This window comes from Oncorhynchus tshawytscha, linkage group LG05 (assembly GCF_018296145.1).
Source record: "Oncorhynchus tshawytscha isolate Ot180627B linkage group LG05, Otsh_v2.0, whole genome shotgun sequence".
Classification (NCBI taxonomy): domain Eukaryota; kingdom Metazoa; phylum Chordata; class Actinopteri; order Salmoniformes; family Salmonidae; genus Oncorhynchus; species Oncorhynchus tshawytscha.
The window spans coordinates 46076250-46183966 of record NC_056433.1 but is presented as its reverse complement, the minus strand read 5'-3'; the positions used below and the strand labels follow the sequence as shown (position 1 = coordinate 46183966).

At 43.3% G+C, this 107717-nt stretch overlaps 3 protein-coding genes and 1 pseudogene across 3 annotated transcripts; 3 read left to right on the top strand and 1 right to left on the bottom strand.

Moving 5' to 3' along the window:
- The first annotated feature begins 2955 nt into the window (after positions 1-2955).
- On the top strand, positions 2956-4734 carry LOC112250661 (cytochrome b-c1 complex subunit 6, mitochondrial). Its single transcript, XM_024421003.2, has 4 exons — positions 2956-3126; positions 3444-3476; positions 3748-3909; positions 4563-4734. The coding sequence occupies exons 1-4, from the start codon at positions 3082-3084 to the stop codon at positions 4593-4595; spliced, it is 273 nt and encodes a 90-aa protein (XP_024276771.1). The 5' UTR covers positions 2956-3081; the 3' UTR covers positions 4596-4734.
- Positions 4735-4840: 106 nt separating this feature from the next.
- On the top strand, positions 4841-33442 carry LOC112250662 (vitamin D3 hydroxylase-associated protein-like). The gene is made up of 15 exons (XM_042321975.1): positions 4841-5871; positions 6188-6301; positions 14541-14681; positions 15049-15182; positions 15525-15731; positions 16414-16454; positions 16736-16860; positions 17696-17821; positions 22315-22412; positions 22679-22778; positions 22908-22951; positions 31509-31548; positions 31840-31948; positions 32175-32320; positions 32733-33442. The coding sequence occupies exons 1-15, from the start codon at positions 5656-5658 to the stop codon at positions 32853-32855; spliced, it is 1764 nt and encodes a 587-aa protein (XP_042177909.1). The 5' UTR covers positions 4841-5655; the 3' UTR covers positions 32856-33442.
- Positions 33443-43828: 10386 nt separating this feature from the next.
- LOC112251783 (diencephalon/mesencephalon homeobox protein 1-A-like) lies at positions 43829-53337 on the bottom strand. The gene is made up of 5 exons (XM_024422722.2): positions 53086-53337; positions 50123-50288; positions 49695-49873; positions 45853-46285; positions 43829-45324 (listed from the first exon to the last, which is right to left on the bottom strand). The coding sequence occupies exons 2-5, from the start codon at positions 50274-50276 to the stop codon at positions 44885-44887; spliced, it is 1206 nt and encodes a 401-aa protein (XP_024278490.2). The 5' UTR covers positions 50277-50288; positions 53086-53337; the 3' UTR covers positions 43829-44884.
- A 30168-nt stretch (positions 53338-83505) lies between these two features.
- LOC121846579 lies at positions 83506-98781 on the top strand (annotated as a pseudogene).
- Positions 98782-107717: the final 8936 nt, after the last annotated feature.

The window sequence follows — 107717 nt, the reverse complement described above, 5'->3', positions numbered from 1 at the left end:
TGACATTTAATCCTAGTAAAAATCCTCTGTATTAGGTCAGGTAGGATCACCACTTTACCACAATGATTTATTTCAGCTTTTATTTCTTTCATCACATTCCCAGTGGGTCAGAAGTTTACATACACTCAATTAGTATTTGGTAGCAATGCCTTTAAATTGTTTAACTTGGGTCAAACATTTAGGGTAGCCTTCCACAAGCTCCCCACAATAAGTTGGGGGAATTTTGGCCCATTCCGCCTGACAGAGCTGGTGTAACTGAATCAGGTTTGTAGGCCTCCTTGCTCGCACACGCTTTTTCAGTTCTGCTCACAAATGTTCTATAGGATTGAGGTCAGGGGTTTGTGATGGCCACTTCAATACCTTGACTTTGTTGTTCTTAAGCCATTTTGCCACAACTTTGGAAGTATGCTTGGGGTCATTGTCCATTTGGAAAACCCATTTGCAACCAAGCTTTAACTTCCTGACTGATGTCTTGAGATGTTGCTTCAATATATTCACAATTTTCCTTCCTCATGTAGCCATCTATTTTGTGAAGTGCACCAGTCACTCCTGCAGCAAAGCACCCTCACAACATGATGCTGCCACCCCGTGCTTCACGGTTGGGATGGTGTTCTTCGGCTTGCAAGCATCCCCCTTTTTCCTCCAGTCATAATGATGGTCATTATGGCCAAACAGTTCCATTTTTGTTTCATCAGATCGGAGGACATTTCTCCAAAAAGTATGATCTTTGTCCCCATGTGCAGTTGCAAACCGTAGTCTGGATTTTTTTATGGCGGTTTTGGAGCAGTGGCTTCTTCCTTGCTGAGCAGCCTTTCAGGTTATGTCGATATAGGACTCGTTTTACTGTGTGTATCGATACTTTTGTACCGGTTTCCTCCAGCATCTTCACAAGGTCCTTTGCTGTTGTTCTGGGATTGATTTGCACTTTTTGCACCAAAGTACGTTCATCTCTAGGAGACAGAACGCGTCTCCTTCCTGAGTGGTATGATGGCTGCGTGGTCCCATGGTGGTTATACTTGCGTACTATTGTTTGTACAGATGATTGTGGTACCTTCAGGCATTTGGATATTGCTCCCAAGAATGAACCAGACTTGTGGAGGTCTACTATTTTTTTTCTTAGGTCTTGGCTGACTTCTTTTGATTTTCCCATGATGTCAAGCAAAGAAGCATTGATTTTGAAGGTAGGCCTTGAAATACATCCATAGGTACACCTCCAATTGACTCAAATTATGTCAGTTAACCTATCAGAAGCTTCTAAAGCCATTACATCATTTTCTGGAATTTTCCAAGCTGTTTAAAGGCACAGCCAATTTAGTGTATGTAAACGTCTGACCCACTGGAATTGTGATACAGGGAATTACAAGTGAAATAATCTGTCTGTAAACAATTGTTGGAAAAGTAGTAGATGTCCTAACCAACTTGCCAAAACTATAGTTTGTTAATAACCTCTCTGGGATGTGTGGGACGGTAGCGTCCCACCTCGCCAACAGCCAGTGAAAGTGCAGGGCAAATTCAAAACAACAAAAATCTCATAATTAAAATCCCTCAAGCATACAAATTTACACAATTTTAAAGATACAATTTCGTCAACAAGAAATTTGTGGAGTGGTTGAAAAATGAGTTTTAATGACTCCAACCTAAGTGTATGTAAACTTCCGACTTCAACTGTATATATATGTATATATTTATATGTGTGTATAAATTAAACTGTATAATAAATAAATGTGACTGGTCAATATTTTGGATGAAATCAAATCAAATTGTATTTGTCACATTATCCGATTAAAACAGATGTAGGTAGACCTGATCAACTCTATGCGAAGGAAATGTGTCGCACTGCATTTGGCAAATAAATGGTGGTCACAACAGATACTGTCTAGTTTTCTGATCCTCGCTCCTACTTTAAAAAAAAAAAGGTATCTGTGACCAACAGATGCATATCTGTATTCCCAGTCATGTGAAATCCATAGATTAGGGCCTAATAAAAATATTTCAATTGACTGATTTCCTTATATGATTTCCTTATAACTCTAAAATATTGAAATTGTTGCATGTTGCATTCACATTTTTGTTCAGTGTTTGTTGTTTTATTTGTTATTTTACCAGGTAAATTGACTGAGAACACATTCTCATTTACAGCAACGACCTGGGGAATAGTTACAGGAGAGAGGAGGGGGATGAATGACACAATTGTAAGCTGATGCCTATATGTGTAGCCTATATCACCCCCAGCCTGTGTGTGGGTGTAATGTTGTTGCTCTGATCCTACCATCATTTGAATATGGGCACTTGAAGGGCCAATCAAATTCTGCCTTTTTCCTGGACTTTAATCTTTCGGTCTGTCCTCCAAACAATAAGTGCTTACTTTGGTAGAAATGGGTATGATAAAAAGATCATAGGTTTACGGTGACAGTGACACAGCAGATATTATAGACTTACATTGTTGACGCTACAAGCAACACTATATCAAATGTTTTCTGCCCCTGAACAAGGCAGTTAACCCAGTGTTCCTAGGCCATCACGGCTTAGGAACACAATCAAAGAAACTCTGAAGGCCTAGGAACACTGGGTTAACTGCCTTGTTTAGGAACAGGTTAAGAACAAATTCTTATTTTCAATGATTGAAAATAAGAATTTGTTCTTAACTGACTTGCCTAGTTAAATAAAGGTAAAAAAAAAATAAAAAAAAAAAAAAAAAAAAAAATATATATATATATATAACCAGAATAAATTATACAATCTTACTTTAGACCATTTGCTGGGTGTTGCGTTTAGAAATTCTCGGTATTGGGTTTGGAATTTAGGAAATGGATAAGTCTACATGTGAATTGACAGCCTTGTGTGACTGAATCCCTTTTTTTGACAGTGTGTAACTTCTCCGGGGCACACGGTGGCAGTAGCTTTGGTGGCGTACAGGGATTCGATTGGGTGCCGTTTCATTAACGTAGAATAAGTAACGTATCGACCCGATTACGTCGGGTATAAGTGACCTGGTCCGTCCTCCAGCATTCAATCAAAGAAACTCTGTGGACAAGTTATTCATCTCACAGCGAGTCATATCAAGGCAAGAGTAGTAACATCATGGTTTTCGAGGAGAAAAGGATCCCGAACGGGGAACCCGAAGATGTAAGACATTAATTAACCATTTTCCATTCAATATGTGGTTAAATAATGAACGGAACCGTGTGTTTAAGGCCTAGATTTGCTACTATAGCTAACAGGAGAGACAGTGTCTAGCCAGCCGGTACGTCAAGCTAACGTTAGCTAGCATAGTTAGCCAGCATAGTTAGCCAATAATCTGCTCGGTTGTTTTCGAGCAACCAGTGGCAATAAATAGCATGCAAATTAGCTAACTAGCTTGGCTAACAACAGCCTTGGCAAGTAGTCCAGTGTGTTATATCGGTGTCATGTTTCGAGTGCTTTAAAATGTGTTTTTCTTTCAGGAAGAGGAGGAAGAAGAGGAGGAAGATATGGTGGTATGTATCGATTTGTTATGATGCAACGTAATCTGCCCACCTTGCATTGGTTCTAAAACCTAAAGAATATTTTGTCAACTAGCCAACTAGTTAGTTGTCATGCAACTGGGGGGAATAAATAGCCAGCCTCATATCTGTTTGTGCTATAGCCAAGTCTGATGTATGGTTGTTTTGTTATGCCAGACATGTTGGTTATAGCACAAACAGATCTGGGACCAGGCTATGGAATAGATGACTTATGTTCTCAGTAGCCCTGGTCCTTTTGTTCCAGGACCCCCTTGACACAGTGCGGGACAAGTGTGCCCAGGCAGAGCACTGCATCCACACCCGGGCAAAACTGGAGGACTGCGAATCCAGGGTCGGCTCCAAGTCCGAGACTGCAGAGGACTGCACTGAAGAGCTTTTCGACTTTCTCCATGCCCGGGACCACTGTGTACGTGAGATCTACCCAGACACAGTCAGCAGTGGTTAACCATGGGGTACAATGGGAAACATACAACCAGGCATGAGTGGATGTTAAAGCAACCAGCTGATGTAAAGCTAGCAGTTCTTGATAGAATGTTACAGCAGGTTGGCTCTCGCTTAGTCTGCCAAAAAAATAACCAGAGACTAAGTCTGGTTGTCAGACTGCCAAGATAGATGTCAGTGGGTCCAACTCCTTGTCTCCTCAGTCAACTCTATGCGAAGGAGATGTCTGCTACGTACCACAACTGATACACAAATACATTTGTGTGACTCAACATTTTAAACTTCTACAGCCAGATGACACCCATTTTCAGGAGTCAGTGATTTGTATTTACTCTATAGCATGCTTCTCCATTAAGTTCTTCATGATTGGAGAGCTTAGAATTTGAGTACAATAGTTGGATGATGGCGCAGGACAGAAGGATGTGGAGACATGGGTAAAGAAAAGCACACCGACCCTCGTATGGTTTACCCTTATATGCTTTCAGTCACCAGACGAGGAATGAAGCAAGAATACATTTGATGGTATAACTAGCTACTTTAGGAGACAAGTGTCACTCACTTTGCATACATTTGACTAGACAGTTTGCAATAACTTTACCTCTCATTTCTGTCCCCCAGGTGGCACACAAAGTCTTCCATTCTGTCAAATAAAGTCCATCCAGCTCCCTGCACTACTGGCAGAAATTCCCTGTCAGATATAGAAACAAGTACCTGGTTTTAAATGAAACCTCTGTTGTAACCTCAAATACACACTCTGTTCATGTGAATAAATTGTAAATTAAGTGTTGAATCTTTTTTGTAACTGGTTGGATTTCATGAAGTTATATACTTTTGTTAGTTGTGACGCATCTAATCTCATCTACCAGCTGGCGGTAGCTATTGAGACTGGGATCGAGGTTATGCTGTATCAATGTGGCAAGTGCAGCATAAATTAACTTGGTCATTGGTCTCACAACAACTGGATAATTGCAAAGATTTACAATTGCTTTTATGTTCTGCTTAAATGCAATCTCACATAATGGAAACCTTGTATAGCATGCAATCAACAACCCCTGGTAAGATCTTACTTTTTATAGTGTGCAATAAAAGCTGTCACAAGTTCCCCATCTGAAGGCAATGAGGCAAATTGGAGCCTCGACTACTCGCTATTGTTTGGCGAAGATTATCTAGACTTTGCCTCTCCCTCTGCTATTGGATAGCCTCGAGCCCATCCCTGTGTTGTGATGAGATGACACAAGAAGGGTGCAGTTTCCCCACATGTACTGCAGTGTCGTGAGTTTGGAACGTGCGTTGTCCTAGCTGCATAGCTGCCGATTTGCAGTGGTCATAAACTGTACAGCACAAGCGGAGAAAAGGTCTGAGAAAATTGTAATTGTGACTGCAGCTGAACGTTCCTTTAGGATTTCACAGCCGAGGCCTTGCAAGAAATCCTGTTGACGAATGTTCTGACCTCACAGGTCCCTTAGCCCGTGTAGGGATGTATTTTGGAATATACTGTGATTTCAGCTGGTGGCTGTAATACACTGTTAACATTGGATGCCAACCACCCTTAATTAAAACCCCTACGAGTAGGGAGAAGCCCCTGACTGCAGTTCGGGGCCGGGCTCACTGTGGGCGGAGTCAAACGCATTTAACCGGAACCCTTCGAGATGCACCTGACTGCATCAGGTGTACTTGGAAGTAGTAGGTGGAAGATAGCTGTCAGAGCGTTATGGACAGAATGGACAACTTTGACCAAGTAAATTTTGGAGCTGAGCCGAATTGGACAGTGATTCTGACAGCCACTGCATGCGGTACAGGTGCCTTGATGCTTTTCCTGAATTGGTTCGGACACAAACAGTCGTGGAAGAAAATTCAGAGGGCGAAAGCCCGAAAAGAAACGTCACTGCAACGAGCAGAGCTTGCTGTCCTTCAGTTCAACGAATCTGTAAGTTTGACTTTAGTTTAGCAAACGCTAGCTAACAACCTCAACGAATGAACATTCAACCCTGCTGATAAGTCAGTCCGACACAGCTGTGACTCTAGCTTGCAGATAGTACTGGGGTGGCTATCACAACATCTTCATGTTCAAACCAGTTGCCACTTAGTCATGCATGCATGTATGTATTGAAAGGAGGAGTAAGTATTTGAGGACCCTACCTGAGATGGCATGACATTTCATTTGGATTTTCAGAGAGTAGCTAGATAGATTTCTGGTGGTGTACCTAATGTTCATTCTCTTCCTTCTTTGACTCTCATGTCAGCACCCTGAAACGGACACCTCTCTCATCCTCTCACTGTCACTGGCGGAGCTGTCCAAACAACTGAAGGGCGGAACACTAACTCCAGAAGCTGTGTTCCACTCATACGTGGAAAAGGTAATGCACAACTCAATCAACACCCCCAGCAATCACATATACTGTAGGTTACTCCAGCTTTTTGAAATGTGGAATTTTGTGGACTGCATTATTTCTATAGGTGGTGTGTTTTGTTTTCACTGCAAGCATTGGTGACATATTGTACTCCTGCAATGTTTTCTGCAAACCATTAACCACCTTTAACCTGTTTATGTTCCATGGGAAGTTGAGCCCTGGATTTGGAGAATTTTGCTTAAATTCGTCAAAAGGTAGCTTATAACTGAACCTTTTTTTGTGGGATACACATAAGGCAAGTCTAGGTCTTGTAGCATATTTTGGTTAAACTATCCCCATTTCAATGGAATTGCAACCCTCTGCAGTACATTCATCACGTGTGCGGTGCACTCTTCCATCACATGTACATCTGATATTCAAGATCTTGCACACTAATGAGATGCTATAGTGTAGTAGTGTGGGCTCTATCTGAGCCAATAACTACATGCTTTCTGCTAAGTTTTGATTACAATACTGACTGGGGTGAATATATTTTATGACATTCTTTTTTTGTTAACTTGTAAATAGTAGCCTACAGCAAAGCGTGTTTAAATCATTTCTAACTTGTTAACAGTTTCTGCTAGTTAGTTTTTGCTACCATGTTGGTTTTAGCTTGCTTGAGCCTGCTAACATAGGAGTGTTAATTCAATGTTTTCATACATGTTTCATTGTAAAACATCTATCTTACAAAGGAGTTGTTTAATCTAACTGCTTAACTAAACTCAGCAAAAAAAGAAACGTCCTCTTACTGTCAACTGGGTGTATTTTCAGCAAACGTATTTGTATGAACATAAGATTCAACTGAAACATAAACTGAACAAGTTTATTGGTTCCACTTTTCTGGGCTCTGTTTATTTACTTAACAAATAAAGATCACTCAAAATGTGCACTTATAAATCATAACAATTTGAATAAAAAAACAGCTGTAGACAGAGTCAAACATCAGGCTGATGTCTCTCCTGACTTCTTCCCAGAACAAAAGAAAGACAGGATCTTATATACCCAAGTGATCTATGTTAAACCTACACGTGCAGCTAAAATAAGTTATTCTTATTAACACAAGGTTTCTGAGAACCAGTCTCAAGTGGTATTTAAATCTGCCCTTGTTTCAGAGAAAAACAGAGTCTCTCTGTGTCTCGCTATCACCCTCAGTCCCTTTTCTCACCTTCTCTCACAGACGCAGTGTTGCGGGTTTTGGCAGAGAGCTAGACACAGACCGAGGCTTCAATATTCAGCTATACAGTGAGCATAAGTACAATGGCATGTAAGCAAATTAATAACATCATAATCACTGGTGGGAGTCTGTTAGAATTTTAGTCCTTCATGTTCCACAGATATGTGACTAACAGAAATGGAATAATGTGTCCCTGAACAAAGGGGGAGTCAAAATCAAAAGTAACAGTCAGTATATGGTGTGGCCACTAGCTGCATTAAGTACTGCAGTGCATCTCCTCCTCATGGACTGTACCAGATTTGCCAGTTCTTGCTGTGAGATGATGTTACCCCACTCTTCCACCAAGACACCTGCAAGTTCCCAGACATTTCTGGGGGGAATGGCCCTAGTCCTCACTGTCATGATGTTGGGGGAGGTTTATGACCCCCATAAATACTTCTCCCCTTTTTCTTCTCTCTACTCTACCGATGTGACTATTGAATATCCCTTTGTTAACAGAGCGTCTGGGAACATCAAAAGGTGGGAAACGATCACCCTATTTTGGTGATCCAACCAGTTGAAAATGCGCGTTGGTACTTAATGAATATGTCATCAGTTGGCGTCTGAGACATTATTACTTATGCCAGGATGACATAAACTGTATCTTGCAAAGTCGACACATTCCAGCTATCAGATTCACATGGAATTGTTGTGCAATTTAAATGTTTAAACATGAAACTATTTGTGAAAAGATTAAACGTAATTTTAGTTTGAACGACAGGAGCCGAACAAAATTAGCATCGACTCTCAACGTGAAGGTGACAACCTAAATGCCGGAAGGATGAATTCCAGCTATACCAGCCAGAATATAGTATGCGCTTGAAAGTATGGCAACTTGGTATGAACTTTGAACTCTTATTCAGTCCAGAAGTGATACCTCCTAGCCATTGAGTTAGCAGCAGCCGCTGTGAACGTAGGCTAGGAAAGGACGGACGACGTATTCAGTCTAACGCACAACGATACTACAACGTATCCAGATTACCACCAGAGACATTCTTCAAAGGACAAGAGATCCCTGCTGGGCAACCCCGCCTTCTATCTACGACCAATCTACCGAAGCGTAGCTCAGAGTAAATATTTATTGCATTTTCCTTTTTCAAATGGGCGGTTATTTAGAATGCATAAGATACTCTATTTACAATAGCATAGCTGCATACTGCCCGATAGACAATCTTTTTGTTCCTTGTTCTTCCCGCTCTTTCATTCAAAACCCAACCCCCTTTGTGTAACCAGCCGTCACATCTGTTGCCTTCCTTAAGGACGTTTTCCTTTATGACATAATTTGTAATCAATGTATGATCCATTCTGTGTAAATGTAATTCTGTTTGATTATTTAGGTATTTAGTAAATAAATAATTAAACCAAGTTTTGTATTGCTGATTCAACTTGTTAGCCAGGGTTTGTGAAGATAACCAAGAATTTACAACTTTCAGATGAGACTAAATAAGGTGACAATTAAATATTGAGTTAAAAGATGACCAGGTCTTCAAGCGTTTATTCGGAAGATAACAGCTCTATAAACATTATTTTGTGGTGCCCCGACTTACTAATTATAATTTACATGATTAGCTTAATCAGGTAATATTAATTACAGAGAAATTATTTTATAGAATAGCATGTCATATCACTTAATCCGGCATAGCCAAAGACACGAAATCACCCTCCGGTCAAACAGGTTCCAGATGTGCTCAATGGGATTGAGATCCGGGCTCTTTGCTGGCCATGGCAGAACACGGATATTCCTGTCTTGCAGGAAATCATGCACAGAACGAGCAGTATGGCTGGTGGCATTGTCATGCTGGAGGGTCATGTCAGGATGAGCCTGCAGGAAGGGTACCACATGAGGGAGGAGGATGTCTTCCCTGTAATGCATAGTGTTGAGATTGCCTGCAATGACAACAAGCTCAGTCTGATGATGCTGTGACACACCGATCCAGACCATGACGGACCCTCAACCTCCAAATTTATCCCGCTCCAGAGTGTGTGTAACGCTCATTCCTTTGACGATTAACGCAAATCCGACCATTACCCCTGGTGAGACAAAACAGCGACTAGTTAGTGTAGAGCACTAACCAGCGACGGTGGGTTTGTGCCCATAGGCGACGTTGTTGCCGGTGATGTCTGGTGAGGACCCGCCTAACAAGCCCTCAGTCCAGCCTCTCAGCCTATTACAGACAGTCTGAGCACTGATGGAGGGATTGTGCGTTCCTGGTGTAACTCGGGCAGTTGTTGTTGCAATCTTGTGCCTGTCCCGCAGGTGTGATGTTCGGATGTACTGATACTGTGCAGGTGTTACATGTGGTCCGTCCTGTCTCCCTGCAGCGCTGTCTTAGGCGTCTCACAGTAAGGACATTGGAATGTATTGCCCTGGCCACGTCCGCAGTCCTCATGCCTCCTTGCAGCATGCCTAAGGGACTTTCACACGTGAGCAAGGACCCTGTGCATCTTTCTTTTGGTGTTTTCCAGAGTCAGTAGAAAGGCCTCTTTAGTGTCCTAAGTTTTCATAACTGTGACCTTAATTGCCTACCGTCTGTAAGCTGTTAGTGTCTTAGCGACCGTTCCACAGGTGCATGTTCAGTAATTGTTTATGATTCTTTGAACAAGCATGGGAAACAGTGTTTTTAAAGCCTTTTCAATGAAGATCTGTGAAGTTACTTGCATTTTTACGAATGATCTTTGAAACACAGGTCCCTTTTTCAGGACCGTTCTTTTTTTTGCTGAATATATTTATCTCTGACTGATTGTTTATTTTTATTTTCCGACTCTTTACAGGAAAATGCCACGGGCACTATCTGATGTGTGGAGACCTTTCATTGCAGCTAATGTAGAAGGAAAAGCTGTGTACATTTGCAAATATTGTGCCAAATTATATGTGAAGAATGCAACAAAGATGCAGAATCTTCTGGCCAAGTGCATAAAGTTCTCTCAGTGCTCACAACAAGCAACCTCTGACAAAAGTCCCTCTACTTCTATTCGAGGTGTAAATGATGAATCGGACACCTTATAGATAGCAACAGCTCATGGTCCTCCTGGAATGAGTTTTTTTTTTTTTACTCAATGGAGGAACGTAGTCGGAGAAATGATGATGAATGTCTGTTTTAAGCTGTGTATGCAACTGGTTCACCTCTGATGTTCACAGGCAATGTGTATTGGAAGAGATTTCTGAATGTTCTTTGCACAGCATGCACCCCTCCAACCAGACATGCTTTATCTACTAATTTGCTGGATGCAGAGTTCAACAGAGTTCAAGTGAAGGTCAAGCAAATCAGACTGTATTACAATCATCTCTGAATGGTGGTTGAATGTTTATTTTTTTACACCTTTTTATTTAACTAGGCAAGTCAGTTAAGAACAAATTCTTATTTTCAATGACTGCCTAGGAACAGTGGGTCAGCTGCCTTGTTCAGGGGGAGAAAGACAGATTTCTACCTTGTCAGCTCGGTTATTCAAACTTACAACCTTTCGGTTACTAGTCCAACGCTCTAACCACTAGGCTACGCTGCCGCCCCAGTGGAAAGGAATAATTAACTACATCTCTACTCCTCAACCAGTATTCTGCAAGAGCACAGACACAAGGGACAACAGACACACCGGTCTCTACATTGCAGATGAGCTATTATCAATGACCTTGGACCACAGAAGGTATTTGCACTGGTGACCGCCAATGCTGTGAACATGAAGGCTGCTTGGTCTAATGTGGAGGAGACCTACCCTCACAGCACACCCATTGGCTGTGCTGCTCATGCATTGAACCTGCTCCTCAAGGACATCATGGCACTGAAAACAATGGATACACTCTACAAGTGAGCCAAGGAAATTGTTAGGTATGTGAAGGGTCATCAAGTTATGGCAGTAATCTATCTTACCAAGCAAAGTGAGAAGAATAAGCGCACCACATTGAAGCTGCCCAGCAACACCTGTTGGGGTGGTGTTGTCGTCATGTTTGATAGTCTCCTGGAGGGGAAGGAGTCTCTCCAAGAAATGCCCATATCACAGTCTGCTGATATGGACAGCCCCATCAAGAGGATCCTCCTGGATGATGTATTTTGGGAGAGAGTGGTAAGCAGCCTGAAACTCCTGAAACCTATAACACTAGCCATTGCACGGATTGAGGTAGACAATGCCATCCTGTCTGATGTTCAGACTGTCTTATGTGCCATCCTGTCTGATTTCAGAGAATAAACCTGTACTGCCCTGCCCACTTCACTGTTGCTCTAAGCAGAGGAAACTGCAGTTCTGAAATACATCAAAAAGCGTGGAGACTTCTGCCTGAAGCCCAGCCACGCCGCAGCGTACATGTTGGACCCCAAATATGCTGGCAAGAGCATTCTGTCTAGTGCAGAGATCAACAAGGCCTATGGTGTCATCACTACAGTGTCTCGCCACATTGGCTTGGAAGAGGGCAAGGTTCTTGGCAGTCTGGCGAAGTACACATCCTAGCAAGTGCTTTGGGATGGAGATGCAATATGGCAGTCGTGTCAACATATACACTTGAAGTCAGAAGTTTACATAGTTTACAAATGCATTTAAACTCTGCTTTTCACAATTCCTGACATCTAAGCCTTGTAAAAATTCACTATTTTCGGTCAGTTAGGATCACCACTTTTATTTTAAGAATGTGAAATGTCAGAATAATAGTTGTGATTTAGTTCAGCTTTTATTTCTTTCATCACATTCCCAGTGGGTCAGAAGTTTACATACACTCAATTAGAATTTGGTAGCATTGCCTTTTAAATTGTTTAACTTGGGTCAAATGTTTTGGGTAGCCTTCCACAAGCTTCCCACAATAAGTTGGGTGAATATTGGCCCATTCCTCCTGACAGCTGGTGTAACTGAGTCAGGTTTCTAGGCCTCCTTGCTCGCACACGCTTTTTCAGTTCTGCTACCAAATTTTCTTTAGGATTGATGTCAGGGCTTTGTGATGGCCACTCCAATACCTTGACTTTGTCCTTAAGCCATTTTGCCACAACTTTGGAAGTATGCTTTGGGTCATTGTCAATTTGGAAGACCCATTTGCAACCAAGTGTTAACTTCCTGACTGATTTCTTGAGATGTTGCTTCAATATATCCACATAATTTTCCTCATGTCATCCATTTTGTGAAGTCCTGCAGCAAAGCACCCCCACAGCATGATGCTGCCACCCCTGTGCTTCACGGTTGGGATGGTGTTCTTCGGCTTGTAAGCCTCCCCTTTTTTCCTCAACATAACGATGGTCATTATGGCCAAACAGTTTTATTTTTGTTTTATCTCTCCAAAAAGTACAATCTTTGTCCCCATGTGCAGTTGCAAACCGTAGTCTGGCTTTTTTATGGCTGTTTTGGAGCAGTGGCTTCTTCCTTGCTGAGCTGCCTTTCAGGTTATGTCGATATAGGACTTGTACGTACCAAAGTACGTTCATCTCTCGGAGACCGAATGAGTCTCCTTCCTGAGCGGTAGGATGGCTGCGTGGTCCCATGGTGTTTATTCTTACGTACTATTGTTTGTACAGATGAATGAGCTACCTTCAGGCATTTGGAAATTGCTCCCAAGGATGAACCAGACTTGTGGAGGTCTACAATTCTTTGAGGTCTTGGCAGATTTCTTTTGATTTTCCCATGATGTCAAGCAAAGAGGCACTGAGTTTGAAGGTAGGCCTTGCAATACATCCACAGGTACACCTCCAATTGACTCAAATGTCAGCCTATCAGAAGCTTCTAAAGCCATTACATAATTTTATGGAATTTTCCAAGCTGTTTAAAGGCACAGTCAACTCAGTGTATGTAAACTTCTGACCCACTGGAATTGTGATAGATTATTTGACTGTCTGTAAACAATTGTTGGAAGAATGACGTGTCGTGCACAAAGTAGATGTCCTAACCGACTTGCCAAAACAAAAGTTTATTAACAAGAAATTAGCGGAGTGGTTGAAAAATGAGTTTTAATGATTCCAACCTATGTAATCTTCCGACTTCAACTGTATCTCATCAGCCACCTGGTGAGGCTCTTTTCCCCCATCATCCTCCAAATCCTACCAACATCAGCCGCCTCAGAGGGCAACTGGTCCTAGTTTGCGAACACACACACCAAAGCATGCAACAGGCTGACCAATACAAGTGTTGGAAAATTGGTGGCCATCCGGGCAAATTTGAGGCTTTTTGAGCCTGACAACGAGCCATCCTCAACAAGGTTGGAAAGTGACGGTGAAGATGAGGCCTCAGTCTGATGTTCAAGAGCTTGACATTGAGGAGGTCAAGCATTTCGCTACACTCGCATTAACATCTGCTAACCATGTGTATGTGACAAATAACATTTGATTTGATTTGGGAGAAGACATGGAACCCTGAGAGGAAGACAACCAAAGCTTTAGTTTCTAGACTATAATTTTACAGATGTATGTTGAAAACATTTTGGGGGGAGATACGATTGATCATTCAATATTTCCTTTTGTTTTTCAGTGAAATCATCCCATGTGAAGAGTCAACTCATTTAAAGTTCAATTTGTAACTAAATGTTTTTTACATTTCTATTGGATGGATTTAATAAGTTGCAATTATTTAATTATGAGAAGGTTTATGTTTCTGTCTCTATGGTAAATATATCCAATGAAAAAACAATTTAAATGGTATTAATATTTCCCATATTCCCGTTAATTCCTATGGAAAGTTTCCACCTCCTGAATATTCCCCAAAATGTGCAACCCAACACAGCCCTGAAAAGGCCTATGCATTTATGATGACATGCCTGGATTATATTTGCACTGTTTACAAAACAATGCAGCATGATCAGTCATTGAATGGCTATCACACAATAGGCATCATGTATTTTGGGGCATGCTGGCGTGGTGATCAGTCTGTCCTGGTCCCAGAACTGTTTGGGATCTGTTTTGTGCTCTTGTTGTAGCAATGACCATAGGAGTTGGCAAGACAACACAAACTGATCTGGGACCGGGCTACTAGACCTTTCAATCTACAAGTGCTCCAATTGATTTCCCCCCATATGTCGTGTTCCCACAGACATTGGAGGTGAATAGGAGACTGAACTGTTGCACTGAGGTCCTGCTGGAGAGTTGGGATCAGCTGGAGGATATTGGCTCTCACAAGGATGGTCTCCTTTATGGGGTCCCTGTCAGCATCAAGGACAATATTGGATATAAGGTGTTGATTAGGTGTCACTTCAGTGTCTTTCATTAATTGTTATTTTTTCCCTGTAAATATAGCTGGGGTTTCCTAGTCAGATTAAGCCTAGTCCTGGACCAATGCACTTTCAATAGAGATTCTCCATTGAGCGTGCTTGTTAGCCCAGGACATTGGCTTAATCTGTGTACAGAAAAGCACCCCCATAGTAGGCCTGTGCCTTTGTTTGTGAACTTCAAGTTGAGTCTCTCGTGACACAGGCCATACCAGTAACATGGTTCTGGGTTCAGAGATGTTCATGTCTACTGAAATAGTTTTAAAAATGTTTTTTTATTGTGAATTATTTAAAAAAAATAAATAATAATAATCTTCCTGTTTTTGTATTTAGGGTCATGACTCTACGTGTGGCGTGATCTGTAAGTTGGACCTTCCTGCCACAGGGGACAGTGTGCTGGTTGAAGTGCTGAAGAGACAAGGTGCCATTCCCTTCGTCAAGACCAACGTACCCCAAAGCCTGCTAAGGTGAATAGTTGTTTTAGACTTGCAAATGCAACAAATGAGATTCAGAATATAATTTGTCTACCATATACAATGTCAACTGATGAATTAACAGAATACACTAGCGATACATTGACATAGATGGGGTAACAATGGCTTTAATGTGCCACACACTACATTAGGTGATGTAATTTAGTGCAAGAGCTATGACTTGAGCAATGTCATTGAGGAGTTTGTGAAGACAATCATCAAAGTCCAATGACCAGACTAGTCCGCACCCAGAGTAAAGCTGATTGGTCACCCCGTGACTAATGTTCTTAGCAATCAGTGCTTTCACCCACGTCTCTGTCTTGTCCCCATGTCCAGCTACGACTGCGGTAATCCCATCTACGGTCTGACTCTGAATCCCCATAACCCTCAAAAGACGCCCGGGGGTTCATCGGGCGGGGAGGGAGCGCTGATCGGAGGAGGGGGCTCGGTCCTGGGCATGGGCTCTGACATTGGGGGCAGCATACGCATCCCTTCATCCTTCTGTGGGATCTGTGGCTTTAAACCCACGGCCAACAGGCTAAGGTGGGTGGATGAGGGGGGGGGTGCTTGCATGTGTGTGTACGTTAGTGGGTCTGTCAGTGTGTCTTGTTGACAACCTGTGAGGAATTCAGTAATATTTTACAATGTTCCTAACCTTGAGCACAGTTCAAGAACGATTGCATCACAAGACGTTTATTTCCTCTGTAAAAGCATAGTTGAGTGTGTGAGTGTAGCTGGTGCATCAAAGTCAGGTGCAGAGATGAGTGGACAAAGCACTTTACTAAGGCAATCATTTGCAAAGAACGTAACTGCGCCACAAAACAAAATGCCCAACGAACAAGTGAGGCAGCACAAAGTACAGGCTGCCACAAAGCACAGGTAAATAAAATAAACCCGGCGCAAACCAGCCGGAAGCGTGCACCAACCTCAACAATAAACAATTACACACACAGACATGGGTGGGAACAGAGGGTTAAATCAAATCAAATCAAATCAAATCAAATAATGACATGTAATGAGGGAATGATGACCAGGGGTGTGGGAAAACAAGACGACAAAAATGGAAAATGAAAGGTGGATCGGCGATGGCTAGAAGACCGGTGACGTCGACCGCTGAACGCCGCCTGAACAAGGACCGACTTCGGCGGAAGTCGTGACCGTGTGTGTGAGTTATTGACCTGATGGGCTTGGTTAGATATTGACTTTTTTTTTTTTTTTTTTTCAGTTCGCGAGGTGCTTCCTCCTGTAGCCGGGGCCAAAAGTCAGGTAAGGCTCAAACGTACAACTTTCCACCCTGCACATGTATAGCTAAATAAATTGATGAATGTTTTCTTGACCCCCTCCATCATAACGCCTACATACATAGAGAAAATAGGGAGCAGAGCTCTTCTGTGGAAAAAAAAATGTATAAATCGTATCAAAAGGATGCTCATTACATACAGTAACTTTGGGATAGTAACGACATAGTAACAGATGTTATTGTTACCTTTTTAACAACTGACTCGCCACTGTCAAGATGACACCAATTGTTTGTGTTCTTGTTCCAGTGCTGTCGTCCTTTGGGCCCATGGCAAGGGACGTGGATGGCCTGGCTCTCTGTATGCAAGCTCTGCTCTGTGACCACATGTTCAGACTGGACCCTACTGTTCCCCCAATCCCATTCAACCAACAGGTGGGATATCTCTCTGTCATAGGGAGTAGGGTGATGTTGCCCCTAGACGCTGATCTTGAGTCAATTTAATTTTTTTTGTGGGAGTTGAAGCTGATCCTAGATCTGTACATAAAGGAAAATTCATCCTGGAGCTTTTCGTAGGATACATATCATTGTTCAATGGATATCCCTGAAGACAAACAAATGATATTATTATATTTAGTGATGGGCACCCTTTTGTAAAATCTAATCATATCAGTTGCAATTGTTTTATTATAACATATCAATGCATATTGATTTTACACAAAACATTGCAGCTGTCTGAATGTTCACTTTTTGTTTTTACTTCCATGGATCTGTGAAGTCGAGACAGCTGCTTGTTGATGTTCTGGTCTGAATGTTCAGTTTGTTTTTACTTCCACGGATCTGTGAAGTCGAGACCGCTGCTTGTTGATGTTCTGGTCTGAATGTTCTAGGCGCTTAACCTACTCAACCAGTTTGAGTACAATTGAGAAGCCCATGAACTGTTGCTGGATCATCAGCAGGCAATTTAAGTAGGATTATGATAAGTTGACAGCCCGTGAGGTTTGCTGAGAGGGTTTTGTGCATGCAGGAACAGTCACGTATGCTTTTTTTTTTTACATAATAGTGTAGGTTGACAAGAAGAATAAACCAATATTACAATATGCCTTGCACTTATCGATATCAAACAATAGTGTCCATATCAAATTATCAATATTGGATGCCAATATCCATTATAAGGTACATTATGCAGAAATGACCTATACACAACCCCCCCCCCTGGCAATCTACATTCTTCTAGGTATCAATACTGTGTTCTTCCTCTGTTCTCCAGGTATACCAGCATTCCAAGCCCCTGAGGATCGGGTACTATGAGAATGACGGCTATGCCATGCCCTCTCCAAGCATGGGCCGAGCCCTGAGGGAGACCAAGGCGTTGTTGGAGAGCGCAGGGCACACGGTGAGTAACCCCCAGCTCCAGACTGATCTACTTTGCCTTCAAAAAGTATTCACACCCCTTGACTTTTTCCACATTTTGTGTTAGACTGAATTTAAAATGGATTAAATTAAGATTTTGTGTCACTGGCCTACACACAATACCCTATAATGACAAAGTGGAATTATGTTTTCAGAAATGTTAACAAATTGTATTAAAAATGAAAAGCTGAAATGTCTTGCGTCAATAAGTATTCAACAACCTAGTTATGGAAAGCCTGCGATTCAGGAGTAAACATGTGACTTGTTAAGCACAAGTTATATCGACTCGCTCGGTGTACTCTTAAGTGTTTTACATTATTTGTGAATGACTACCTCATCTCTGTACCCCACACATATAATTATCCGTAAGGTCCCTCAATCAAGCAGTGAATTTCAAACAAAGATTCTATGGCATTATAATGACAGAACTACGTGAGTTTGTATTTTGAATTTTGTGGTCGCACATTGAGATTCGTGGTTGCAAGTACGATTTGCAAGTGTAATTTATTTTGCATGTTTGTATAATGATGTGTGCAAGATTTAAGTGGTCGCTAACTTGTAACTTGACATTTGAACACATTCAATAAGATTTGCATTATTACAAGTCCATTTCCAACTATGAATATACTGCTGGGAATCAAACATGTTCTTGCAGAAGAGGAGAGGGCCTAGAACCGAGACCTGAGGGGACACCAGTAGTGTGATCCGTGTCTGCACCACGTACTCCTCTCCACATCATCTGGTAGGAGTGGCCTGCCAGGTGGGATGCAATCCAAGAGTGTGCAGAGCCTGAGACGCCCAGCCCTGAGAGGGTGGAGAGGACGATCTTGTGGTTCACTGCGTCGAAAGCAGCGGATAGATCTAGGAGGATGAGAACAGAGGGGAGAGAGTCAGCTTTGGCAGTGCGGAGAGCCTCTTGTGTCACAAAGAAGAGCAATCTCATTTGAGTAACCTGTCTTGAAGCCCGAGTGGTTAGGGTCAAGAAGATTGTTCTGAGAGATAATGAGGAAGTTGATAAGAGACAGCATCCTCAAGTGTTTTGGAAAGAAAATAAAGAAGGGATACAGGTCTATAGTTTTGGATGTCTGATGAGTCAAGTGTTGGGTTCTTGAGGAGGGGAGCAACTCGGGACATGCAACGAATTGATGAGGGAAGTGAGGAATGGGCGAAGGTCTCCGAAGAGGGGATGGGGTCGAGTGGGCAGGTTGTGGGGCAGCCAGACCTCACTAGTCGCAAAATTGAATCTGGCGAAATAGAGGGGAGAAAGAGGTTCAAGGTGTATGGTAGTTCTGTGTGAGTGAGACCAGTGGACTCAATAGGCTGAGTGAATGAGTAGTGGATGTTGTCAACCTTTTTTTTTCAGTGGTTGACAAAGTGTGTAGTGTTGGGTTCGAGACCTGCTCCCTGCTTGTTTCATTACATTATTATTTGAAATTCCATACATTTTGAAGGATACAAAGTCAAATATATTACAAAAATCTATACATCCTTAAAACATGGAACACTAAACATCACTAACAGGCAAACAAACACATACAGTGCCTTGCGAAAGTATTCGTCCCCCTTGAACTTTGCGAACTTTTGCCACATTTCAGGCTTCAAACATAAAGATATAACTATATTTTTTTGTGAAGAATCAACAAGTGGGACACAATCATGAAGTGGAACGACATTTATTGGATATTTCAAACTTTTTTAACAAATCAAAAACTGAAAAATTGGGTGTGCAAAATTATTCAGCCCCCTTAAGTTAATACTTTGTAGCGCCACCTTTTGCTGCGATTACAGCTGTAAGTCGCTTGGGGTATGTCTATCAGTTTTGCACATCAAGAAATGTTTCCCCATTCCTCCTTGCAAAACAAAACAGCTCGAGCTCAGTGAGGTTGGATGGAGAGCATTTGTGAACAGCAGTTATCAGTTCTTTCCACAGATTCTCGATTGGATTCAGGTCTGGACTTTGACTTGGCCATTCTAACACCTGGATATGTTTATTTTTGAACCATTCCATTGTAGATTTTGCTTTATGTTTTGGATCATTGTCTTGTTGGAAGACAAATCTCCATCCCAGTCTCAGGTCTTTTGCAGACTCCATCAGGTTTTCTTCCAGAATGGTCCTGTATTTGGCTCCATCCATCTTCCCATCAATTTTAACCATCTTCCCTGTCCCTGCTGAAGAAAAGCAGGCCCAAACCATGATGCTGCCACCACCATGTTTGACAGTGGGGATGGTGTGTTCAGGGTGATGAGCTGTGTTGCTTTTATGCCAAACATAACGTTTTGCATTGTTGCCAAAAAGTTCAATTTTGGTTTCATCTGACCAGAGCACCTTCTTCCACATGTTTGGTGTGTCTCCCAGGTGGCTTGTGGCAAACTTTAAACAAAACTTTTTATGGATATCTTTAAGAAATGGCTTTCTTCTTGCCACTCTTCCATAAAGGCCAGATTTGTGCAATATACGACTGATTGTTGTCCTATGGACAGAGTCTCCCACCTCAGCTGTAGATCTCTGCAGTTCATCCAGAGTGATCATGGGCCTCTTGGCTGCATCTCTGATCAGTCTTCTCCTTGTATGAGCTGAAAGTTTAGAGGGACGACCAGGTCTTGGTAGATTTGCAGTGGTCTGATACTCCTTCCATTTCAATATTATCGCTTGCACAGTGCTCCTTGGGATGTTTAAAGCTTGGGAAATTTTTTTGTATCCAAATCCGGCTTTAAACTTCTTCACAACAGTATCTCGGACCTGCCTGGTGTGTTCCTTGTTCTTCATGATGCTCTCTGCGCTTTTAACGGACCTCTGAGACTATCACAGTGCAGGTGCATTTATACGGAGACTTGATTACACACAGGTGGATTGTATTTATCATCATTAGTCATTTAGGTCAACATTGGATCATTCAGAGATCCTCACTGAACTTCTGGAGAGAGTTTGCTGCACTGAAAGTAAAGGGGCTGAATAATTTTGCACGCCCAATTTTTCAGTTTTTGATTTGTTAAAAAGTTTGAAATATCCAATAAATGTCGTTCCACTTCATGATTATGTCCCACTTGTTGTTGATTCTTCACAAAAAAATACAGTTTTATATCTTTGTTTGAAGCCTGAAATGTGGCAAAAGGTTGCAAAGTTCAAGGGGGCCGAATACTTTCGCAAGGCACTGTACAGGGTTTTTACGTTCAAAGAAATTTGAAAAGCTTAAGAGGGTCCATTGATTTCAATAACTTATTCTTACAGAGCATACTATTCAATCTGGTAAAGTAATTATTTAAGGCTACCTTAAAAAATATAGAATAAGAAGTTGTTTTCCTTAAAAAATACAGGTCAAATCAAATTTTTACTTGTGAATCTTTCTACAAATCTCTTGGTAACGTGACAACAGTGACGGAACTCAGAGTGCGTGCAGATAAAAATTATTCAAGTATCTTTTATTCACAGCAGAATATTCATAGTCTTAAATGGACTTGTAATAATTCTTAAATTAAATTATGCTTGCAAGTCTTATTGAATGTGTTCAATTAAATGCAACAAATCTTTCACTCATCGTGATAAAGGTTTGCGAAATTTAAAATACATATTTGGGAGTTGTACATGCAACCACTAATCTCAATGTGCGACCACGAAACTCAAAATACAAACTCGCGTAGTTCTGTCATTTTTATAATCCCATACAATTCAACCACTAAGACCAGGAAGCTTTTCCAATGCCTCACAAAGAAGGGTACCTGTTGGTTAAAAAAAGCAGACATTGAATATCCCCTTTGAGCATGGTGAAGTTATTAATTCCACTTTGGATGGTGTATCAATACACCCAGTCACTACAAAGATACAGACAACCTCCTTAACTTAGTTGCCGGAGAGTAAGGAAACCGCTCAGGGAGTTCACCATGAGGCCAATGGTGACTTTAAAACAGTTACAGAGTTTAATGGCTGTGATAGGAGGAAAACTGAGGATGGATCAACATCATAGTTACTCCACAATACATGTACTAACCTAAGTGACAGAGTGAGAAGAAGGAAGTCTGTACAGAATAAAAAATATTCCAAAATATGTGTCCTGTTTGCAATAAGGCTCTAAAAGTAAAACTGCCCTCCCAAAAAATATGGCAAAGAAATGAACTTTATGTCCTGAATACAAGGCATTATGTTTGGGAGGAAATCTGACATGTGATTCTGACATGTGAATACTTATGTACATTTGCTAACATTTCTAAGAACATGTTTTCACTTTGTCATTTGAAATCAGTTCAATACATTTTGAATTCGGGCTGTAACACAGCATAATGTGGAATAAGTTGAGGGGTATGAATATTTTCTGAAGGCACTACATGACCAGAGCTTGGTTGAACACTTATTTATCAGAGACAGATTTACTTGGACTGCCGAATAACAAACAAAATAATGTGGATGTTAATTCCTTTACAGGTCGGTCCAAGACTGTATTGATATTAAATTGTATTACTCTCTCATCTCACTCTCTGTAGTTGGTTCCCTTCAGTCTCCCCAGGCTGAGCTATGCCATGCATGAGCTGGTTCTCAGGGGTTTCTCAGGCGATGGATGCGCTACCATGCTCAGCAACCTGTGAGTCATTCAAATCACTCTGGATTGTGTTCAGCTGGGCACACCATAGAAAAACATTTTGAAATGCGAAGCGACAATGAGTATTTCTTTTTGGAGTCAATGTAGTCCCTCCCTGTTTCAGTCCGTTTTCTTCCGTTTAGTTCCTAATGAACACAACCCTGGTAATCCCAATGAGTTAAACCAGAACATCCCTGGGAGAGAAATGAACTATCCAGTATTCACACTAAAATGATAAAAAGTAACTTTGTTGTTTGGTGTTATTGTAGGAAAGGAGGGCCTGTCGACCCGTCTCTGCGGGTTCAGATTATTCCGTACGGTTTACCTCGCACTGTGAAGAAAATTCTATCCATTCTGATCAAGCCCATAGTGAGTGCTCTCCAAGTCTGCAGCATACAGAGAGGGAGGTTAAAACTGTATTGTGATGTATATCAGACTGCTAATGTTATATTTGGCTGATACTTCTGTTTGTCAATGGTCTTATTTTTTTCCCTTCAGTTTCCTCGTATAGGTGCCTCTATGGAAAGCCTGTGTGGAGCTAGGTAAGAATAACCTATGTCTATTCTTCCTATTGGATTCATATAATTATAATACCTAACATCTGATTTGGACCATAATTCTTATGGTCCCTGGGTGTCAAAAGCCACCCAGGGACCCCTCACACCCAATGCCAAATCCACCCCAGGGAATAATTTAAATAGGATGAAGAAGCAATAGTCCAAGCCGCAGCTCCATACTACTTGTCAGACATAGATAACAGATACTGTATATTGGTTGTTGGGTTGGTAGGCATGAGGTTTGGGGGGCATCCGTGGGTGGCTTTTAATAATTTGTGACTCGTTTCAGGAAACTAGGCGTATGTCACAGGTCACTACTTCACAGGAGTAGCATTTGAACTTAAACATTTTTTTAAATCAATTAATTTTTGGGGAGAAATGCCTTCTGGAACATTTGAACTTTCTTGTGCCTTAATAACAAACGTGTGTTCCATCTGTAAATACGAATAAAATTGTTAAATTACGAGCCTAGTAGGTTTAGCCACTGAAAAAGACAGTAACCTTCCTTCTAGACTTGATTGGCTGATAATGGATGGGCTGGACATGCCCAGAGATGAGTTTGGATTGGTCTGCTGTTAGACCAGATCATCTGAAGAAATTGACCATGTAATTATCAAACTTACATATATTGGTAGTAGAAAGGAAACAGACTCTTTGTTTAAGTATTAAAATTCTCCTTTAGTAATACAATTGCAGGCGGAAGTTGGTACAGAGTACAGTATATGATCGCTCTCCCCAGGTTCTGCGAGGTGTCTAAGATATCCTGCAGCTTATATGCTGTAGGTATAGGTTCATAACAAGGTGATATTTCACATCAGATAAGTCTAAGCATCTTCTGCCAGGTGGAGGTTTCCATCAGGCCTGCGGTGGCCTTGTGTTCTCAGAAACCCAGTCGTATTTTCAGAACCTCAGTCACGGTGGGACCCAGACAGGAGAAGTATGAGTGTAAGGCAGTTTCCACCTTCTGATAGTGTCTGCAGGCCATATCACTCCAAACAGGTGTTAACACACATACAGAGGTCTCCTGAGAGGAGACCTTAGTTTATCATCGCATAAATTATTAACCCTTTAAAAGGTATGTGGCCTTGGTTTAACCCCTTCACTGCCATGTAGATTGCTTTTGTCTATAGCGTGAGCTGTACAGTATGTGTTTGCAGTCCTTTCTACCATGCCGTTTTTGAAACTACAAAAGTGTTGCTACTTGATGCCATGAATTTAGCAGGCGCTTTTGAAAGATCTGTGGGAAAAGCTACTTTCTGCACATGCCAATGTAGCTACAAATAAAACAGAGTTAAATGGTTCCAGTCTGCCGTGAAGCGTTCATCTATGTATACGGGTAAGAGTCTTAGCAACATTTTTCAGATGTAAGTTTCTAATTGTCTCAATCGTTTTTTATTGCAATGAATGAATTGTATTTTTGTGTCAAATTGGCAACCAGTCCCTGAAGGGATTAATTGATGCAAACAAACATTACAATAATTCAGAGAATTCTTCTTCCGGTGTTCTCTGCAGTGCGCTTTGCATAAAGGGTGAAAAAAAATCAAATGTAAAAATCAATACACGGTTATCCAAACAATAATTATCTCCTTAGAGCAAGTTAAAGCGTACTGTTAACTAGCTAACATTAGCTTCTGGCTCGCTAGCTAATGTTACGTGCATGATCTGTGTAGTAATATTATTCAAATCAGAAATCCATTTGCATTGCTAGTTATAGCCTAATGTTTGCTAGCTAACATTGAACCTAGCTTGTAATCTTTAGCTACCTGAAGATTCATACTATAGCTATGACAAATCTAATTTATTTGGTCACATACACATGGTTAGCAGATGTTAATGCGAGTGTAGCGAAATGCTTGTGCTTCTAGTTCCGACAATGCAGTAATATCTAACAAATTCACAACTACCTCATACACACATGTAAGGGATGAATATGTACATATAATATATGCATGAGCAGCATAGGCAAGATGCAGTAGATGGTAAAGAGCAGTATATACAGTTGAAGTCAGAAGTTTACATACACTTAGGTTGGAGTCATTAAAATTTGTTTTTAAACCACTCTGCACATTTCTTGTTAACAAACTATAGTTTTGGCAAGTCTGTGTGCGTGACATGTAATTTTTCCAAAAATTGTTTGCAGACAGATTATTTCACTTATAATTCACTATCAAAATTCCAGTGGGTCAGAAGTTTACATACACCAAGTTCACTGTGCCTTTAAACAGCTTGGACAATTCCAGAAAATAATGTCATGGCTTTGGAAGCTTCTGATAGGAAAATTGACATTTGAGCCAATTGGAGGTGTACCTGTGGATGTATTTCAAGGCCTACCTTTGAACTCAGTGTCTCTTTTCTTGACATCATGGGAAAATCAAAAATCAGTCAAGACCTCAGACTTTTTTTTTCGACCTCCACAAGTCTGGTTCATCCTTGTGAGCAATTTACAAATGCCTGAAGGTACCACATTCATCTGTACTAACAATAGTACACAAGTATAAACTCCATGAGAACACGCAGCCATCATACCGCTCAGGAAGGAGATGCGTTTGGTCTCCTAGAGATTAACGTACTTTGGTGCAAAAATTGCAAATCAATCCCAGAACAGCAAATGACCATGTGAAGATGCTGGAGGAAACCGGTACAAAAGTATCTATATCCACTGTTAAACGAGTCCTATATCAACAAAACCTGAAAGGCCACTCGGCAAGGAAGATGCCACTGCTCCAAAACTACCATTTAAAAAAATCCTGACTACGGTTTGCAACTGTGCATGGGGACAAAGATTGTACTTTTTGGAAAAATGTCCTCTGGTCTGATGAAACAAAAATGGAACTGTTTGGCCATAATGACCATCGTTATGTTTGGAGGAAAAAGGGAGATGCTTGCAAGCCGAAGAACACCATCCCAACCATGAAGCACGGGGGTGTCAGCATCATGTTGTGGGGGTGCTTTGCTGTATGAGGGACGGGTGCACTTCACAAAATAGATGGTATCATGAGGTAGGAAAATTGTGGCTATATTTAAGCAACATCTCAAGACATGAGTCAGGAAGTTTAACCTCGGTCACAAATGGGTCTTCCAAATCGACAATGACCCCAAGCATACTTCTAAAGTTGTGGCGAAATGGCTTAAGAACAACAAGGTCAAGGTATTGGAGTGGCCATCACAAATCCCTGACTGGGCTGAACTGAAAAAGAGTGCGCAAGCAAGGAGGCCTACAAACTTGACTCGGTTTCACCAGCTTTATCAGGAGGAATGGGCCAAAATTCACCCAACTTATTGTGGGAAGCTTGAGGAAGGCTACCCAGCACATTTGACCCAAGTTAAACAATTTAAAGGCAATGCTACCGAATACTAATTGATTGTATGTGAACTTCTGACCCAATGGGAATGTGATGAAAGGGGTAAATGTTAGGAATTGTGGAAAACTGAGTTTAAATGTATTTGGCTAAGGTGTATGTAAACTTCTGACTTCAACTGTACATATGAGATGAGTAATGTAAACTCATCCAAAAAAAGAAACGTCCTTTTTTCAGGACCCTGTCTTTCAAATATAATTTGTAAAAATCAAATTAACTTCACAGATCTTCATTGTAAAGGGTTTAAACACTGTTTCCATTGCTTATTCAATGAACCATAAACAATTAATGAACATGCACCTGTGGAATGGTTGCTAAGACACTAACAGCTTAGACGGTAGGCAATTAAGGTCACAGTTATGAATTTAGGACACTAAAGAGGTCTTTCTACTCACTCTGAAAAACACCAAATTAAAGATTCCCAGGTTCCCTGCTCATCTGCGTGAACGTGCATTTGGCATGCTGCAAGGAGGCATGAGGATTGCAGATGTGGCCAGGGCAATAAATTGCAATGTCTGTACTTTTGAGATGCCTAATACTGCGCTACAGGGAGATGGGACAGACAGCTGATCGTCCTTGCAGTGACAGACCACGTAACAAGACCTGCACAGGATCGGTACATCCAAACATCACACCTGCGGGACAGGTACAGGAGGGCAACAACTGCCCGAGTTACACCAGGAACGCACCATCCCTCCATCAGTGCTCAGACTGTCGGCAATAGGCTAAAAGAGGCTAGATTGTGGACTTGTAGGCCTGTTGTAAGGCCTCACCAGACATCACTGGCAACAACGTTTCCTATGGGCAAAAATCCACCATTGTTGGATCGGGGGGTGAGGGCTTGGGCCATTCCCCCCCAGAAATGTCCAGGAACTTACAGGTGCCTTGGTGGAAGAGTGGGGTAACGTCTCACAGCAAGAACTGGCAAATCTGGTGCAGTCCATGAGGAGGAGATGCACTGCTGTACCTAATGCAGCTGCTTCCATTTCTGTTAGTCACATGTCTCAGTTGTTGAATCTTGTTATGTTCATACAAATATTTACACGTTAAGTTTGCTGAAAATAAAAGCAGTTGACAGTGAGCGGACATTCCTTTTTTTGCTGAGTTTATGACATGTAAACATGATTAAAGTGGTGTTATTTAAAGTGACTAATGATAGGCATAGGCAAGATGCAGTAGATGGTATAGAATAGTACATACATTTGAGATGAGCAATGTAGGATATGTAAACATTATTAAAGTGACGTTATTTAAGGTGACTATTGACTACTGATCTTTAGTCCATTTATTAAATTGGCCAGAGATTTGAGTCTATGTTGACAACAGCCTCTGTTAGTGATGGCTGTTTTAACAGTCTGATTGCCTTGAGATAGAAGCTGTTTTTCAGTCTTTCCGTCCCAGCTTTGATGCACCTGTACTGACCTCTCCTTCTGGATGATAGCGGGGTAAACAGGCAGTGGCTCGGGTGCTTGTTGTACTTTGATCTTCCTGTGACATTGGGTGCTGTAGGTGTCCTGGAGGGCAGGTAGTTTGCCTCCGGTGATGCGTTGTGCAGACCGCACTACCCTCTGGAGAGCCTTGCGGTTGAGGGCGGTGCAGTTGCCATACTAGGTGGTGATACAGTCCGACAGGATGCTTTCGATTGTGCATCTGTAAAAGTTTGTGATTTAGGTGACAAGTTAAATTTCTTCAGCCTCCTTCCTGAGGTTGAAGAGGCGCTGATGCTCCCTCTGCTTTTTCCTGAATTCCACGATCATCTCCTTTGTTTTGTTGTTGATGAGTGAGAGGTTATTTTCCTGACACCACACTCCAAGGGCACTCACCACCTCCTTGTAGGCCGTCTCGTCATCGTTGGTAATCAAGCCTACCACTGTAGTGTTGTCTGCAAACTTGATGATTGAGTTGGAGGCGTGCATGGCCACGCAGTCATGGGTGAACAGGGAGTACAGGAGATGGCTGAGAACACACCCTTGTGGTGCCCCCGTATTGAGCATCAGTGGCGTGGAGATGTTTCCTACTTTCACCACCTGGGGACGGCCCGTCAAAGCCCAGGACCCAGTTGCCCAGTGTCTCGAGCTTAATGACGAGTTTGGAGGGTACTAGGGTGTTAAATGCTGAGCTGTAGTCAATGAATAGCATTCTTAAATAGGTATTCCTCTTGTCCAGATGGGATTGTGCAGTGTGTTGCCGATTGCATTGTCAGTGGACCTATGGGGATGGTAATCCAATTGTAGTGAGTATCTGGTAGGGTGGAGGTGATATGCTCCTTGACTAATCTCTCTCAAATCACTTCTTGATGACAAGTGAGTGCAACAGGGCGATATTCATTTAGTTTAGTTACCTTAGCTTTCTTGGGAACAGGAACAATGGTGGCCATCTTGAAGCATGTGGGGACAACCAACTGGTATATGGATTGATTGAATATATCCATAAACACACCAGCACATGCTCTGAGGACGCGGCTAGGGTTGCCGTCTGTGCGGGCAGCCTTGCGAAGGTTAACACGTTTAAATGTTTTACTCATGTTGGCCACAGAAGAGCCCACAGACTTTGGTAGTGGGCTGTGGCACTGTATTGTCCTCAAAGCGAGCAATGAAGTTGTTTAATTTGTCTGGGAGCAAGACATCGATGTCCGTGACGGGGGTGTTTCTCTTTTTGTAGTCCTTGATTGACTGTAGACCCTGCCACATACGTCTCGTGTTTGAGCTGTTGAATTGTGACTCTACTTTGTCTCTATATTGACGCTTAGCCTGTTTGCCTGCCTTGCGGCGGGAATAGCTGCACTGTTTGTATTCTGTCATGTTTCCAGTCGCCTTTCCATGGTTAAAAGCTGTGGTTCGCTCTTTCAGTTTTGCGCAAATGCTGCCATCGATCCACGGTTTCTGGTTAGGAAATGTTTTAGTCACAGTTGGTATGACCTCTCCAATGCACTTGCTAATAACTTGTTCACCGAGTCAGCTTAGCCTCAGACAACATTGATGTATACCTGGAACATATCCCAGTCCACGTGATTGAAGCGATCCTGAATCGTGGAATCCGATTTGGTCAGACCAGCGTTGGACAGACCTGTGCACAGGTGTTTCCTGTTTTAGTTTGTCTGTAGGCTGGGAGCAACAAAATGGAGTCATGGTCAGATTTGCTGAAGGCAGCGCGGGGGAGGGCTTTGTATGCGTTGCGGAAGTTAGAGTAGCAATGATCCAAAATGCTAGCAGCCTGTGTTCAGCATTCGATATGCTGATAGAATTTAGGAAGTCTCGCTCTCAGGTAAACTTTGTTAAAGTCCCCAGCTACAATAAATGGAGCCTCAGGATGTATGGTTTCCGGTTTACATAGTCAAGTGAAGTTCTTTCAGGGCCGACGAGGTATCTGCTTGGTGGGGATATCCACGGCTGTGACTATAATCAAATAGAATTCTCTTGGTTGATAATGCGGTCGGCATTTGATTGTAAGGAATTCTAGGTCAGATGTACAAAAGGACTTAAGTTCCTGTATGTTGTTGTGATTACACCATGAGTCGTTAATCATAAGGCATTGTCCCCCTCCCTTCTTCTTACTGGAGAGATGTTCGTTTCTGTCGGCGCAATGCATGAAGAAACCGGGTAGCTATCGACTCTGACAACATATCCCGAGTGAGCCATGTTTCCGTGAAACAGAGAATGTTACTGTCTCTAAGGCAACTCATGCCTTAATTTTGTCCATCTGGTTATCTAGAGATTGGACATTGGCGAGTAATATGCTCAGGAGCGGTGGATAGTGTGCTCGCTTTCTGAGTCTGACCAGTAAGCTGCTCCGTCTGCCTCTCCTGTGGCGACCGTGTTTTGTCGGCCTCTGAGAACATCTCATGTCCAGGGTGGAGGTCCGAAACAAAGGATCCGTTTCGGGAAAGACTATTCCTGGTTGTAATGTTGGTAAGTTGTCATCGCTTTTATATCCAATAGTTCTTCCCGGCTGTATGTAATAACACTTAAGATTTCCTGGGCTAACAATGTAAGAAATAATACATAAAATAATGTATAAATAACTGCGTAGTTTCCTAAGGACTTGAAGCAAGGCGGCCATCTCCGCTGGCGCCAATGTTTGTATTAGTAGTAGTAGTATGAGTTCGGGTTATCCTGGTACATTGTTTAGCTTGCTACCTAGCTAGCTACATGTCTGAACAAAAGACTACTTCGGACATATTATTACATGACCCATCAAATTAGCCAGGTGTGTCTGGGGGTGATTATGGCCATCTATTGTATTTCATGAACATGTGTACATGTCTAGACAATAGTGATCTATCCACTTAGCTAGATGTGGCTGGGGGCTGGTTATAGCAATTCCTTCACATGACCCATTAATTTAGACAAGTGTGTGTCTGGTAAGTGTCATCAAATAATAAAATGGTTGTACAACATTTGTTTCTGGACACTTTCTGTAGTTGATATTGCTACCATGCAAGTAACCACTTCAGTATCGTTTACACCTTCTGTATCCTGTGCATGTGAAAAATAAACTTAGATTTTATAGATTTGATAGTGTTTGTTTACCACATGGCCTCAGGTGAATCCTTAAAGAGATGGGTGGGGCTAAGGCTTAAGAGGGTGTGAAAGGTTCTGAATGGGTGTAGACAAAGAAGAGCACTCTGGTATTGTAGGTGTAAAAAAACATTAAAGTTACATTTTCTCAAAAGTGGGGTTACAAGTTTATCAACTTTCAAAGCAGAATGACTTTCCCATTGTTCCTCAACTGTAGTGTATGATATACCATTTTCTAGCTCTGAATCTCTACTTTTTTCCAATGTAAAAAAAAAAACACAATTTAAAATTTGGCCATTTAAAATAAGACCGAATCGAGGCAGTCACATTTTATTGAATTCCCCATTTCTTAGTCAATGGTAGTTATATGTTTGGTTCAAATAAGATGTTGCGTAGTATATTTATTGAAATATTATGTGAATCCTAAAACTTAAACTGGCCAATTTTTGGGTGCAAGAAAATAGCAACAAAATTTCAACAAAAATAAAGTTGCAGAAATGCTAATCTTTTATGTTTTTAACTCCAGAAATGATTTCGTAACAATCTGAGATGGCGTGTGTCATGGCTTGATGGAAAGACACTTAAAAAAAAATATATATATATTTCAATGCCATGGTATGAAATGCAGAATCTTAATGACTCCATCACTTCCTTTTATTTCACCAGCTCTGTGCAAGACCTGTGGAGACAGCATGCGGATGTGGAGGTACTAGACATTTTGAAGTTGTGCCATCTGAGTTTCCTGATGGTCTGAGAGGAGGCACAAATCGTGTCCTGTAAATGTATTTAAATGTCTTCATTCATCTGGTCTCTTGTTGTAATACAGAATGGCATGGATTATTGTATGCCAGTCACTGGCAATGTTATATTGTTCAACTAGGTTGTTGGCCTAAACTTGCAGCATGATAATCAATTTGACAAAAAACCTTTTGAGGGAATGTTGTGTGGAAATCAGTGCGCTGAGGAAAATGTACAGTAGTTCTGTCTGTGTTCCAAGGACTACATGCATGAGGTGATGGCAGAGTGGAGAAGGTGTGAGCTGGACGTGCTGCTCTGTCCCATGATGGGTCCCGCCTACAACCATAATTACCCTGGGAAACTCACCAGTACCCATCTCTCCTCTCTGATCTCTTATCAAATGGAATATAGATTTAACTAGCTCTTTCAAAAAACAATGTTTTATGAAGCTTGTTTTTTGTTGATGCAGTCATGACCATTTTTTAAAATGTAGAATCACCAGTTGGAATTGTTATGAATTCACCTGCTTTATTGAACTATGGGTGGATGTATTATTGACCCAGACACCCCGCCCCACCCCTTCTCTCTCTTCAGGTGCGTTGTCCTACACCATTATGTACAATCTCCTTAACTTCCCTGCTGGTGTGGTCCCTGTCTCCACGGTAACAGCAGAGGACGAGGAGGAACTCAGGCACTACAAGGGCAACTATGGGGACCTCTGGGACAAGCTCTACAGAAAGGTACAGTCAAAGTCACAAACACATTCTTCCTCTTAAAATATTTACAGGATATTTAGCTATTTACAAACTTACCGCCATCCTGACTTGAAGTGGCCATTTTGTCCATGCCAGATGTCACAACCTGTAGCCTAACCGGTGAATCTTAGCCTGTAGTTCCATTGTAACCAGTAGATGGAAGCAGAGGCCTATCCTGGTTGCTGAGTTGGCGTTCAGGCCACTGGGCCCGTATTCAAAAATCATCTCAGAGTAGTGGTGCTGATCTAGGATCAGCCCCTCCTGTCCATATAATTGTATATATTATTCTCTAAAAAGGAAGACTGATCCTATACCAGCACTCCTATAGAAACTGTTTGTGAATACGGTCCCTCGTCGACATGCGTTTGGTTGGGACTGACTGTTTGTGTTTTTACAGGCGGTGACTGGTGGAGAGGGGCTGCCGGTGGCTGTACAGTGTGTGGCCCTGCCCTGGCAGGACGAGCTCTGTCTGCGCTTCATGAGAGAGGTGGAGAGGCTGTTCAGGGAGATGAAGAAATGAGAGAGATGAAGAAATGAGAGAGATGAAGAAATGAGAGAGATGAAGAAATGAGAGAGATGAAGAAATGAGAGAGCGAGAGAGATGAAGAAATGAGAGAGCGAGAGAGATGGATGTACTAAGAGGTAGAAAGATAGAATGGTAAAAAGGACCTGTTCAATCAAGCAGTTAAATTAATCAATATAAGAAAGTCACTGTGTTGAAGTAGTAAAAGTAATAGATAACATTATTCTTATGCTGCAAGGTAACTTGAATAGGGTCCCCTGGCCCAAATAATAGTAAATGTCCTCAGAAAGCAGGTTGGAGGAAGGACTGATCCAAGTGCACTGAGAAACACAAATGACTGTTCCTTGGCTGCTAACAGGTCACCTAACCTCAAATAGGGATACAAATACAAACATTTTCTTACACACAAGAAAATTGGGAAATTCTGTTTTACCTCAGTCGATTAAAAAAAACACACTTATGAAATGACTTGGTACTTTTAAATTATAGTCACCTTATGCACTTATTATTATATAGGGAAATTCATATAAATATATAGTATGTCTGATTTTCATGTCTCAAATTAAAAAACTTTGTTAAATATCCCTCTGTGTAGTGCCATTTGTGTCTGCATGGTTCAGGAATGAGAACATTTGTCATGGATTTCTCCCCTTGAGGTCAAGTGTCTAACAAACGTGACATGCACTGCAATGTAATGCTTTTAGATAGCTGAGATATAATATGGTCACTTATGTACTTCTCAATACATGCTGCAATTTTAATACGGAAGGATTAAATCTGAATGATTGTGTTGACTGTCATTTATTCATCCAATACCATCGATCTTGTCCATTTAGTGGGCTGTGCGAATGAAAACCAGGGCAATAGTAACAGCCTCTGCCACTCTCCTCCTCCAGTCAATCACTAACATTCTGATTCCTTTAATATCTCAGCCAATGTAGCATGAACAGGCACAACAACATTAAGGGGTGGAAGTTGTGTAGCTGGCGTCTTGCTAACAGACACTCTGGAAAATGACGACGCATTCTGTCTCGGTTACTCAGACAATCGTAGTGGAAATGGCGTTTACTGTATATACAGGTAGCTGCCAAAATAAAGGAAATACTTGAGTAAATGAGCGATACAAAGTATATTGAAAGCAGGTGCTTCCAAACAGGTGTGGTTCCTGACTTAATTAAGCAACTAAAACAACCCATCCATGCTTAGGGTCATGTGTAAAAATGCCCATCTCAGTGACTTTGAAAGAGGGGTCTCAAAGGAGCATGGGGGGTATAAGTCTGTCTGTCACCAGGTCCTGTTGAACACTTATGGGAGATTCTGGAGGGGCGCCTGAGGGTTTTCAACCACCAACAAAACACCAAATTATGGAATTTCTCATAGAAGAATGGTGTCGCATCCCTCCAGTAGAGTTACAGACACTTGTAGAATCTATGCCAAGGCGCATTGAAGCTATTCTGGAGGCTCATGGTGGCCCAACGCCCTATTAAGACACTTCCTGTTGGCGTTTCCTTTATTATTATTTGTATATATTTTTATTTATAATTGTATACCCCTTTTTTCTCCCCAATTTCATGGTATCCATTTGGTAGTTACAGTCCTGTCCCATCGTTGCAACACCTGGACGCCCCATGGGTCCCCCGGTCGCAGCCGGCTGTGACAGAGCCTGGATTCGAACCAGGGTCTCTAGTGGCACAGCTAGCACTTCGATGCAGGGCCTTAGACCACTGCGCTGCTCGGGAGGCGTGTTTCCTTTATTTTGGCAGTTGCCTGTACCTCTTCTTCCGATCTTTGCTTTTCCTCCTTCTGTATTTCTGCTACCGCACCTCTGTTTGGCCCTTCTAGAGTTCTGCTGTCCTCTCTCTTACTCTGTGTTTTTGCTTCACCTTTACCTCTTTTTCTCTTGCCCCTTTCTGCCACAGCCCTCCTACTTCTACCTCTCTCACTTTCCACCGTGGCTTCCCCCCTTCCCCCCTCTCCTATATTCCCTTCTCTTTTTATTTCTCTCCCCTTTACCCCTTGCCATATTTGGCCTGCTCTTTCCCTCATAGTCCGTCCTCTCTCAATTTTTACCCTCTTTCTCTCCTCTCTCCATCTTGGTGCCACAGATGAGTAGCACAGATCATTTTCCCTGTGAGTGATTACTGCATCGCCTCAATAACAGGACATATCTTTAGCGCAGCAATAGATAAGGGGGACCTAATGACACATGGTGTTTCCATTGGCATAGCCAGCGCGCTGCGGCCGCCGCGTATTGTGATTACCCCCCCCCCCCTCCAAGTATATTGTAAATATGTGTTTTCGTTTTTACATAAATTTACATTTTTTTCAAACTCTCCTGGGATGGGAGGCCATTAGGGGACAATGCATTTTGTTTTCCATCGTGGTGCATTCCTATTCTCTTTGTTATTCCATTATTGAATATGAAATCATATCTGTTAGACTGAGGTAGACACATTAGGCAGGCGAGGAGGAGAGTGTAGATTGAGAGGTAGGGTTATTAGTGTTATCGGTGTCAGAGACATTCTGGATGTTTCATTCAGTCAGGGAGCATTAAGCAGTAAGATGCGGGGCGGGGGGCTGGGGGGGGGGGATCTCTTCAGAAGAACGCAAATCCCTACAGTAACAGTGTGACACACACACTCGTTCTTGCTCTCTCACTCTTTGTCGTTCTCTAACACAGCATTAAAAGTGTTCTTATTTTATTTAACCTTTTATTTTAAGAGTCATGCTGAGGCCAAGGCCTCTTTCACAAATGAGCCCTGTATACATATAAAATGCTTTGATTTCAAACTGTAATCAGGATGTCATTATTCAATAACGTTAGCTGATTGTAGTTCTGACTTGTGTTTTAGTAAGACTATATTAGGCTCAGTTTCAGCACAACTTTATTTTCAATCTCAGCAGAGCTAATTCTACGTTTAGATGGTACAGGGAAGACTCAAACCGGATGTCATTGTTTTCAATGAGAGCGCGACGGTAAATGCCGTTGAGGCTGGCGGTGAATGTCGTCGGCCACCACTGTAGACGGGACTTCCAATATTTCAACTTTTGCCGTCTGCTGTGGCGTTGTTTTCTACCAAATGTTTGATTTGCGCTGATTGTTTTCTGAAATCACCGTAGCAACTCGTAGGGTCGTGCTGGCTTGCTTTCTTGTCGCTATGCCGACTCGTATGACAGTTTGCGTTCCTCGTCTAAAGATTGAAAAAAGTTGTGCTGAGACCGAGGCTTCACTAATATGGACGCCGTACTCCTGAGGAGTTTTCAGAGTTAGAGCTCAACACTCGACTGCAGATTTACCTGGCTCAAGACCAAGAAGACAGAACATAACAGGCCATCTAACAGGGAACCTCTACCAGTGCCTCTAGCAGGGACCTTTTTATGTTCCAGCTCATTGGTAGGAAGTCCAAACACCTCATTTACAGAAATCTCAGGCTATGAGATCAGGTACTTTAAAAGCCATCCCAACCCATTCACACCCCGCTCGGGTGCAAACAAATAACAATACGATATTGCCCCAACTAAACTAGGATGATTCTGTCTTAATGTGCCATTTCAGGGACCAAGGAGCCCCTTGGTCGTTATAGTGCCGTAGACTCTCAGGTAGTAATGTCTTTCGCAACACGACTCTTGCCTTCCAGATGATCAAAGTCACGAGTTCTGCCTCTGAGACCTGAAAGCCACTTCCAAAGGGATATTGGATGGAGTGAGATTGGCAGCTTTCAGGACTTTGGTCCATTTCATCTGCCATTACTCCCCAATAGGAAGAGCCAGCATGTGGAGAGATGGAGGGAGGAGAGGAATGGGAGATTACCAGACAGCTCATACAGGTGTACATGGAGTAGAGTGCAGGGGCCTTTTTTCTTTTACACCAGCCCACGCACAGTGCTTCTTGCATGGGGGCTGGGATGTCTGAGGTATATGCTCACCAATTTCTCTATGACGGGATTAGCCAAGAGCTCTGAATGATTTCCTCCAATTCTGTGACTCAACAATTCCGTGATCCAGGTTCTAGCGGCTTTAAGAGCCGCTATCCCAACTTTGAAAAGCTTACCCTCTGGACAAGGGACACTCTGTTTTTTTTTTTTTTTTTTTTCGCAATGGTTCCGCTTCCCTTTTTCTGCTGCTTTCAGGCGTTCATCACCTCCCCTTTCCTCTCCCTCCTTTCCCTCTCTCCATCCCTCTCTTCTCACTACCTCACCATCTCTTTCCCCTCTTGTACATCTGCTAGGTTGAGTTATTTTTTCCCTCTTTCTTGCCTCTGGCGGCTCGCTTGGCCCACGGCCCTTATAGCCAAATTGGTTTACATTGGGGAGATAAATGCACTGCAAATGCGCTTAAACACGTACAGTCAAAAATGCAGACAGTGCGTGTCAGGATTAGCACCGAAGTCAGGGGGAGAAAGGAGAGCGTCTCGGCTGCACAAAGCTGGGGAGCCGCTAGCGAAGCCTGCAGCTACAGGCCGTCTCATCCACTTTTCAGAAGAAAGAGAGAAGGATTTAGCATTTGCATGCAAGTCTGTAATTCCAGGAATTATAGGAACTTGTCGGCCAACAATCAAACTCCTTACGCTGTATTGTGAAAGTATTGTTTCACACGGGTGAGCAGACCTGGGAGTTACTATACACCGCTGGTGGAGGGAGTCTTGGGGAGTTGGCCTAGTAGCTGGTCTAGGATCAGTTTCCCTAGTCTTGATGATGCTCTATTGGGGAATTAGTAGCAGCCCATACACTGACCTAGGGATATATTGGGATTTTGGCTTCCCCAAAGTTAGATAAACTTGCGGATACTATTTTTATGTATCTGCGTGCGGTTTGAAGGAAGTTAACTAGCGTTAGCATTTAGTTACTGTTACTAACTAACTATCATGCTAGCTGTTCCTGTAGACCAATCATTGCGCTAAGACTAGTTGGCATTGGCTCGTGAAACTACCTCCTAACTTCCTTCACACTGGACGCAGATACATAAAAATGGTAAAATCCCAAACTATCCCTTTAACCACAAAGTGGTTATTACCTAACCTTAATAGGAATGGACATGTGTAATTGAGTGCTTGAGTACTCGAGCGGACTTCAAAACCATCCATAACCAGAGGCCTCCCGGGTGGCGCAGTGGTCTAGGGCACTGCATCGCAGTCCTAGCTGTGCCATCAGAGACTCTGGTGTTGCAGCCAGCCACGACCGGGAGATCCGTGGGGCCACACACAATTGGCCTAGCGTCGTCCGGGTTAGGGAGGGTTTGGCCGGGAGAGAGATCCTTGTCTCATCGCGCACTAGCAACTCCTGTGGCGGGCCGGGTGCAGTGCACGCTAACCAGGTTGCCAGGTGCACGGTGTTTCCTCCGACACATTGGTGCGGCTGGCTTCCGGGTTGGATGCGCGCTGTGTGAAGAAGCAGTGCGGCTTGGTTGGGTTGTGTTTCGGAGGACGCATGGCTTTCGACCTTTGTCTCTCCCGAGCCCAATTTCGTGGTATCCAATTGTTAGTAGTTACGATCTTGCCTCAGAAAAGGGGGTAAAATAAATAATTGTTTTTTTAAAAACCATCCATAACCAGAGATCAATTATTTTTTTTATTTGTGTGATTTTATTTCATAACTCTTGTCAAAATAAAAAAAAAATGTTATATTGAGATGGAGTGTGTTAACTATCACAATACAACTTCTTTATTTAGTGATTCACTTTGCAGAAATCGCTCCGCCATTTCTTGGTTGCTAAAGTTAGAATAGTTTGGCAAATTTTAGTTTGACAAAACAAGCAAGTGTAGTAGTAGAGAATTATTATCTAGTGTAGTAGAGAATTATTGTACCATCTACACCTCTTGAAATATATTTTCCATACAATATTATGGGTAATTTCAGCTGTTTTAGGTGTATAGAGGGAAGTAGGCACTATCAGCATGGCGGCCAAAACGCAGCGAGGTTTGGAAGTGTTTTGATCAAACTGATGAAACTCATGTGTAATGCAAACTATGCAATATCAAGCTCTCCTTTTCACAGCACAACTAGCTTCATTAGGAATCATGTGCTTATCAAGCATAAACGTTCTTGGAGTGGGACAAGCAGCCCCAATCTCTCATGACATCTTTTGCCACTGCAAAGCAACTTGACCCCGCCAGAGCCCGAGCAGCTAACAGCTCATTACAGTTTCAAGGAATGATTTTCAAATGGCACTTTTATATATTCAGTCAATTAAAAAAAAATGTGTACACTTGATTTCAGTTCATGTTTAATTACTTAACCTACCTTTACATTGTCCTTTTGATTCCTATTATAAGGCTTGCTGCCTTTTTTTAATGATTGTGTTCAATAAAACCAATTGATAATAGTTTCAATATGAATTTTAGCCATTTTGCCACAACTTTGGAAGTATGCTTGGGGTCATTGTCCATTTGGAAGACTCATTTGCAACCAAGATTTAAGTTCCTGACTGATGTCTTGAGATGTTACTTCAATATATCCACATCATTTTCCTGCCACATGATGCCATCTATTTTGTGAAGTGGGCCAATCCCTCTTACAGCAAAGCACCCTCACAACATGATGCTGCCACCTGTTTTACTGTGGATATAGATACTTTTGTACCTGTTTACTTCAGCATTGTCACAAGGTCCTTTGCTGTTCTTCTGGGATTGATTTGCACTTTTCGCACCAAAGTACGTTCCCCCCCCTGTCGGCCCCTCTACGGGGCGCGTCCCACTGTTAGGGAACCACAGGGCTCCTGGAACTGTGAAATTATTTTAAATGGCCATCCCTAAACCTTAACCCTGCATAGTTCTTACGTCCTAGAAGTAATGATTTTGATGAGAGATTGTTATACTTTTGACAAGACGCGTCTCCCCTTTGGAACATCATATTTTGATGTTCCAAAATCGGTTGGATAAAACGTTGACTATCAACCTGAGCTTGTTAGGAAGTTGGGATGCAAATCAATTAAGTTTGCGTTGTGAGCTGTGCTGAGAGTCAGCGTCAGATCCTAACCAAGCTAGCAAAGGACTTTCCCGTCCTGGTCCCTTAAGGTTCTCCTTTGGTTATTTGAAATATAACTTTTCCCCAACATGTGTTAGCTAAGAAGTGACTAAGACATGTATAATGACCCTAGATGAATGCGTAAGTCATTTGTGGGATTGTGTCATAACGAAAGGGGTGTGGATTTGGATAGTTCTCCTTGTATAACACTATGACATTATAGAGAGAGGTTAATTGGCAAAGAGCTCAATGCAAATATAGACCCAGTCCTGGCGGAGGGAGTGTGGGTGGTGCTGAATGGAGCGTCGCTAACCTTTGCCCCTGTCAAGGTGACGTTTCTCAGATTCTCAGCGGTGAACAAGGAGAAGTCAGTGAAGTAATCCTGTGGTCATGGCTGTGGGTCCAGTCACATGAATAATAAAGTCATACATTAACTATTTATGTCATTGTCTTCTATGTACTCTAGTCAGATGCAGTAGCACAACCCATCAAGTAAACCACGTAGTTGAGTAAAAGAAACACAAACCACCTGCTGTCGCTGAGTTATTAACTCAGCCCGTGTAATCTAACACTTCTTACTTTCCCGAGTCGACCAAACATCAGCGATTTTACTGGAGAGATCACTGGATCATTCAGACAGCAATAGAGCTCAGACGGCTACATGTATGAAGCAATTCCTCGTTCCACACATTTTCTTTGTATTACATGCCTGATTGACTTGAGATAATATTTCATGAAAATGCCATCATCCTACATGGTGTAATTTTGAATAGTATCTATTAGAGCAACATGGCTATACACCTGCAAAACCTACTGCAGGGCACTTGGACATCAAAGTGAATAATGACAACTTTGCAACGTCAAATGCGGTCAGTCACAGAGTTAAAACAGACTTGAAATGTAAAACGTACAGTTCTTTACAGCTCGACACAAGGGAATTATGTTCTACGACAAGACCAGGTTCTCAGGACGCTGCTCTTCACCTGATGTTGTTCCTCTTTGTGGGCACACCATGCCCGCCTCCTCCCTGTCCGGTAGCGTCAGTGTAACAACCCTCACCGTGCACAGCCAGTGGGCGTGTGTAACTTCCCAAAGAGACCGTAGTCATTCACCCAGCACCCCTCCTCCTTCCCCTCATCCCCTTTCTAACCCATCCCTCCCTCCGTATGCACGCCTCTAGACCTCCCAACACAATGCCCCAGCACAGCCTGAGCACACCCAATATCATAGTGCGCCATTCATTCAATCATTGTTTTTTCCCCCCCTCTTTCACCCCCTTCATGGGCCTACTAAAGGTTTTAGCTGGGCAGAGGAGGGCTGTCACCCAGGGAACCTTAGCCCATTGATGAAGTGACAGGCGCTGCCAGAATATGATCCTAATCCTGTTTCCAGCATTATCTTAGCCCGCTGGCATCGCAATTCCTCCACACATTCTCCGAGCTGTCAACGATGAAAATCCCTCTAATAGCGCATTGCCCAGATACACATCAAAGAGCTCCTGGAAACCTTCCTTCAGTGGCTTAGCAGCGCCGTAGACACATATACATGGTCTCACACACACACGCAAAAGTGTGCACGCACACAAACAAGTGTGTGTACACACACACAGCATTCGCATAAACCATTTTGCACACAACTCGCAATATACAAAGTTGTGTACACGCACAAACCCCATTGGTTGACAACATAATCATGCAGGCTTGAACATCTTTTAATAAACCCAATATTTCTATGCCGGGATTTTTTTTATGTCAACAAATGATTTTTAATGACATAGCTAGGACGTTGTTTTTTTCCTTCAAATAATTATTTTGTACACTAACTTGATAGCCTTCAGTTAAAAGTGGATAGCGAATTCTGATTGTATGGGTTGTTGAGGGAGTGAGAGACAGAAAGGAAGATAGAGGGACCAGAGAAAACAGGTGTCTGAACTTTGCTGACTCTAGGAACCTTTTCATTTCTTTTTCATCTTATTCTATTCTTACTTAATCCATCGATATCCCAACCCAAGTTAATCTTATTATGGCAAAGCATTCTGTTTCGGTGTAGCCGAACCTCGGATGACAGGACCAAGAAGGGGAGTGGGGGATTGGGGACTCTTTAGAGCCTGACACTGTGCTTCAGTCATTTCATTTAGGATTACTCTGCATTCGGTGAACAAGTGGCAGGGGCTCTGTGTGTGTGTGTGTGTGTGTGTGTGTGTGTGTGTGTGTGTGTGTGTGTGTGTGTGTGTGTGTGTGTGTGTGTGTGTGTGTGTGTGTGTGTGTGTGTGTGTGTGTGTGTGTGTGTGCGTGTGCGTGTGTGTGCGTGTGTGCGCGTGTGCGCGTGTGTGTGTGTGCGTGCGTACGTGTGTGTGTACGTGTGTGTGTGCGTGTGTACGTGTGTGTGTACGTGTGTGTGTGTACGTGTTTAACTATACATGTGGGGACCAGAAGTAAACAAACAAAAAATATTAGACATTATGTTAGTTCCCACAGGGTCAAATGCTATTTCTAGGGGTTAATGTTAGATTTAGTCTTAGGGTTTGAATTGGGTTCATGGTTTGGAGCTAGGGTTAGGTTTAGCTGTTAATGGTTTAGGGTTAGGGAAAATTGGATTTTGAATGGGACTGAATTTTTTCCCCAAAAGGTTAGCTATATGAGACTTTGTGTGTGTACTGTTTGACATGAATGTCCTTAAACGGGGACTTCAGTGCTCTCTACATAGGTGTTGGGTGATGGAAACAATGCCTACGTTTTAAAAACTTTTAGAAATACATTTTTGTAAGACTGTGTGTGTGCACACATCTGTAGGAGCATGCGCATGCCAGTGTTTTAGTGTGTTCATGTGTGTGTTTGTTTGTTTTTCTGTAGGCCAGGTTCCCTGCTGTGATAGTGATTTCACACTGCAGGGTGGTGGGAGGTGGGGGAAGCCTCCTGCTGTGTGATCCTCCATGGTTCAGGAGTCGTTCTGGTAGTCTGGTGAGCCATTCTGACCTAGCTGCTCCACCAGATAGCCACCCATGGTCCCAAAGCTCTGGTAAGTACGGTAGCTCTAAAGGGCAAACTACACAAAAATATAAACGCAACATGCATGTAATATAAACGCAACAAGTGTTGGTCCCATGTTTCATGAATTGAAATGAAAGATCCCAGAAATGTTCCATATGCACAAAAAGCTTATTTCTCCCAAATGTTGTGCACAAATTAGTTTACATCCCTGTTAATAAGCATTTTATCTCAAGATAATCCCTTCCTGACAGGTGTGGAATATCAAGAAGCTGATTAAACCACATGGTCATTACACAGGTGCACCTTGTGCCGGGGACAATAAAAGGCCACTCTAAAATGTGCAGTTTTGTCATGCAACACAATGCCACAGATGTCTCAAGTTTTGAGGGAGTGTGCAATAGGCATGCTGACTGCAGGAAAGTCCACAAGCTGTTTCCAGATAATTGAATGTTAATTTCTGTACCATAAGCCGCCTCATCGTTTAAAAAAAATGTGGCCGTATGTCCAACTGGCCTCACAACCGCAGACCACGACCGCAGCCTGGGACATCCACATCCCGATTCTTCAACTGCGGGATCGTCAGAAGGGGGAGGGCGGGGTGCTGAAGAGTATTTCTGTTTGTAATAAAGCCCTTTTGTGGGGAAGAACTCATTCTGATTGGCTGGGCCTGGCTCCCCAGTGGGTGGGCCAATGCCCTCCCCACCCATGGCTGCCCCCCTGCCCAGCCATGTGAAATCCATAGATTAGGGCCTAATAAAAGTATTTAAATGGACTTATTTCCTTATAGGAACTGTAACTCAGCAAAATCTTTGAAATTGTCTTTGAAAATGTTGCGTTTATATTTTTGTTCAGTATAGTTTTCAAAACACGAGTAAAAAAAAAATATTTAAAAAAAGGCTTACACATGTAAACATGCAAATTGTCTCTTGCCTGTGACGTGTTCACAACATAATTATTCATAAACTATATTGCATGATTTGAATTATCGTCTAAAATAATCATCTCATTCACCAATCGATCTTCATACATGTGGTTTATTCCCTTTCATTTTAACAGATAAATTACTCACATTTTAAGTAAACAATTGAGAAATACATGTCTGGGCTCTACAATGATAAAATACATACAGCATTGGCCTGGGTGACAGTGTGTTTCTGCTTAAGTCGATAACACCATATATTTTTTTTGTCACCGTCTTGACTCCGTAAAGATGTGGCGCTCTTAAACGCATATGCGGAAACAACCTGGTACCCAGGCGAACATAACATAGCTAGATTAAACAGATTCATATTTGAACGTCGCTCTGTTCCCACCGTAGACTATAATCTTTACCCCAGCAGGTATTGGCTCATTCTACTGTAGGTCCTTTGCATAAAGCCACAATGGAACAATTCAAAAATAGCTTGAATGTTTCCTGTTTAAGTCCTCGACACAAAAGGAGACACCGATTTATACTCCCTAACCAAGCAGATGGGATGGGAACAAACGAGGAGGAATATTTACAGTACAATGTGGAATAAATTCTTGCAGGTGGGATGTAGCTCTTTAACAGGAAGTACTGTCCATCTGCCAGGTGCAGGGCATTGTGGGATGTCTAGGGCCAGTCTGTGCTGTTGTAAATCTTTGAATGGGTTTGATCTGAGGCTGGAATCTTGGTTCAATCTTTGTGCAGTTGTAATCCTTGTCTCGGGATGCATGCAAAGCTCATCTTTAATATTACTGTCACTCTCCCCAGCTCTAGTGTTGAGGTCATCAGATACTGTTAACCGCCATGCATTTGCCCCGGTATGAGAAGACGGCTTTGTGATATAGGAGTGTAGCTTTGAGTTCTCTGATCCACATGGTTTGGTGGGTAGCAGTTGTGCGATTGGACTGGGTCTATGCATCTACCCTGCGGGGGGGTCAAATAAGCAATGTCCAGTAGTGTATTGATCTAATGTCCAGTCCCAGTGTCCAAAACTGATGCAGTGTCTATAATGTCCAGTCAGTGAAGATGTCAGTAGAAGGGGTCGTAATGTCTGGCTGCGTCCTTGGTAGCTGCCCGACCCTGCCCTGGGGAGAGGGGGGGGTCAGGTCAGTTGGGTAGTGTGTCCAGGCCCAGGGAGGCTGCGTGCTGCTTGGCCCTCAGACGCAGGTTCTCGATGCTGGTGGTCTTGCTGTTGAGGCTGGGCATGCTGCCCGGAGGAGCCTGGAGACCTGCCAGGGGGCTGTTCAACACCTGCTGGGCCTGGGACAGGGATGCCTGGGACATGGACTGGTAGTAGGATTGGCAGGGCAGGGAGCTCAGGGGGGAGGGCATGTTGACATTCATGCCTAGGTAGGGCAGGGAGGAGGGGGTACCCATGTCGAAGGAGGGGTAGTGGACCATGTTGTTGGTGGCAGCCATGTGCTGGCGGAACTGCTCCTGCAGGCGGAAGAGGCTGAGGGGGGACGAGGCGTAGGAGCCCTGGGACAGACCACTGCTGCCCATGCCACCACTGGAAGAAGGGAGGGAGGGTGAGCCCAGGGGAGAGTCTGATGATGAGAGAGGGAGAAGAAGATTTTGGTTTTAGTGCATAAAGAACAGCCCTTAGCTGTGGTATATTTAAGCAATAAGGCCAGAGGGGCTGTGGTATATGGCCAATATACCACGGCTAAGGGCTGTTCTTACAAGTAACGCAACATGGAGTGCCTGGATACAGCCATTAGCCGTAGTATATTGGCCATATATCACAAATCCCAAAGGTGCCTTGTTGCTATTATAAACTGGTTACCAATGTAATTAGAGCAGTTAAAATAAATGCTTTGTCATACCCGTGGTATATGGTCTGATATACTACACCTGTCAGCCAATCAGCATTCAGGGCTTGAACCACCCAGTTTAAAATGGCCAATTTTCCACACCCCTTTGGGCCTTCTTGCATAAATAACCACCACTGTTTATGTATTGTTTATGTTTAGTATTTGATGCAAAGACTATTAAAAGACAATTCTGTTTTGTAAGCTGGCTCACAGTCTCTATTTATGGCCCAATATATGTGACTGGGATAGAAGAGTTCACACCTGGTGTGGGGCTGAGGCGTTTGCAGGACGGAGAGCCGCCTCCCAGCTGCAGCCCTGCATCCCTCTGCTGCATCTCCCCCTGAAGCTGCTGCTGCGTTTCCTCCTGCAGCCTCTCCCTCCTCAGCTCTTCCTCTCCCTCACCGTTGTCTTCTGCGGCCGACTCGCTGTCTGAGGGCTCCGGGGAGGTGACGTTCACCTCCACGTTCATCTCTGCAGGCTGGGGCTGCATTGACTCCAAGAGGGAGGAGGAAGTGGAGGAGGAGGGAGGTGGAGGGCTCTGGGTGGAGGGCACACTTGCAGTGGAGGTGTCTTTGGTCTTGACATCCTCCTTGTCACCTCCCTCTCCGTTGGCCTCCTTCTGTTTCTGGAGCTGCTCCTTCTGCAGGCTGCGCTGCTTCTTGCGGAACTTGGCGCGGCGATTTTTGAACCACACCTGACGAGAGGAAGGATTTCAGTTGTTTTACAGTAATAACACAATGTGTCATTACTTTTCAATCTCTGATTATCTTTTGGCTGAAATGTATTGCTACGGAAACTGTAATTCTCTATCATTGCCCAGGCTTTTGAGAATGTCAATATTGGTCATTTTGATTTTATATACAGTACAAGTCAAAAGTTTGGACACACCTACCCATTCAAGGGTTTTTCTTTATTTTTTACTATTTTCTACATTGTAGATTAATCGTGAAAAACCTCAAAACTATTAAATAACACATATGGAATAATGTAGTAACCAAAAAAGTGTTAAACAAATACAAATATTTTATATTTGAGATTCTTCAAAGTAGCCACCCTTTGCCTTGATGATAGCGTTGCAAACTCTTGGCATTTTCTCAACCAGCTTCAACTGGAATGCTTTTCCAACAGTCTTCAAGGAGTTCCCACATATGCTGAGCACTTGTTGGCTGCTTTTCCTTCACTCTGTGGTCCAACTCATCCCAAACCATCTCAATTAGGTTGAGGTCGGATGAATGTGGAGGCCAGGTCATCTGATGCAGCACTACATCACTCTCCTTCTTGGTCAAATAGCCCTTACATAGCCTGAAGGTGTGTTGGGTCATTGTACTGTTGAAAAACAAATGATAGTCCCACTAAGTGCAAACCAGATGTGATGGTGTATCACTGCAAAATGCTGTGGTAGCAATGCTAGTTAAGTGGGCCTTGAATTCTAATTAATTAAATAACTGACAGTGTCACCAACAAAGCACCATCACACCTCCTCCTCCATGCTTCACGGTGGGATCTACACATGCAGAGATCATCCGTTCACCTACTCTGTGTCTCAAAAACACCGTGCTTGGAACCAAAAATCTCAAATTTGGACTCATCAGACTAAAGGACAGATTTCCACCGGTCAAATGTCCATTGCTCATGTTTCTTGGCCCAAGCAAGTCTCTTATTATTGGTTTCCTTTAATAGGGGTTTCTTTGCAGCAATTGGACCATTGAGGCCTGATTCATGCAGTCTCCTCTTAACAATTGATGTGTCTGTTACTTGATCTCTGTGAAGCATTTATTTGGGCTGCAATCTGAGGTGCAGTTAACTCTAATGAACTTATCTTCTGCAGCAGAGGTAACTCTGGGTCTTCCTTTCCTGTGGCGGCCAGTTTCATCATAGCGCTTGATGGTTTTTGCGACTAAACTTGAAGTTTTCTAATTTCTTGACATTTTCCGTATTAACTGACCTTCATGTCTTAAAGTAATGATGGACTGTCATTTCTCTTTTCTTATTTGAGCTGTTCTTGCCATAATATGGACTTGGTATTTTACCAAAAAGGGATATCTTCTGTATACCGCCCCTACCTTGTCACAACACAACTGATTGGCTCAAACGCATTAAGGAAAGAAATTCCACAAATTAACTTTTAACATGGCACACCTGTTATTTGAAATGCATTCCAGGTGACTACCTCATAAAAATGGTTGAGAGAATGCCAAGAGTGTGCAAAGCTGTCATCAAGGCAAAGGGTGGCTACTTTGAAGAATCTCAAATATAAAATATAAAACGCTTTTTTGGCTACTACATGATTCCATGTGTGTTATTTCATAGTTAGGATATCTTGACTATTATTCTACAATGTAGAAAATAGTAAAAATAAAGAAAAACCCTTGAATGAGTAGGTGTGTCCAAACTTTTGACTGGTACTGTACATCTTTGATGCATCCAATGTGTATATTGTTGATTCTTACAAATATAATTTTAACTAATAACACATTTACTTCTACACTGAACAAAAATATAAACACAACATGATTTTACTGAGTTACAGTTCATATAAGGAAATCAGTCCATTTAAATACATTCATTGGGCCTAATTTCACATGACTGGAAATACTGATGTGCATCTGTTGGTCACAGATGCCTTAAAATAATGGTAGGGGCGTTGATCAGAAAACCAGTATCTGGTGTGGCCACCATTTGCCTCATGTTGCGCGACACATCTCCTTCGCATAGAGTTGATCAGGCTGTTGATTGTGGCCTGTGGAAGGTTGTCCCACTCCTCTTCAATGGCTGTGCGAAGTTACTGGATATTGGCGGAAACTGGAGCATGCTGTCATACATGGTGATCCGGAGCATCCCAAACATGCTCAATGGTTGACATCTCTGGTGAGTATGCAGACCATCGAAGAACTGGGATATTTTCAGCTTCCAGGAATTGTGTACAGATCCTTGAGACATGGGGCTGTGCATTATCATGCTAAAACATGAGTTGATGGTGGCGGATGAATGGCACGACAATAGCCCTCAGGATCTCGTCACGGTATCTCTGTGCATTCAAATTGCCATCGATAAAATGCAATTGAGTTCATTGTCCGTAGCTTATGCCTGCCCATACCATAATCACACCACCAGCATGATCCCATACACGCTATCTGCCATCTGCCCGGTACATTTGAAACCGGGATTCATCCGTGAAGAGCCCACTTCTCTAGCATGCCAGTGGCCATCGAAGGTGAGCATTTGCCTACTGAAGTTAGTTGCGACGCCAAACTGCAGTCAGGTCAAGACTCTGGTGAGGGCAATGAGCTCACAGATGAGCTTCCCTGAGACGGTTTCTGACAGTTTGTGCAGAAATTCTTCGGTTGTGCAAACCCACAGTTTCATCAGCTGTCCTGGTGGCCTGAAGGTAAAGAAGCCGGATGTGGAGGTCCTGGGCTAGTGTGGTTACACGTGGTCTGCGGTTGTGAGCCCGGTTGGACGTACTGCCAAATTCTCTAAAACGACTTTGGAGGCCGGCTTATGGTAGAGAAATTAACATAAAATTATCTGGCAACATCTCTGGTGGACATTCCTGCAGTCAGCATGCCAATTGAACACTCCCTCAAAACTGTGAAAAAAACTGCACATTTTAGAGTTGCCTTTTATTCTCCTCAACACAAGGTGCACCTGTGTAATGATCTTGCCGTTTAATCAGCTTCTTGATATGCCACACCTGTCAGGTGGATGGATTATCTTGGCAAAGGAGAAATGCTCACTAACAGGGATGTATGCAAATTTGTGCACAATTTGAGAGAAATAAGCTTTTTTGTGAGCATGAAAAAAATTCTGGGATCTTTTATTTCAGCTCATGGAACATGAGACCAACATTTCACATGTTGCGTTTATATTTTTGTCCAGTATATATTGCTCTTCCTGTCTGCAGAACTCAAAAACATCTACTAGTCATGGCCAGAAAAAAATGTATCTGCCCAAGACCGACATCATTGGAGATCTTTGGTATGGGCCCTAAAGAGGATTAAGTAAATATTGCTCTTTATCATCCTCACTCCCACTCGCTCCACCCCAGAAGATGAGAACCTAGTGAAATATTTCCTTTCCTTCGACTCCGTAAGTATCCTCACCTGTACACGGGCCTCTGGCAGGTTGGTGCACATGGCCAGGCGCTCACGCATCACCACGTCAGGGTAGTGGGTCTTCTGGAAGGTCTTTTCTAGGGCCTCCAGCTGCTGGGCAGTGAAGGCTGTGCGACTGCGTCGCTGCTTTCGGTGCTGGGAGCCATACCGGGCCTCGAGGATGATGTCTTGAAATGTGCAGCCGTTGAAGGAAAAGAGACAGGGCCAATTTAATTGAGAGTCTGGCTCTGAATATGGATTTAAGTAAATGCTTCAATTTATTGTGTAAGACACTTAGTTCGACTACTTCAAGAGCCCTTTAACACAAGGCAACAGACATGACCATCACATAGCATTAGCCTGATTGTATTGCAAATATTTCTGACTTTTGGACAGATTTAAGCTATATATTCAGAAAATGTGCAACCCGTTCTTACCAGCCAGCCTCTCTGCCAGGGTGAGCGCGTGCACTGACGGCCGGTAGTCAGGGGCGTGCTGGGCCTGCTGCGCCGCCTGCTGGTGGAGGTTGTACATGGCGCTTAGCGAGTTCATGGCGTGGAGAGAATATCCATTCACTCCGTAGTGCTGCATGGCTCCTGTCAACTTTTTAAAAAATAGTGGGAAAAGTTGTTTATGGGCTTTTGTAATTACACAAGTTTGAGGTCAAATGTAGCTACAAGTCAAACAATGTATTGTTATTGTTGAATTATAGCCTAAAACCATCAGTGTGGATTGATCAAGGCTATAGTCTTGTTAATAGCCTGTAGGTGTAGATTAGTAGATCATTCAAAGATCAAGTAGGCTTAAGTTATTACCACCTTTTTAAAAATGATATATTCATTTCCTATTTCCATACATTTTATTAAAACTATTTCGCCTATCAACAGCTGACTTCTAATACCTTTTAATTGGGCACCTGCATTTGGTCATGATCCAATATTGCATCAGCTATTATATGGCTATAACTGTGAAGATTTTGTATTTGTAAAGATTAAAGCTGAGAGTGAGACATTATAATATAATGGCATTGAGAAACCAAGCCAGCCTCCACTAACCCTAACCCTCTGTTCCCAAGCAAAGCTCGCTATTTAACCAGCCTGTCCCAAGAGAGTCCCCCCCCCACTAAAGCCCCAGGGGCTGTATGAAATAATTAGCCTATTCTCCTGTGTTATCTCAACATTAATGCTGATATTGATATTCATTATTTGTATGTCGCACTTGACGTTGTGCCTGAAAGCAAAGCGATGTGGGCCTACTAAATAGGCAAAATATAGAGCCCCTACAGCACTAGCTGAAGTTAAACGCCAACGAAACGTCAACAGAAAACTACACAATAATCAGACATTAATCGGGGATTTTGCTCTGAAAAATCACACAAAAGCAAATAACTTGGCGGGACCAGCAGACTAAATTATTAAATTCTATAATGTTTTCATTAAGAGTCCTATTAATTGCAGACTTATTGTCATATCCATAATGTGTAGCAAATTAGCGCATTTAATAGCCTAGCTAATTTGTATTCACACACAGATTACGATAAAATGATCCAAGCCTACGATTTAAATCTAAAAATTGTCAGTGCGTTGAGAGTTAAATCGCAAACTGCTCATAAAACAAGCCACGACGAATCATGTTTATTTTTGTTATTATTTGTATTATTTATTAAGACAAGTTGGCCTAGCTTCATGTGCGTGCATATTGCGTTCATAGTTTGCAATACTGACTGCAATGTTGTTATTTTAAGAATAATAATTGTAAGTAGGCCTGCAATAATGTTTGTTTGAATATAATTTCAACCCCTCAAATAGGTGGATTTGCCTGTTTCAGGTCTATTTATTGGCTATATTTAGCAGTCTTACACTATGTCCAAAATATCATATAGCCTACGGTATTTTATTTGTTATGCTCTTGGGAATGAAAGCCCTAAGGGTGACAGCGGGACTGAGTAGGCTAACACAACAATAATCTAAATACAGTAGCCTAAATGATAGCGTCAGACCCCTATCACGTTAACATTTCATCTTGTCATTCATAAAGCAGAAATGTAGAATGTACGAAGTGAAATTATTAAAATTGGTAATAAAAGTTTAATTTAATAATATTAATAATAATAATAATAATACTAGTAATTGAACGCTTATAAACTGATAGGCCTATATACGTTATATCGATATCATCCATATTTTCACTTTCATATATTGTCACCAAATGCAGGAGCATGAACATTTATCAAGATCTAACCATATCTGAATGTTTGAAGGCTGCAAATCTTGATTTATCAGTTATGATGGAAGCCTATAAACTACCTATTATAAATGGACAAATGTTTTGCCGTGCCAATAATAGAGTAGTGTAATGACAAGGTCATTTCAGACACATTTACAGGGATTATCATAGGCCTACAATACAGCCTATACTGGATAAAGCTTGCTTTTAACTGTCATGTATTTGATAAAACATGCTTTTAAATTACAATAAAATGTGTTACAATAAACTGGAATATGCCATAGCCCACAGGTCAAGGAATCTGTTTTTCTGTATTCGCTAGAGAGTCTTTGCCAGACAGCCACGAGGGAACACTTTACATTGGCCTTGACCGGGACAGAATGTGCATAGGTAAATATTTACCTATCTCCCAGAGTATTTGAGTTAAATGTGAGCCGTTTCTCCCGATCTTTCGCTGCTCGCGTCCCACTGCCCGGAGGCTTGCTGTGGCGGGGAGATGTATGAGGGCTCTTCAGTGAAATATGCTGATCTCCAGTTGGCTACCCCGTCTAATGTAGGTGCAAATAGGTTTCAAATGCTAGGCTATTTCATTTGTCATCCGTTCTGACACGTGAAAGGCGCGTGTGTGTGATTAATAATGTCAATTTCTGAATATGACAGTTCATCTTCCTATAAGTGCCATTGCCTGTAGCCTACACATGGTTTACAATTGGTTTGAGGATGTTTAAATATTAATATCTCCATGTGGAGAGAGTCAGTTAGCCTTGGGTATCTGATTTAAGCCTCATTATGCTAATTGCCGTGGATGTATATGTTCTACTCCAGACACTGAATAGGCCTGTCGCCCAGGGGCCGCCGATATGTCTGTAAAACCGACACACTCTTCTATGTGCATGCACCCCTGATTCAAGTTATGCCCAAAACCTACGCTAATATACATGGATAATTTAATAAACTATGCATGAGATTAACATTTCATAAAATAATGTTGACATTTTAGCTAAATTTAGGTGCTTCCACTTATAATAAATGCATTTTCATAAGACTACAACAATATTTTGCTCCAAGGTTTAAATTGTTCAGCAATTTTGACAGGCACACTTTAGAATGGTACTTTTCTAGCATGGTCCATCCCTGATGTTTTACTGATGCATGCCCTTCTAAAAGTTATTACCTCTTGCACACGCCGTTCCTGGGGTCTTTGAGTGTTGTAGCCTATGTCCGGCTGTTTTCAAATGGAATATTAGCTTTCAAAGTATCACCTCGTGTGTTTACTTATCAATTCCGTGCTGTTTAGTCCCGTATACTCATTTTTTTTTAAACTAGTGTCCAAACTCCTCAACGCTGTCTTCTTTCAGGAATACAGTAGTCCGTTTTCTGCGCGCGGTACTCTCGCTCTCCTGGCGTTCTCCGGAGTGTGGAAGAATCCAGAGTACTGCCATATATCAGGCTCGCGCACGAGGTAAGGTCTTTAAAGAACTCGAGCGCCCGGTGAGGTCATGCAAGATTTCAAATGGTTCTTTGCTGTGCCAATCAAAAGAGGTTTCTTCTACTCCTGCCTTTCTCCGTGACTGATTTAGATTTCATTTCTGAATCCATGTCTGGACATGAATGTTAGCGTAATATTATAAAGAAGAAAAAAATGTGGTTGTGTGGATCTGTGATAATTAAGTCTTAATTTAAAATACTGACATTAGCAAGGTAGTGTCATATTTACTCTATCAAATATCGAAACGATCAAATGGTGTTATTATTAGTATTAGTATTTTCATCCTGTTAACGTTTAGGGCCATTGCTGTATGGGTCATTCCACGAAAGGCGTGCCCTTTGCGCCCCTTTTATATTTTAAGTAGAAATTTGAATTTTAAAAGCCTATTATATTCAATGAAGTGCCTTTTAATATAGACCACGTGGAGATTTCAATACATACATTTTTTAATATGAATAAAGACTAGCTAAAGTGTCAAAACTCAACATTTTGACATGTCACTTCGTGCACCCTTTGTGACTTCCAGGAAGCTTTTAACCCACTTCACCCCAATAGTTCTCCAAGTTTTCACCATCATTGTAAAGCCTTAGTTATTTTTTTGCTTTGTCAAAGTTATTTCTGAATATGATTTATTTCATATGATTGGGTGGTCTTTGTCAATTGTTTAATTTTAAGGTTAAAAAATACAACTTTCCCTCATTTTATGGTTGTTACCTGAACTGTACTCTCGTTTTAATATGATGAAACTATTCCTTTAAAAATAAAATCTAAATAAACATTTAACAGCCAAATCATAATGCATAAGCAGGTGAGCTGGCTCTACTCTTTTTGGCAATTTTCTAGTGTTTTGTGGTGGAAAACTGAGTGGGTCGAGCACTAGTCAATTCTGTTACCTATAGAAATGTTTAAACAAGTGATATTTTTGTTAAGTTTGCATTCAATTGCCCCTCCTTGCTGCACACAACAAGCTTCCATTCCCCCTGTCACAAGGGGATTCATGGCTGATTTAAGATAAAATCTTCAACCGTGTTATGTCAACCCTTACATGGTCAACCCTGTTACTTTATTTGGCCCAATGAAGACGTTTTTATATCAATATAAAATCATTTCTGGGTAACAATTAAGCACATTATTGTAATAGATTTCCATGAAAATAAACCAAATGAGCTATTTTTTACTAAAAACTATTTCTCAAGCAAGAATTTTGCTTGGACCGTCTGGGAGCGGTCTGAGTGGAGATGGGAAAACTGAAAACAAGCTGTTATTGGCAGAGGGGTTTGGAACTCTCTCTGTTATTGGTCTATTAAGCCAATTTACAGCGTGGTGATGTCACCATGCAAAGACTAAACTCCCCCCATGCAAACCTGCTGATTAGAAGGTCCTGTGTATGTAGATTGTATTTCAACCAGCAACTATCAGGAAATAACACAGACATTTTTTTTCTCACACTTTTACAGTGTTAGTTTCATCAGCTGTTGTACAATAAAATATAACACGTATGAAAATATTGACTGTACTGGGCCTTTAATAGGCACTTACCATAGTTTAAAAAAAAAGTGTTTTAACCTCTTGAGATTGGAAAACGTGTTTTATTTTGAACATGTGCTCTTTATGACAGAATGTTAAAATTAGGTGAAATCATGCAATAAGGAATCTCACATGTTGCTCAGTCTATAATTTAATATGCAGAAATTAAGGCTATCAGAGTTCATCTGTTAACTCGAGTGAAATTCTTGCGCTCTTTTAAAAAAAATCATAATTAATTGCATTGTCTCAAAGCGTTCAAAATAATCCAAATGCAGCATCTATACAGCTAAAAACAACGTTGCATGCTAAAACAAGTTGACATTGAGGTCAAAGAAAGTGTGCTTCATCAATTTACCTGATTCTGCTTACCATTAGTGTACTTTGGACAAAATCAAGACATCAATATTATTGTAATGCTTTTTGTATAAAAACAAAGTATTAAAATTATAGCTCATTTTGAGCGAATTCTGCATTTGTGATCAATTATGATTAATGAAATCAAATCCTGCGATTAACTCAATCACATTTTTAATCGTTTGACAGCCTTAGCAGAAATATAGACTAAGTGTTTCTTTCCTCCAGTCTCATTTTCTTAATTAAAATATAGCCTACATTTGGCATTTCGGACTAAGCACTTTGTAGCCGATATCTTTGATCAATATTAAGTATATTTTCAAATGGAACATCGACTAAAATCCACTATCCCATTTTGCAAACCCATGCAGTATAGCTATAATAATTAATATATGTTTGTTCACTCAAGAAGTGCCAATGGCTTCAATAACGCTTTGATTACAATGGTTTGCATGCAGGTTTTGGGTTGTTTTAAAGGGTTGATTTACTCATTAAATTATTTAATTTTATTTTTGACTTTGTCGAGCCATTTGCTGAGGAGACTGCAGTGGAGAGATGGGTAATAGATGCCAGGGTACTACTGCCTTTAGAAACTCTCCCGGCCTCAAGGGATTTAGGTTAGGATTGGGGAGACAAGACGCCATTTCAGCCTCTAAAAAAACTGTCTTAAAATGACTGCTGGTAAGAGGATTAAAACAATAATGCCCCCTCTCTTCTTCAAGGTTTTAAGAAAAGATTTCTTCTCCCGGAGAAAACCCGTTTAGGCTGGAATTAAGGGCAGCGAAATGTAGCCTTCTAATGTAGCCCAACGCTTGCATATTTTGTTGAATTTCTCCAAGAGGCGAGAAAGAGAAGGGAGGGTGTGAAATCTTAAACTCAATTTGATCTTTGACCATATTCATCCATAGAAGTTTAGACTTAGATCAAACACTGCATGAAAAGAAAACGTACGCACTCTCACGACTGAGTTTTTACAATCCAGTCTTGATGTGAAATGCCAATGACGACTTTTCCTGGGAAATCCAGTCAAACATGTGCGCAATACTCAAGGCGAATATGCTGCTGTTGTATTTTCTTTGTAGGTTGTGTAATTATCACATCTTAATTTATTAAATGTATTTCATGTAATACATCAGCATGTAATAACAGGGTATGAGAGACAATTGGGGAACCGCTGACGCAAATAGGGAAAATTATAGGTATATTAAATGGTTGTAGATAATAAGCCGTGTTGGTGTAACCTGGTGGATTGAGCAGGTTGGCAGGACGCCATGTGACATATTTACACAGTGAATTTATCAGAAACAACTTACTGCTGTCATTTATGCATCACCAATCGCGCCCCCCGGGAGTGCATTACGCGCAACAGATAGCCGTGTTCAATATATCTTACCAATGTTCTTGTTTATTTGTAATCCTTCATTAGATGACGTAAAACAATGATCTATGCAGCGCTAGTATTTTCAATGGTGGGTTTTATGCAACATAACAATTGTCTTTTGATGGAACGCAGGCTTCTTGATTAAAAATGTCGATTTAGTGACACAATTTGGCATTAAGACACAGTTCATTATTCGGGTCTTGAGACTCCAAATCTATGATGACGTGATTGCTTTAACAGTCATGATACTCCATTTCATAAAAATGCCAATGATATAGCCCGAATTGTCATTTTCAACATTCAATGAATAAGCCTTTTAACTTTTTAATCAATGATAGGGTTAATCATGAAAAAAGGACAACACATTTAGCAATTTTTAATAATAAAACAGATTTGTGACTTAATTCGTATAAATTCACATTCGTTTCCAATTGTTTGTTCTTATTTTGGGGGACGTTTTTAATGCTTCAAGCCGACCCCTGTTCCTAAGTCTTTTGTCAGCACAATATATCACTGAGTATTTGGGTCTGGGAGAGAAATCGGATTAACTTGTGAACCGATAGAAATAAGAACTTAAACGGGAGGTAAATCTGGGCAATGTCTCTTTGTGGAAACCGTTTCTAAAGCAATTAAAGCGAGAAGGCATTCCTCTCAGCTGCTCTTCCTCAAATCAGCTTTCCACATAACTTAATGCAGGCTAATGTCCAGCGCGTTTGAGGTGTTTAAAGCCAAGTGTAACGACGAAGACGTACTCTTATTAGAGCAATATTACTGCCACCACTAGTATCTCTCTCCCTCTACCCCTCTACCTCTCTCCCTCTCTCTCGCTCTCGCTCCATTCTCTCGATCCTCTCTCTCGCTCTCGCTCTCATCCTAACACCCTCTAACTTTTCTTGCCCTTATTTCGAAATTCATCTCAGATTTCCACGGATTTGGCACTAGCGCTCATTGTTCTCCGCATACCCGGCAACGGCTCCTTTCAGACTTTATCATGTATAAGCCTCGACTGACGTGAATGATCGTCTTTGCTCTCCATCATCTCTGAATGACGCATAGGCCTGCCTGCTTTCAGGATCTAAAACTTTATCCAGTCATATCAGGACTTTGGCAGTCTATGTCTTCATAAACCAACTCGAGCGGTAAAACACAATGCAAACACTAAACGATTTTCGGTTACAGTTTAATCATGTTTATCATGCACAAGCGTGTGTCATTTTTACACCTAAAAAAAATTAAGCACAGTTTCGACTGATATTTTGCATAAAATCGAGTGGAAAGTTGAGTCTCTCAAAGCAGAGTCATCGTTAGGTTTTCACAACTTCATGAATACATTATTCTTCCAATCCTCTAGCTTTTAGCCTCACCTGCTCTCAGTCAAGGGTATTCAGGCCTGTGCTCATTTAGGCGAAATTAATCATTGTGATGTATGGGGAAGAATTGAGTACTACCTGGGGACTTGTTTGACAAGAGTAACAAAGCAACTTGCCAGGAGTAATGTTTCAGACATGTTGTTAGCAGGGCCTTCACCTTAAAGATCCCCCTCCCCCATCTGTAAGATACCTGCTTTAAGGGAACAAACCCCCTTTACTTTTATAGAAACCTCTGTTTCATTTTTGGACTACGTGAAATGGAGTGGTGAGCAAGCCCCCATCCACTTCGAGGGGGCTGTAGTGGAGTGGGTCAAGAGCTTCAAGTTCCTCAGTGTCCACATCCCTAAAGACTTAAGAGCCTGGTCCTCCCAGGGTTTCTCCATTGGGCCCGACTAATAGGTTGTTTTTGCTCCTGGCCGCCGTAAACCGTCTCAAACGCGGTTAGCTCCATGGAGTACAGGCTGGGTCAAGGGAAGCATTGAAGTACAACTGTACCCCGCCATCTATTCCCGATATGGAGCGTCATGGTCCTTTCAAACCAGCACGGTTGTGAAGAACGCAAAACAGCGCCTCTTCTCCCTCAGGAGGTTGAAAAGATTTGGCATGGCCTCTAAGATACTCAAACGTTCTATAGCTGCACCATTGAGAGCATCTTGACTGGCTGCACCACCGCTTGGTATGGAAACTGCACCGCCCTCAATTGCAGGGCTGTACAGAGGGTGGTGCAGACTGCCCTGTACATCACTGGGGCCGAGTTCCCTGCCATCCAGGACCTCTATACTAGGCAGTGTCAGAGGAAGGCCCGGAAAATTGCGAAAGACCTCAGCCACCCAAGCCGTAGTTCACTCTGCTACCGCATTGCAAGCGGTACCGGAGCGCCAAGATTGGGACAAAAAAGCACATGAACAGTTTTTACTTCCAAGCCATAAGTCTGCCTCAAAGTTAATCAAATGGCTGCCTTGACTTTTGCATTGATCTTTTTTTTGCACTGAATGTCTTACACAGACTCAATGCAGTGTAAAACATTCACACCCACACACATTTACACTGACACTCCAACACACACACACACACACTGCATACGCTCACACACACAAAACACATGCATGCATATTGATGCCACACACACACACAAACACACACATGTTCACACTCTCCACATACGCTGCTACTTCTCTGTTTATTATCTATCCTGATTGCCTAGTCACTTTACCCCTACCTACATGTACAGTTGAAGTCGGAAGTTTACATACACCTTAGCCAAATACATTTAAACTTAGTTTTTCACAATTCCTGACACTTAATCCTAGTAAAAATTCCCTGTCTTAGGTCCGGTAGGATCACCACTTTATTTTTAAGAATGTGAAATGTCAGAATAATATTAGAGAGAATGCTTTATTTCAGCTTTTTATTTCTATCATCACATTCCCAGTGGGTCAGAAGTTTACATACACTCAATTAGTATTTGGTAGCTTTGCCTTTATATTGTTTCACTTGGGTTAAATGTTTCAGGTAACCTTCCACAAGCTTCCCACAATAAGTTGGGTGAATTTTGGCCCATTCCTCCTGACAGAGCTGGTGGAACTGAGTCAGGTTTGTAGGCCTCCTTGCTTGCACACACTTTCAGTTCTGCCCACAAATGTTCTATAGGCTTGAGGTCAGGGCTTTGTGATGGCCACTCCAATACCTTGACTTTGTTGTCCTTAAGCCATTTTGCCACAACTTTAGAAGTATGCTTGGGGTCATTGTCGATTTGGAAGACCCATTTGTGACCAAGCTTTAACTTCCTGACTGATGTCTTGAGATGTTGCTATATATCCACATAATTGTCCTCCCCCATGATTTTCCTCCCTCATGCCATCTATTTTGTGAAGTGCACCAGTCCCTCCTGCAGCACAGCACCCCCCACAACATAATGCTGCCACCCCTGTGCTTCACTGTTGGGATGGTGTTCTTAGGTTTGCAAGGCGCCAAACATAACGATGGTCATTATGGCCAAACAGTTCTATTTTTGTTTCATCAGACCAGAGGACATTTCTCCAGAAACTACGTGGTGTTGCTTTTTTATGGCGGTTTTGGAGCAGTGGCTTCTTCCTTGCTGAGTGGCCTTTCAGGTTATGTCGATATAGGATTTGTTTTACTGTGGATATAGATGATTTTGTACCTGTTTCCTCCAGCATCTTCACAAGGTCCTTTTGCTGTTGTTCTGGGATTGATTTGCACTTTTCGCACCAAAGTACGTTCATCTCTCGGAGAAAGAACGCATCTCCTTCCTGAGCGGTATGACGGCTGCGTGATGCCATGTTGTTTATACTTGCGTACTATTGTTTGTACAGATGAACGTGGTACCTTCAGGCATTTGGAAATTGCTCCCAATGATGAACCAGACTTGTGGAGGTCTACAATTTGTTTTGAGGTCTTGGCTGATTTCTCTTGATTTTCCCATGATGTCAAGCAAAGAGGCACTGAGTTTGAAGGTAGGCCTTGAAATACATCCACAGGTACACCTCCAATTGATTAAATTGATGTCAATTAGCCTATCAGAAGCTCCTAAAGCCATGACATCATGTTCTGGAATTTTCCAAGCTGTTTAAAGGCACAGTTAACTTAGTGTTTGTAAACTTCTGACCCACTGGAATTGTGAAATAATCTGTCTGTAAATCATTTTTGGAAAAATTACTTGTGTCATGCGCAAAGTAGATGTCCTAACTGACTTGCCAAACCTATAGTTTGTTAACAAGAAATTTGTGGAGTGGTTGAAAAATGAGTTTTAATGACTCCAACCTAAGTGTATATGTAAACTTTGACTTCAACTGTACATATTTCCTCACCTGCCTCGTACTCCTGCACATTGACTGAGTACTCGTTATTGTTGTTTATTGTGTTACTATTTTTATTTGAAAATGTTCTTACTTTTTAACTCTGTTGTTGGGAAAGGGCTTGTGTGTAAGAATTTCACGGGAAAAGTCTACACCTGTTGTATTCGGCGCATTTGACAAATAACATTTGATTTGATTGGAAATCGCTTTGCTGCATGCCAATGATTGTAATTTCAAGTAGACCTGCTAGGCCTGTGTTTATCGAGCGGGGCTGATCAGGTCATCCCGGTCTATAGTAATCATATTAATTATGATCTTAAAGGCTAAACTGATCCTACATCAGCACTCCTACTCTGAGACACTTGATAAATATGGGCCCTGTTGATTCCTTTAAATATGAGAGATGGTATTCCATCTGATTCTGAATCATCATTTTACCATTTTACCCTAGGCAGTAAAACTCTTAGGTTAAGCATAGACCTCATAGCAGCTCATCTCAACAGATGGGCATGTTGAGATTCATTGGCGTTACAATGCTTACAATAACCTACATCAATAGGACACGGATCCCCCTATTAGCACTGTAAAGTAAGTGTAACTAGATAGGTAGGGCATATTTTGATTTAAACCCATATTGGGTAGTAGTGATGCATATTCTGTGGCAGTGGCACCCTGGAAGAGTTTGACTAAACTAATCCAATGGACCCTGTAGAATATAGATATAACCATATTGCGTAACCTACAGACCACCATACATGCGCCACAGCTACGCTGGCGAACGGTTCCTCTGGCCAACTTGACATATTGAAGTTGGCAGGTTTGTTTCCTCCCTTTTTCCCTGAGCCAGTGTTTGGTTGTCCCCCTCGGGCTGCGGCCTAGCACAAGGGCCCCTATTGTAGCCGCCTAATCCAGGGGCAACACAGCTTTAGCAACATGGAGGGATAAAAGCCTATCAAACCACTACTTTATGGGGGCAAATCTTCCCTAATCCCTCGCTTTATCTAAACAAAAGGAGAGAAACAAGAGGATAGAAAGAAATGGTGCAGACACAGGGCAAGACCTGGAGCTATAAGATGCAAAGAAGTAGTTTCACTGGAGAAGCTAACCATTTCTGACAGGCTTTCACCTCCACACTGACAAAAAAAACGGGCACCAGGATCCCAAAAGGACCATGGAGTGTTTTTTCCCCTAAGCATATGCTTTAGGATCCCAAATAAAGTTGGGTTCAACATTAGTCTAACATTGTTTCTAGTAAAAATAAGTGTGAATTAGTGAATGATACAGTATATCGTTTAACATTTTTTAGCTTGAGGTAGTTGTATGTGGCCGACGTTGTGTGATATGGACCCCTTTCTTGGCTCTTTTCTCAGTCCGAGACAAGGGACCACGGGAACTTTTCTGTCCCAGCAGTCAGTCACACACTGTTTAGCAAATCTGCTTCATCACCCCGAATCCCCGACACACCCTGACTTGTGTCCAAACTCTCCCGCAAATCCAGATTTGAACCAAAACTTCAGTTAATTCCAGATCAGACTGAACTCAGTAGAGTATCCCTAGGCTATGGAGATGTTGCAAGACATGTTAAGAACTCTAGGGGAGTTACCGTATCACGTCGCAAAGACTGGGATCACATTCCTCAACTATTATACAGCCATAATTCCATTGTTTTACTGGACCCCCTTCTGAACCAGAGGTATCCCCTCACACATGCTGCCTGTTTGTGTGTCAACACCAAATCCCCTGACCCCATTCCATATCGGCTGCCAATTCCAATTTTCATCTTTGCGCCATATTGACTCACCCCGAATCCTAAGTGCAGCACCTGCAAATTACTCTTGGAGGGAATGAGGTAGGTAAGGGAGTTCGGGATTACATTTTCTGCCACAGCCCAAATGGTCCACAGGGGAACCATTTGGCCTCAGACATGAGGTAGAGATTGTGAACGAGACGGATTCTCTCTGGTCCCATGCATAAACTGCCCCCAGTCAGCAGGCTTTCAAACTGCCTCTCCATTTTGGTTTCATGGGACAAGGAGATGGTAGATGGTCGCTAAGTTAAACTCTATCTGAATGAACATCTGACAGAAAGGAACATGGCCAGATAAGGCAGAGCACATTTGATCCCTTAAAAACAATGGATAAGACATTAATACAGAACACATGAGATCTACTTCAACTGTGTGCGAACTAAACTTCCCAGAGTGCCCCCTGCTGGACAGAATCTGGGCCTTTACAAGTGTGGGGGGTAATTAGGGGATAATGGGCTGGGGATGCTCGTCAGGGACCTGGTGATTAGTATTTCATTACAGGGGCTTAGTTACAACCAGAAAGGGGAGAGTAGCGGGGGAACAGAGGGAGGAAGGGAGGATACACTGGCACAGCCTGACAAATAGCCAATGGATTTATCTGGGGTAATTAAACTATCAACCAGGGGCAAGAGAGAGACTGCACTGGGACTAGCAGTACCACAGAGTCAGTCACACAGGGGGGTTGGTCAGGTGACCAACAGCAGGTTCTGTTATGTCAGGGTAGACAGTGAATTATGTGTCATTTAGGCTCTGGTTAACGCAATTAGTGTACACTCCTTTAAAGGGAAAGTTCACCCAAATTACAACATTTCATATTGGGTTCTTCATCTGTCGTACCTTGTCCACAGGCTGCTTACAGGGTAGGTAAACCCATATGTAATTGAGGAATTTGGGTGAACTATCCCTTTAACACGATTGCACTTAAAAGTGGGGAGAACATTTGTAGAACAATCATCTGAACTCGATAGCACAAGTAGTATGAGACACAAATCTTCAATAGATATGCTCCAATTCAGTTTAACAAATTGAAATATATGTATGAAAAAGTGCAGGGTGAGTTTACACCCCCAACTTCCACGTAGTCTCTCCAAAGCCAGCCTACCTCTCACATGTAATCCTCTCTGGGTGCGTATCAGTGTCAGAGCGCAGACCAGCACACTTACACGGAGAAGATGATTTTCTCCTACTGTTTTATCTGATTTGGGAGCACTTAGAAACGTCTCCGAGTCTTTTCTCAATTAAAGGAATTGGGGTAAAACTGTACCCGTGTGATGATAATATAACACCCCCTCCCCAGCTACCTCTTAGCCCTCTACATCTGCCTATAACTGCTAAATCTGATCTGAAGTGCTTTACAGCATCAGAGCGTTATCTGGTCCCCGACATTTAGAGAATTGAAGCTCGTCTGTTGAGTTTAAGTCACTGTAGAGTTGCAATATGAACCGCGTTTTGATCACAAAGATACGACAGCGTAACAGTAGCTCTGGTTTCGCCAGCTGTGTAAGTCCCTCTCTTGGAAGGAATAGCATAAATGATCTACGCCTGAGAATTTGGTTGAAGTATGCTCCTAATGTAGGCCTAAGGAACCCCAACCCACCACCACCACTGACTCCTAGTAAATTTACTGATTATCTCTTAACTCATCCGCCATGAGCCTTGGCTCCAAGCAGCCAGTTCTTAGAATAAGTGTGATCCCACAATTGACCTGAACCTCCGCTACAGTGCCTACAGAGCCTAGCTATCTGAAGCTGTTTATTCAAGCCCAAACCCCTATAAGCTCAACTCTACAGTGTATTATGGAATGAACATACGGGATTGTTTTATTGTTGTTCCCCTAATCTGGGCTTTATGCCTTGTCCTTACAAAAAGCCCTTTTTAAAGGCTTTAGCTTGGCTGGCATGTATAGTTCTCATCCTGCATTAACCCACTGACTGACCACTGCCTGAGTGGAGGGATGGAAGCTACACTCCCTAGAAAAAAAGATGCTATCTATAACCTAAAAAGGGTCTTCGTCTGTCCCCATAGGATAACCCTTTGAAGAACCCCTTTGACTTCCAGGTAGACAGAGGGTTCTACATGGAACCAAAAAGGGTTCTACCTGTAACTAAAAAGGGTTATCCTATGGGGACAGCCGAAGAACCCTTTTGGAACCATTTTTTCTAAGAGTGTACAGACAGGAAATGAACAGAGAGAGGAGCCTAGAGGAGAACACCTTACTCAAATCAAAACGTTCTCAAATGCCTGCCAAGAAAACAGTGGTGTACATACTGTAGTAATACAGACTGGGAATGTCAAATCATTTTAGCCCAGCATTTGATATTTCAGTATGTTATGAGATCTGCTGTATTCTGATGCAATTATGGTTGCAAAATGCTGGTAACTTCACAGATTTTCTGCTCATTCCCTGCATATTCCAGGAATCTTCCAACCAGGATTTCTGGGGAAGTTATCAGTATTTTACAACCCTAGGTGCAATGGTACATTTCAGTAGATATGTTATTTTATGGTATAACCTTGCCTGAAACCCAAAGCCTTGTGTTAGCTCCCTGACCTTAGCGGGTAAATACAGTCTTGACGTGTGCAGGAGACCGGGGTTTCGAACCCTGGTTGGTCACATACTAACCAGGTATGCTCCCAGCCATTTGGCTCTAATTATAGTGCTGTGAAGTCCTCTGTAGAGCAGACAAGCCAGTGTGGAAATAGTGCTTAATTAAGAAATTACTGTATTAGTTGGCCTGAGGGCTTCAGTATCTCCACAGGAACCTTTTAGCCATCCACTTAACCTTGATACCTGCTTAAATGGATCACCGGAAACAGGGACAAACATAACCGTCCTTTATTCTATGGGGGAGATCAAGCTGATCCTATTCCTAATCGCCATAGGCCAATTTCTGTCTTGCCCTGTTTATCAAAAGCGTTAGAAAAACTTTCTTGATGTCTATAGCGTTCTCGCTGGTATGCAATCTGGTTTCTGCTCAGGTTATGAGTCCTAAATGATGTCACCACTGCCCTTGACTCTAGGTTGTGCTGCTATCTTTATTGACTTGGCCGAAGCTTTTGATACGGGAGACCATTCCATTCTTGTGGGTCGGCTAAGGAGTATTGGTGTCTCCGAGGGGTCTTTGGCCTGGTTTGCTAACTACCTCTCTCAAAGCGTAAAGTCAGAACATCTGCTGTCTCAGCCATTGCCTGTCATCAAGGGAGTACCCCAAGGCTCAATCATAGGCCCCACGCTCTACTCAATTTACATCAAGAACATAGCTCAGGCAGTAGGAAACTCTCATTCATTTATATGCAGATGGTAGAGTCATATACTCAGCTGGCCCCTCCCCAGATTTTGTGTTGAACACTCTATAACAAAGCTTTCATAGTGTCCAACAAGCTTTATCTGCCCTTAACCTTGTTCTGAACACCTCCAAAACAAACTAACCCTGATTCAGATGACCATCCTACCCATGCTAGATTACGGAGATGTAATTTATAGATCGGCAGATAAGGGTGCTCTCTAGCAGCTAGATGTTCTTTACCATTCGGCCATCAGATATGCCACCAATGCTCCTTATAGGACACATCACTCCTGTAAACTGGCCATCTTTGTATTCCCGGCACAAGACCCACTGGTTGATACTTTACATTTATTTTATAGCCTACCATGAGTTTTATGGTGCTTTCAAGACAACTGGAAACTCTGAAATATACTAAGTCAAATCATGACGTCAGTGATCTTTCGGTCGGCAGATTGGAGCTCTAGAAAGAGGCCCAAGTTCCCGAGTTGGATGACCGTATTTTTGCTTTGTCATTATGGAGTATTGTGTGTATGTTGAAGAGGGAAATATTCAATTTAATCAATTTTAGAATAAGGCTGTAACAAAACAAATGTGGAATAAGTCGAGGGGTCTGAATTCTTTCCGAATGCACTGTGTACAGTATATGTAAGGTATATGTAAATATTTATGTGTGTGTATATATATATATATATATATATATATATATATATATATACAGTTCGTCAGAAGTTTACATACACCTCAGCCAAATACATTTAAACTCAGTTTTTCACAATTCCTGACATTTAAGCCGAGTAAAAATTCCCTGTCTTAGGTCACTTTATTTTAAGAATGTGAAATGTCAGAATAATAGTAGAGAGAATGATTTCTTTCAGCTTTTATTTCTTTCATCACATTCCCAGTGGGTCAGAAGTTTACATGCACTCAATTAGTATTTGGTAGCATTGCCTTTAAATGGTTTAACTTAGGTCAAACGTTTCGGGTAGCCTTCCACAAACTTCCCACAATAAGTTGGGTGAATTTTGGCCCATTCCTCCTGACAGAGCTGGTGTAACTGAGTCAGGTTTGTAGGCCTCCTTGCTCGCACACGCCTTTTCACTTCTGCCCACAAATTTTCTATGGGGTTGAGGTCAAGGCTTTCTGATGACCACTCCAATACCTTGACTTTGCCACAACTTTAGAAGTATGCTTGGGGTGATTGTCGATTTGGAAGACCCATTTGCGACCAAGCTTTAACTTCCTGACTGATGTCTTGAGATGTTGCTTCAATATATCCACATAATTTTCCTACCTCATGATTCCATCTATTTTGTGAAGAGCACCAGTCCCTCCTGCAGCAAAGCACCCCCACAACATGAGGCTGCCACCTCTGTGCTTCACAGTTGGGATGGTGTTCTTCGGCTTGCAAGCCTCCCCCTTTTTCATCCAAACATTACGATGGTCATTATGGCAAAACAGTTCTATTTTTGATTCATCAGACCAGAGGACCTTTCTCCAGAAAGTACGATCTTTGTCCCCATGTGCAGCTGCAAACCATGGTGAGGCTTTTTTATGGCGGTTTTGGAGCAGTGTACCTGTTTTCTCTGCATCCTGCTGTTGTTCTGGGATTGATTTGCGCTTTTCGCACCAAAGTACATTCATCTCTAGGAGACAGAACACGTCTCCTTCCTGAGCGGTATGACGGCTGTGTGGTCCCATGGTGTTTAGACTTGCGTACTATTGTTTGTACAGATGAACGCGGTACCTTCAGGTTTTTGGAAATTGCTTTCGAAGGATGAAGCAGACTTGTGGAGGTCTGCAATTTTGTTTCTGAGGTCTTGGCTGATTTCTTTTCATTTTCCCATGATGTCAAGCAAAGAGGCACTGAGGTTTAAGGTAGGCCTTGAACTGCATCCACAGGTACACCTCCAATTGATTCAAATGATTTCAATTAGCCTCTCAAAAGCTTCTAAAGTCATGTCGAAAGCCATTTTATGGAATTTTCCAAGCTGTCAACTTAGTGTATGTAAACTTCTGACCCACTGGAATTGTGATACAGTGAATTATAATTGAAATAATCTGTCTGTAAACAATTGTTGGAAAAATGACTTGTGTCATGTAGATGTCTTAACCGACTTGCCAAAACTAGATGTCCTAACCGACTTGACCCCCCTTCAGGTGTCGCCAATCTTCCACATTATCCCCTGTGTATTTATACCTGTGTTCTGTTTGTCTGTTGCCAGTTCATCTTGTCTTGTCAGGTCTTACCAGAGTGCTTTCCTGTTTTCCTTTTTCTCAAGTTCTGTTTCCTAGTTTTCCCGGTTCTGATTGTTCTGACTACCCTGACCCCGAGCCTGCCTGCCGTCCTCTACTTGTCTGACTCTGATCACGAACCCCTGCCTGTCCACGACCTGCCCTTTGCCTGCCCCGAAAACTGTACCATCCGCCTCCTGTGTCTGCATCTGGGTTGTGATAGTACAAACTGGCCATGACTGACCCAGCAGACTCAGACCAGCTCCACAATGCTGTCTCCCAGCAAGGAGCCACCATTGGAAGACACAAGGAGTTACTGCAATGCCTTATAGAGGGACTCCATACCCTGGCAGAATATAATGACCAGGCGTTTGATATATTTCTGGAGCAATTCCGTGGATTCCCTACTAGGCAGCGGGCCACACCAGTAATCCCCCAAACTCTCAGCAACCCCGCCACCAGTGGCGTTTCTTCCCAGCCTACCCCGGGGTACCGGGAACCCTGCTTACCTCCGGAGCGCTACGCTGGAGATTCTGGAACCTGCCGGGCCCTTCTCTCCCAGTGCTCCCTCATCTTCGAGCTGCAGCCTTCTTCGTTCTCCTCCGACCACTCGAAGATAGCGTACATCATAACGCTGATGTCCGGGAGGGCACTCGCCTTGGCTACGGTGGTGTGGGAGCTACAGCCCGCCGTCTGCCTCAGTTTGGAGGAGTTCGTGGTGGAAGTACGGAAGGTGTTTGATTCTCCATTACCCGGGAAAGTGGCTGCGCGTAACCTGAGCGGCTGAGACGAACCCGGAACGTAGGTTCCTTCAGAGAGAGGGAATCTGTGCCCTGTAGCCTTGCCATCACTCTGTGCCCTGTCGCCATCACTCGCTTTCGATTCTCACCTTGCCTCCGAGGAATCCCAGAGAACCCCGAGGTCTACATGTGCGAGTGAATCCGATGTCACCCGAGTTCTCTCCAGAATCATAGAGGGCTGCCGACTCGCCTACTTTGGAGCCCATTCAACTGGGTAGGGCTAGATTGTCTCCGGCTGAGCGCTTACGCAGACTTAACACCCACAGCTGTCTGTATTGTGGAGCAACTGGACATTGTCTTAGCTATCTGCCCATTAAAAACTGAGGCTCATGTAGGTATGAGTATGCTGGTGAGCCGTACGGGGAGTTTCCCATCCTCCATTGCTCATACCCCTCTCCATGCTACCCTGTTGTTGGGTGACCAGTCCAAATCTTTCCGGGTGCTCATTGATTCTGGGGTCGATGAAAGCTTTATGGGCGCAACCCTGGTGTCGGAGCTGGGAATCCCCACACACCCCCTCTCAATTCTCATGGACATTAGAGCGTGGATGGGCGCTCTATTGGCAGAGTCACCCACACTACATTTCCCATTAACCTGAGAGTATCGGTCAATCACAGTGAGAGTATTCAGTTCCTGCCCATTAAATCCCCCCATGCACCCGTGGTTTTGGGGTTCTCCTGGCTCCAGATGCGCAATCCTCTAATCAATCCTCTGGGCTGCTGTTTCTATCCTAATGTCGTGTCTTTGGCTATGCCGGATTAAGTGATATGACATGCTATTCTATAAAATAATTTCTCCGTAATTAATATTACCTGATTGAGCTAATCATGTAAATGCAATTAACTAGAAAGTCGGGGCACCACAAAATAATATTTATAGAGCTGTTATCTTCCGAATAAACTCTTAAAGACCTAGTAATATTTTACATCAATAGCAGTCAATATTAATCGTCACCTTAAGTCAGTCTCATCTGAAAGTTGTAAATTCTTGGTTATCTGCACGAACCCTGGCTAACAAGTTGAATCAGCAATACAAAATTGTGTTTAATTATTTATTTACTAAATACCTAACTAATCACACAGAATTACACGTACACATAATTAAATCATAACTTGATTACAAATGACGTCATAAAGGAAAACGTCCCTAGCGGGCGGAACAGATATGACAGCTGGTTACACAAAAGAAAAGGGCTGGGTTTAAGTGAAAGAGCGGGAAGACTGAGGAACAAAGGGCGAAGCTGTGCTATCATAAATACAGTATCTTATGCATTCTAAATTACCACCCATTTGGAAAAGGAAAATGCAATAAATATTTACTTTGAGCTGCGCTTCAGTAGGTTGGTGGTAGATAGAAGGCCGTGTTGCCAAACCGAGTCCTTTGTCCTTTGAAGAATGTCGCTGGTGGTAAATTGGATACGTTGTAGTAACGTCGTTGTGCGGTAGACGGGATACTCTGTCTGTTCCTTCCTAACCTGCGTTTGCAGCTGCTGTTGCTAACTCAACGGCTAGGAGGTATCACTTCTGTAGTGAATAAGAGTTTAAAGTTCATACCATTCGCAACCAAAGCTCATGCTGATGTTGGCTTCGTTCTGTAGTTATTATCTGAACCATTCTGACATCAGACCGTCGTCCTCACGTCCTCGGACAGGAGGTTATATTGTCATCAAGGCTTTATATAGGAAGGGAGAGGAGGGCGTGTTTGAAAAGTTTTATAGCCCATGTCCCTTCACAGGGGCGGGCCACTGATTGAGCAGGGCCCTAACCTTATGAAAACCCAAATCTCACATTTTAGAAGCTAAAATCACTTTCATCCCATCACTAATAATTTCATATTCAAACATTTAAATTGATCAACAATTCCATGTGAATCCGATAACTCTGTTGACTTTCCACTGTAGAGTTTGTCATCTTATCATTGATGAGAATGTCTCAGATGACAACCGAACTGACATCATATTCATTAAGTACCACCGCATATGTTCAATTGGTCGGATTACCAGAATATAGTTCATTTCCCCCCACCTTCTGATGTTCCCAGAATCTCTATGTTAACCAAAGGGGTTTGCAAATGTTACATCAGTAGGGTAGAGAGAGGAAAAAGGGGGGAAGAGGTATTTATGACTGTCATAAACCTACCCCCCAGGCCAACGTCATGACAGTAGGTTGGATCAATCCTCTGGGCTGCTGGTTCTATCCTGGGTTGGAGGTAGTTTAGCCATGCGCATTACCTGAAGTCGGCGCTGCCTGCACTTTGACGTCTTCTTGCAGGCTTGGGAGAAGCCCCGAAACTCTCTGCCATTCCAGCGGAATACCAGGACCTCCGGGGTGTTTTTAGCCAGGCCTGTGCCACCTGGCATCCTCATGATTGGCCCTATGACTGTGCCATCGACCTTCTCCCGGGCACTATACCTCCGCAGGGGCGATGCTCGCCCCCAAAGTAAGAGGCAGAGGTCAGCACAGCTTCTGCCCAGGTATTGGTCCGTTGCTATCGTCATACCTGGAAGAGAGCCCAAGCTGCTCTTCTCAAGACCACCTCCAGGTAACGGTGACAGGCAGAACACCACTGGACCCCTGCTCTCTGCTACCATCTTGAGCAGAGGGTATGGTTGTCCACTCGGGATCTGCCCCTCAGGGTGGAGTCCCACAAACTTTCCCCCGTTTTATTGGTCCTTTCCCTATCTCTAAAGTCCTTAGCCCCTGATTCTTATTTATAAAACCCTCTTAGGCCTCACTTCCCTCTATCCGAGATACAGTGTCAAGAAAAAGTATGTGAACCCTTTGGAATTACCTGTATTTCTGCATGAATTTGACATAAAATTTGATCTGATCTTCATCGAAGTCACAACAATAGACAAACACAGTCTGCTTAAACTAATAACTCACAAATTATTGTATTTTTCTTGTCTATATTGAATACATAATTTAAACATTCACAGTGTAGGTTGGAAAATGTATGTCAACCCCTAGGCTAATGACTTCTCCAAAAGCTAATTGGAGTCAGGAGTCAACTCACCTGGAGTCGAATCAATGAGACGAGATTGGAGATTTTGGTTAGACGTGCCCTGCCCCATAAAAAACACTCACAAAATTTGAGTTTGCTATTCACAAGAAACATTGTCTGATGTGAACCGTGCCTCGAACAAAGGAGATCTCAGACCTAAGATTCAGAATTGTTACCTTGCATAAAGCTGGAAAGGGTTACAAAGGTATCTCTAAAAGTCACTCCATCTTAAGACAAATTGTCTATAAATGGAGATATTTCAGCACTGTTGCTACTCTCCCTAAGAGTGGCCGTCCCTCAAAGATGACTGCAATTGCGCAGCGCAGAATGCTCAATGAGGTAATGAAGAATCCTCGAGTGCCAGCTAAATAATTACAGAAAACTCTGGAAGATGCTAACATCTCTGTTGATTAATCTATGATATGTAAAACACTCAAGAAGAATAGTGTTCATGGGAGGACACCACGGAAGAAGCCACTGCTGCACGTCTGAAGTTTGCAAAAGAGCACCCGGATGTTCCACAGCGGTACTGGCAAAATATTCTGTGGACAGATGAAACTAAAGTTTTGTTGTTTGGAAGGAACACACAACACTATGCGTGGAGGAAAAAAAAGACACAGCACACCAACATCAAAACATCATCCCAACTGTAAAGTATGGTGGAGGGAACATCATGGTTTGGGGCTGCTTTGTTACCTCAGGGCCTGGACAGCTTGCTATCATCAATGGAAAAAAGATAAATTAATTCCCAAGATTATCTCCTGTATGCAGGAGAATGTAAGCCTATCTGTCCGCCAATTGAAGCTCAACAAAAGTTAGGTGATGCAACAGGACAACAACCCAAAAGACAGAAGTAAATCAACAACAGAATGGCTCGAACAGAAGAAAATACACCTTCTGGAGTGGCTCAGTCAGTCCTGACCTTCTGGAGTGGCTCAGTCAGTCCTGACCTTCTGGAGTGGCTCAGTCAGTCCTGACCTTCTGGAGTGGCTCAGTCAGTCCTGACCTTCTGGAGTGGCTCAGTCAGAGTCCTGACCTTCTGGAGTGGCTCAGTCAGAGTCCTGACCTTCTGGAGTGGCTCAGTCAGTCCTGACCTTCTGGAGTGGCTCAGTCAGAGTCCTGACCTTCTGGAGTGGCTCAGTCAGTCCTGACCTTCTGGAGTGGCTCAGTCAGAGTCCTGACCTTCTGGAGTGGCTCAGTCAGAGTCCTGACCTTCTGGAGTGGCCCAGTCAGTCCTGACCTTCTGGAGTGGCCCAGTCAGAGTCCTGACCTTCTGGAGTGGCTCAGTCAGTCCTGAACTCCACCCGATTGAGATGCTGTGGCATAACCTCAAGAGAGCGGTTCACACCAGACATCCCAAGAATATTGTGGAACTGAAACAGTTTTGTAAAGAGGAATGGTCCAACATTCGTCATGACATTAGTGCAGGTCTGATCCGCAACTACAGAAAACATTTGGTTGAGGTTATTGCTGCCAAAGGACCTGTTATTAAATCCAAGGGTTCACATAATTTTTCCAACCTGCACTGTGAATGTTTACACGGTGTGTTCAATAAAGACAAGAAAAATTATAATTGTTTGTGTGTTACTAGTTTAAGCAGACTCTCTATTGTTGTGACTTGATGAATGATCAGATCAAATTTGATGACCAATTTATGCAGAAATACAGGTCATTCTAAAGGGTTCACATACTTTTTCTTCCCACTGTACCTTCTGCAACCCTCATGCTCCAGATACAGCACCCTTTCTGCCAGTCACATTCTGTTAAATTAAAGATCTCCAAAGCACCCACATCCCTGTGTTGCTCCTCTTTTCAGTTCACTGCAGCTAGCGTCTGGAACGAGCTGCAAAAAACACTCAAACTGGACAGTTCTCTACATACGAGGACTCAATCGTGGACACTCTTTCTGACACTTGTGGCTGCTTCATGTGATTGTATTGTTGACGCCACCTTTTTCTCCTTCGCGCTTTTGTTTGTGCATAACAATGTTTGTACCATGTTTGTGCTGCTACCAAGTTGTGCTGCTGCCATGTTGTGCTGCAACCATGTTGCGTTGTTGTCATGTTGTGTTGCTACCATGTTGTGTTGCTGCCATGTTGTGCTGCAACCATGTTGCGTTGTTGTCATGTTGTGTTGCTACCATGTTGTGTTGCTACCATGTTGTGTTGCTACCATGTTGTTTTGTTGTCTTAGGTGTCTCTTTATGTAGTATTGTGGTGTCTCTTTTGTTGCGATATGGTTTTTTTGTCCTACGTTTTTAATCCCCTGTCCCCATAGGAGGCCTTTTGCCTCTCGGTAGGTCATCATTATGAATAAGAATTTGTTCTTAATTGACCTGCCTTGTTAAATAAAGGAAAAAAATAAAAGTAGTCTACATTCATTGTAATGGATCACCAGAAACGGGGACAAAATAACCTATGAAAAGTAATCAGCATTCATTGTAATGGATCACCAGAAACGGGGACAAAATAACCTATGAAAAGTAATCAGCATTCATTGTAATGGATCACCAGAAACAGGGACAAAATAACCTATGAAAAGTAATCTACATTCATTGTAATGTGTGGATTCAAGTTTATTACCAGAACAATTTTACAGTATACAGAGACCCGCCAATTCCTCTACGTGTAATTCTATGCCACCACAGTCTGGAAACTCTTACCATCGTGTGTGTATTTGTGCATAGACCTCATCCACCTTTAGACTGCAGCTAGAATCATTAGGCATTTGGTGATATTGACAGCTCAGCTATGCCCTCCCCTAGCACCAATTTCTTGTTCTACCCCACTGCACTAAACCCCCCCACCCCAATTGTCTGAACCACGCACGCACCCAGGCACGCACGCACCCACACACATACAGTACACACACACTTTACTCGAGACTGAAAGGAGTCTTGCTGGGCCCAACTGGCCATGTAAAGAGACTGTGGTGGCCTGTCAGATCATCACTGGGGACCCCAGGAGTGAGCAAGGCTGTTTCCTCGTTAGATAATCCCACACACACACACACATACACACACACACACACACACACACACACACACACAGCACAGCGGGGAGCTGGGCACAGCTGATGGATAATGGATATCTTTGTTTACTTATCTGTTCCTAATGATCAGTTGATTAGCTGCCTGTAGGGCTGAAACAGGGTGGTGAACCATGAGAAAGGCATGTATGGGGAATGCTGCAACTTCACGTTAGAAAAAACAATGGAATTGTCTCTAAATACGTTGGCTTGGAATGTTTCCACTCCTAAGTCAATATTTACAAGTTTTCATACTTGGTCATTTCAGTACAGTTGATTTCATAATAATAATAATAACACATGGGAATTACATAGCGCTTTTGACGGAACCAAAGTCACTTTACAATTTTAGAAATGGGGTCTAAGTGGATTCTAAACAAAACATCAGACTGAACAAAAACCTGAATAATGAAAGAGAGTTTTGGGAAAGAGTATGATGTATCAGTGTATGGGTATGGGGATTTGGATACAAACCAGGTTTAGGATAAGGGTTTGGGTTCGATGTTGTCATTCACGTTTGTTACTTGCTTTTTAAAAACCTTAGAAGAAGAAGGCCAACGTTTAGTTATTTAGCCATTCAAAATCCTGTGTAGGCCTATAGTAAAATTGTACAAATACAGTAACACAATGTGTATGTCTGTAATGATTTGTTGGTGTTGGTTGGCCCAGGGGCCTCTTGTGGCCCCTAGTAGAAGGGCCCTTGGGGACATATCACATAAAGCTCATGAATATGAATGAAGAGGGAACTCTCTGGGGAGAGACTGAGGATCTGATGACAGTGCAGGCAAATAACATAAATGGGGATATGACTTGCCTGTCCTGTCACAGTTATGATAAAGTAATGTGTGTTTGTGTGTGTGTGTGTGGGGGGGGTGCTTGCGTCGTGAATGTGTGTGTGTGTGAAAGCTTGCATCATGTGCATATGTGTGTGTACGTGCGTGCGAGCTTGCATCATTTGCATGTGTGCGCGTGCGTGCAAGCTTGCATTGTGTGTGTGTGTGCACGTGCATGCAAGCTTCCAACATGTGTGCGTGTGTATCGCTATCACTCCATGCTGATCTATATGTGTGTGAATAATGCATTATTACTTATTCATTATACTTTCAGGTGTGTGTGTGTGTGTGTGTGTGTGTGTGTGTGTGTGTGTGTGTGTGTGTGTGTGTGTGTGTGTGTGTGTGTGTGTGTGTGTGTGTGTGTGTGTGTGTGTGTGTGTATATATATATATATGAGGCCAGCTGCCTGGGTCTCTGGACACACACACACATTCTGCCATCCTCCCAAGAGGGGTGTGGGTGTATGTTCTCTTTTCATCATCAATCAACAAGGGCACACAGTTTAACCACGACAACGAGACAGCTATGAGAGGGCCGCCCACCCCTCTCTTCAGGCCTCAAGTGGTGATAATTACTCAAACATGAAGATGTCAATCTCTTTAACCCTGCCTCCTCCTCACTCAGCCACACATGCATTCATTCATATTTTTTATTTCACATAGTGAGCACAGGGCTATTAATATGTGTCTTGAAGATGGGTGAGATGAAGCTTTTAAAAAGGGCAGGACCTCATTTTGGTTTGAAATAACGCGGAGTTGCTTGCAATGTGACAAGTTTGTATTGGATAAACCCTTCTAGTGGCTCCAATATCACTGAGCCCGACCGTCAGTTTGAACAATTTGGTCAGTTATATGAATGAGTGGAGATTGATGTGGTTTGGAAAACATCAACGATCGGACCAAATCCAGCCTCTCCATATCTGGTCACACACTCAGGCAGTACAACTGATGTACAACACATAACACGATACTTGTGTTTTATTATTTTTGTCCTGAAAAACTCTCCGTTGTGTTCCAACAGTTGTGCCAAATGCATTCTGCATCAGTTGTAAAACTTGAGTGTGTACGGGGCCCTCATCATTCCTGTCTTACCTTTCCTTCCAGGCATTCACAGGGCCCTTACTGACGTTTTCTGTTACCTGCCAGCATCCCCACGAGCTTGTTAGGGGTTCACCTTCGACACCTTCGTCAACGACCTCTGAAGCCTGACCCCCTGGGACTCTTAGCCTACTCTTAGCCTTCCATTGATTTCTGCTTTCATTAACTAAAGAGAGAATGATGGCAATAGACAGGACTTTCCTGGTGAATCAAAGTGATCCATAGGGAAGGATGAAGGATCTGAGGCAGGCTCACAGCAGGACAGAACCCCTCAGACTAGCAGGGATTCAGAGAGTGAGGTTGAGGTAAGAAGAAAGAAGAGGGAGATAATAGGTGATACTGAGTGACTTCAGGAGCCGTATGTATCAAGCGTGTCAGCCTGTCCATATACTTGTCTCCGTTGTAATCTAGAAGGCAAAACTGATTCTAAATCAGCATTCCTACTCGGAGACGCTTGATATATATATATACAGTACGGCCTTAGATCCGAGATTCTTGACCTGACTGGGATAACTGGAGGAATATTTTGTACGGTGTACATTTTTGGACATCCCTACTCCTTATTATTGTCATAAAACCATCATCAGTGCAGTTTAGTTAAGATTCAGTATGTACAGCTGCACAGTATAAATGGGACAATATATTGCATGGACTCAGAGGCTCGCAGCAGAAATTAGAAACATGTGAATTGGCTGAGCGGAGTAGCCTTGGAACACAGAGCCGAATCCATGATATTGATCAGTGTGTTTCATATCGTTCCCTGCCATCCATCAACCCTATACACAGTGGATAGGGCTAATTTATATCATCTGAAAGGTGTAATCAAAGATGAATGGACCACAGCATGATAGAAAATAAATGTGCACTGGGCCATAATTCAATTTTTTAACATTGTGAGTAATGGTCATGGAGGATATATTCAGCTAAGACTGAAACTAGTAGTACTGTATGGCATCCAAATGAGGAATGTCTGTCAACTGGGACTTTATAATATGGATGCCATAATACCCAATGGGAACAGGCGTCAGTTTAACGTCTAGTTTTGATACAAATTTGGTTGAGTTGTCAACGAACGTTAATTGAACGTGAAATCAACAAAACTTTTCACCATTTCATTGGATTTAGGTTCAAATATAGGTTACAAAAAGACAAAATTCCCTTAGGTTGATGACCTTTTTCAAATCCAATCAGTTTTCCACATTGATTCAAAGTCATCACATTACATTTTTTTGTTGAAATAAAGTGGAAACAACATTGATTGTACCAGTTTTTGTCCAGCATGTAAAGAATATGTTAGGACATGTGGACACTGGTTCAAATCAAATCAAATTTTATTTGTCACATACACATGGTTAGCAGATGTTAATGCGAGTGTAGCGAAATGCTTGTGCTTCTAGTTCCGACAATGCAGTAATAACGAACAAGTAATCTAACTAACAATTCCAAAAAAAACTACTGTCTTATACACAGTGTAAGGGGATAAAGAATATGTACATAAGGATATATGAATGAGTGATGGTACAGAGCAGCATAGGCAAGATACAGTAGATGATATCGAGTACAGTATATACATATGAGATAAGTATGTAAACCAAGTGGCATAGTTAAAGTGGCTAGTGATACATGTATTACATAAGGATGCAGTCGATGATATAGAGTACAGTATCAACGTATGCATATTAGATGAACAATGTAGGGTAAGTAACATTATATAAGGTAGCATTGTTTAAAGTGGCTAGTGATATATTTACATCATTTCCCATCAATTCCCATGATTAAAGTGGCTGGAGTAGAGTCAGTGTCATTGACAGTGTGTTGGCAGTAGCCACTCAATGTTAGTGGTGGCTGTTTAACAGTCTGATGGCCTTGAGATAGAAGCTGTTTTTCAGTCTCTCGGTCCCAGCTTTGATGCACCTGTACTGACCTCGCCTTCTGGATGACAGCGGGGTGAACAGGCAGTGGCTCGGGTGGTTGATGTCCTTGATGATCTTTATGGCCTTCCTGTAGCATCGGGTGGTGTAGGTGTCCTGGAGGGCAGGTAGTTTGCCCCCGGTGATGCGTTGTGCAGACCTCACTACCCTCTGGAGAGCCTTACGGTTGAGGGCGGTGCAGTTGCCATACCAGGCGGTGATACAGCCCGCCAGGATGCTCTCGATTGTGCATCTGTAGAAGTTTGTGAGTGCTTTTGGTGACAAGCCGAATTTCTTCAGCCTCCTGAGGTTGAAGAGGCGCTGCTGCGCCTTCCTCACGATGCTGTCTGTGTGAGTGGACCAATTCAGTTTGTCTGTGATGTGTATGCCGAGGAACTTAAAACTTGCTACCCTCTCCACTACTGTTCCATCGATGTGGATTGGGGGTGTTCCCTCTGCTGTTTCCTGAAGTCCACAATCATCTCCTTAGTTTTGTTGACGTTGAGTGTGAGGTTATTTTCCTGACACCACACTCCGAGGGCCCTCACCTCCTCCCTGTAGGCCATCTCGTCGTTGTTGGTAATCAAGCCTACCACTGTTGTGTCGTCCGCAAACTTGATGATTGAGTTGGAGGCGTGCATGGCCACGCAGTCGTGGGTGAACAGGGAGTACAGGAGAGGGCTCAGAACGCACCCTTGTGGGGCCCCAGTGTTGAGGATCAGCGGGGAGGAGATGTTGTTGCCTACCCTCACCACCTGGGGGCGGCCCGTCAGGAAGTCCAGTACCCAGTTGCACAGGGGCGGGATCGAGACCCAGGGTCTCGAGCTTGATGACGAGCTTGGAGGGTACTATGGTGTTGAATGCCGAGCTGTAGTTGATGAACAGCATTCTCACATAGGTATTCCTCTTGTCCAGATGGGTTAGGGCAGTGTGCAGTGTGGTTGAGATTGCATCGTCTGTGGACCTATTTGGGCGGTAAGCAAATTGGAGTGGGTCAAGGGTGACAGGTAGGGTGGAGGTGATATGGTCCTTGACTAGTCTCTCAAAGCACTTCATGATGACGGATGTGAGTGCTACGGGCGGTAGTCGTTTAGCTCAGTTACCTTAGCTTTCTTGGGAACAGGAACAATGGTGGCCCTCTTGAAGCATGTGGGAACAGCAGACTGGTATAGGGATTGATTGAATATGTCCGTAAACACACCGGCCAGCTGGTCTGCGCATGCTCTGAGGGCGCGGCTGGGGATGCCGTCTGGGCCTGCAGCCTTGCGAGGGTTAACACGTTTAAATGTCTTACTCACTTCGGCTGCAGTGAACGAGAGACCGCATGTTTCCGTTGCAGGCCGTGTCAGTGGCACTGTATTGTCCTCAAAGCGGGCAAAAAAGTTATTTAGTCTGCCTGGGAGCAAGACATCCTGGTCCGTGACTGGGCTGGGTTTCTTCCTGTAGTCCGTGATTGACTGTAGACCCTGCCACATGCCTCTTGTGTCTGAGCCGTTGAATTGAGATTCTACTTTGTCTCTGTACTGGCGCTTAGCTTGTTTGATAGCCTTGCGGAGGGAATAGCTGCACTGTTTGTATTCAGTCATGTTACCAGACACCTTGCCCTGATTAAAAGCAGTGGTTCGTGCCTTCAGTTTCACACAAATGCTGCCATCAATCCACGGTTTCTGGTTAGGGAATGTTTTAATCGTTGCTATGGGAACGACATCTTCAACGCACGTTCTAATGAACTCGCACACCGTATCAGCGTATTCATCAATGTTGTTGTCTGACGCAATATGAAACATCTCCCAGTCCACGTGATGGAAGCAGTCTTGGAGTGTGGAGTCAGCTTGGTCAGACCAGCGTTGGACAGACCTCAGCGTGGGAGCTTCTTGTTTTAGTTTCTGTCTGTAGGCAGGGATCAACAAAATGGAGTCGTGGTCAGCTTTTCCGAAAGGGGGCGGGGCAGGGCCTTATATGCGTCGCGGAAGTTAGAGTAACAATGATCCAGGGTCTTTCCACCCCTGGTTGCGCAATCGATATGCTGATAAAATTTAGGGAGTCTTGTTTTCAGATTAGCCTTGTTAAAATCCCCAGCTACAATGAATGCAGCCTCCGGATAAATCGTTTCCAGTTTGCAGAGAGTTAAATAAAGTTTGTTCAGAGCCATCGATGTGTCTGCTTGGGGGGGATATATACGGCTGTGATTATAATCGAAGAGAATTCTCTTGGTAGATAATGCGGTCTACATTTGATTGTGAGGAATTCTAAATCAGGTGAACAGAAGGATTTGAGTTCCTGTATGTTTCTTTCATCACACCATGTCACGTTGGCCATAAGGCATACGCCCCCGCCCGTCTTCTTACCAGAAAGATGTTTGTTTCTGTCGGCGCGATGCGTGGAGAAACCCGCTGGCTGCACCGCTCGGATTGCGTCTCTCCAGTGAGCCATGTTTCCGTGAAGCAGAGAACGTTACAGTCTCTGATGTCCCTCTGGAATGCTACCCTTGCTCGGATTTCATCAACCTTGTTGTCAAGAGACTGGACATTGGCAAGAAGAATGCTAGGGAGTGGTGCACGATGTGCCCGTCTCCGGAGTCTGACCAGAAGACCGCTTCGTTTCCCTCTTTTTCTGAGTCGTTTTTTTTTTTGGTCGCTGCATGTGATCCACTCCGTTACACTGGTTGTAAGGCAGAACACAGGATCCGCATCGCGAAAAACATATTCTTGGTCGTACTGATGGTGAGTTGACGCTGATCTTATATTCAGTAGTTCTTCTCGGCTGTATGTAATGAAACCTAAGATGACCTGGGGTACTAGTGTAAGAAATAACACGTAAAAAAACAAAAAACTGCATAGTTTCCTAGGAACGCGAAGCGAGGCGGCCATCTCTGTCGGCGCCGGAAGTTGCCAAGTTACCATTGCACTCTGACCCCACAATCCTCTCACACAGAGTAATTTCATTGGACCAGACCTGTCAGATCACTCACCTTATTGGTACTTCCCCTCTGTGTCAATTCCTGGTTGCGTACTGAAAAATAACCCTAAATGAACAAATATGTCAGCTTATGTCACATAACTAAAATGGTTAAATGTCACCATTTTTTTTTTTTTTTTACATATTCTAATGAGACTATGTTGAAAGATAGCAATATTTCCTGTTTGGCATGAACTTTAACTCGATTCCGTCTCGTTTAAGAGCTCTGCTATAAACTTCAACTGAGGTATTTCTATAACATGTTACAATACATGGTCATGTAATGCTCTTGACTGTGCCTCAGGGGTCAAATACGACTTTTGAGGGCTGCTAGAAGTGGCTGAAGTCATAAGGCAGGTTTCCATTGACCCAGGTGTATTCACAAAAAAACATTGTGACGTGTAATAGAAACGGCAGATATAGGAGACATTTTCTAAAGATCAACAACATTTTTATCCGTTTGACGGGTGGATCTTTCTTGTGTCAAACTTTCTTTCTTTTGTAAATTATGATGGAAACGGTTTTATTTGAATAAAGGATGATTTCCAGGGAACGTGATGTCAGCGCGTAACTTTAAAGCTCCACTCCACATTTAATTCTAAATGCCTACTGCTTGCAAATGTCTCTCTTTTTTTCCGACAATAAAAACAAGGCCTCTTTGCAGGACAAGGATGGTCCTGACTTTCAAGAATGCCTGAATTGCTACACCTTGCTTTTCTGGTTGGCTGACAAGTTCCACCATATTAGTAAATTATTGCATTCTATGCATGCTGGCTTTCACATGCTACCTGAGGCATGAAACAGATAGGTGGGAGGGCACACAGGCTGTCACCAATTTATTAATGCACAATTTGACTAAATGACTAATGGAAACACTTCAACCTCTACATTTTTATTTGACACTGTAGTTTTGTTGCGTGAAAGTATTTTTTTTTTTTAAATGTGTGACTTCATTACATCCAGCTGTTTTTATCGACACCAGATAGTTGAATGGAAATGCAACCTAGCAGGTAATTGTCGCGTCTATTTTCTATGCGAACTTTGTATGCGTGACAACAAACAAACAAAAAATCACTGGACATGTTAATGGGAAACGTAGCTATAGTCAAGAGAAGGAGTAGTCATAGCTGTAAATATATGGTGTGTATATATATATAAATGTTTCCTTTTGAAAAGCCACTTAAGCGCTGCAGCCCTTTTTAAATAAGGCCAGGGAATAATCTGGTTCCTCCGTCGCGGTAGATCCAGCGGGGATTTGCAGAAACATTCGCCGGTGACACAGATCTACATAATCATTTTAAGTTTCTACCCGCTCCTTCCAATGATTCTCCTGCTGTCACTTTAGATACCGCTAAAACTGATTTGGGCTCTCTAATCTCCCGGTATTTCTTAGACTTTTCAAAATCTCTAATATCATAAGGAGATTATTTCATTTATAATTGATTGAGTGCATTTGCCGGAGTGCCACTTCAAAGTTGTGTGAATTAAAGATGTGTTTAAGAAGGAGCTGGGTGCCGGTTGCTGTGAGTCGGGGGTGGGGTGGCGAGGTTGTGGTGGGGGAGGAAGTAGGAGGCTTGTGTCTTCTTCGTTCTTGGCAGAGCGAGCTGGGAGTGTGAGCGAGAGGGAGCTGATCCACGCAGATTGCGGAAAATGGGCTCTAGCAAAGAAGTGGCTCGCCTGTGGAAGGAAGGCGTCGGGGGATGGCAGCCAATGGCAAGCGACCAGCCATGGTGACTCAGAATCTGTGTCTCTTATGGTAAGACTCTGCAGGGAGAAGTTTGCTTTAATTGAACCCTTCCTCTTCCTTAGCTACATACCAGGTGACATTCTGACATTTCTGAGAGACTGGTGACAGGTCTTCTCTGGTAAAGCCTACCTGTAAGAGCCTCTTTCCATAGCAAGCCTTTGACAGCTCACCTACTTTTCACAGTCCAACCACACTGCACTGTCCTGAAGTGTAACAATGCTAAGTTTTCAGGAGCCTTATTTTTCTTAAGCTTTATTTTTGGATTTCCAGCACAGGGACCTGTAAATCTCCACAGGGCCAGGGTGGAAGATTTGGAGCCCAAAGATTCCTCCTTTTCTTCCCCCTGCCTATCCCAATCCCAAACCCCAATCCCCAGGACTCCCCTACTGGCTTGCCAATACCTCTCAACACCTAGCCCAGATTGGCCAACTTTTTGAGGCGTCTTCATTAACGCAAAGCAGGAAGGAGAGGAGATATCATGGAGGGTCTTTAGGGACAATCCCCTCTGGCCCAGAATACGATATTTCCTATAATTGGAGAAGCTCAGGGCCTATTGGACTGCTTAGTTCTGGCTAAATGAGTCTTGACAGTGAGAAGGATACTCTCCCCTCTGTCCATGCACCGTACCCCCCAGCTCCCCGAAAACCTTCCTCAGAAGCATTACCCGCCCCCAACCCCTCTCCCCCCTCCCGGCCACGGCCCAACAGGATCATAATCCCTTTAACGCTCCGCCTTATTAACCACTCATCTAAATGACATGAAAGCAGCAAGCGACTGGCTGGAACTAGAGCTGCTGGAGAGAGAGAGAGAAAAAGTAAATGATTTCCCCCTTTCCCTTCGAATAAAGTCTCTCGCCCCTTTCACCATACAGTACTTTGTATTTCACATTTGATTATGTGACAAGTGTATCTAAGTCTGCTCGGGGCTCAAGTGGAATGTATTTGAGAGCCCATCAGGCAGAAGAGGCGAAGGAATTTAAAAAAGGGGGGTCCAATGTCCCCCTCCCACCACACACACACACACACCACTAAATTGAATTCTAATTAAGACAGTTCCACAGAGAATGAATGGCTGGACGATCTATTTGGCTTTTTTCTTTCAATGTAAGAATCTCTGAATTATTGACCACTCCCTCTCTCCTCCCTTCCCCTTTTGAATCCATTCATTAAGTCCTAATCTAAAATAATATCTACATTTCCATTTACCCCGCACACCTTCCACTTTTCCCTGTGCCCCTCATCTCAGCCCCCTCTTTTTAGAGCCAAGTGAACCTTCATTGCCATGGTACCGGTACCTGTAAATACATTTTCCATTGGACCATTTAACCCAGTTTCTGCTCCTGCTTTATTGGGTGACAAAGGTTTCTTCCCTGGACTCGTTCTCTGAGGAGGTACAACACAGTTGACACAGTTGACACAAAATGGCCGCTTGGCATCCACTGGGAGCCTGTCCAACACACAGCGCACCATGGAAGCTGTCCGTCAGGTCTCTGGCCAAGTGTTAAACAAGTGTGAAGGAGTAACATTTTAACCTCATGTACTACATAGTTGTAAGACTGGACACCGGTCTGAGAATTTCATTACATTCTGTTTGCTGTGGACTAAAACTAAGTATATTTGACAAATTTCTCAGGGAACTCAGTGTTCTGCGCCTAACAAAACAATTAAATGAACTTCACCACCAATAATACTTGCATAATGTTTTACACTGAATCAATCACATCACATGAAAAATGTATAAATTAATAATTTTAAATTAGATAAGACTTTAAGTGATCAGCACCATTTATTGTGTTCTTGTTTATCAGATTATAAGATTTATATAAGACAATATAGTTGCCCTTTCACAGTTAAACTCTTTGAGAAAGAGAGAAAGCATTAGAGATTGCTCTTCTCTGGTCCACGCCAGCCATGTCAGCTCAGCCTGTGAAATAGTTCTCACTCAGATGCCAGGCTGCATCCCAAATAGCACCCTATTCCTTACATAGTGCAATACTTTTGCCCAGAGATCAAACCGACATCTCCGAGATCAAAATCGTTATAGGGAATAGAGTGCCATTTGGCACGCCACCCAGCAGCACCCCCACTGACGTCTAGTGTTTGATCTCTGAGCCACCTACTTGACACCCTAAATGATATCCCGCTGGTGCTCCGTTGATCTTTCCCTCTTGGAGGTGAGATGTTAATTCCAAGGTCCTGACTCGATGTGGTCAGTAAAGACGGACCCAATGACGCCTATTGAGTGAGTTCGATCATGCGAGTTCTGGACACAATTAGAGCATATCAAATCGAAATCATGCAGAGAACATTGCACTAGCAATATATTAAACATGTATTATTTTTTTACGAGGTTTAAATCATTTTCAAAGTATTAGAAGAGGCATCTTTCACCTCACCGGGTCAGAGTAAATTGTTTTGGTTTTTGAATTCCTCATATACTTCCTGCCTTTGCTAAGCCAGTGGGTGGACTGTATTATCGCGGCCGTGCCAGAATGTCTCACCCCCACTACAGATGCCTCCACTGGGCCTTCAGTCTAGAATACGGTCAGCTCCTCACTGACTCACATTCAACACACTCACATGCACTCTCCTCACTTTCCCTGTCGTTTATATGCACATATTAGCCAAGAGAGCAGTTTAGGCTAGCTAGTATGTCATCAGTTGCTCTGTTGTTTGTGTGACAGACATATGTGCAAACATATGATGCGATATACAATATCTGATATTTTGCGATAATAGATACAATACACATTACGATATGATGTAATACGATACTTTATTATCCATGTCCTTGGAAAGCCATGGACAGCGATTCTGTAAAATCAACAGAAATAAATACTATAATAATAAAAACAAATAACAAATAAAAAATAACAAATAAAATAACAAATAAAAAACTTTTCGGAGAGAGTGAAAAATTCATCTTGATCACAAAAAGCTACTTTGCCCCCTTTTTTAGCTGTACGTAAAAAACAAACATAATTTGTAAAAATGTGTCACATTTGTATTGTGACTGAAATCAACTAGGCAACACAATTAGCACAGTAGCATTGTTCTGACAGGTTTGAAACAAATTGCTTCTACAAGAGTCTACACGCATGAAATACTGCTCGGCTCTGTTTTCAGGGGCTGTAGAGATTGTGTTCAAAATTGTGTTCCGACTCCCGATCACCTCTCCTTTCCTGCTCTTTATTCTCTTTCTTCACACTCTCTACACCACGTCCAGGGCTTTGTAAGGGTCTGTTTGGTTTGCCCACATCTTGCTTTCTCGTTGCTCTTTCGACACTGGCTAAGTCATTCTCGGGGAGGTTTATAAGCAGGGGCCTGACTTGTGGAGAGAAACCCTTGACTGTGTTTGCTTCAAGGAATAGTCTTCTGACAGGGTGTTAAAGGAGCATGTCAGGGCACTTCTCCCAATGTGTTTTGGGTAAAGAGGGTCTGCTACCTCTTTGCCACTGAGGAATCCGACTCGCCGGTAATCTGTCACACCGCCTTCCAAATAAAAGGAGCTCAGAGATTTCTCGCACGAGTCTGTCGGTGTGAATATTTACCCTGGCCCCTTGGGTCCAGGGAGAGAGTGAAAAGGAAAGCGAGGAAGAGAAAGTCGTCTTCTTTCTTGACACGGCGCAAGTCCTCTTTGTGTCCTCTGCCTGCAGCATTTTGTGGCCAGAGTCTGACCAAAACATGAGGAGGAATGACTTGGGTGATGAATGCTCTTTTTCTCTTCTCCCTTCTCACTCTCGACGACGTCGTAGAAACCCCCGACAAGGGGTATGTTTAAGCTGTTAAGTACTGATCAATTAAAGAAATTATCCCTGTTTTTAAACCAAGTGTATAGGCCAAGAGGGATGCAGGAGATCTCTGAACTGATATGTACAAGGCTACCACCTGCCTGTCTGTCTGTCTCTCCCGCTGTATCTCAGGCCCCTTAGCCCAGTGGACACGTGCAGTGCGGGGGGAAATAGGGGGGTTGCAGTAGGGGGGCATAGTATCGGCGGCGAGGCTGGAGTGTGGAGCAGAGGGAGGGGAGTTGGGATTTAGCGCGGCCTGTCGGAGGGCTAATTCCTATGCTGGCGTTGGGAGCGTCTCAGCTTCTCCGCTGTGGCTCAGATATTCAGATTTGGGTCTGGGCTGCCATGTGGGCTGGGAGATACTCCACAGCCGGCTCCTCCCTCCTTCCTTCCCTCCCTCCCTCGCACCCAAGCTCCACGCTCTATTCAGGGTTCGTCGAAGAGCCTTGGGATGGCGTTAAAAAAGGAGATTAAGTTTCCTCCCGAGCGCAAAGCTTCTTAAGGGGGTATCTCTGTGCCTCTCAACCGCCTGGTCAGTGAGGGAGGTTCGGGGGGTCCTCGCTGTGAACTCCCCTGAGACAGTGGGGGTGCAATGGAGGAGTGTGGGGGCTTGGGGGGGGGGCTGACCTGACTCCTACCCCATGATCGACTCCTCCTCGGTCATCCAGGGCAGCTCAAACACTCTGATATCCACTTGGATTTTGCTTCTCATGCTGGAGTCTGGAAGGCTTATGGTGGCATATGAATGGATCCCTTGATACTGTGGAAGATGCAAATGCATGAATTTTCTTGAGGAGTTGAGAGAGAGAGTAGTATTATAGTGTATCGTGACTTTGTGCTGTTGGTAAATATTGATCGACTCATGTACAGAGATGTTGTGTGTGTGTGTGTGTGTGTGTGTGTGTGCATTCGAGTATGGATTTGCAAGTGTGAGCCATACTGTGGTAGGTGAGTCCTGATATGTGTGTGTGTGATATTTCAAAGTGACGCTCACACACTGTGAGCGTCTTCCTGATACGATCTGGTAACTCTCATCTGAGTGCAAACACATCATACATCGCATACACTCCTTACCAAATGCTGTTCGCTATGTTCAGTTGTGAGCTTGGAGATGGATATTGGGCCTTCTACATTAGGTCTAGCTCTGGACCCAAATCATTGCTTTACCTTTCATCAGCAGATACAGTAAGACCATGAGAATGAGGCAGTGAGTGATATGGATTAAGCCGTATAGCATTTGCACTCACCAGGCTTTTACAGTCCAACTCTGAGATTTGATAATTAGGTGACTATTCAAAACAGATTTATATCCATCGCCCACTCACACCAAAGATTCTGTCCATAGAGCTGATATCTGCACTTCAAATGGTACTGATGATCTCTTTTGAATCTGAGAAAACCTTACGCATTCCTTTAGTTGATTAGCAGTAGTGATGACTGAGGTTGAATGAGAGAGAGAACTCTAATCACCTCCTCAGCTTTGTGCCCGTAGGACTGAAAACGCCTTATCTGGCCCTATTCAGAATCGGAGCCTGGCTCCTCTCTCTCGTTCCCTCTCTCTCTCGCTCTCTCCCTCTTTCCCAGGAGAGGACGAGGATAACTGCTGGTGCTGTGGGATTGTCAGGCCCTGCCAGACCCTGCCAACAGCCCTTAATTCCACATTAATGCAGTCTAAATGAAGTGTCAGTGGAAGATGGATCTGTGGAGGGCAGTGGCTTGATGAGGGTTGTCTGCAGAGTGGGTGGACCCGCCTGGGTGGACACCTGGTTACCCGCCGCGAGCTCCACAATGCCCCCAAGGGCCCCCTACATCTAGAGGGTCTGAAGGGCAGGCTGGGGAGCAACCTGTCACACTGCTGGGGTGTGTGTGGGGGGGGGGGGCATGCATGTGTGTGCAAATGTGTGTGTGTGTGTGTGTATGTGCACGTGCATGTGTGCGGGTCTGTGTACAGTATGTGTGTGTGTGCGTGTGTGTGTGTCTGCCCCTATCCACGACCAATTAATCAAAATTACACCAAAGGTTTCACTAATTTAGAGAGCCCTAAACACCCTTTTCAGAAAAGCGTAAACATTATGCATGCTGAAAAGGGGAAGGAGAAATCCTGTCTCTTTCATTCTGACAAATCTCATAATATTTGCCAGACTTCTTTTGATGAAGGTACGTTTTAGTGTTGTCTGTCAGTAAGTAGCATTGCGAGGACAATACTGCCAGTGGGAGACTTTTACAGGCCTCTTAAATACAACCATCCCTCCTACTGTACTGTCCATATCTATAGTAAAACCCCCTTTTACTCCATTACATTTTTAAATGGAAAAATCCTTTTCACTCCTTGTAAGTGTAAACCCACCGTGTATGAAGTATTATTCAAAATGCAAAGCCTGAGTATGACATGGCTGTATGGTGGTTATATAAACCAACTTGGCAGGTCAGTGTATCTGCATGTGTGTGTGTGTTGTATGACCTACATATGTTTGAACATATACATCATTTCACCCTTTATTTTACCAGGTAAGTTGACTGAGAACACATTCTCATTTACAGCAACGACCTGGGGAATAGTTTCAGGGGAAGCACGCATCACACAAAAACGTTACTCCCAAGTGTCAACCATGTGTTAAGAGAGCAGATTGTATACGTTTATGCCATTACGCCTACGTCAGAGATACACAACCTTTTGTATCTCCCTGGCACTAAATAGATCCATTGGTGACTGACCAGAGATTTCCCACGCTTCACCTTCCAGGAGGCAGGTATCCTAGCGGTTAGAGAGGCGAGCTAACAAACAGGAGGGTTGACAATTCTAACCCCGGGTCCGAATGTAAAAATCTGGTGGGAAGTGAGCTGGCAACCGTTTTTTTTTTTTTGTGTCAAATCCTAGATGCCATTACCTGCCGTAACCACCCGTGACGACAGCTCCCAGGGCGCCCAGTGTGGTAACCCCCTGCACCTCTCCAAAAACCTGTATATGTATGCGTTCGTTTCGGAGGGTTTATAAGTGGAAGTCAAATTTCAGTTGGACCTTGTTAGCATTTGACCAATAAAGTGATCTTAATCTAATTTACTCCGTCTTTGATGACATAAAATGCAAGGATGGAACCAGCATTGACTACAGTCCTTGAGAACTAGCAATGTGCTCTTGTAGTTTTACAACTTGCAATGGCAATATAGGTTGCACTTCATGTGTAAATAATACACTTTAGTCTTGAGAGTTGATAGAGAACTTTAAATAAGAATATAAATCACATCCATGAGTGGGAGACATTTTAAGGTTCCATTTGATGTTTAAATCACTTCCTCTCAAGATTAATATTTAACCATGTGACCTAAAGTTTTGGACACACTTCCAGACCATCAAATGATGGTTGGTTGGTCTACTGTAGCTAATATGACCCCTTTAAAAATAATTCAATTTTGGGTATGTGGTGGCAGAGTCTGATATTTAATGCTGCCAGAGTGTATCCGTGCATGTGTGTGTGCGTGCGTTCAAGTGTGTGTGTGTGTGTGTGTATGATTACACATTGGCCCCTTGATGGGCGTCCCAGGGTGACCTACAAGACAGCAGTGTGTGTGGCGGGTTGTGTTTGATTAAGTCTAATACCAGGGCTTTTGGTACATGCAGTCAGGTTAATGAAACTCAGTCAGAAGGGAGCGTCCCCTGATTTCCACCCCGCCACGAAGCTGCAGGTGACGGGATGAGGTTCAGCAGCTTCCCCCGTCCCTCCACCAACCCCCCCTCTCTACTTTCCACCTATGGGACAGTGTGATACCCTTTCTAGGTTTCAAGCTGCTCATATATGACTTCTCTCCTCCACCTCCCAATGATTAGAGTTCTACAATGTTTGTGTTGTTTTAATTGTTTTAAAGGGCCCCTGTGGTAGAAAATGACAACATTTAGGGCTGGAGTCAATCCGTATCACGGAAGTATTGCAAAAGTATCGTGGCAAAAAGGTCATTTCCGACTGAGCCGACATAGTTTACCGTGAATGCAGTCCCAGGAACATGAGAATCTTCTGCGAAACGATCTTCCGCTGTACGGATTGAATCTAGCCCTTAGCTATATTAATAGCATCCTAATACTTAAACATAGGAATATAGCTTTGGCATTTCCCCCCCAAAGATTGTGGCTAAATCTTTCTTTCCGAGATTGGAACGGTAATTAAGAAATAAAATCCTATCATGACCTTGCTCAAGGCAGTCCATAGAGTATTGACATTAGAGATAATTGTGTGAATACCTGTGAAGAATAATGTATTAAATAATATCTAAATACTTGAATTTGTGAATTATTAATGGGATTCTGGTAAATTGCATTCCATCTAGTTAGCATTTGCCACTAAATCATACTGTTACTGTAGCCACATGGAACAACAAACTCAACCATTCTCTCCATTCCCCACATATTTCATCCTGTCATCTCCGAGATAGACTTTCCACTCCACAATCCTGTCACCTCTGAGATGGATTTTCCACCATGAAAATAACAGAAAAACAAGTCCACTTCATTGTGTGTTCACAAAGTACAGTAGCCTATAGCAAGCCAACATAATATACATCCCGTTGCAGCTATCGTTCATGTTGGCCAAGTTTTGGAGATTTTCATACAGATTGGTTTAAACACGGAAATTGATGCGATTTCATATGAAAGTATCTTCTTACACTACTTATCTATACAGATGGAGGATCTTAATTTGAGCCAGTTTGCCACAGCAGGAAAATGGTCCTGCAGCAACAGGAAATGTGAATTATTATGTGGATTATAATTAAGGGACATCTTTGTAGGGGTTGATACATTTTTCTTAAGAGAAAAGTCAAAATTATCAACTTGGCAAGCCTTTTAAACCTCAAAAATACTACATGCTTTACATTTCCTGCATTGCAGGAAAGTTCTTCTGCGACAGGTTGATCAAATTAAGATCTTACTTCTCAGTGGTAAAGTACTTAAGTAAAAAATAATTTAAAGTACTAAAGTCATTTTTGGGGTATCTGTACATTAGTTTACTATCTACATTTTTGACAATTCTCACTTTTACTTCACTACATTTGGGCTCCCGAGTGGTGCAGCGGTTTAAGGCACTGCATCTCAGCGCAAGAGGCATCACTACAGTCCCTGGTTTGAATCCAGGCTGTATAACATCCGGTCATGATTGGGAGCCCCATAGGGCGGCGCACAATTGGCCCAGCATCGTCTGGGTTTGGCTGGGGTAGGCCGTCATTGTAAATAGGCATTTGCTCTTAACTAACTTGCCTAGTTTTTAAAAATGCAATAAAGAAAATGATATACTTTTTACTCCATACATTTTCCCTGACACCCAAAGTACTCGTTACATTTTGAATGCTTAACAGGACAGGAAAATTGTCTAATTCACACACTTATCAAGAGAACGTACATGGTCATCCCTACTGCATCCCTTTTACTTTTCATACTTAAGTATATTTTTGCAATTACATTTATTCAAGTAGTATTTTACTGGGTGAGTTTCACTTTTACTTGAGTCATTTTCTATTATCTTTACTTTTACTCAGGTATGACAATTGGGTACTTTTTCCAGCACTGTTACTTCTGTAGCTGAGATGTTTATTAACAACGTTTTTCTTCATTGTACAGTTAAAAATCACCAGAATTAGTAATACTCCAAAATACGGTCGGATCATTTTGATATTACAATTTTTGGGGAGGAAAAAGGGTTATCAAGACACTCAACTCTCCCAAAACCGCCATTTGTCTGTTTGCTCTCTCTCTCTCTCTCAAGTGACACAGATGTAGGGCACACAGTAGGAAGAGGAACACAATTGTGTGGCATCCTGTCTCTTTAAGAGGGCCACCCTTCTAATCTGCCCCTATCCACTTGGGCCTCGGATTTTAAAATTCCCAGCAATCTGGAATTCTCAAATCCGTCTTGATTTTGAGAGAGTGTGTACGTGTGTTTGTGAGAAAGGAGCGAGGGGAGGCGCGGGACTGGCAAGGGTTAGTATTGGGGGGTTGCGGTTTGTTTGTGCTGTCCTTTAGAAAAAGAGCTTACGGGTTCAGCAGAAGAAACGCGGGGAGCTAATGTGAAGATTTAGGACTTTCTCGAAGACTTGGCCTCGTCTAAGCTCTGTTTGCTTGAGCCGTTTGTGGGGTCCTGCTCACACTAAACCCAGATTAATATTCCCCTCATATCCAACCAGCCCAGACATCAACTCCCTGGCCTCCCCTCGCCTCACGCCCCCATTCGCCTCCCTCTCCCCTACCTCTCCTGGCCATGATCGTTTCCCTCCTTCCCTAATCCACGTCCGCTCTCTCTCATTTCGCCCTTTATCTCGCTCTCGGTAAGCACCTTTCTCATGGCTTCTTTCCGTTAAAGGGGAGGAAACGAGAGGAGCGTAAATATATATTTTTTTCTCTACCCTCCTCATAGCTCAGTATTACTGACCTCCATAGAGTGTTATCATCAAAGAGGGAGTGCTAAGCTTTGGGATTGCTTTTAGTGATGTTCAACCAGGAGAGGGGAAAAGTCTTCCTTTACGAGCTCTGTGTTGGTTTTACATGCCACTCAAGCCTCATATTAACAATGGGTATTTAGGCTGTCTGCACATTAAGGGCCATATTTGATCCACAGAAGGTTGTTTTTTTCCTTCGAGAAGTAATGAAACATACTATGCATCAACCATGTGAGTGAGATGCTTCTGGCCTTGAATCGGAACAATATGTGAGAGTTTGTCATCTTTCGGCTGGCTTTGAAACTAGAGGCAATCTACATACATACAGTCCCATTAGATGACCAAACATTCCCTGTCCAATAACAACCTAGCGTTTTCAACTCCCCTGGTGTCATCCTATCATCAGGACAGAAGGATGCTCTACTTCCTATACCAGATATAACTGTGGTACTACATTTAGACTCTACCCACTGGGCACACACTGGTTGAATCAACATTGTTTCCACGTAATTTGCTAACGTATTTTGATGTGGAATCCAAGTAAGAAAATGCATTGGATTTGAAATAAAATCTTCAACCAGTATTGTTTTCATCTCACTTCAACCAGCGGTGTGAACATTGAACTTAAGTTAAAACCTAAACTTAAATACATTGACTTAACCTGTCTAACAGGTTGTTACATCAGTCTAATTTCAACATCATCTTCAGAACTATGTATACGCTGAAATATGTGTGTTGCGTTGAAAATTCCATAAAGAAACCAGTGGAGGCTCCTCAGTAGAGGAAGGGGAGGACCATCCTCCTCAGTGAATTTCAGAAAAACAAATAGTGAATCATTAAAAATTGTATCCTTTTTTAGATAAAACCATAGCAGGCTCGTGGTTCTCATCCTCTTCCATACACACAGCAATTACGACCACTTCCGGAGGACGTCCTCCAACCTATCAGAGCTCATGCAGCAGAGGGATGTTACCTAGCTGACTTTGGCTATCCAACACTGGAACTCTCAAGTCAAGGTAAGCTTTTGGTTTTATTAATTTGTTGCCACCGGTGCCCACCAGTGTAATTGTTAAACTGCTTGATAACTTGACACTGTACTCTATGATTGTAGCGGGTTTACGAATGCGTTAGTTCTAGTAGCTATGTTGACTTGACATTAGTTCATGTGATGACAATGATGTAGGCTGTGTTTAGCGGTTATGATATGAAGGTTTGGCTTGGAAAGGATTTTTTGCCTGGTCACAGACAGCTGATGTGTTGTGCACAAGTGAAGGGGAAAGGTGAGAGGAGGAGAGCGCATAGATGCAAGAAGGAATTATCCAACAATCAAAAGGATCATGCTGTTTGTATGTGGCTGCTATGAAAGTGAACTGTGTTTGTGTGTGATCAGGGATGTATTCATTCTGCCGATTCTGTTGAAAAACTTTTCTTTACAGAAGCAAATGGAACAAAACGGGTATAACCATACCTGAATTTGTCCAATAGAAACTCTCGTTTGCAAATGATTACACCCTAGATCAGCTAAATGCAAGAAAGATTGTGCAAGGCGGTATTGAATGTGTCAATGTCTGTCATCTTGAATACGCAAATTTCTCTCGACCTGTGCACCTAAGTTATAAACTTGAATTCATAGTCTAGGTTGTAGCAACCTCATGATGGGTATAGAGAAAATTTGAGTATCATGTAATAGTGTAAACCTATTGATGTTACATTGAGCTGGGTGAATGACTGTCATCTAATATGTTGTAATAGAAATAAGGCCATGCTCATAAAAAACAAGTATTGTCCTCTCTCATCTTAAACATCACCAACCCCCACTGGTAGAATTTCATGCTTCAATCCATAGCTAGATGAATCCTGATATCGCCAGCATACTTTTTTTTGTCTTTATCTGTTCTGTTCTGTTTATCTGGTCTAGTACTGTGTTTTTGCTAGCTAGGGCCATCTACTTTAAGTGCTGCCTGTCTTCCCAGTAGCCTACTTGGTGTGTGAACTGCTGACTGCTCATCATTTGCAGATAGTTGTTGACAGCTCAACCAGGATCAAAGGGCAGGGCAATTTGTGACTTGTTTTGGTAATCAGTGGCTGTATTGGAGGAGAAATGTTTTCACCTCTCCTGGGCAATCAGCAGTTAGTACAGGGAGGCATGCTCTCCACCTTTGCTAGGGAATTAGTCATTCATGTTAGTTCTTCAGTCTCTCCTGGTTTCTCAGCGGCAGATGTAAGTGGCGGTCAAATGTAAGTGGCGGTCAAATGTAAGTGGCGGTTGTGTCAGTGGCGGTTTTGTCGCAAAACTAAGACCGTCGCCGAAACAAAGGCGCTTCTGCTGTGTTGTTCTGCATAATTATTAGAGGAAGGAAAGAGAGGAAGGCTCCACACCACTCTCTCATTTGAGTATCTTACCTAGTTATTTACAGATGATCTCATTTAGCTCTTTTGTAGCTTTGTCAACTATGTGTGTGTGTTTCTATACCTGTTCTCACCTCTCCCTGTAGGTTTTACAGACGCCCCCCACCCCTTGGCTGCAACCCTTCTAATTTAGTGCACCCTGTGCGCACAACCCATGTGGAATTTAGGGTCTTTGGCAGCATTTGGAACTGCTGATCTGTGGCCAAGAACACCGAGTTCATCTCAGCCTATGCTGCCCTTCAGTCCCTTGACTTTTTGGCCCTGACGGAGACATGGATCACCCCAGCGAACACTGCTACTCCAGCTGCTCTCTCTTCATCTATGTTTTCTCTCAATGTCCGAGAGCATCTGGTCATGGTGGTGGTGGTGGTGCAGGTCTACTAATTAGGTCTGGAAATGTTCTCTTTTCTCCCTCTCTCACCTGTCCATCTCCTCAATTGAATGCCATGCTGTCACTGTCACTTGTCCACTCAAGCTTAACAATATTTTCATATATCGCCCACCAGGTGCCATTGGAGAGTTCCTCGATAAGCTTGAGATCTTGATAGGCTCTTTTCCTGACGATGGCTCACCGCTCTTAATACTTGGCAACTTCAACCTCCCAACGTCTGCCTTTGATTAATTTCTTTCCAACTCTCTCTTTCCCCTCCTTTCCTTTTTTTGACCTCACCCTTTTCCAATCCCCTCCAACTCACAAGGCAGGCAATACACTTGACCTCATCTTTACTAGAGGCTGCTCATCTACTAGTCTTACTGCAACCCCCTCAAAGTCTCTGATCACTACTTTGTTTCCTTTTCTGTCTCCCTTTCCTCCAACCCTAACCACACAGCCCCTACCGAGGTGGTCATGTGCCGTCGCAATCTTTACTCTCGCTCTCCCACTACTTCCTTCTCTTCTATCCTACCATCTCTCCCTTCTGCTAAATCCTTCTGTCTCCTGATTCGGCCTCTTCGACCCTACTCTCCTCCCTTTCTGCGTCCTATGACTCGCACTGTCCCCTTTCCTCCCAGGTCGGCGCTCCCCTCCTGCTCCATGGCTGAGTGACTCATTGCGAGCTTACAGAACAAGGGCTGCAGGCAGCGAAAATGAAGGAAAACTAAACTTCCAGAGGACCAATCATCCTTTCACTCCCTCCTCTCTTCCACTGTATCTGCTGCTAAAGCCACTTTCTACCACTCTGAATTTCAAGCGTCTGCTTCTAACCCTCTTCATCCTCCCTCTTCATCCTCCTTCTCTACGGACAACTTTGTCAACCACTTTTAAAAAAAGGTTGACGACATCCGCTACACTCACACAGAACTACCCTATGCCTTGACCTCTTTCTCCCCTCTCTCTCCAGATGACATCCTGCGACTAGTGAGGTCTGGCCGCCCGACAATCTGCCCGCACGACCCCATCCCCTCCTACCTTCTCCAGACCATATCTGGAGATCTTCTTCCTTCCCTCACTTCCATCATCAACTCATCCTGACCACTGGATACATCCCCTCTGACTTCAAAATGGCCCAAGTTGCTCCCCTCCTCAAGAAACCAAAACTTGACTCATTCAAACTATACACCTGCATCCCTTCTTTTCTTTCCAAAACATTTGAGCATTGCTGTCTTTGATCAACTTTCTAATTATCTCTCTCGGAATTATCTTCTTGACCCTAACCAGTCAAACTTCAAGATGGGTCAATCAACAGAGACTGCTCTTCTCTGTGTCAGAGGCTCTCCGCACTACCAAAGCTGACTCCATCTCTTCTGTTCTCATCCTCCTAGACATGTCCGCTGCACCTCGTGAACCATCAGATCCTCTCCACCTTCTCAGGGCTGGACGTCTTAGGCTATGCACACTCTTGGATTGCATCCTACCTGGCAAGCCACTCCTAGCAGGTGACGTGGAGAGGATCTGTGTATGCACCACATACTCTCACTGCTGGTGTCCCCCAGGGCTCGGTTGTAGGCCCCCTCCTCTTCTCTCAAATACTTTTCTCCTTCTGACACCCAGGTGGCGTCACGCATCTCTGCGTGCCTGTCGGATGTCTCAACTTGGATGTCGGCCCACCACCTCAAGCTCAACCTCGAGAGACGGAACTGCTCTTCCTCCCGGGGTAGGCCTGCTCGCTCAAAGACCTCTCCATTACGGTTCAACTCCACAGTGTTGCCCTCCCAGAGTGCAAAGAACCTTGGCGTGAACCCTGTCGTTCTCTGCAAACATCAATGCAGTGATCCGCTCCTGCAGGTTTATGCTCTGCAACATCCGTAGAGTACGACCCTACCTCACACAGGAAGTGGCGCAGGTCCTTATCCAGGCACTTGTTCTCTTCCGTCTGGACTACTGCAACTTGCTGTTGGCTGGGCGCCCCGCTTGAGCCATCAAACCCCTGCAACTTACCCAGAATGCCGCAGCCCTACACCCAAACACGAGCACTACAATCTGCCACTTCAGGTCTCTTGGCCCTCCCACACCTATGTGAGGGCAGCTCCCGCGCAGCCCAGTCCAAGCTCTTCTCTGTCCTGGCACCACAATGGTGGAACCAGCTTCCCCCTGAAGCTAGGACAGCAGAGTCCCTGCCCATCTTCCGAAAACATCTGAAACCCTACCTCTTCATAGAGTATCTTACATAATCCTCCTCCTCACCTCGACCCCCCCAATTAAAAAAATAGATAGATTTTTTTTAAAGACACTTAACTAGCTCTGACTCTACTGATACCTACATTATTGAGGAAAAATGTATTTTCTATGTCTGTGATATGTGGTTGTCCCATCTATGTTAAGATGAATGCAGTAGCTGTATGTCACTCTGGATAAGAGCATCTGCTAAATGACTAAACGTCCCTGTGGAACGTTCCAAATCTTTTTAATCTCTTATTCATTATACACTGAGTGTACAAAACATTAGGAACACCTTCATTATATTGAGCTGCACCCCCTTTTGCCCTCAGAACAGCCTCAATTCTTTGGGGCATGGACTCTACAAGGTGTTGAAAGTGTTCCACAGGGATGCTGGCCCATGTTGACTCCAATGTTTCCCACAGTTGTGTCAAGTTGCCTGCCTGTCCTTTGGGTGTTGGACCATTCTTGATACTCACAGGAAACTGTTGAGTGTGAAAAATCCAGCAGCGCTGCAGTTCTTGTCACAAACCAGTGCAATCTGGCACCTACTACCATACCCCATTCAAAGGCACTTCATTCTCTTGTCTTGCCCATTCACCCTCGAATGGCACACATACACAATCCATGTCTCAATTGTCTCAAGGCTTAAATCCTTCTTTGACCTGTCTCCTCCCCTCCATCTATATTAATTGAATTGGATTTAATAACAAGTGCTTTTCCCCGGATTCACCTGGTCAGTTTATGTTGATACAATGACGTTGATTCAAACATACCATTTCACTATCAACATAACAAGGCCAAATAAAATCTAATCAAATAAAAAATACAATTTAAACCAGGATGAAAAATATTTTTTACATTTCTGTGGAGTTTAACGCAATTTCAATGTGCACATTCATCTGATGATTATATTAAGTACATGTTTTACCCTAATTTCTATTTTACGCTGGTTGAAATAAGATGAGAACAGTACTGGTTGTTTAAAAAAAATATACACTGCTCAAAAAATAAAGGGAACACTTAAACAACACAATGTAACTCCAAGTCAATCACACTTCTGTGAAATCAAACTGTCCACTTAGGAAGCAACACTGATTGACAATACATTTCACATGCTGTTGTGCAAATTGAATAGACAACAGGTGGAAATTATAGGCAATTAGCAAGACACCCCCAATAAAGGAGTGGTTCTGCAGGTGGTGACCACAGACCACTTCTCAGTTCCTATGCTTCCTGGCTGATGTTTTGGTCACTTTTGAATGCTGGCGGTGCTTTCACTCTAGTGGTAGGTAGCATGAGACGGAGTCTACAACCCACACAAGTGGCTCAGGTAGTGCAGCTCATCCAGGATGGCACATCAATGCGAGCTGTGGCAAGAAGGTTTACTGTGTCTGTCAGCGTAGTGTCCAGAGCATGGAGGCGCTACCAGGAGACAGGCCAGTACATCAGGAGACGTGGAGGAGGCCATAGGAGGGCAACAACCCAGCAGCAGGACCGCATAAATGAAACAATAGTCATTCTAATATACGTTAGTGCTTAAACGTAATCACCCAGATGAACAGAATGTGGCACCCCATTTGAAAGATTATATTTATTAAAAAGAAGAAAAAACTCCAGAAAAAAAAGAAAAGAAAAAATCTTGATGAAAATGAAGAATGTGGTACCCAAACAAAGGTTATGCCTCCATATATTCCACCCGGTCTCTATACAACTCCCTTGAAACTGTTCACAGCAAAGCAGCACAAGCAGACAAAACAGCCCGAGAATCTGCTGCATGCGCAGAGCCACTTTACTGCATTCAGCTGCACTTTACTGCAGCTTGTTTCACCGACTCTGCAGCCTCTCAACAGATTGTCACCCAAAAGCCTTTTCTTTTGCCCTCTTTTTTTTCTCTCTCTCTCTCTCTCTATCTCTCTCTCTTTCTCTCTCTCTCTCCCTTGTTCTTTTTCCTCCTTTCTGGATCAAGCCTCTGGGAGAAGAATGAGACACAATTGGAGCCCAGGGAAAGAAGAGAGGGAAAAGAAGGATGAGTTGAGCGTGCTAAAGAGGCAGCCTAAACCCATTACCTAAGTGTCTTTTATCTTCCCATGTGCTTTTGTTGTTTAATCAGCTTTGTATCTCTTCAAATCCTGGATTGAGATAACAAACAAACGGATGAGCCCAGCAACGTGCCGAGGGAAAAAGCCTATTCCCTGGCACACAGAGGGAGAGAGAGAATGAGAGAGGCACAGCGCTGCATAGTGGTCAGAGTGGAAAATACTACTGGACTGGCTCTTCGGCCTGGTTGACCCTCTCTGGACCGGTCCAAACCACTACTTCCGCCTACCTCACTTCCTATTTCCTTTATTTTACTTCCTTGTGATTACAACAGGAAAGTGAGTGACTGGTGTATCTAGTAGAGGGGAGGGGGGTGTAAAGCCACAGCTCACAGATTTGCACTCTCTCTCTTCATCCATGATTCCTTTGGCTTTTTCTCCATGCGAAAAGGAGGATTGTAGATTACGGCTGGCATTCCAAGCCCAGTGAGAGCTGAGGACTGGGAATCACTGTGCAAAGAGAGGAGTTTAAAAGAGGAATGTTCTAACAATTGTGGTCAGCCTTATCTGATTCATTATTGAGACTCTGGATGAGGTTTGTGTCTTTGATGCTAAGGGCCCAAAAATAGAAATCTTAGACCAGGATTCAAGGCCCCTATTCAAATGACCTTCAGTATAGGCATTTAATGACTCGCATGGAAAAGTCGTATATTCAAGATTTTATATGGGATGTCACATGCTGTGTTGTTTGACCCGGGATGGGACTTTGTTTTAAGGCCTTCTTACTATGAATGGCTTATGAGTGACTTCTCATGAGTCACGCACGCACACACACACACACACACACACACACACACACACACACACACACACACACACACACACACACACACACCTCTTCCCCACACACCGTCTGGGAATGTTTTTGGGGGTAATAGCCCTCATTTGTTATTGCCCCACTCCCCCTCGTCTCGTTCACGTCTCGGTTCAGCAGGTGCACAGCCAAAGCGCCCCCTTCCCCGACAATGTCACACAATTACCTCTTAACTGCTCAAACAAATAGAGCGACCCACAGAGTGACATCAAATCAAAACTGTCACAGGTGATTGAGTCTAGTCATCAAGGCGACCCCGCACCCAGCGCTGTCCGCTATACCTGTCAGGCGAATGAAGAGGGGAGGTGGAGGGGAGACGACATCGTTTCATAATAGACTCCTAATAATGTAGAAAACACCCTCCTTTTTTTCTTCACTTGACTCATTTTAAAGTTGGGCACGGTAAGAGATGCAACGCCCTTCTTTTTAGTCTCTCTCTCTCTATCTCTCTTTCTCTCTCTCTTGCTCTCTCACTCGCTCTCTGGGCTTGGGATGGAGAGAGGAGGAAATGGTCTTGTTTGGAGTAATGATAGGGAAAATGATAGAGGGCAGATTGAAATTTCCGTCCCCTCTGAACCATGCCGGCTCTGCTCCTGAAAAGACATTGGATACTAATGGGGTTAGATCAGATAGGGTGGAGGTTCCAGGCCCGCATCCCAAATGGCACCCTATTCCCTATTTAGTGCACTTTTGTTTTTACCTGGGACCGTAGAGCTCTGATCAAAAGTACTGCACTATATAGGGAATAGAGTGCCATTTGGGACGCAGAACTAGTAAACTCGGCCACTGCTCTGCCATATGCACACAGCTAATGGACAGCACAGACAACTTTTATGGGGGAAAAGCAATGATACAATCCGAGGGTGACTCCCTTATGATTAGGTGAGGTTGCGTTTGGTGTAATGTGAATGTGAAAGGAATACATAGACAATAAGGTGGTGTTCACCCATGGTTCATTTGAATGCAATGACTGCCACTGTTTGCATTAACCTAGGAAAAGGAACCTGAACCAGATCTCCACATGTTCTTTCTCTCACAGAACTACAGCAGTTAGCCTTACACTGGAAGAGCAGATCACAGAACACAGTTACTGAGAGAGATAGAGGGAAGGAGAGAGGGAGATGGCAGGAGAGGGAGAGGACAGGAGAGAGAGGGAGGGAGGGAGGGAGGTGGAGAGAGGCAGAGGGAGAGCGCAGGAGAGAGAGAGAGATGGAACAGGAGTAAATGAAAGAGAGACAGAGTATGTGATAGAGAAAAGAGAGAGAAAAGCAAAGCGACATTAGCAACAAGATGATGTCAGCGTCTGATGTAAATTGGAGAGTGACATAGTCAACAGACACGGCTGACTGGTCACCATGGCAGCGCAATGCTGTGACACTGACAAATGGAATATTTTCGGAGGACTTAATCAGAGGAAATGGGCTTTGGTCTGCAGGTGACACCGGTCCCGCTCCAACGCTCACACAAAGAAAACTGATTGCCTGCCTCCAAAACCCCCACCATCCCTCCATTTCCCCATCTCTCTTTCATTCTTTCCCTCTCTCTTTCCCTTTCTCTCTTTCTTACTATTTCCCCCTCTCTACCCCCTTTCTCTCTCTTCTTCTCTCTCTCTAATCTCTCTCTCTAATCTCTCTCTCTGTCTCCATCACCACTTTCTCTCCTACATCCCACTCTGGGGTGGAGAAGTTCACCAGGGGGAAGGAGCAGCCATCCGATTCAAGAAGAGGACGTCAGTGAAAGTCTAATGCAACGAAAGCGATAAAGACAGGTATAGTGAATGCTGAATATCTCTGAATAAAAATAGACGTATTCACTCAGAAGCAAAAGACACTAAACTCTGCTACAGAGCAGACATGAAGTCAAGACCCAGTGAGGCTTGAGGCTTTAGGCCTTTCAAGGTCCACTTATCCCAATTATCACAAAGCAGAGAAAGGCTAGTCTGATCTCCTCTCCAGGCCTCCTCTCCACCTCCTCACCCACAGTGGCCTGGCTGTACCTCCATCAAGGACTCCCCATCTCTCTCTCTCTCCCCCCAATGATTGTCTGCCTGCCCCTCCACCTATTCCGACCCAGGACTCCCCATCTCTCTCTCTACCTAGCTCTGTAACTCGCATGTGACATCACACACTGTGTGGTCACCTGCAGCTGAGTGAGTGGAGAGTGACCTGGGCCTCGCATGTGACATCTGTTGGGGATTAATCAGAATAGTTGGGTAACATAGATAAGATGTTTTATTTTTATTGCATGCTTATGTGAGATATGTCATTAGAATGTCCATTTTTTGATAATACTGTTGGCCGGTTGCAGTTATCTGTTCTCTGTCAGGGTTCAGTTACTTGGGCCGCAGAGAGGGGAGAGGTCAAGCTTGTCTTCATATGTAAACAAACAAAGGAGACAAAGCTGAATGATAATTTATAGCCAATGCTGTCTGGCTATGTGTGTCTTTGCTATAAAGGATCTCGGTTGCAATGTGTAAGGACTCTCAGAGAATTCATTTATAGACACTGAATTGATCTGAGAGTCATAGGGTTGTGATGGAGCTCATATAATTAAAGATGGACTTTATGATAACTCTGACTTGTGTGTGGTTTGCTCTCATGATTTGGTAAATACAGGAAATTTCCACTACACATCACACGCTGTGTGGTCACCTGCAGCTGAGTGAGAGGAGAGTGACCTAGGCCTCGCATGTGACATCACACACTGTGTGGTCACCTGCAGCTGAGTGAGAGGAGAGTGACCTGGGCCTCGCATGTGACAGCACACACTGTGTGGTCACCTGCAGCTGAGTGAGTGGAGAGTGACCTGGGCCTCGCATGTGACATCACACACTGTGTGGTCACCTGCAGCTGAGTGAGAGGAGAGTGACCTGGGCCTCGCATGTGACATCACACACTGTGTGGTCACCTGCACTGAGTGAGTGGAGAGTGACCTGGGCCTCGCATGTGACATCACATACTGTGTGGTCACCTGCACTGAGTGAGTGGAGAGTGACCTGGGCCTCGCATGTGACATCACACACCGTGTGGTCACCTGCAGCTGAGTGAGAGGAGAGTGACCTGGGCCTCGCATGTGACATCACACACTGTGTGGTCACCTGCAGCTGAGTGAGTGGAGAGTGACCTGGGCCTCGCATGTGACATCACACACTGTGTGGTCACCTGCAGCTGAGTGAGAGGAGAGTGACCTGGGCCTCGCATGTGACATCACACACTGTGTGGTCACCTGCAGCTGAGTGAGTGGAGAGTGACCTGGGCCTCGCATGTGACATCACACACTGTGTGAGTACTACATGTAGTATTATTAAAATAAATGCTTTGATGTCTGTTCTTGTTCACGTGCATAGAATACCATAAAAGTCCAATATGTGAGTGAGATATTGAGTAATACCAAACATTTGATTCATAATGATATACTCTTGTCTTGCAGAGTTCATTTTTTAAATGCAGGAGAGCTTGTGATCAGATCTAGCACGGACATGGTAAGTACACTCCCTACACCCACCTTCCCGTTCCCTCCCTTTAGTATCCACAGGGCTAATCCATGCTATAGCAGGGCCCACAAAGGCTGATAGACTATGGGAGAATGGTGGCTTGGGTGTCTGGGCAGTGGCTGTCCCCATGTACAGCAGTAGCTCCATGCTGAGTATGAATCACACAGCAAGGCCCCTACCCTGGCCCCTGTCACAGCAGCTCCAGATCAATGATAATTACCGCCTTGACATGAGTACGCTTATTACAGTACAGGTTCAGGGACAGGGAACCGCAGGGGCCCCGAGACGCCAGTGGCCCAGGGGCCCGATCGATCCTCCTCTGAATAATGGCTTTCCGGGGCCCCAGATTGGGCTTCAGCCACTAAACAAGCCATTAAGGCCAGGGCGCGTGACAGCTTAGGTGTGGATATGTGGGGTATGAGCCCTAACTCTCCTTCTCTTGGAGCCTCCTCTCTCAGAGCTCTGTATGGTGGTTCCCCCATACCTCAGCACTCAATCTTCCCCCAGCCAGGGTTGACGGTGGTGGGGGTGGTGAGTGGACACACGCCCCTGGCTCTGAGATGCTGTAACCGTAAGAGTGATGAGGGAGAGAGAGCTAAAGCACATTGTGCGCTTGAATACACTGAGAAGGGGGGCCTTCGTAACATGACCTATAGATTGCTAGTGAGCATGCAGATCAAATGCAGGTGCACATGTATGCAGACAGACAGACAGACAGACAAGCTCACTCTCACTCTTGCCCCCTTCTACGCATACACACACACACACACACACACACACACACACACACACACACACACACACACACACACACACACACACACACACACACACACACACACACACACACACACACACACACACACACACACACACACGACACAGACAGACAGACAAACATTCCCACTGATCCGTATGGTGGCAGCCCTCATCATCTCTTCTCTTTGATTTCTCAACACTCCTCCTCCAGATCCCTTGTTTTTTTTCCCCTCCTTTTTTTAATCCGGTCACACCTGTAATCGGGCTCTGCGACAGGAAACTTCAGAGAATCAATTAGTCCTCCCCTCATCCGGAAGCCAAGACGATTCCCGGAGACTTGAGCCGCAAACTCCTTCTATCAGGAGTCATTCTGCCTTCCTAACACCCAGCCTCCTCTCTCCTGAGCCTGGATAGGTTTGACTGTAAGCCTCTAAAACGTTGACAACCCAAAGCGCCTTTCTCTCTCTCCTCTCTTTCCTCGAGCCCCTACCACCCGCCTGCCTCACCCCGGCCCTTTTCTCTTCTCCTCTCTTCTTCTCCTCTTTCCATCCGTCACTGCTAAATAAAGCTAGGATTTGTTTTCCCTTTCGCAGCTTGTGATAATGGCTGCCACGTTATACAGCATTTCATCCGCAATTAAATAAACAGTCCTTTTGAAGATCTCTGAATTCCACCTCTCTCTCTCTCTCTCTCTCTCTCTCTTCCACCGTAGCCTGCTCAGGCTCCTGCCTCCATTCCTCCCTTTCCCAAGGCCTGGTGACTAAGAACTCTGGGGGCAAAGCCAAGGACTCAAGCCTTTCTTTTGTCCTCCCGGGTGAAATTAGCGACTGAAGAGGCTTTATTGTGGGCGCCGTTGTTTTTAAATGCCGCCGCGTCGCACAAAGGGAAACGTAAACCTAGGGGGCCTCGCCCTCCTCTCCGAGCTCTCCAAACCGAGCCCTCCACTCGGAAACAAACAGCACATTGAGGGGTCAACTTTAATCCCCCTCCGCCCCTGCCTTTTGTATTCAGATTAGAGTCTAAGGAGGATTTGCAGGAGCCCGAAGCCTCTTGTTAAAAGGCTGTGTTCCCCACTTAACCTGCAATTTACCTGTCACTTAAAAGCCCGCTGCAGCAATCATACACACATTGTTGTGTTACTCCCTCTCACTCCTCAGCCACGGGTCTGAATGGACGCTTTGTGATGACTGGATGCGTCCCAAATGGCACCCGGGTCCCAACATAGTGCACTACTTGTGACGAGAGCCCTATGTGCCCTGGCCAAACGTAGTGCACTGTATAGGGAGTATGGTTTCATTTGGGACGGACCCTATGCGTAGTAGAAAGTGGGCAGATGGACAAGTTAACTAGTAAACAAAGATCTGTGTTTCTATAAACTCAGTTGAACATCTGACATGGAGGTAGTACTGTCAGGAAATGCAATTCTGATGAAAAGATACTGAGCAAGGAACACAAAGGAAGGGTTTAAGAAACCATGTCAACCTTTACTATGTTACGTCTAGTCTATGAGACCAGGCTGACCATGTACACCCGACACATGGAGTATGGGTTAAACACTCACAATCAGGCAGGTACACATACACATATGAAATGTTTGCGAACTAGGTTCAGTACGTACTGTAGTGGTGTGTATTCTCTGGAGGGATGGGTGGTCGGGGCCTGGCGGGTGAGAGAGCCACGGCACAGACTGCAGCTCAATGACTTGACTTGCATTGTTATCAGCCGTTCTCATCTCCAACTAGTAGGATCCCTGCAGAGGAAATTGCCCACCGGGCACAAACGTGT

What these genes read in the sequence shown, in the direction of transcription:
- LOC112251783 (XM_024422722.2), bottom strand. Translation starts at nt 50,276, where the DNA reads ATGCAGCACTACGGAGTGAATGGATATTCTCTCCACGCCATGAACTCG. An exon ending in CCTGGCAGAGAGGCTGGCTG is followed by an intron (nt 49,874 to 50,122) that starts GTAAGAACGGGT and finishes GCACATTTCAAG; the next exon opens with ACATCATCCTCGAGGCCCGG. An exon ending in ACGCCTCAGCCCCACACCAG is followed by an intron (nt 45,325 to 45,852) that starts GTGTGAACTCTT and finishes TCTCATCATCAG; the next exon opens with ACTCTCCCCTGGGCTCACCC.
- LOC112250661 (XM_024421003.2), top strand. Translation starts at nt 3,082, where the DNA reads ATGGTTTTCGAGGAGAAAAGGATCCCGAACGGGGAACCCGAAGAT. An exon ending in CGAACGGGGAACCCGAAGAT is followed by an intron (nt 3,127 to 3,443) that starts GTAAGACATTAA and finishes TTTTTCTTTCAG; the next exon opens with GAAGAGGAGGAAGAAGAGGA. An exon ending in AAGAGGAGGAAGATATGGTG is followed by an intron (nt 3,477 to 3,747) that starts GTATGTATCGAT and finishes CTTTTGTTCCAG; the next exon opens with GACCCCCTTGACACAGTGCG.
- LOC112250662 (XM_042321975.1), top strand. Translation starts at nt 5,656, where the DNA reads ATGGACAGAATGGACAACTTTGACCAAGTAAATTTTGGAGCTGAGCCG. An exon ending in AGGACAATATTGGATATAAG is followed by an intron (nt 14,682 to 15,048) that starts GTGTTGATTAGG and finishes TTTTGTATTTAG; the next exon opens with GGTCATGACTCTACGTGTGG. An exon ending in TTACCCTGGGAAACTCACCA is followed by an intron (nt 31,949 to 32,174) that starts GTACCCATCTCT and finishes CTCTCTCTTCAG; the next exon opens with GTGCGTTGTCCTACACCATT.